Here is a 119,042-nt window from a genome sequence, read left to right on the forward strand (position 1 = left end):
ATTATAATTATCAATGCTGTTGTTGTAATAACAAAAACAATTTCAAATATTAGGAAAAATGTATATAAAATCAGTTCATTTGGACAAAATTCCGCACAACATGATTAAATAACAACCAGTTGGCTTCAAATAGGATAATAAGTTAGGGCTTTTTTATGTGACTGCAGTGGAGTCTTTTACTTCCAAACCATAAACCGGAAGGCTTGTCTTTGTGCGTTTAGGGGAGCCTGATGGTTGTGCGCATCTGACCGACCGGGAATACCGATTTCTGAACATTTCGGCCGTCTCCCCCCCCGCTGCACCGCAGGCTGTTTCCCTTCGAGCGGCTGCAAAGCGGAACTGGTTTGCATTGGCGACGCGGGGATCAAGTGAAAGATTAAATCGGTCAGTATTATGACCAACCGAGATGACACACATCCAGCTGGTGCCGTGTTTGTTTTGTATGGTGAAATGAGGCAGGGGGTGGAGAGTCGCCACAGAGACGCTGGGCTCCGGCCAAACATCACCGCATTTTAGCACCTCTTCCATGTTCGGGATTTGCATTGAATTGCGTTCGCTGCATCGCTGATCGGCCCTCTATCTTTGCAAGGTGCATGGTGGAAAATGCAGCTTGTTTGAGGACACCCCCCCTTCCACATATCCATTGCTGCCATGACAGCCAGAGGTCTCCTCTCGAGCACGGCTCGTCGGTCGGTTGGAGAAGAGGCAGATTGATTTGGGACGGTGGGTCGCATCTGCGGATGTTATTCTGTCTGTGGAGCCTGTAAATACTGTCCGCGCAAACGCACCGTGATTACTCAGGGAAAACATAAAGGAGAAAGGAAACAACATGTCTTCTCGATCTGCATTACCGTCTGGAAACGACAGGAGCACAGGGGAACATGTAAGTACAATTGCTGTGTTTGTGTGCATGCAAATGATAAATCGTGCATGTCTTAGCAAAGATACCCCTAAGACCTTTGGTATTCTCTGGTTTTAATCACAGTGCAGGGGGAGAGGAGAGGGGGTGAGGTGGCGGGGATGGGGGGGTTAGATGGTGCTATTTTTCCTCGTTGGACGGAAAGACTCAGGATTTGATGGTGGATGGATAGTTAAGCAGAGCAGGCTCTTCAGAAAAGAGCTAACCTTGAGTGTGTGTGCAGGCAAGGAGATGATGTGCAGCCCGGAATGAGACCATCTGCATACGAATATGCGCAGGAAGCCTGAAAACCAGCCGTCACCTCTTGTTATATCGTTGGGGAGAGATAGTGATGTCACATTATACTCCTTGCTTGCTTCACTGTGTGTGTGTGTGTGTGTGTGCGCGCGCTTTTCCCTTTAAATCAGATGGATAGGACGACAGCACAGGAGGCCAAAATATACGTATACGGAATATCTGGGTTGTTCGTTTGGAAGCGAGGGGGATTACTGCGTAAAATGATGTGCAGTCCATTGCTGCGCAGCCTACAAAAAGCGCCCAACCCCAAAGCCAGTGGGTGTCAGACAGCGCCATACATATAGCTACAGTGGCAAACAGTTGCGGCCTTATGGAAAGGGACAAGCTAAGACAGGTTTCGAATATGAGCCATCTTTTTGAGCCATGTCGGTTAATTCAACGCTCTAAACGCTTCAGTCAAGTCTCCCCCATCTGTTTGTTAGTATAGCTTTCAATAACCGGGGTGGTTCAGTCAGTCGATGACTGTGTGTGTGTGTGTGTGTGCGTCTGTCATCGCTCTGCAATTAAGCGATGATGATAGATGAGTGAATTGAGCGGATAAAATGTTACCTTGCCATGATGGCACAGGTGAGACTTGGCTTGATGTGCAACGTACTGTTGCTGGCAGATTAATGCGCTCTGCTGCCTGCTGTGTGCGCCTCCAGTGTGGCTGGCAGGGACCAGTTGGAGATTGTTTAGAAGGGGTCCAACTGTCTGTACTGTAGGTTGGGGTGTGGGAACAGGAATGGAAGCATGGGGAGGAGGGAGTGTCTGATGGTGGGGCGGAAGGCTGCGTGGTTGTGTTTGTAAGTGTTTTCGTGGAGCTGCAAGCGAGATGACATGCTGGGGGGGTGAAAGTGTGATGCCTTCAGGCCTGGGACTGGCCAGGGACCACTGTGCCGGCATCTGCTCCCTTTATTTACTCTTTCCTTCGACATGCTTCTTTGCACTAGTAATCCTTTATCTTCCTGCGACATCTTTTTGCCCCTTTTTCTTGGAGATGGCTGGGTTTTGTCATATCTGGCGTGTAATTCCCATCTTTTGTCTTTCCTTCTCTGTATCTTGATTTGTCACATGACCAGATGCTACTGCAGAGACACTTTGTCTAAATTTCTATTGTCCGATTTGTGGCTAAAGCTTTGGGGCTATCAGCACTGCACAGCGATGATCTGAAGCCTTTTAGTCAAGAGGCAAACTGTTAACAGGGCTTTGAAAACTTCCACTCACAGCTGCAACAGTATAACCTTCCTCGTCTGTCGTACTGCATGAAGGCATCCTTAAGCAGTCAAGTAGCAGACTTCTGAGGAAGATGACGCTGAACCCAAAATGGAAGCAGTATGTTCATGTGCTGGACAACAGCTGTTAACCCAGAAACCAGAGGCATGTACTCACATGGAGCTCAACTCAGCATCGCTCCTTTATGTCTTTATGAGCTGAACATCTGGTGGAGTGATTGCACCAACGTGTAGCTCTCTCAACCCACCAGTAGATTATACACAAAGCCGGGTTGCGTGTTGGAAGCGTTGATGCCTGTGTAGAGTATGCCAGTGATAAAGTCATCTGTGAAGTAGCCACTAACCAACAGTCCCTTCTCTAAATGCAGCAGAGTGAGAGACAGTTTCATGATCAGGCTGCAGAGACAACCTATGGACAAGGATGAAAGTCACAGAGGTCCTCCTCCGGCTGCTGGTGCTGCTGCACTGTGTCACACATGTGTTGGCATAGTTGGAGATCCCCTTTCTCCTCTCTCTAACCCCTCTCCCTGTTCTTTTCTTCCAGCATGTGTCACTGGGGGCCAGTCGCTCAGACAAGACCACCAGCCAGTCCAGCCGCTCTCTGGGTGCCCGGTGCAGGAACTCCATCGCCTCCTGCTCCGATGAGCAGCCACACATCGGCAACTACCGCCTGCTCAAGACCATCGGCAAGGGAAACTTCGCCAAGGTCAAGCTGGCCCGCCACATCCTGACGGGCAGGGAGGTGAGAGGCGGGGGCAAAGGAGGTTGGGAGGATGGGGATAAGGAGATGGAGGTGTTGTAGACGGATGATTGAGAAAAACTGATATTTGTAGGAGAAGGAAGTGTACACAGTGTGAGTGAAACGTTTGGACACACCTTCTCATGAATACATCGGCTGGAACTTTATATTCAAGAGGCAGATTTTACGAGTTATATTTTGCAATATCTAAACCCTGAATTATACATAAATTCAGTATGTTTAATTCACCACTGATAAAGTATTTATTCTGCATGTAGAAGAATAGAATGAAAAATTTCAGTGCACTGCCTAAAACAGACTCTGATATATACAGAAAAAGATAAATAATGACACATCCACACACAATCCAAGTTGTGCTTAAAAGAAAATTAAAACAAAATATATGAATTATGTATACTGAATGAATAAGTAGCCACGAAATACCATCAATAGCATCAATAGCATTGCGCAAGAAATTCACAAGTCTGAATAGAATGAATAGTATTGCACCACAAAGTAAATGCCTTGTATTTTTCATATTGTATATGTAAATGTTGTATGAAATGTTTGATAAATCTTTATAGATCACTTCCAAGCCACCAAAAACAAAATGTTGGATGGTAGTTTAAAAGAATGTCCGATTGGATTGTGTGACTTCCTGAAATTTCCTGCTGCATTATTCCCAACTATGGAAGGGAGCCCTTAGAATAAAACCCTTTTTGGCTTGATTGAAAACTGTTAAACAAACGGATATGACTGATGTCACACTGAGCAGTGAATGTAAAATACGGTAGATTATCTTAATTACTGAAAGAATCATTTTTAGGCAGGGTAAACCAGTTGGAAACCAGGGGATTTTCCTCGGTGGTTATAGTCTGAGCTGCACCATTTCGAGCCAGAAGGGATTAAAAAACACTCAAATACACTTGACTACAGGTTTGGAGACAACCACTGTCCTCGCATCCGCTCCCTCATATCCCTCAGATGTAGTTGACATAAGTCAACATTTACTTGCTTTAGAGTGTGATCTAGATACTTTCTGTTGAATGATATTTTTTAAACTTTGTTGAGTGCTTATAAAGTAGATATGGATCAGTGCCATCAGCAGGAAGGGCTTAAGTATGGAATGAGTGAATAGCAAAGGAAACACAGAGGAATAAATATGAAAAACAAAAATAAAATGTTGAAATATACTGAAATACATTACAAGAACCACATTAAAAAGAAAAAGATTGCAGACATTTTCACGTATCATCATGTATTCATTTCTTATAAAGTTAAGAAATAGAATAACATGAAAATAGATTGATTTTGCATGAAAAATACTCAGTCTCTCTCTCTCTCTCTCTCTCTCTCTCTCTCTATATATATATATATATATATATGTATATATATATATATATATATATATTTTTTTTTTTAAATGTAATTTCAATCCTGTTATGTTCCAAATTGCTTTTTGAAACTTCTCAATTGATTTATTCTTTTTTACCCCCCCAAATCCAAAAATCTAAGAGATGCCAGCTTTCCAACTACGCAGCTGATAAACCAATCCAAAGCCAGCTCCTAGCAGAGCCTTTTTTTATTTACATTTGAATTCCTTTATTCTGTTGGGCAGTTGGTACAACCCAAAGCTTTGCGTATTGATCACCAACCCAAACTGATTTGCAAAGTGATGGTGGCTAAAGAACCGGGGAACAAAAAAGAGAAATACAAAGAAGAAAAAAAAGCATCTGAAAAAAATACAGACGACAATATTTGCTTTCAATATATATGTTTTAAAAAGTATATCTCTATCGATCTACTGGTCTATCTGTATGTCACACTAGATTAACAAATAATATGAAAATACTTGAAGATGCTTTTTTTTTTCTTTTTTTTTCTAGATTTACACTTTTTGTGGCATTTCTATCCATCCGTATTTCATGGTTGGATGCTGATACTTTTTCATCTCTTCTTCATGTCTCTTCCAGGTTGCAATTAAAATCATTGACAAAACTCAGTTGAACCCAACCAGCCTACAAAAGGTGAGTTTTCCTCTTTACTGATCGATTGTTTAAGGAATATCCGTGTCGGGTTTTCGGGCACGGAATACGACGCTGCTCTGTCTGAAAAGCTGTCCGTCTTCATTAGCCGCAGCAGCAACAAAGCATTCGAAATACAGACGTCGTCATTTTTTGTTGTTGTGATTGAGTTGAACAGAACACCGATAGGTTGTTGGGGGGGGGGGGGGCAGGTTTCTCCTCAGCAGAAGGGGCAGGAATGGGAGAGCAGCTGATGGAGAAGGGGCTCGTGGGATGTGATGATATTTGGCAGGTGCGAGGGACTGGATGGGAGCGAGGGGACACCTCTGCTCCACATATCATCTCTCGTCTCTCTCTTGGCTAATCACTGCCCTGAGAGGCGGGTGACTCATCTCGGCAAACCGCGGTCACCCAACCCATGCTTCCTCCCTTATGGGTGTGTGCGTGTCTTCTTAATTTGTCATCCCTGGACACACGTGTCTGTGGATAACAAAGGGAGCTGGGATTTTTGCAGCGCTTTAGAGGCTGACTGAGATGGGATTGGTCACTGTTCATGTGGGAAGGCGAGCGGTGTCTGTCAGTTACGTGGCACTTTTAGGCTCCTGGTTTTCTTTCTGGCACAACTGGAGCGGCAAACTTGTTTAGGATATCCAGACACGTGAAGACAATTTATCATGAGTTGATCACACTCGGCTCGGTGACACCTCGTGCAGCTGCACAGCACATTATCAGGTACAGAACTGTGATGTGGAAGAGCACATGTGAGGGGAAGCTTAGAAAGACAAAAACATCCTGCAGTGCTGCTTATACGAGCTCAAGTGTCACTATCATTTGGCCACAAGTCTCTTCTTCCTCTTTCTTTTTCCTTTTCACCTCCTTTGACCATCACAGGCTCCTGTACCTGTGATGAAGAAGTGAACACACCAAAAGGATCAAATCAGGGATGGAATAATCAAGCTCTATATGGGTGTGCTGCGTGTGATTGTGCTCGACAGGAAAATGTCTGCATAGCCTTCTACATAAAGAACATACAGAGTCACTTCTTTAGTTGGTTCATTACAAAAATGTTTAAGGAGATTCGACCAAATTAAACAGCAGATGAAGATTATTGATATATGTTTTTTTTTTTTTTTTTTTTTTAAATCAATCTTTTCCTTTGCAGGAATATCAGTGACCTTACACTGTTACAGTATTGTCAAGGCTTTATACAGGAATACAATTTTTCTTTACATCCCTTTGCCCTTTTGGTCTCTGGCTTCCTGTAATCCTGAGATTTTGACTGGTTGTATTTATGCGTCTTATATTAGGATAAAAAATATGGATTTTCTTTACCTTACCTGGCTCGGGTGTAACACTGCTTTGCAGGAAGTGTAATCCGTACTTTCATGTGATCCCATCTTTCTGCCAGGTGCTTTTCTTGGACTCTCCTGTGAGAGAGTTGGGTGCAACATCTAGGACAGAATTGTGGGAAGACAGTTGGTTGCTGATTGGAAAGAGAGCGCTACAATTGGCCAGTGATGATAGCAGACTTCTTTACGTGCCCGTGGGCTTGGGAAAATCCTTAGGACTCAAGACTTGAAAGGGACTGTATTAGCATAATCTGGACAGTAATGTATGTAGATGGGAGAACGAATGGGGGGGGGGGGGGGGGTGCATTGTTGCATGGGTTAGAAGAGCACGACATAGATTGAGGGAAGTGAAAATCGCAAATGAAAAAAATCAAAACTAAACATCCATGAAGGAGGATTTCTCTCAGATTTCGAGTTGCACTTTAAAACCCGAAAATATTTCAGTTAGAAATCAGATTAAATCCCTTTTAAGTTTGTTTTTAAAAGACACATCCAAACAAAAACCTCCATTTTGATGTGATTTGTTACCATCTCTTAGATTTGAATTCCAGCCAGGAGTTACTAGAGGAGCCTTACTGCCACAGAGCATGTGCAGTCCTGTCGGTACCCATGAAAAGGGTCGACCATGTTGCCAGGGGATTGTTTGCTGTTTTGACTCATCTTGCCCCTCAGTGTGGCCGTTACGAGCAGGGAATTAATGGGTCGGTCCGGATGATAAGATGTCTCAGCACCACGTATCCCAAGATTCCCTCTAGCACAGCTGGAAAAGCTGGGAGAGAGCCCGGTCTTAATACCTGGGTTGCTATGGCAACAGTGACGTCAGGCGCTGCTAAAGAAGAAGACTGCTACAAGAACTGAATGAAGGAGGAGAGAATGGGGGGGGGATTCTGGAAAAAGAAGGGGAGTAGAAAAGAGGAGCTCATCACACCATAATTTTTTAATTTTTTTCTATTGTTTTTTTGGACGATGTAGATGAGAGAGATGAGGTTTTCAATGATGGCCTTTTGTTGATGGAGCATGCTGTTATTTACATGAAATCGAGGGAGCTGGCTCGGATTTAATCCCCTCTGCTGCTCTGACACAAGTGTAGAAACACATCTCTCACTGTAGACATGGGAGCTGTGCTCAGAGGAGGAGAAGCTGGCTGCAGATTCATCACAGTTGTGCGTGGGCTTCTTGTTGTGGTTCTTTTAATAAAGATGAGGAATTCACAAATTCTCAAACGGATACTGTTAATTTAAGCATGGAATTGTGTGCTCGCACTGGTCAAAGTATGGTTTCAGCAGCTCAAACGACGGTACATCAACGAGTTTGAGAAGTTATATTTCCAACAGATTTCATTGGCTTCACTTGAGAATTTACTGATAATAATTTAGCTTGTTGGCCCAAGCCTCATTAGAAATGATCTCCATGGAAGGGTGGCTGTCAGGAAGCCATTCTTAAGGAAGGGAAAGAGGGAGAAAAGGCTGAGCTGTGCCAAATGACACAAGAAGTAGCCTGAAAATCAGTGGCAACAGGTCTTATGGAGGGATGAATCCTCCCCAGAGCCCGGACCTCAACAATATCGAAGCAGTGTGGGATCATCCTGACAGAGAACGGAACAAAAGGCAGCCCACATCCAAAGAAGAGCTTTGGGATGTCCTTCAAGAAGCCTGGAGAACTATTCCTGCAGAATACTTAAAGAAATGACAGAAAGCTTGTCTAACCAGTTAGAATTGTCCAGACTCTTAGCCTTTATGTGCTGTATTTCCATTTATTCTTGTACATGTTTGAATACATAGCTGCACTTATCCCCATTTATCTGGCAATATGTAAAGATAAGACGGGAGGTTTAAGACTTTTTTGCAGTACTCGACGTAGTACTGTGCAATGCTATGTTAGCACTGAATCAAGTGTATTCCATTGATTTAGTTATCATACATGTAATAGACTTTCAAAAGACATGTTTTTCAAATTTGTGCACCAGAGATGAAGATATTCTTTTGATCCCTTCTGTGGATTCGTTTTCAAAACGCATGTAGTCATACGTGCCATAATTCAGCTCAAATCCAAGTTCCCAGCTTATAACCAGTTGTCCAGGGCTAAAAAGTATCAAATATAATTTAAGATTCAAAATGCCAAGAAGCTCCACCTCTACTGCAACGGATCTCTCTTAAAGTATATTTCTTCTGATGAACATCAGGCTCATTCATCATCACGATAATAAAAATTTGTTTCTTCTTCCAGCTTTTTCGGGAGGTACGAATAATGAAAGGCTTGAATCACCCTAACATAGGTAAGACACACATATGATCAAGCTTTATGTTTGTCTATGCGTTTATGCATGCATGTGTGTGTGTGTGCGACCAGAGAGAAGTTGGATCCTTTCACTAAGTCGTACATCAGTATACATTTGTTGACTGATCTGTAGCCTCACCTAGAGATCAGGAGGTTGGATATTCCAAAGCTGAAATGTCACACGAATCAAAGCCTCTGCAATAAGACGGGCAGATGGCTGCATTCTTATCTATAATGTCAGCAGGATCTGTGCATGTATTTATTTATTTATTGATATCTACATTTGACTCTTAACCTTGTTCTGTTTTTTGGCTACAGTGCAGCTGTTTGAGGTGATTGAGACTGAAAAAACCCTTTACCTGGTCATGGAGTATGCCAGTGGAGGTGAGTACACTGGCAGTTACGGTAATGAAGTCATGTGACGATGGAGAAAATGATGCAGAAGTCTGAAAACTTTGTTAAAATGCAATTTGGGAAATTCAGGAAATGTGTGTGATCAGTATTTGGATCATTTTATCATTAAACACGGTATCTAATGATCACAAAAAGAAGAAGTGGTTCCTCTGAGGGGATATTTTTTGCTCTGTGTTTACATGATTTTCATTCTCACTACTAAATACAAAAAAAATACAGTTAGTCAGAAGTCAGTTATCTTTGCTTGCCAGAATAAACTGCTAAATCATTCCCAACCCACACCTAGTGCCTGAATAGAGTCAATCTACTACTTCTCCTGTTTCTCAAACATAAATAGTGTTTCCTCTCTGTTAACTTAAAGATTTAATGAATTAGTCGTATTTTTTTCATTATTTTTCATCGAGACGCCACACAGATTAAGACATTGAGAGAGTTTACAGTAAAAACAGTTGAAAAATGGTCAGCATTTTATCTCCAATATGAAAGGGAATCTTTAATGAAGAGTATGGAACCACAACATGAATAACTGGGCAGCCTCTCTGCGATAACTGTGCTGTTGTGTAAAAGTACATTATATATAATTTCAGTAGTAATGCCCACACACTGCGTCTGATGTCTTGTTTATTTTATGTTGCATTTTATGTCGGTTTCCTGTCACCAAACTGTTTGTGGCTCTGATTAGATCATTTACCTACTGTGGCCTTGGAGAATATCACAGGCATAGTTTTTAATGTGGCCTGTATTACTTTAAGTTAAGGGAGAAAGACGCATTAGGGTGTTGAACCGCGGCGGAGTTTGCAAACAGCCGATGATTAGACATCGATGAAACTTTAAAGAGTTGCTTTTGGAATCATTTTTGTACTTTTTTTGCCATTTGTTTCACAGTGTAAATATATTTGTGTTGGATTTTTGTAAATTGTTTCTTTGCTTCGTGTGTTTAATGAGAGAATTCATGACTCTCTTGCTTAAAACAGCTGTGCAAAAGTACTGAAAATGGGGGCAACAATTAGCGTGCCTCTGCCGAAGGGTATTTAAAGTTTTAGTAACAGTTATCTTAGAACGTGGCATTATAAAATTAAATAACAGTGACACTGTTCCACAATAGTGGAAGAAACATTTTTATCCAGTTTTGTTGTGGTTCATCCAACCCCCTCAGAACTTTTTTGAGCAGCTAGTGTTTACTTCCAGTTAGCAACTGCTACTTCTAGCTGTGGTAGTTGGTAAGTTAACCCACTAATGTTGATCCATGTCACATTAAGTGACCGGAATCTACAAACAAAGATAGTTAAAGTTGGATGGTGTTAAAATATAGATAAAGGTCAGTGAACTGATGTACTTTGAATAACTTAAGCTATTAATAATCAGTTTGACCATGAAAATGTTGTATAAATGCAGTAATATTATTGTTACTGTGTTCGCCTTTATACGGCGGTTTCTACAGACAGAAAGACGCAGCCACATCCGAGCCAAAACAGCATATTTTCAGATAAAGCCCTGGGATTTCACAAAACAGAGGAGAATAGGGATAGCTTTTGAATCAACTGTCCCTAACCCAATAATTACACTTCAGATAAAAATGCAGAACACATATTTTCATCTTTTCACAGGAACTCTGAATCCATATTTATGAGAAGTTACTCCTTTGATGGTTACATTTTGCAGCTTATCCGCTGTTCATGTGTGTTCCCAACTGATAGAGAGTTCGTCTGCAGGTTGCAAGAGCGTGTTGTAACTTGAAGGGTATAACGTGAAGGAGGGTGTAACTTGAGTTTAACTATGTAAATCCCACAGAATCTCAAGAGATGTCAAAAGGAGATGTTTCCACGATGACAGGCTGTGTAGAGATGGTAGAGAGATGTGCTCACTGGAACCGGTTTTTCAACCTTAATTTGGAGAGATTTTGACCTCATTTGCACCAATTAAAATCTAACTTCAAGACAATTGTCAATCTACTTAGGAGTGGATGTCCCAGTAAGATCACTCCAAGGTCAGATAAACTACAAAAAACCCAAGAGCTACATCTCAGACTCTACAGGTCTCAGTTGGCTTGTTAAATGTCAAAGATCATGACAGAACAATTACAAAAAGACTACAAATGACATCTGAACAAACCACCAGACTTCTGGAGCAATGTCCTTTGGACAGATGAGACCTGGTGGAGACGTTTGGTCCTAATGCACCATTCTTGGAGAGCACAAACACCTCATACCAGCCATCAAGCAAAATAGAGGAGGCGTTAGGATTTTAGCCTGTTTTGCAGCCACAAGACCTGGACACCTTGCAGTCTTGAGTCCACCATGAACTCCTCTGTATACCAAAGTATTCTAGAGTCAAATATGAGGCCATCTGTCTGACAGTTAAAGCTTGGCTGATCCCAAACACAGCAGCTAATCTACAACAGAATGTCTGAAGAATAAAAGAATCAAAGTGTTGCAATGGTCCAGTCAAAGTCCAGACCTCAACCTGATTGAAATGCTGTGGTGGGACCTATGGTGCATAAACAAATTTTAAAAAAAACTTGCCGATAATGCTAACGTGCAAGATTTTTTTGCCATGGCTTTGTGGAAAGCAGAAAATGCTGTAATCTTTAAGGCCATGGTTACTTTCCGATGTGTGCAAAAGCTGATCAGCCCAGAAGGGTCGTAGTGGTTTTATTAATCATAGGGTTGTGGTTTGTTCCCTGCTATAGTCATGATTTCTCTTACTGCTGCCCATTGCTTTATTTTCCATTCTTTTCAATTGGAAATATCAAAACCGTTCAAATGGCTAAGAGTATTCAGGAATGATGTCCAACAACTGACATCCACAGGCTTTATGCAAGTTCATTGTTTTCAATTCTCATTTCACATTTTATCTTGATTTTAGTAGTTCAGTTTTCCTTTTTTCATCGTAGTAGCTATTGAAAACTGATAATAACCAAATGAAAGCCACAATGGCCTCAGGGGGGACACAGTCATAAATTGCCAGTTATATCAAATCAGATGTATCAGTGGTTGTATATACTGTGTCTTGCTTAAGTTGGCTAATATACAGTATTCTGACAAAAAGGGAAGTTTCTTACTACTAATTAAGGTTTGTGATTCTCAGTAACACTTAAAAATGTTGATGACTCATCCTGCACTTGGGGGAATAAGCTAATTTTGCATCCACTGAAAGACTTTATTGAATTTTGAGTTTGATCTGATTTGTCATAGTGATTGGCAGAGCTGACCAATCAGAGCAGCTCCTCCTTGCTTTTCTTTAAATAGAAGTTGTTCGAAAATATTGTACAAAGAGATTAAAATATAAATTTGCTATTTAGTTATTATATAGTAGCTTTGAAGAAGGAGATTATCGAACTTGAAGTTTTTCAAGCTGCATCTCTTAAACCTTGCTAACATTAGCTAATATTAGCCACACTTAGCTTGTGCTCATGCCAGACCAAATTTTCCTGTAGCAGCAAAACCACCGAGCACATGCCTTTTTAAAGTATTCTTTCTTACTTTCAAAAAGAGCCTTATCTAGATAGGACACAAATTCAGGAGCTCTAAGATGTTCTTTTTTCGCAGACCTTGAGACCTTTGGTCAGACCTAGACTTCTTGCTTTCTAGTGTTTTCAGTGTTTAAAATGGTAAGCAGGCAGCAGCTTTATATTGTGTGGACAGATATGACAGTAGTATTGATCGTCTCATCAAACTCAGAGCGAGAAGATGCACTACCCATTATGTTAAACTACTCCTTTAATTCTGTTTTGCAGCAGTCTTCCTTTGAGGATAGTAAAATTGAAAGCTGCACTTTATTAAATATTGATATCAGAATTGATGTGAATGAAAATGATTGCGTATATCAGCAGGATTTAATAAACCAACGCTATAAAAAATAATGCACGTGGCTTTATTACATGAGTGATGTGCTTGCTCACAGGTGAAGTGTTTGACTACCTCGTGTCACATGGGAGGATGAGGGAGGTTGAAGCCAGAGCCAAATTTCGACAGGTAGAATCTCTTAACCTTACAATGTCCACATTGAACCCGTCGCTCCTTTTCTTGGTCTGCACTTCAGGTTTGTTTGTGTCCTTGTGTTCACAGATTGTCTCTGCTGTCCACTACTGCCACATGAAGAACATTGTCCACAGAGATTTGAAGGTGAGATGCGGTAGACGATGTTTTGGGCATTCTTACAGAGATAAGTGTTTGGGGGATTAAGGGAAGTCCAAGAGTTGAACATTTCGAGCACTGACAGATTATCTTCAAATGAAAGGCAAAATCTGGGACCAGTCTTAATCTGTGTCACTGAGAATGGCTCTTTAGCATCTTAATCACAGTTGAATAAGACGCCAGAGCAAACAAACGTTGATATATATACAGTATGAGTCATTTCTAGTATCTGTGATGTTAGCCAACATGCACATCCCCCCCACGTTTTCGTTCCTCCCCCATTCAATGGATATTCTTCTCTGCTCCTTCTTCTCTCCCTCAACGTTTTGTCCGCATATACTTCCCTTTTCTGCTCTTCTTTCCTCCTCCTGTCCATCAACACCACTTCCTCTGAATGCATGCACGACTCAGGCGGAGAACCTTCTGCTGGATGCCGACGCCAACATCAAGATTGCAGATTTCGGATTCAGCAACGAGTTCACGCTGGGAAACAAGCTGGACACGTTCTGTGGCTCGCCGCCCTATGCCGCGCCTGAGCTTTTCCAGGGAAAGAAGTATGATGGGCCTGAGGTGGACGTCTGGAGTCTGGGAGTAATCCTCTACACGCTGGTCAGCGGCTCACTGCCCTTTGATGGGCAGAACCTGAAGGCAAGTTGAAGGGAGGAAGGAGTTTCTGTCTTTTAATCTGTTTTGGATGAACAGTGTTTTCCTTGAATACAGAAATGACTAACATGTTATTCATCTGTTACAAAATTGTAATTTACAGTGCTGTGCAAACATCTTGAGCTCGCCCTCATTTTTGATATATTGCCAGGAAAATGTGAAATAGATGCAGGGATTTTTAGATTATGTGAAAACATGAAAGAAGTACGGTATTTAAGGCAGTATTGAATGTATAAGGAAAAGCAGAATTTGTACAATTCTAACAACCTTGAAAGTGAATATTTGTTCTGAGCAGCTTTATTCTTCAACACATCTGAACCCTCTTAGACCAGCTTTTTGTCATTTCTTTAAATAGTCTTCAGGAATAGTTCTCCAGGCTTCTTGAAGGACATCCCAAAGCTGTTCTTTGGATGTTGGCTGCCTTTTGTTCCGTTCTCTGTCAGGATGATCCCACACTGCTTCAGTAATGTTGAGGTCCGGGCTCTGGGGAGGATTCATCCCTCCATAAGACCTGTTGCCACTGATTTTCAGTCCACTTCTTGTGTCCTTTGCCACAGCTCAGCCTTTTCTACCTGTTTCCCTTCCTTATCAATGGCTTCTTCACAGCCACCCTTCCATGGAGCCCATTTCTGATGAGGCTTGGGCCAACAGTAGATGGATCAGCTGAAGGTCCAGATGCTTCTCTCAGGTCCTGTGTCAGGTCTTTGCTGGATTTTGGTCATCTGCTGTTGATAGTTTTTTAGGCCTGCCACTTCTTCTTCTGTCCTCCTCTTGTCCAGTTTCCTCAAATGTTTTGAGGACACTTTGCACACCATGGTGAGACATGCCAAGTTTTCAGCCAATAACATTTTGGGAATCACCTTGACCTAGTCTGTCGAATTGTTATCTTTGGTATTTGTTTGGAGACACAGCTAAATAAATGAGAGCAAATGTTGTGTCTTTGTGACAGGCTGCTTACAAAGTACCTAAAGATACAGATTAAAATGGGTCCTTTGCTAAATTGTCTGTTATGTGTAGACAGAACACTGCTCCATCCCTTAAATTAGGGGCATTTTTTTTAATGCTTAAATGGTTCAAAGATCAGTGTTAAGTTGCTTTAAAAGAAGAAACTTTCCTCTTAAAATGTACAAGAACTAGACTGAGAACAAGTTAAAAAGGCAACTAATGTCCAGAGAAAAATTTGAAAGACCTCCGTAAAGCCTGGAGAGCGATTGCTCAAGACCACTTTAAAAGATTACAAGAATATGTGGCTGATTGGAAGCAAAACATAAAGAAATTAGGGGTTGTCCATGACCTTTGCACAGTACTGTATGTTACAAACCTCAAACACGTGGCACACATGCACCTACATTCATTTAGAGTAGAGCTATTTTCTGCTCTTCACTACTTTGTCACTTTAATTAGCTACAAACTTTTCTGTTCGTCGCCGTTTGATCGTTGTGGGTTTATCAGAGCCACCCTTTTCTCTGAGATGAGCTGAAATGCCCTTTAAAGCGCTTTTTAAAGAACGGATGGGAACTGCACTTGTCATTTGTTCATCAATTGTTCAGAAAACATACTTGTTGTGGGAACTTCAATGATTTTCTAAAGCTACTTAAAAAAAAAAGAAAATCTGTGTCATGCGAGCTTTAAAAAGAGCAAGTGGTTGGGTTTCCGTTGGTTGCTGTGTCCTCTGCTCGCTCTAAATCAGCTGCTGATCGCGATTGGAAAGCTGTGTAGGCTGTGTGTCTGTATGTGCTCTAAAGAAAAGACCTTCAAGTGTCCGTCCTGTGTTCATGCACGCTCACATGAGAGCAGACATCATGATAAATGGGACTTCACCTTCTTCACGCAGCTTTGTCTCAGTGTGTTAGTGGACCCTGGTGTTGTTCAAAAGTCTCGACCATTGAGATTCGGATGTGTCACCTTCACTGATCATTAAAGCATTGAAGTGTCATCCAATATTATGTGTTTGTTTGTGTTCTGTAATGTCATTGAACTATGATGTGGGACCTGCAGGTAAATATATCACAAAAGTGGAGTTATTCTGCAAATTCTGGCACAAGGCAGGGAATGACCCCTCAAAGCTTTACCAGCGGGTGGAGACAAAAGTGAGTTTAAACCCCTCACATATCTGATAGCGTGCTGCAGTGAAGGATGTGGGGGTTTACGTGTCTACACAACAGGCAGTCGCAGACAGTTGTTTCATCAAATTGAACTTGGCAGCAAACTTAATAGCTGTTTGAAATCCTTTAATACACAATGAATAAGTCGTCTCTTTGTCTTCTACGTTATTTAAACCTCAGCAGTTGCTCTTTCGCTGTTTATTAAAATGAGATTTTGTAACCGCCTAGATCGAGTTTTTTTTTTTCTGTGTTATACGCGTGACTTGCAATTCATGTCGTCAACAGGAGCTAAGGGAGCGCGTGCTGAGGGGAAAGTACCGCGTGCCCTTCTATATGTCCACTGACTGTGAGGGCATTCTTCGGCGATTCCTGGTGCTCAATCCCTCCAAACGCTGCACCCTTGAGGTAAGCGGCGTAAAACAACCCCCCATAAAAATAAAAATAAAACAGCAAAGGCTTCTTCTGTGATAATCAAACTCAAATGAGGCTTGTCAATCTTTATGTCTCTGCAGCAAGTCATGAAGGACAAGTGGATAAACACAGGGTATGACGGGGATGACCTGAAGCCCCATATAGAACCTGTTGAGGACTACAGCGATCCAGCTCGCATCGGTGAGTCAGCTTCGCTTTAATGAGGTCGTGATACCAGTTATTTTTCTTCACAGTTTCTTTTTTTAACTTGTCATTTTCGGTTGCGTGCGTTCTCACAGAGGTGATGGTCGGGATGGGCTTCACTTCGGAGGAAATCAAAGACTCTTTGCTTAATCAGAAATACAACGAGGTCACCGCCACCTACTTACTGCTGGGCCGAAAAGGCGACGTGAGTTCATCTGCTTTGGTTTTATTTATAGTCACTGATAATCCTACCAAAGTAACTCGCAAAATTGCTTTAAATTTGAGGCGCTTTTTTTTTCTCCTTTTAAACAGCCTTTTAAATGCAAACTGTGTTTTTAATGTTGTCTCAAAAGAAATCGACAGCATTTAAGTGAAGTTAATCTCTTTTTCTAACTCATCGACATGTTTAGCAAAGTACAAAAAGAAAAAAACAATACATGTAGCCGTCATACGTAAGGAATCCTTTACGAGTGCTGTGCATGACATCTCGCTCATACATTTCTTAAATAATATATGAAAATCCGATTTTAGTTTGGAAGTATTCTGCAATGACAAAAAAAACTTCAATCGGAAATGTGTTCATTTGTTAAAACCCTTATTTATGTAACGGACACAAGTTGAAATAAATAATTTTCAGTGTTTTTACTGACCAACTCCATTTTATGTAGAAAATGTAAACGAATGAAAAATTTGATGCAGCTACAGAAGAGAGCAAACACAGATGGAAAAGTCTATAGACTAAACAAGTAACAGCGTTCTGGAGGATCTACCAACCAAGCAGAGTGTGTTTGCCAGCAGCAGATATATGCGGCATCATGTAGAGGAGAACCAGACAACAACAACCGTGGACTGTTGAGCAGCTGACATCTTATATCAAGCGAGAAAGGATACGGATTCCTGTGAAAACTGGAGCTGTTTGTATCCTCGGTTTCCAAACATTACAAAGTTCCACAACACAAAGTTGTGATGTAACACAACAGCAAACATGCTTTTTTTTTTTTAAATAAATTCTAGATTTATTTATGTTCTGCACATACAATGAAGTTGATTAGTGAAGATGCTGAAATTCAGATCCTTTGTCCTTGGGCATGTTAAAGAAAGTTGATTTGAACCCATTGAACATTTGTGCACCAAGCAAAAGACTTTGATTGAAGTCTATCTGTGGACGCAAAATTCAGCCATGGACTTTTCCCCCCATAAGAAAAACTTTAGTGTGACCACTCAGAAGGTGCTGGAGAGCTGGTAGAGGCCGCTTGAGATGGCAAAATTTTCACTGTCATAAGTTTTATTTCATGTTGCATTCATTTAAATTCTTTGTTTGTAGATGTGGGTTTAGTTCAGAGGAAGAGTGTTAGAAGGAGAAAAGATGGCATATGTTGTATGATAAATGAATAAGCAGGACTTAGAATCTGCACCCACATTTGACGCTTGATAGCTTTTAATTCTATGTGTGTTCACATCTCGGAAAGTATCGGTACCTGACTCCCATTGTCACATTTCTAAGCTAAATCTTTTTACATTTAGAAGGCTGAAATCCACATTCCTCCTCACGTTCAACGCTTCAAACTCCCCACACTCTCTGACATCCTCTTGTCTTTTTCCTGTGGGACATCGTAGGAGAGCAGTGATGCCCGCACTGCTAGTACCCTGTCCCTGGCGAGGGTACGACCCAGCCCCATCACCAATGGGACCAACAAGCACTCCTCAGCCACTGGCTCCTCCTCCTCCTCCACCTCCTCCTCCTCACATAGCAAGACCCAGCGCAGTGCCTCCACCTACCACAGGCAGCGACGACACAGTGACTTCTGTGAGTCTCTTCTCTTCTGTGACTTCTTTCCGGGTCATGCATTTATTTAAATCTGGAATGCGGCGCTAAAATGTTTAATATTTGGAATGAAAGTAATTGAAGTAAATACCAGCGGTCGTCTCATTGCACTTCCATGATTGAAAAACCTTTTAGGGAAGTTTCAATGAAGAGTTTCAACTTTACAAATTATTGGCTGTTGTAATCGGTGGGAACGTATTCAAGTCACTGTTTATTCCTCGTATAAGTCTTTCGCAGAATATTCCTTATATGAGTCTCTGTCTGTCTGTGCTCCTGCTGTCCTCCACAACAAAGGCGGCCCTTCCATGCCCGTCATGCACCCCAAGCGGAGCCCGACCAGCACGGGCGACCGGGAGCTGCGGGAGGGCCGGATGCCTTCGCGTAAAGCCAGCTGCAGCGTGATGGGGAGCCACAGCCTCCCTCCCTCCAGCCCAATGGTCAGCAGTGCCAACAACCCCAACAAGTCGGAGATCCCGGACCGCCGCAAAGACATGACCGCCACCACGGTCAGTGACCCAAATCCTTTTCATGAGGATAAAGTTGGAACTCAAAGCAAAGGGTTCAGGCTGTTCGCACCAGGTTCTCTGAGGAGAGGAGCTCTGGTTTGCATATTGATCGACAAAATATAGATGGGGTTGTTGTAAAAAAAGAAACGCATGTCGCGCCATAGTCGCGATGGCTAAATGGAGATTAGCCTAAATATGAACAAAAACTCTGATATGGGTCAAGTTTGTTAATGCACTCATTAATTGGTGTTTATCCTCAGAGCTCACATCAGATTTGCTGTGTGGTGCTGGATAAGGCTTCTGTGATGCTTGTCGTGTTCTCTTTGCATTACCGTGTGATAAACTGAAGGCAGGTGTGGTCTAAAAAGTACGTACAAAATAAGAGTGTTATTATTCATTTGAATCGTTCTCTATAGACTCTTTGATGTTGCCCCCCACTGCATGCAGAACCTTTTTACCTCTTTATATGGGGTAGCACAAATTTTTAAAGTAGTGTTTTCCCACGTTTTCCCCCAATTCTTCTCTCTGTCTTGAATTTATTTTATTCGTCTTTTTCATCGTTTTTTTTTTCTTTTTTTCTGAAGGTAGGATTCAAATACGAAAATAGGCTGTGAGATTCGATAAATGACGACGCGTAGTTTATGATCTCATATTTTGTGTATTCTTTGAGGAGATTTGAAATCTAGATGTGAAGTGTTTAAACGACCTTAGAGATGACGGGAAATGTTAAATGGAGAATTCTACATGACTTGTGATGTAGAAACAGGTTATCTTTGTAATTGTTTTCCTTGATGCATTGCAAAGTGAAACCAGAGCGCTACAGTGTGTTATTGGACAACATCAAGTAAATAGCCAAAAGGAAAAAAGACGAGTAGTCATTGTAGGGAGTCATGTAAGGCTGTTGCAGTGGGCAGGAATGACCTCGTATACCGTTCCTAACCGTCTCTGGCTGAAGACTTTCTCATTTTATTCGGTGTATTGTGTAAAGGACGTGCACTTTAGTTATGTTAAGAAGCTTGAGCAACATTCTTCTTTCCAAAAAACAGAAAATAATAAGAATAAAAGGATAAATATTTAGATGTGGACCATACCTCTGTGTTCCACTTCTAGTGCACTAGTAGCACTGTCAGGAAAAACTGTCCACCTGTGAGTATTTTAAGAATCTTAGCTAATATCAGTCTCCTAAACTGTCTCTCTCTGTGTAGAATAACATCCCTGGAAGCACCATGACACGCCGGAATACCTACGTGTGCACAGACCGCTCGGGCGCCGACAGACACTCTCTGCTGCAGAACGGCAAAGACAACAGGTACTACTTTGTGTTGGGCTCGTTCAGTGCTTGCCCTTGGATGCCTCTCGCAGTTAAATCGACCTTTGGCAAAAAAGCAACAACACAAAGGCTAAAAATGCATTGGCAGTCATTACTTTATGTTGCTTTGTCATTTGGTGGCTGTGCAAGCAACTGTAAAACTTCGTGTCCTGGAAGCTGCCGACCCTCTTAACAGTACATTTGCATCCACAAAGTCAGACTGGTAAAGAAAAACAAAAAAAAAAAACCTTCATGTTGGCTTTGAAGCACCAGAAGCCACCGTGATGCAGTTGAAAGACAATGGTAAAGAGATAAACAGATTCTGTTGTTTTTGTGTGCCTGTGATAAAAGGAATTGTACATAAGACTAAAGCTGTGTGTGGAGAGCAGCTGTTCTTTTACACCAAATGATCTGTTATGTATAAGGTGTTTTTCTTAAATGACAGGAACAGTTGTTCAAAACAGATTAAAAGTGGAAGTTTTAAACAAAATAAATTCATCCTGTTATATCAAATAGTTACTAAAAAGGTGGCTAAAGGGGCGGTCGGTGGCGTAGTGGGTTAAGCAGCCGCCCCATGTACAGAGGCTACAGTCCTCGCTGCATTGGACGGCCCTTTGCTGCATGTCTTCCCCATATCTCTGCCCCCTGCTTCCTCTCTCTACAACTGTCTATCCATTAAAGGCATAAAATATAAAAAAAAACAAAAGGTGGCTAAAGACAAAAATGCCCATGTTTCTTCGTCCCTGCAGCTCCCTGAGCCACCGCATGCCTGCAGCTTCTCCCTCTACACTCAGCATGGCTGGAGCTGGAGCCGCTTCCTCCTCTTCTTCTTCGGACCGATGCCGCCTGACCCGAGGCTCCACGATCCGCAGCACCTTCCACGGGGGCCAGTTAAGGGATCGTGGCCCACCAGTCTACTCTGCCCCACCCACATCACCAACCCTGTCCCACCATGAAGCCAGCCCACTCCCTCATGCCCGCACCAGGGCAACCTCCAACCTCTTCACCAAGCTGACCTCGAAACTCACTCGCAGGTAAATGCTCGTTGCACGTCACACGCCGTATCAAGAGGAATAAAACAACTGGTGCTGATAAAGTAGCCCGTTTTTATGGCTGTATGAGTTTTGGTTAAGTGTATTGGAACCAAAATAGTTGTGAGATAGATTGAACAGTTTTCGATCTGTCTTACAACTACTGGTTAGACGTGAAAAGATTAATACAGCTTCCACTAAATGTGTTAAATATGAATGAAGCAGGAGACACTTAACTTAGGATGATTGTTTTTGTCCATTATACAACACCATAGTTCAAGAACAGATTGAGAGATTCTCCCCATTTTTCACATTGTAACATCGAACATCAGTCTAACTTCTTCTCTAATACAGTTAAAGATTCCAGCTGTCTTAATTAAACACTACACTGAGAACTATATCAAAATAGAAAAACACAGAACTGAATGGATTTTAATCGATTCTTAAAAGGTTGGGACTTAAAAAAAATGTGGTAATTTGCAAATCTAATAAGCTAATATTTTTTTCCCAATAGAGCATAGGATACATTTTACTGTTACTTGAACAATATTAGCTCATCGTAAATTTGATGGCAGCACCACTTCTCAAAAAAGTTGGGACAGATCCATCTTTGCCAATGTGTAGCATCCCCTCTTCTTCCAACAACAGTCTGTCAACATCTGGGAACTGAGGAGACCAGCTGTTGAGCCTTCAGTTGAAGACTGTTGTCCCATTCTTGTCTGATGTAGGACTCCAGCTGCTCAGCACTCCTGGATCTTCTTTGTTGTATTTTGTGTTTCAGCTGGTGAAAGGTCTGGACTGCATGCAGGTCAGTCCAGAACCCGGACTCTTTTACTTTTTACCATGCTGTTGGAATAGATGCATTTATGCAGTTTAGGATTATTTTTGCTGAAATATGCAAGACCTTATCTGAAAAAGATATCATCTGGATGGGAGCACATGTAGCTTTCAAATCTGATTATAACTTCCAGCATCGATGGAGTCTTTCAAGACGTAAAAGCTGCCGGTTCCGTTGACACTAATGCACATCCACACCGTCAGAGATGCAGGCTTTTGACCTGAGTGCTGATAACAAGCTGGAAGATTCCTCTCTTTTTCAGTCAGGAGGACGTAGTGTCTATGATTTCCTAAAAGAACAGTTTTCCACTTTGTCTCAGTCCATTTTAAATGAGCTTTTGGTCCAGTGTTTCTGGATCATGTTCACATATGGCTTCCTTTTTGCAGATGGCACGGTGAAAAGTGTTGACAGACAATGATTTCTGGGGGGGGGGGGTATTCTTTTACAGTCGCTGGGGATGTGGCTTTAAGTCTCACTACTATCAACTTCTGCTTTTTTTTTTATTGGCCGTAAAACAGAAGAGCATCAGATCTATAATATCAAATCACATAACAGCAAGATCATAAAGTTCTGCCTTTCAGCTTCAGCATTGCCTGGGTTTGGGTCCATGTTTATCAAAACATTGTGTTCACTGAGGCCTTTTGGCAAGCCCTTCTGTGGCCCTGGATTATCCGCTGCTCCCCTCTGCCTCCCAGTCGTCATAATCACACATGTCTAATCTTATCAAACCTCAGCTTTATCCTTGCCAATCAGCTCCCGTGCTGCACTCCTCTTCACCACTTTCTGTCCTGTGATTCAACTATATTCTCTCTATATTCTCTCTCCCCTGCTTCTGCCCTCTTTTTCTCCATCTTTATCTGATGGCATCAGGGTCAACCTTGACCCATCCAAGCGCCAGGGCTCAAACAAATCAGTCTCGGGCTGTACTCTTCCACAAGGATCAAAAACAGTTAGTAAGTTCCCATGTCTCTCGCTTCTTTCTTGTCTGCCTGTGCTGCCCCATCCGTCTGCATGGCCACACTGGAATAAGCTCGCATCACAGTATGCCTGCCTTTTTTTCGTCCCGCATGTCTGCATGCCTTGTTGATAAATCTTCATTCTTTCTAGGTCCCACAGACGCGGTTACAAGCATGGTTGCAATCAGAGAAGATTTGAGTTTTATAATGAAACGGTGAAACGTAATAAACGTTTACTCCATGTGTGAGAAATTAATACAAATTTGCTGTGCAGAAGCAACATGAAGGACAGCGTAAATACCTGCATGCCGTTAGGATTGTGAGTTAAAGACGGGAGAAGTGCTTTCCTGTAAAATGAGCACACAGTGTTCTGCACATCACATGCTTGTTGTTGCTGTAGCTGTTCGGTTGCCCTGTGTAGTATTTACTGTTGAGTGCCATCTCATCTGACGGTTGTGAATTAGATGTAAGGCTCATTGTACCTCGCTGGATGACCTCTTATTCTGTTTGCTCTACAGGGTCACAAATGAATCTGAGGGAATCAGGAGATTTGCGGTCACAAGGTGAGTACTTGTGTTCCAGCTGCTTACAGAGACTAGTAGAGCAGTCGGGGCTTTGTGCCTGAACATTTTTCTGCCCTTCCCACTACTCCCTTGTTTCTAGTTGCCATCTACCTGGGTATCAAAAAGCGTCCGAGCCCCGGGCCGTCGGACGTGGCTGGAATCTGAGAGGAGGTGGGCGGCGGGACCCTGCGGAGGTGGTAATGGCTCTGCGGGAGGCAGCGCTCGGATGTGGCTGCCAGGTCCACCATTGCGGCCCCTTTCTGCTCTCCTGCACCCACGGCATGGCAGGGGGACGCGTGGCTTTCGAGGCCGAGGTATGCCATCTTTCCACGGGCGCCTCCGAGACTTCTAACGGGGTACGCTACACGCGACTCTGGGGGGCACCGCTAGCTTTTCGGGACATTGCCACCCAAATCTCTAAGGACCTTGAACTTTGAGCCAGAGGGTGTGTTTGCGTACGAGTGTGTGTTTTTGTGTGAGTGCTGGTGTGTGTGTGTGTGTGCGCGTGCGTGTGTGTGTGTGTGTGTGCAAAGGGAATTTAAGGGAGGAAGGAAAAAAAAAAATGGGCAAGGGGCTGGACCCGAGAGAAAAAATTCTCTTTCTGTCTCTTTGAATTATCCCCCCCTGCACACACACACACATACACACACTGAAACGCACACCACTGACCCGTAAAGTAACGCAGACTGAAGCACCCCCTCCGTCCACCCAATCACCCCACCCAGCTCAGTCAGCTTCACTGAGCTACTGCAACCACTGGATCTGGATCAGATGGAATCTAGTTGAATATTTTTATTGCTACTCTTAGCCATAATGACTCTTTATTTTGTTATTCTCTGATCATTGTTTTTACCCACAGCCACTTTTGTCACCACAGAAGAACATCTCTTGTCAACCAGACGTCACTGAACACGACTCCTTTCTTAAACTGTTCCTTTGTATGTCAGCTGCATACACTGTTGGTTATCTGCTGACTTTTCATCACCTGGGGGACAATAATGCACGCACGAAGATGGGCCAATGAGCAGCTGCGGAGTGTTGCATTGCTTTGATTCATGTACATACAGCAGTGACGACTGCGCCGGATTAAGGTCAGTGGGAGTTGATGGGTCTTTGAAACAGCCAATCAGAGGCTGGTGTGGAACACAGATAGCCAATCGGTGACAGATTCTGACACTGAGAAGCCAGTGAGATCTTGAACTTCATGAACTCATGGTATTGTGGCTCCTCTATCATATCAGTTTCTTGGCGCATCGCGAGCAAAAATTTGAAAATAGATTTTTTTTTCAACAATTTTCTAATCTTAATTCTAAATTGATTAAATCCGACTGGTTTCCTCACATATTATAAGCCTTTTTTTTTCTCAATAAACTCTGTGATGGCTGCTCTCTGATTGGCTAGATTCATTGTCTGTCAGCCCTGTGACTGACAGGAGGACTAATCATTTAGGTATCCGAACCTCTCACCTTGTTTAACCTTTTTTCAATGAAATGACAGCATACGGTCAACCATAAAGCTTGAAAAAAAAACAACAAAAAAAAAAACTTTCTATAACCAAAAGCCCTCAACTGTTGGAATCTTTCAAGCACTGACAACTAACAGTATATCATACAGACCTTACCCACAAAAGCAGTCCCTCACCTATCCACAAGAGATGACACTGTAATTCTGTTGTATTTTCAATGCAATGCAACTCCTCTATTGGTTCTATTCTGTGCCATGTGATCTCACCTTACTTATCATCTCATATCGGTGGGAAACTCCAAAAGCGGATCGGCCAAGCAGCAAAACCTCTCAGATTACACACCCAACGTAGGCAATGTACACTCCCAAATGTCCACTGCTTTTTTCTTGTGGCACAGTATATAAACTGCTCTGTCCATTATTGATGACTGTGGGGGATCAGCGGGGAGTGTTCTGCATTTAGAAAGGCACGATGAAGGCAGTGTGGACAGTGTTTTCTTCTTGTTAGTCCAGTTGCCTTTAAAGTGAACAGCCCCCAGCGCCTTCATACAGTACTTATTTAATGTAAAAAGAAAAAAAAAGAAAGCTTTCTATACTCCCTCCCTGTTTTTAGTGAATAATGTACTGTGATATTTGCGTAGGCTACAGAGGTCATATTGTTTGGCTGCTGATTTACTGTTAATACTATCTCTCAGTTGTGGCTTTACTCATGGTAGCCCTAACGAACCAACCCATCCCTTCCCTGCGCCCGTCCCATTCCCAACTATCATGCACTCACCATCTCCCTACATTTAGCAGTGATGCCAACCTCATCTGTCTGCCGCCTTCATACGCACCGACAGCTTTTTTCTATCATTACAATGCGCGTTTGGCTTTGTTTCCCACAGGGAAACTATCAGCCGCCATCCACTCTCTCACATTGTGTGACATCTTCTCAGTCCTGTTTAGTGTGTGCTGTTTCATGGAGTCCAACAGGGGAGGCTCGTTTTGACCTGCCATCCCCCTCAGGTTCAGAAGCAGTCACCAAAATAGACACCAGGAGTCTGTCCTTGTCCTCTCCCTGGACGTTTAATCATTGTGGTGTATATTAGCATTAGGTAATATAGACCTCAATGCACTTTGCTTTGACTTGAACCAGCCCCTTCCAGTGTACCTATATAGGTAATGCCCAGAACTAGCCACTGGAGGGTGCCAATGTCTTAAATGTGAAACACTTCAATTTGTGGATATTTGCACAGGTACTTTATTTATTTTTTAGAATAATATCATTAAAAAAACAGGATTTATATCAGTCAGTTGATGGCTGTATATAAAGTATATGAATATAGTATATATCTTAGAGCTCAAGGTTTATTTATAGCTAGAGCAAGGGAAGTAAAACTAGATTAAAGCAGTTTTTGTCAGTGACAATGGGGAACAAAACCAACCTGCAATCCTGCATGACTTCAGAGTGTGGGTTTTAGTGGGAAAAAAAATTAAACATGATGCACACCTAGAATTGGAGGCTGTATGAAATGCAGACACTGTCAGTTTGTAGACATGCTAAATGAAGCGCCAGATTCCACCCCCCACTTTTACAAAAACAAACAGAAGGGCTCCGGTGAGATAAAGTGACTTTGCTCCACCTCGTTGCTGGAGGATAGAAGTTTGAATTGAATTTAAGCAGATCCTGATAACTCCATGACACGTGGAAAAGCCCTGGGATGCAATCAAGCCATAGAGAAGTTACGTTACGGTCTTCTGTTCTTATGTATCAATCAGGTTGTTCACTGAGTATTTCAGTGAGAATTTCTAATGGGAAATGTAAAAATGAACTCACCCTGATAGTATAAGATGGATGGAACGTTGTGTTGAGGAGGAATCTACTGTGAAAACTTCTTGAAAAGAGATTTTGTTGACCTGAGTGTTACTGAAATACTGGAGGTTGGTCAGTTTGTGTGCAAGAAAGCAGTATTAGGACCCCCGGGGGCTCGGTATTTAACATGCACCGTCATTTCAAAACCGATTTTGGAACCAGTCGATGTTATATGCAAAATAGACTGAAGACACACACAGTTTGACTTGTATGAGTCATTTTACTCTGCTGTAAAATCCCTTCTCTCAGAAGAAAACTGTAAACTGAGATTGAGTGGTTGTGGTATTTGAGGAGTACTTGGAACTGAAGATGAATAAAATTCACTGATGGTGGCATTTTTTCCTTTATTCCGGTGTCTTGTTTTCATAGCTTTGCCAAAGTGAGTATTGTCCCTGGCTTTAATTCCTCAAGGTGCAACAACAAAAAAGACCAAAATGACTCTGACGCGTTTTTTTTATGGGGCCCTGTTTTTATTGAACAGTTTTAAATATTGTTACTTTTTATAACAAAATGTAGGTGATGCCACATCTGCCAGGCAAGCCCAGCTCAGTGGAGGCTGATTCCAGGATGTTACCAACCAACACAGGAGAACATGACAAAAGACAGAGAGATGGAAAAAAAAAGCTGGATGGAAGAAAAAGAGGTTAGCAGAGTCAAGAGTCTCTAGGTGAGCGGCTGTTTCCTCTGCACACCTGTCAGCTGGCTCGATTGCACATGAATGGTCACGAGAAAAACAGAGGATTGTCCCTCTTTACTTCTGAGCGGGGATCATGCTGTCGACATTCTCTCCCTTCTCAAGCTTCTTCTCCATCTCAACCATCAGCTTGACACCATCAACCACCATCTGGACCTGCTCTACCTCGGAGGAGCCCAGACGGTCAGCGTTGGAGATGTCAAACACACCACCCACAGATGCAGTGTCCACACCACCTAAAAGGAATAGCAAGGGATGAGATGCTGATAGCACATCACATCCTCCCGCACATAATTCTGTAGTCTCTCTAGAGAAATCTGATGGCGCAAGCATGAGAGCATCTGTACATACCTGTGCCGCGCTTCTGCAGACGCAGCCTATGGAGGATCTCATCGAATTTGGGGTGTGTGCTCAGCTTGGGCAGCTTGACGTGCACACCACCGCGCAGGCCGGTACCCAGATTGGAGGGGCAGGTCAGGATGTAGCCGAGATGCTCGTTCCACATGAAGCCATGGTTGTGCTTCTTGGAGATATCCTCAATCTGAGAGTTATGAAGGAAGGTTAGAGGAGCACACCGTAGCAATCCCAAACAGCTTTCTATGTGTAGGCATAAGCATGTTTGATTTAGGTTTTGTGTCATTGTGTACCATCTTGAGGCCAACGCAGAAACGCTTGAAGACCTCCCTCATGTTGCCGCCCTGCTGCATGGAGATGACACGCAGGTGATCCTCCTCATTCACCCAGACCAGGAAGGTCTTGTTGTCATTGTGCCTGAGAGCATATGTTATTGTAGAGTTTATTTTATGCTTTATGAATTAAGGAATGAATGTTAAAGAAGGTGCCTCCAAAGTGAGTTTACTGACAGTAATTGGTCACACTCACCAGATGCCTCTGGCATCGGGCCAGTCACGGGCCATACCGGCGCAAGTCAGCAGGGGAGAGACGGGCTTGTCAAACAGGAAGTGATCATTGATCAGCTGCTCCTGCTCGGCGTCAGTCATGGATTTCAGGGGGTAGTACTTTCCCTTGAACTCACCATCCAGGCTGGTCAAAGCTGCAGACACAGACTTACCGTTAGGAGATTTAAGGATGGTGCGAATTAAAAGCTTTTGGTTATTGTCTGTTGATGACTGATTTACCATTAAATGGATGAGAACAAGGGCATGAATGTGATTTCTTGTTATTATCTCACTGAGTTATCCTTAAATGATAATAGAATTTTCTTATGAATACCTTATTGTTTCTACCCAACCCTTTGCATTCTTATGTACTCAAACTAACAATAGCTTACCCTCAACAGCCAGCTTCTCAATAGCTCTGCGCTCGCCACGACTGCAGTGGGGGGGCAGGGTGTATCCCTTGATGCTACGACCAGTACGGACACGGCTGGACAGAACATAGTTGGGGTCCAGGTCATCACCACCCTAATGACAAAATGACAAAGTCTGAAAACTGCGTATTGTCTTACAAAGTTATGTTTTCCAACAGTCTTTGCTGGTCAACCATTTTTCTTTCTTACTCTTTGTTAAAAATCTAAAGTACTGTACCTTCAGGTTCTCGAAGTTGAGGTCAGTCTTGTGCTTGTCAGTGGGCTTGTATCCACCATGACGGTCGGAGATGATGGGGTCAAGGAGATCCTTGAAGACCTCATAGGACTCCTCATCACCAGCGACGCAGCCAACAGTCATGATGAAGGGGTGACCTGAAGAGCAGGAGCAAGTATGAGAAGATGGAGGTATTACAAATAAAGAACAGCTTTGTGATCATACTGGGAATGTTGAAGTGTCTCTCTGGAACGCACCGGGGTTGTCGACACCAGTCTGGATGACATCATCCAGTGTGTAGCCACTGGGTGTCTGCTTGTCCCTCAGCTTGCCATACAGCTCCTTGGTCAGGACCTTGGCCATATGGTTGTTGTGCTTGGACAGCTCTGGGAACTCCTCCTCAACTTTGTAGTTGAGCTTGAAGTTGTTGTGGGTGTTTCCGAAAGGCATGATTGCTTTCTAACACTGCAAAAAGATGAAACGTGGAGATAAGAAATATGTCAGGATAAATTTAAGATGCACCCTGGGATGATCATGAACTGTCCACTGTAATCTGACACTGTGAAAGTGTTGTGAAGAGCCGTAAAAAAAATCTTGATAATTTGGACATGTGAGATATTCAGCAGAACAGCTGCAAAGTTTAAATGGTGTCTGCAGAGGAATCCTGGTAACAAGTGTCACTCAGTTTCCAAAGGCTCAGATGTACAGCTGAAATAGAGTCGGAGAGTAACATGTGTTTTGCTGGGTATTTTTAGCAGCAGCACATCTGACTACATACCCTTGGCGTCTTCAGCATACATAAGCAGCACTTCTCAAATTTTTGAGAACTCAAACTGCGTCTTTGAATTTACAAGACCCGACACGGAGTGCATCACTTTAAAGTCGTCCCGCTGCTAAACTCATTAGGAGCTACACACAGTTTTCCACCAGTCTATCCTGCACAGTCCGAGATTCCTTTTCTTAAAAACTGTTTTGCTTAGATTTTTATCTGATAGGCTGATCGCATGAAGCATAAAAACGGATGCAATGACACACTTCTTCTATCAAATGAAAAGAGACCTCTTTGAGTGGATCAATTTTCTCATAAGGTTAAAACTCAAAACAAAAAATGACTTAAATGGCATTGCATCCATGGTCGTCAGGCTGTCTCCCATAAATGTATCAAAAGTTAAAGCACCTGTCCACATGAATCACTTTCCCAATGAGGGAACTCTTTCCAGAAAAAAAAAAAGATGCAGAGAATCAAAGTAAATAGTCAATAGTAACACGCCGGATTTCTCATAGAGAATGCATCTTAAGGATCCAAACGCCCTTTCCTTTCTTTATGGACATTTCAGTTCAAAATCCTTCATTGCAGTAAAGAGAAAGCTCTGTGAAATAATGGCATAATTTGTAACATTTTAAATGTTTGGATATTGCGCTAAGCCATCCAAATCTCCCGATCTTCTCCTTCATCAACACCACACAAAAAAAAAATTATATCTGATATTTCTTTACCTGCACACTAGACAAGAAAAGAGGTAACAATCCTGGGGATCAGATCCTGTTCACCACAGCCAAAATAGGGGTCACCCAACTCAGGAGGTCTCTGCTCCCTCTTTATATACTGGGCAAACACTCAGCCATTGGTTTGGTCATTTTAGTGCCTGCTGAGCACTCATTGGTCAAAGTTTCTGTACTGATACTCTGAACAGTTTATGAAAGGGGCGCCTTTGCATCACTGTCGTCCAAGACGCTTGCTGCAGCTGTACCGTCACGCCTCTCGCCACCCCTCACCCAACCTCCCTTGAGCCTATACATAGTTCAGTTGGATGACGGAAGTATCTGAGGGGGTAGGAGTAGGGGTCATAGCAGTAATGGTGTTGGGGGGTAAGAGTGAAAGGTGGGGGGTGTTAAAGCAAGTGAAAAAGAAATTTGCTTCACTTTGCCAAGCATGCCATGAGGAACAGGGGTTCTTATGTTAGGTGTGAATGTTAGAAAGAGTTGGTTTCCTTTTCACTTCTCAAATCCCAGCAAATGCTGTCCGGAAGGGCCGTTTATCCATCAGATGGTAGACACAGTTATCTCTTTATGCGGGGAATGATAAGTATATGTCCAATGTCATTGTCAAAATGGTAAGCCTTTGAAGGAAACCTCCGTCACGCTGAGTGCTGCCATCAAATAGTTGTACACTGTGCAGTGCTTAAAAGCAAATGGCACACCAACACACGTTAGATTTAGTGGTGGCACTTAGCGTTATAATTTGCATGCGGATGGTAGTCTTGAATTCAAAAGCTTGCTGTGCCAAAGAAAAGCTGACATTGTTTAAATGTACATGTACATATTTATAACGTCTGTTTGGACAATTTAGCTTAACAACTATGAGTTTTAATAACTGTCATCAAACACCTGACGGCATTCTGTTTGGATTAAACGAAATTTCTCATTTTCCCAGCACTGATCCAACTTTTAAGCAAAGCTTACATGTTGTTGATGGGGTTGAGGTCAGAACCTTCGGATGGCCTTTCTAAGCTTAAGGTTAACTGGCTTGATCGGTTCCACAACCAGCTGACATTTGCTACCCGTTTATATTGAAGTATCACCTGTCCAGCTGATGGTAGTTCTCTTTTTTGCAATCTACCAGCAATACTGGTAACATAACTCGGAACATAACGCTGCCATTATCTTGGCATTTAATGCCTCTACTCAAATCCCTCGATCTTTGAGTCGTCTGTCCATAGAACCCTCCTCTAAGATTTTTCTTTCATTCATCCATGTATTAAATTGTAAAATGTAAGCTTGAAGGTGTCACTTTTGCAGCAGGGCAGTCTTCCTTGGCAGCCTCTGCATCCATGGCAGTGTAAATGCCACTTCACTCTGATGTTTCAGCAGATTCTGGTTCACGGCACCCTAGATGATTACTGGATAGTTTCTGACGATTCAAACTAACTTCCTCATTGCTGAGGGGGACAGTTTGGGTCTTCTTCCAGACCTTGTCAAAGTAGCTACACCTCCAAATAACTTGTTTGTACATATGGCTGTTTCAACGTATGTTATATGTCTTAGAGCTGCTGTGTTGACTTTAGACTTTTAATTTGTAGTGTTCATTGATCATTCCAGTGAGTGCTGTCAAACAAAACCTCTTTATGTAACAGGATGTGACGATGCCTTGGCCTTTGACAAGTGAAAAGATACTTTCGGCTTTCAGCATCCTAGATTAATAATGACTCTGTATATTTCTGACCCTGCATGTATAATTTTGACCCTGTGCTGATATCATAAAATTCAACCTGAAAATTTAAATTCACCACAATTGACTGCAGTCAATTAGATGTTTACTGACTACTACAAATTATTATTTGTTATTTTTTCTGCAGAAAATAGACTTACATTTTGAATGATTAAAGACTTTTACCACCTGAACTCAGACCAAACTTTCAAATCATAATAGTAAATTTTATTCAGCTTTTTTGTTCAAAGGGCCTTCCCAAATTTTCTGGACTAGTTATGTCACAACCCTTGTATCAGGAACGCTAAACTTGTTGGCCCGCACCCAAAGAAAAAGCAAAATGCAATTATTGTAACTTAGTTTAAATCTATTTACACTCTAGTTGCAGTTGCTTGGAAACTACAATCACAGAGTATTGGATATTTGTGCAAAGAACTTTTTTTTTTAAGTATATCAGCAATAAACTTGGAAAAACCATAAGAGTATTCAAACCGGTACTGTTCCAAGCGTGGGGCATCCTGGCATGCAGCCCTGTCGTGGGGTGTCCCCCAATGTCCAAGAGACAGCTGCATGGTTCACACCTGCTCCTTCCTAACGGTCCCTGTTATAACCACCCCTATGTGTACCCCCAGCCCACAGAGCTCACCTCCCTCCCACTTATCCACTTCAATGCTAACAGATGCTACATACCTCGCACTCTCTACCCTTTTTGTTCCACTCTTTATTTTCTCCAACTTTGCTTCAGTATAATTGTTTAACTTTTTCTACTTTTTTTTCCTACTTTTTTTTAGTACTACCACTGTCCAGATATGCAGGCGACAGGCGCGTCTGCTGGTGTCCTTGCCCTGAAACCACTTCTCATATTACCCAGCTGTCTACTGCCTGTCCTACCCAAAGTCAGAGGTCACCAAATAAGAGCGGGTTTCGGCTCACTCTATGCACCAATCTTCCCCTTTGCATCATGCAATATTTGTTAGGTGCATTACAGATTCCTTGGTATTTTTTTTTTTTTGTAGGAGGAGAAATTGGGTTTCATTTTCAGGGTTGAGTAGTATCACCTGCAAATTAGACACCATACACAGTGGTTAACGGCTGACATTTCGCTCCCAGCAACTGAATATTACTAGTCTGGAACAGTTATGCAACGAGGTGGTGATATGAATCATGCTCCTTGAACTGATGGAGTTCTTCCAACTTCACAAGATGCTGGAACAACGATCAGGCCACAGAAATAGTCATCCAGTGACTGAGCTTGTATGATATAATGGCATGTGTGAGAGTTTTATGATAGTTTTGAGTAAAATATTTCACATATAGTCAAATGATTTGGTGACGGCATACACAGTATCATTACACAGACAAAGTGTTTCTTGGATCTCAGTGTTCTGTCTTCTTATCCCGCTGAGGATGTCAGAGAGAGTGTGAGTGAAAAGTTCAGAGTTCGGAGCCTTGCAGGGCACTTTCTTGAACCGGCGTGCCTCTTTGAAAGGAATCCATGCCAACTGCACTGACCTGTGTCAGAATAGCACGGTGTCAAGCTGCAGCTGTGTCCACTGCAGCACTTAAGTATTAGGTGAGAGCAAATTACATGTGGTTTAAGAATGGGGGGGAAATGTATCCTTTTGATACCTCTGCCAAAAGTAGGCGTCCCTTCCTCTTTTTTCCTTAGAAATTCATTTAAATGAAATATGATTTTAAAAATTGTGTTTGTGCTCGGCAACTTAATACAATGATGTACCAAGGCTCTATAAATACCACCTTTATGACCGACTATATTTAAAGCTGTCGCAGTCCATCCAGCACCTGTCTGAAGAGAGCCATCCTGGAGGTGCACATCATGCAAATGTAGGATATTTGCTTTCTTTCAGTTAATTTTATAAATGTGTCCATTTACGCAGGAATGAAATAATGTATTTCATCCTCTGACTGTTCAAAGTCTTAAAACTCGACAGCCTTAAAGAAAACCAATGTGTTTTGAAAGAGGACTTCACCGTTTTGAATATTTTGTGAGATTTTTGTTTTGTGGACTTCTCGACCGAGTAGCAGTGCTTAGTCTTACTCCACTGGAACTTATGTGAGTACACATCATGGTCAGGGGGAGGCTATAATTATACCAGGCCTGCCGGGTCCATCTGCACCCTGACAAGCAGCAACCCCCGCCCACCCAGGACCCTTATTCAATTTCATTGAGTCAGTTTTCTGTTCATTTCAGCCTGGACCTAGCTTTGCCTAAACACTCCCAGAAAACTCTCCCAGACTCATTGCTAGTAAAGAAACAGTGGATGAAGTGAGATTAGAGATGAGGCAATTGTCCTGCACCTCATCCCTTCACAGCATTAACAAAATGAGTCATGCAGGTGCTGTTGCTATGCAAATAGGCGTGACCCTCTCAATAGGATTAACTGGACCAAAACCCATGAATGCAAAGCGCTCTGATGGGAAAATGTTCATTTAAGCGTTGTAAATGTGCGTCAGTTCATCTGAATGAATAAAGGGTCGACATTCCAGAGGCTTTGAGTACATTATGTCTTCACGGATCATTGCACACATGATGTAACCCCAAATGACATGCTGTAATGTGTGATATGACATGCATCTACACCTGGCTCGGAGGCAAGACCTTGGGGGGGGGGGGGGGGAATATATTTATAGTGTGCAAGTTGCACGGCACAGCTATATTACACAGGTTTGTTTTTCCTACGGTCTCCAGGAGTGATTTTGTTTGTCCTCCCCCTTCAAATGGTGTTTTCATTTGGTGAACAGCATCCTTTGTGAGATGTTACTTCTTGGTTTAATGCTTTGGTCACAAAAGACATGGTTGCACTGGAATTTGGGGTTTCTTTTGCAATATAATCACGTTTGAATCAAGTTTGACTCCCAAATTCACACAATTTGCCAATCCTTTATTGGTATGAGAGTGTGACCTTTGAGGGGACAATGAACAGTAATATGTACTTAAATTACTTTTTTTTTTTTTTCTGTATTGATTTTTTTCAGTCGTTCACAACTTTGGCACTAAAAGACTCACTGGTGAAATACACAAAGTTGAGCCAAAAAAGGAAAAATGAAACAAAGTGATGAATCCTGGCTGACGTTTTACTTTGTGTTGGGTTGAGTTGCGCTCACGTTTTGCCTAATCATCCACCAAGTCGTGTTTTTCCAGACTTGGCAAAGTTCCTCTAAAGTCCCAGGAGATGCTATCTTCACAAGCTGATGTGTAAAAGCGGCGTGCCCCTTTAGCCAGGGTTAACGGCACAATATTAGAGGGGATCTAAGCACAACTAATGTCCATGTCAGTGAGCTTTAAAGAGAAAATCTGTTTGTTCAACTTACCCACCACCTGAGGAGATTAACTAATGAATTACCAGGCAGCCAGAGTTCACCTCTGACAAACAGTGGTAAGTAAACCCACAATGCACTGGGGCTCAAGGGTAAATTACACGGGTCAACTGCATTACAGACCTGACCAGGTGTGCAACTTATCGGAGCCTGCATGTCTCTTTCACAGCGCCGCATTTCAGACGGGTCACCATTTCCAGCATGTTTTCCTTGAAACGCAAATGCCGATAATTTTCCCTTCATATTTGTTTTTTGACACTTAAACTTGAAGCTTTAAATGTATCTATTAATTCCCGATGATCATTTACAAATGACTCAATGTACCTCTGAACATCCTAACGCCTGTTTTGTTTTCAAGGAGTACACGTGTGTTTTGGAAGCACATTACAACACGGAGCGTTGCCCTGCAGCAGCTCACTGCCGACTGAGCATATGCTGCCCTCTGTTGCATCTCTGGCTCTCTGCCAGCTGCAAACCCTGCTTGCTCTGAATCCTTCTTATGTCACCATCAGCTGAGAGGTAAATTAACCCCCACGACATAAGAAATTTCTACAGTGTGCTTCTTTCAGCTGATGTCCAGCATCCATCTGTCTTCTCGGTATTTAAAACATCTACAGCGTCCAAGAAAACACACGGGCACAAATTGTTTTTCTGATGTGCAATATGGATGTGCCACCATGTTATGAGAAAAGCACAGTTTTCTGGTAATTTTGCATTTATTTAACAGTTTAAATGTGGAGTGAAAGATTAAATAATAAATTGAATGATAAATTAACTTAATTTGTCAGCAGGTTTCACACCCAAGTCATAAGAGGTTCCATATAGAGCGAAATGCAGTTACACCAGTTACACACAAGACCTTTCTTTTAGGTGGTTATTCAAGAAGGGTCCTTAGCCCTTTAATACCCAAACTGAGGGGAAAAAAAGCTAATGAAAAATGTGTCCTTTTTTTTATGGTAAAAGTATCACAATTTGTAAAAGTAACGACATAACATGTACTTTCTTTTAGCCTGACACACTGAAACCAAGTGTTAGAGGTGGTTTAGGTTAAATGTTTTCGATGAGATACAGAATAGTCACTAAAAGATATGCGCTACCAAATGGTAGTGCAGGAAACTACAGGTTTAAAAGCATTTTCGGCAGTGTATGGGCATTATTTTCTGAAAATCCATTTGTCTGCTGCTCTTGTTGCTCTAATGCCAACTCTGGATTTATTTGTTCCAACATACCCCTGCTATTCAGATGAATTTCACCTGAATGCCATCTGAAAGTTGCTTCCGTGGAAGGATGCAGCTCAAGGGCGTTTGACCTTTTGTACAAATGTACCGTAACCTGATCATTGTCACTAATCTTCCTCGGCTAGATTGTGGGCCTAAAAATAGGGCAGAATCTGAAATGTTTCCCCTTTGCTGTACATGTCAAAAGCTCTGGGGATTTGGGGTTTTTAAGCTTTTATACTTATTTGAACAATTTTTACTGTTCCGCTTTGTTTTGTAAAGCACTTTGTAGCAATGCTCCTGGAAATCAAAATGAGTCCATTTTGAATGGCTGCATTTGAAAATTCTCCAAATGCCACAAACTGACTCAGCCGAGGAGAAAGTACTGTCATTAAACAGAACATGAGTCTACACCACAGCAGCAGCCCTGTTCACTAAAATGAAAGGTAGTAATTATTTCTTCAATAAAAGTCACATGCAGCCATACATTTCCACCCTGATCTTGATCTATTTAAACACAAGATGGTGAGACTCCTTGGCAAGTCTGTAAATAACTCAATTCGCTTATTCTGTCTTAAATTTTGTGTTGCGCATGTTTGTGAAACATCCTGAGACCTCAACATCTTCACCCAATTCTTTACAAATGTCTCCATCTTGTGGGCACTAGTGGATTCAGCAGGTTCAACGTGCAATCAGCTGTTTACTTAAGGCATACATGTCCATATACACGTACCAAGTGCAGCGAAAATGATTTGAACACTGATTTGGGACTGAATGTTTCTTACAGTTCCTCCATACGTTTGGTCACAGTAAGATTTGTAAATGTAAAACTCGGAAATATTTTATATTAATATAAATCATTATTAATATTGGGCGGCCGTGTCTCAGTGGTTAGAGTGGGTCGTCCAATAACCGGAATGTTGGCAGTTAGATTCCCACTCTCATCGCTCAAAAGATTGGCGAACTGCCAGCTGGAGGGATTGCAGTCCTGTGGAGGAGTAATTCACATGTATCTACATGACAATAAAAGTCTTAATCTTAAAGGGATAGTTCATCTCTTTTGACATGAAGCTGTATGACATCCCATATTAGCAATATCATTTATGAACATTGACTTACCCCCCGCTGCGTCCTGTGAGCCGAGTTCCAGCCTCGTTTTGGCGTTGACGAAGGTAGTCCGGCTAGTTTGCTAGGGTCCCGAAAATAAAGCGTTTTGCTTCTCAAAACAATATGTGTTCAAAAGAGTAATACATTTGCATCACAAAATTGTTCTCCAGGAAAAGTCAGACCTCACAATCTCTATTTCTCTCTACCTTCGTATCACTACGGGCTGTGTAAACTGTGCAGACCGAGCGCTCCCCTGCTTCCGAGCGGTAAACACGTAACAGGTGCGGCTATCGCTAGGTGGCTTAACGCATTGATATGAAGCGAGGCAAAAATAGCGCCAAGCGATTGTGAGGTCTGACTTTTTCTGGATGGACGATTTTGTGATGCGAATGTATTATTGAATGAATGGACAGTAGAGAGTCCCATTCGATTTTGCGTGTTGTCTTTCAGGAAATGCTGCTAGGTGTATTATCCTGGTTTGCATTTCCGGTGCGAGAGAACTACAAACATCTCCTCTTTCCAGGTTCGGTGGCGGAGTAATATCAACGAACATCCAGTCTTCGATACAACTCAATGGGATTTATAAAATGTCAAATAAAACACGACAGAAGCAACTTTTCGCTTTTGAAAACGGACGTTTATGGTGCTTTTACGGAACTTTTAGGACATGCACCATGCTTGCCATTCTGAAGCAGGTTGAGAAGAATCAAAATTAGGTAAATACCGGAGACAGCAGTAAAATTAAAAAAAAACGTGAGGGGGGTTCTAAAACATTGCAGACGACTCATAAAAGAGGCTTAATGTTGAAAATACCGCAGTTCTCCTTTAAGCTCACTTCTAAAGTGAGGGGCCAGCACTGATTTGATCACGGCCGTGCACTTGGTGCGATGCATTCTAAACTTTCCAAATTCCTCTTCTAGGATGTCTGACAGATCATCCACTGCGTTGATCGACGTGTGGCACGCCACGTATGTTGCAACTCTAATTTCCCTTCTTTTCTGGTCATTGTTGATCTCTCCATCAGAACTGGTTGTTGGTCTAGCAAAGGACCTGATGCTAGTGTTGACGTTCGGGAGCCTTGTGTCTTTTTGTCTCTGCGTGGTCTTTAAGGTCCCTTAGTTGAGCCCGGATCTTGCTTTTGCAATATTTGCACCGTGCCTTGGATGGATCTTGCAGGACAGGTGCAATCCAAGCTTTTAGGACGTCCTCGGACTCCCACTCCTCTCTGTAGTGCTTTTTATATTTTCCCCACTTGGATGATATTTCGTATTCGAGACGAGTAGCTGCTTAGTGCTGTAGCTGGTTGAGTACCGGTAGCCTTATGGAAATTTCCATAACTCTCAAAATGGCTCTGTGGCCAGTGGCCATTGGGCGGCCACCCGCCCAATCTGGCAACATTGGTTATAAGCGACTTTATTTTTTGTGGCGAGTGATGGCGAGTCATTGAACTTTGAGGCGTCGCCATGCCCACGCCCTTTGAGGTTTGAAAAAGTTTCTCCATGATTTTCCCCCCCTTGTCTTAAGACTTACCTGGCCAAGTTTGAACTCTGTAGCATTACATCTGTAGGACGAGTTCGATGCAAGGCGTAGAATCGGGCAAAAATGGCACAAAAACTCACTTTCCATCCAAAATGGCCGCCTTCCTGTGGACGTGGGACCGTGGCGGCATGAGACTTTTTTGTGCGTCTGGGCATGATGAATGAGTGTACCGAATTTTGTCGTCCCACGCGAAACTAAGCCCAATGCGGGACCATTTTTAAGCATCGTAGGGGGCGCTACAGAGTCAATGAGCAACTCCCAAAAATATAAAGTTTAGATTCTTTCATGTCGTCGACTTGCAGGGGGTGCTCGCAAAATTTCAAGAGTTTTCCTTTAGCAAAGAATAAGAATATAGAAAAAGAAACCTTACAATAGGGTCCTTGCAGTTTCACTGCTCGGTCCCTAATAATAATAATCCTGTTTTACCTCCCGTTATTGTAAACTTGACTTAACTGCGGTGACTTTAAAGCTGCAGTCTGCAACTCCTTTTCAAGCATAATGCCTGGAACTGTCCTGGGATTCTGAAAGTAGTACATTAAATACCCCAATACAAAAAGAAAAATGTTCTCTAGGTCCCCTATATGTCCCGCTAGGTCCCTCCTAAGCCAGCAGGTTTGTTTACAAAATTGCAGACCGGACCGGTAAAAGGTAACCAATCAGGTCACGAGCTGGGCTCTGCTGCCTGTCAATCACCGATTGTGCACGCGCGATACAAGGTAGGCTCGTCCCCACGCTTATTTATCTTGACTATTGAACTTCATTACGGGCTAGTCTACTTACTGTGTCTTCCATGATGCAAATGACAGGTGAGTTGATGAACGAGGAGTCGTGTACGCGCATCTGGCGTGCACGTAGACGTGCACGAGTTCTCATGTGTTTTGATGGGGCGGGACAGGAAGTTGAATAACTTTTTATTTTTCGGTTAAAAAATAAGCATTTCTTAGATTTTGGGACTACGGAGGTCACCGTTTTCAACTTCAAGCGTTCTGATAGATCATGTAAACTCTTAAAATGCCAAAAATTAGGACTTTACGTATGACAACAACAATCCTGCAGACTGCAGCTTTAAGAGGGCAGGGAGCTCCATGAATGAATTACTCCGCTCCACATTGCAACACCAGGGGTGTGGCGTACACTGAAAACCCTCGGCAGACTTCCTGGTTGAATCAGACCAAGGAAATCAAGCAGCATTTGCACGCACCATGTCTGCAGCTGAGTGGAAGAAGAAGTGCGGGACTGAGTGGGGTCTCCAGGGCGCACCGATGCCCGACAGCGTGGACTGGAAGTCTGTGTGTGAAGCCAAGCCGCTGGGGAGAAACTTACTGAAGAACCCTGCGCCCCTCGGTAACACATAGCTCCAAATATTGACTCACTTCAATTCCAAATTCGCACAGGGTCCGATCCAGGGGACAGTTTTACTGATTCAGACTGAGTTCAAATTCTGATGCAGATGATGACAGTGATATTTGTTGCTTCCATTCATGAATAATCATGAATACTAAAATTCTTTGTTTTAATACCCGGGTGTTGGTCGTCGGAATAATTGCTTTTCTGCTACGGTCGCTGAGTAAGAAGTGAGTCACTTTGGTTCAGGCTTTGCACAGTTTTTGCAATCTAACCGCGAACAGGACCGAACACAAATCCTCACTTAGAGAGAGGCGTGAGGCAGGAGAACAAAAAAAAACCCACTGTCGATATATTCTTACCTGCGAGATGTGTTTATGTTTTTAGTGCTGATCTCAGTTCTGTGAAAGTAGTGACTTGGTGCCAAATACTTATTTTGTCCATTTGAAAAAAAATAATGTGGCAATGACTCAGGACAAGATGTCACAGAGTTTATTACAGACATCCCAAGTCTCCCGGAAGACCCGGGAGTCTCCTGATATTGATAGTTAATAACGGATGCCCGCGAGTCGGATAAAATATCCCGGATTTTAGACTATTCGAGGGAGTTTTTTTTTTTCTTTTCCAATGCGAGTGAGAGCGTGCAGGCAATAAAATAACTCGTGCACCATGCGCGTTTTCGACTGCGCAGGAGAGAGAGAGAGAGAGAGAGAGAGAGAGAGAGAGAGAGAGAGAGAGAGAGAGAGAGAGGAGAGAGAGAGAGAGAGAGAGAGAAGAGATGAGAGAGAGAGAGAGAGAGAGAGAGAGAGAGAGAGAGAGAGAGAGAGAGAGAGAGAAGAGAGAGAGAGAGAGAGAGAGAGAGAGAGAGAGAGAGAGAGAGAGAGAGAGAGAGAGAGAGAGAGAGAGAGAGAGAGAGAGAGAGAGAGAGAGAGAGAGAGAGAGAGAGAGAGAGAGAGAGAGAGAGAGAGAGAGAGAGAGAGAGAGAGAGAGAGAGAGAAAAAAAAACAAACTGTGCGTATCTGTCCAAAGCAACGCGCTGTTCAACGAGCGTGCAGGCGCCTGCTTGTCAGAGGGTGGAGACTGAGTCATCTCCCTGAAATGAGTTTTGGGATGTCTGTTATTACCAAAAGTCCTCTTGGGCACTTGCTTTGGCTGTAACGCCCAAATGTTTACTGAGATGAAGCTGAAACAAAGTAGGAAAAGCATGGTGGGGTGGCTGCAGCTCAGGGTGCAGTGTTCGTCCTTCAGCTGGAAGTTGGTTTTGATGCCCAACTTCTTTATTTAACATGTCAAAGTTCCAGTGAAATAAAATAAACTCCACATTGTGCACGTGTGTTTGGGTCCGCTGAATGACTGTAAGGTAAAATGTTCCGGGGGTGGGGGGGTAAGTACAACAGAGGTCATTTTTCTAATCTAAACAGCCACTGTGTTCACAAGCATTGTAAGCATGAGGATTACAAGCACCTGAGACACTGAATACAGGCTCATTTAAAGCTGAGGTGTGTGCCTAAAGTTGTGGTTTCGTGATCCTGACAAAGCTTTAGACGGCGTGTTTTTACACACCCAGTGACTGTCAAAAATACGTATACTTGTGATATTTAAACTGGGATCTCAAACTGGGTTTGTCCTATTCCCTAAACAGGGTTGGATAAGGATGCTCCTCCGCCTGAGCCTGAGCTGCCTGAAGTACCGGGACGTGGACCTCCACGTTTTCAGCCTGATGGTGAGCGATAGAAGTGATCAACACGTTTTGATTAAAGACTAAAAAGACACAAGTTTCCCTTAAAGGGCTTCTTTTTCTTTTTTTTTTACTTTTTATATTTACAGTACATTTCAAAGCCCTTTTCTCAAGTACATGCGTCTAATCATTACTACTTCTTTTATCAGAGCCTTTAATTTGATATAAAAGTATAGATGCCTGTAATTGAGTATAGACGGTGTGTAATTTTGCAACCTCTGGTAAAGTCTAGCTAATCTTTTAATTCTTAGGTGACTTTAGTAGCTGGACCACGAGCATAGAAGTCCTGCCCTATGATTCCAGTGGCATCCCAGCAGGTGCTGTGATTTGTGCATTACCTCAGTATAGGTAGGTGTTACTGGAGATCAAACATTGGCCACACACCTGGTTTTAAAAGAGATTATCTGTAAATTCTTATTTGATAACAGTATGTGAACCAGTAGGGTCAGATTTAGACTCTTGCCTGCTTTCTTGCACTCAGCTGGTTCACCTTGGAGCAGGTTGTGGACCTGAAGGCGGAGGGACTGTGGGACGAGCTGCTGGATGATTTTCAGCCTGAAATCGTCATTCAAGACTGGTGGGTTACTGAGCGTGCCCATCCTCATCCCACTCCACCGTCGTAACACAATTTGTGTGGCTACTCGTCTTTCTGGCCATATCAACTTGGAGTGGAGACACTCTAGTTACACAATAAGCAAGCTTATGCTCCACGCATGCTCCATAGTTACATATTTTTGCATCTTTTGTGAAAACAGTTAAGCTCATATATATATATATATATATATATATACACACACATATTGGCGGGTTTGGTTGGCAATTCACAAAATAATCTTGTCTTCCATTTATTTCAACTCAGGAATTTTGCTAAGAAGGTTCTGCTGAAGTCTACTGTCCATGGAAAAGTTGAGGGACTCTGAAATCAGCAGTTATCAAAAATGATCCATTGTGATAAGCAGCAACTTGATAACTAAGGCAATAGCTAAATTTATTTATGGCAAGGAAAAAAGAAGCACAACTTGTACTAATGGTCTGCAAACTAGCTTAGCAGTGTTGCAGCAACTGATGAATCAGATTTTGACCCGATTTAGTTCATTTGATTTAGAGTGCCTTGGCTAAAAATGTGCATGTGGTCAAATATTTTTAAAATATAACTGTTTTGCCTTAAATTAACATCAAAATCCTTTGAAAACATTGTGTAGGCTATCGGGGAAATAACGGGCAACTTGTGTTTCGTTTTGTCAGGTACGAGGAGAGTCAGCTGCACGAGTCCATCTATCAGCTGCATGTGAAGTTACTGGGTACTGACAAAAGTACAGTGATCTCCGAGCACACCGTCAACCCCAGCGAGGAACTGAGCACCTACTCTCATAACTGGAAGGAGGTGAGTTACTGAGTCTGACTCACGGGTGCAATGATCTGCCTGTATCCAAACTTTTCACTGTACACATCTGTGTTGGCCTGCAGGTGTCACACGTGTTCTCTGGCTATGGACCCGGGGTGAGATATGTCCACTTCCTGCACCGACTGAAGAACAGCTTCCTCAATGACTTCTTTCCCACGTTGTTCACAGGCAGCTCGGTAATTGTAAGACCAGTCAAAAGCAGTTCATAGGCTGAATCCTGCGATTCAGACATGGCTGTTAAGCCAATTAACCTAACCAGTTATTCGCTTTCAGACTGTGTATTAAAAGAAGAAGCATAATTGAATGTACGATTGATTTATTTTGCTATGTTTTGGGGGTTGATTTTAAAGTAGTTTAAAGTAATGGTGCATTAGCTTTTATTTTTAAATCAAAAGGGTTGTAATGAATCAAGATTTGCTCTTCAGAAGAACTGATACACTCCTGTGGTGCCACAATAAAACATGGCCTACATTTTTTGTTTCGGAGTTCATGATTTCTTTGATGGTATACGTGTCAAAATGTTTGATACATCTGTATGAAATAGATATATATATATTCCCACTAACTGTGCATTCATTAATTAGGTAGGTTGACGTAAAACATAGTCAGGACATGAAAACATCAATTCTGAAGGAAACATTGCATCATTCGAATTTCATTTTCCAGACATTAGATCTTCAATTTTTTAGAAATAACCACTTTTAGCTTTGATTGCAGACTCTGGCCGCTCTGGATGTGAGTTTTTCAAGGTAACTTCCATAATCTCTGTACAAACAGTGTGGAGGCATTCACAGTGCAGCTGTGCATTTGTTGCCGACATAGTTTGAACCCTTTGAGTTGAGGTTGGGTGGCTGCGATGGTCATGATTCATGCAGTGCATGCACAGCCGAAGGATGTACTTTGGTTCATTGTCTTGCCAGCCAAGCCTCACAGTTCAAAAGTTATGAATTATCACTATGAAGGCTTAGGAATTGTGAAATCACAACTTTTTACGTCGCTCATTGTTAAGGATGGGGCGGGGTTCATGTGACACATTTGCAAACCCCAATCATGTATTTATAAATTCCTGAAGCTAAACCAATCATGATTGACACAGAAGCAGAAAAGTGAAAGAGCTTTTAAAGATATCGGAACAGTTTGAGACTTAAACTTAAATCTGTTACGTAACAGTCTGCAGATTAACACCAACAACCACCTTCTCTTAGTTCCCAGCACGTGTTTATGTGGATCTTAAAAGTGGCAAACATGAATTTTGTGACAGTTTTAAATGACAATAATGGCTCTTTTAAAAGGCCTATTTGCAAAAGGACTTTCAAATTTGGTTATTTCCTTTTGATGAAAGAAAGATGTCATCAAGACAAAAGGTTATTATAGTAAAGTTTTAGACTGTCCCAGGAAGTCCTAAGAAGTTTATAAAGAAAAAAGAACAAATGTATTAATCTTATCCGATTGATAAACATAAAAATAAGAGAAATTTCAATAGTCGCTGGGTTAAAGTGAGAGCACAAAGCTTTGTATTTTTTTTTTAACATAACATTTAAATAATTTAAAGCACAGAAAAAATACTACTTGTACTATTACAACTACTACTATTATTGTCAAGAGTAATAATAGTGGTAATAATAATAATTACCTCTACCACTGCTCTTATTTGAAACTTTATTAAACTGCTGTGACTTTAAGAAGACAGGGAGAGCCATGTATTGCTACAACGAGGTGTGGAGTCTAAGACTAAAGTCTCCCTGGTCGGATCGGATTCAGTTCAAGATCATAAAGCATTTTCGAGCACTCTCCTGCTGAATGCAGGAAGAGATGTGAGACTGAGTGGGGTCTACAGGGCGCACCAATGCCTGACAGCGTGGACTGGAAGTCCGTGTGTGAAGCCAAGCCACTGGGAAGAAACTTACTGAAGAACCCTTTGCTCCACTGTAACACATTACAGCTCCAAATATGACTCATGTCTCTGTTCAGTAATGATTCATCATATTCTGAAATCATAATTCATTTTTCGTTTGATGCTAGCTTCACTGTTTGATCTTGAATCACTTTAACTACAAATATGTTAATTCTGAACTGCCTCTTAAATAGTGTTTTCGTACCAGCAATTCAAGAAAAAACATCCTGAGTGCTGTTCGTGTTCATGGTAATGACTGCTGAAATGTGTGAAAATCTCGCTAATGGGGAAGTATAAAAAGAAAATATGGAAATGTGTTGAAGTCTGGTATGTTAATATATTGAGTATTGTTGTTTGTTCTTACCACCTTTTGTAAAACGTGAAAGTGAAAAGTAGTTACTTGGTACCAAAATACCCGTAGAGACGATTCATATAGGACAACAATGACCCATGATGTGATGGACACTGATTTTATTACTATAAAACAATCATTTACATTTTGTTGCTTGGGTCCTCGATGTGCATAACAGACTTTTTGTCTGTAACACCTACATTTACATTGTAAGGCAAAAACAATGTGGTGAGGAATAAGTGAAACGGTGGTAAATCTTCTAAAGTAGAATGGCTCCTTTCTGTTTTTAGAAATCTAACTTCAAAGGCATCTATGACACTGACTAAACGTTGACCTAAAGCTGAGGTGTGTCTCTATTGTTGTACTGAACATATTCTCCTGACTATTGCACAAAAAGTGAGTGTTTTTAAACACACCCAATGACTGTCAGAAAGCTATGTTTCTTTGCCTTGCGGTGTTTGCACTGGGATCACAGTCGTCACAAAAGTAGTTGGTTGTGTTCCCTGCACAGACTTAGACTTAGACTTTCTTTATTGTCATTGCACAAAAAAAACACAGGTGAGTCTTGACAACGAAATGTCGTTACTTGGCTTCCGGTCAACAGCGCTAAAATTTTTGAATGCTGTACAGTACTATACAATAAAAATAATTAGGTATGGAAGTGCTATGTGCCAGCACTCAGAATAAAAATATAAAAAAATAAATAAAATTTGCACTTAGTGCAAAAATATTGCACTCAGCCTAAGGGAAATTGTAAAAGCAGAAGTGTGTAGTTCGACCCCAGGTACAATGTAAAATACAGATGTGCGAGTATTGTCCAGTAAGGATACCCCTCCACCCAAACCAAATCTCACATTTGGACCTCCTCCAAGTTGTCAGCCTGATGGGGAGAGACCATCTGTTGAGAATCTGTATGTTTTGTTAAAAACTGAAAGAAAAAAAGGGTTTTGTTCAGAGTAAGTAATCAAGTCATTCTTAGGTGACTTTACTGGCTGGACTACAAGCATAGAAGTCCTGCCCTATGATTCCAGTGGCATCCCAGCAGGTGCTGGGATTTGTGCAATACTTCAGTTTAGGTTGGTGTCATTGGAGATCAAACATCTGCACGAGTCCATCTATCAGCTGCATGTGAAGTTACTGGGTACTGACAAAAGTACAGTGATCTCCGAGCACACCGTCAACCCCAGCGAGGAACTTAGCACCTACTCTCATAAATGGAAGGAGGTGAGTTACTGAGCTCACCGGTGCAATGATCTGCCTGTGTCCGAACGTTTCACTGTAATCATCGGTGTTGGCCTGCAGGTGTCACACGTGTTCTCTGGCTATGGACCCGGGGTGAATTTTTTTTTCTTTACCACGCAGTTCACAGGCAGCTCGTAATGGTAAGACCAGTCAAAAGCAGTTCATAGGCTGATCCTGCAATTCAGACATGGCTGTTAAGCCAATTCAGCTTAACTGGTTTATTTACTGTTTAGAGTGTGTATTAAAAGAAAACACACAACAAAAAAGAAAACAATGGTTTACACTTACGATTTTTGGGGTTGGTTTGGAATTATCTTAAAGTAAATCTTTACTTTTGTTTTTTGAGTTATTTTTCAAAGAAAGGGTTGGAACGGATCCCGGTTTGCTCATCTTGAGAACTGATACACGGCTGGGGTGCCAAAATAAAAAATAATAATACCGTTTCCTTGTTTCAGAGTTGATTATTTCTTTCAAGTAGCAAAAGCTGTGTTGAAATACTGCATGGGATAGACACTGTGCACACATTAAGTGTGTATTCAGTATTTCTCAGTATATCAAGTAGTTTTGAGGACATTCTTCGTGATACAGTGGCTTATGAAAGTAATCAACCCCTTGACATTTTACCTATTTTGTACCATTTGGAAGTAAGATGGATTTTTAGTTTTGTTTCATTTTAGCAACACAACATGCCCACCACTTTGAAAGTGCAAGATTTCTTAAACTGTGAAACAACGAAATATGACAGCAAAGAAAAAGAATGTTTATTACAGCCCCTTTTGCGACAATTCCAGCTGCAAGTCTCATGGAGTATGTTTCTGCATGTTTGGTACATCTATCTGCTGGGATTTCTGCCCATTATTCAAGACCAAACTGCTTCACATTTTTTCAATCTGGGTGAGTTCTGCTGGAGTACAACAATGTCTAATTCATAGAAGATATTCTTAATAGGACTGAGGTCTGGACTCAGACTAGACCATTCCAAAATATTTGATTATTTACCCTTTAACCAACTCGGTGTCATTTAAGCATTGTGCTTAGTTTCGATGTCATGCTCAAAGGTAAACCTCTGTCTCCATCTCAGTTCTCTGGAAGACTGAAACAAGCTTTTCTTCAAGAATTTGCCTGTATTTAGCAGCAGCCATCATTCCGTCAAATTTCTTTCATCAGCAGTGCCGTAACGAGCATTGAGGACACACAGGTCATGACCTCGGTATTTTCCCCGGTGTTTTTTTTATTTTTTTTTATTTTTTTTATTCAGAGAAATGTCAAATTAATATAAGATGAAAATCGTTCTGACTTTGATTGGTGGAAAGATCAGCATGCATTCTCATTTGTTTTTCTGAAAATAAAGTCCACATAATCCCTTTATCATCACGTTATATTTTAAAACTGAGCGGAAAAACGCCACCCGACTTTTTTTTCTTTTTTTTTTTTTTTTTTACGCCACCCGACATTGGAAACATGTTTATCATATTACACAGCTTCGACGCGAAAGTCAGCTGCGAAATGGAAGCAAGATGAGGAAATCTACTGAACAAACTAAACTCAGCTTTGGAAAGCCAACTGGCCAGGGGAAAAGAAAGAGAGAAGAAGGAGGTGAGTTCATTTCGCCAATCGCCAGTGAGAATGAGTGACAGTTCATAATGTTCATATGCGTTCAAAGCGCGGCTAGGAATAGGAGGATGCTATCGTTGTCCTCAGCATTTCAAGCAACAGTCACAAAGCCCCTTGGTTAGGATTTCGTTTTCCAGTCGGCACAAACACACTGCACACAAATCTCTCTCTCAATTCGATTTTCCAAAAAAAAAAAGTAGCGACCTGTAATGGAATTGTTGGGACACGGCTTGGGCTGTTAAGCTAACTTTTTTTTTTTTTAATCAGGGCTTGACAGTTTTGTGCCAACTGTGGCTAATGGTCATTCAGCCTCACTAGCTACAGTTTTGTTCAGTGCTATATGGCTTCCTACATGTAAATAAAGCAGACTAATAGAAACTGGGTCAGAAACTTATATTTTTCTTTTACTTAAAACAGTTGATGATGCACACGGTGCAAAATAACAGAATGAAATACCCCGTGTACTCTCTCATATGACACAATCTTGAGGTTAGTTGTGCTGCTCATGGTGCATTATGAAGCCAAGTTTTACCAGCATTTAGCTAGTTGTCAGGCCCAGCATGATACCTATGTCTTCTCTGTGTTGAGTGAATGGATTGAATTGAGACTATTCATCTAAAATACAGCCAACATCTTGTGGTCTGTTTGGCACATTCTACGATGTTAATTTAGTGGGTGGATTCAACCAGTTACTTAGGTAAAATGATTGCATTTTTCATGAACCATTTGGATTTTATTGCAAATGGTGTCTAAAATTTTGCACATCGGTTAGACCAATAGCCCAACTCATTCATTTGACCTTTTAGTGGGTCATGCACATGCATGGTGATGATGGTGACAATAGTAATAATAATAATAATGTAATATTAATAATAACAATAATATTAATGGTGATGCTGATGATGATATTTTAAAACAGATGACACAGGAGAGGATGAGAATGAGGGAGTTGAAGAGAGAGAGTCAGTAGAGGAAGAAAGGGGAAGAACTGAGTCTCACTCACTCACTCACTCACTCACTCACTCACTCACTCACTCACTCACTCACTCACTCACTCACTCAAATACTCTACTTTTGTGATCACATTGTTATAATAAACTTGTTCACCTACATATTCACCTCCTTGATGGGCTTGTGATTTACCTCTGTTTATTCACATTTCCAAACTGTATTTTAAAAAGTCAACATATTAGGATGTTTTTTTTGTCAAATAAGATTTATCGCAATATTTGACCTCGGTATTTGAAAAATCCTGGTTACGGCCCTGGAGCACGATGTAAAACATCCCCACATCACGATGCAGCTGCCGTTGTACCTCACTGTGGCCTCCTTGATGGCCAAAGTGTTCAGTTTTCATCTCGCCACACCAGAGGACCTACTTTTACATTCACAGAGAGCCTCCCAGATGCTTTCGTGTTTTCTTCTGTAAGCAATGGTTGATGTGGTTTTGTTTTACCACATTAGTAGAATTATAAATATGGAAATAAGAATTAACCCACAGATGTCTTTAATGAAAGGAGAAGTAATTGTTGCATAATTATACTAGACTTCATTAGTTATGTTTTGACTGACCACTCATCAGAAAAATAGTCAAATTTGCAGATGCGCACTGTACTCGCTCTGTGATGCCTTCACGCGCTCTCAAATATGACTCCGAAATGATAAATCCGTACTTCCTACTGGGACAAAAAAGTTTCTTTCGACGTTAGAATTTTAATGATAGTACAAGAAAAGTGTCTTCTGTTTTTTTTTCCGGTCACAAATACATCGATTTTGGTCGCCTTTACTTTTGAACAGACCTGGAGTTTTGAACTAACGAGCGCACACTGAAGGCAAGCACGTCATCAGCCGCCGCGTGCGAGCTCAGCATCACCGTGACCGTTAACGTCAGTGACCGTTAACGGCAATGAGCGTTAACGGGAAAGTTCAGTCTTTGAGTCCAGTGGTGTGTCGAGGCGCGGGAAAGTTTTACTAGGTGTGAGTATCCACATTTTCAGAGACAATTGGCAACTTTCAGCGGAACTGTGTCCCAAAGCTGAAGGTAAGACACGGAGGGAAGGGAGGTTAGGGTCGCAGCTGCAGCGGACAAACTTGAGTGTTTTGTGAGACGTTGATACGCTAGACTGTCACTTCGGGAAGTTGGTGGCTTGTGATTTAAACTGTTTCTTCTTACATTCAAAATTAAATATGGCTGCGACCTGCAAATTTAAAAAGCTATCTTGTCTTTATGATTTCCGTCAGGTTTATCTTGGATAGTTATGTTTATGTCAAAGATATGCGTAAAGTAAGAGAGGCGTAATGCGAGAAATGTGATCGTTTAGTAGCAGCAAAGAAATGAAAAGTGGTAATCCATAATCTTCATTAAAAACGGTTTTTGATTCGTGGAAATAAAAGTGCAGCAGACTTTAGTTATTCTTGATAGAAAAGATGATGCCTCGACCTCCTTAAAGACGATCTGTTTAAGCAGTTTTAAGGATATTCAACGAAAAGCTGTCAATAGTGATGTGCTTACTGACGCACACCTGGAAGATCCTATTCATTTTGTTTATAAATTCCCTTCCGGATGAAGACTGAACTTCAGAGCTGACTTTTACCTGACAGAAAAAAAACATTATTCTTTTAGTGGATTGGCAAATACAATAACCCTTCTCACACATGTCTCGTGTCCACAAGAGATACACCCATATAGACGTGTTCAGAGCTGATGATGTTGATGCAAAAGACAGTGTTGACTACAGATGCCCCCCTCAGTGCTGGTCCATTATATTTGATTAGGCAGATGGTATTGCTTAGATCAATTTTTAGATAAGGATCCATGCAGAAGCACAATTATTATCATTTGTCTAAACTGATCATAACTTTTCTCCTTATGCGTCTGACAATGAGTCGTAATGTTTGTAGTGATAAAAAAAAAAAAAAAAGGACTGTACTAATGGTAATAGTTCACATAAAGGCAAATTTATAGAGAGCAGATATTAAACTAATAAGAATAGACTTTATTTGCTTGTGCAAAGCTTATTTTTACGAGCTATTATACAGAACTAGCAGCAGCTAGCCTAATTAGCAACTGTTTCATTATTATATGAAGCCCTTTCACAGCACAAATGCCCACGATTTGCTTGTAGTACGTAATTAGGTCAAGTTAATCTTTTTTCATTGGTAATTTAATCACATTTTTCATGGAAATGGGAACCTTTTAGAAAACATATGCCTTTGGAAAGAAATTACGAGAATTGTACAGTTTTATTTTCAAGTTTTGAGTAATTCTAACAATGATTGGTGTTTAATCCAGATCACGAATGTTATGAACCATTTATTTGAAGACAGTTTTGATCCCATTTGCTGTGACACTTAAAGGAAGACGGTATGCGAGTGTCCTCGGGAGCTAAATCCAAGTAGTCCACCGCATCAGCTCGCTGACACTGACACTTGCAACTTTCCCCGATGTGTGTGTGATGGCATAAGTAAACCAATGCTGCTGCATTGTGTTCATATACCAAATAAGCACGTCACTTGTGGGACAATGGGCCATACTACACCTCACGTTTCTCTCACATTTCCTGCACACTCAGTCAGTAAAACTGCATAGATTATCCGACCTGCCCACTTCTTAAGCCTGATTCTTACTCGGCGCAACCTCGCTTTGACCCATTCTTACTAGCTGGTCGCAAATGGCGCAAACGGTCACATGACCCAAAATTCCGCCACGCCCCCCGTCGCAAGCTAAAAAATCCACGCGCGTCGCAAGGTCGCGCACATAGGTAACTTTTTTTCTGACTTCGCGCGAGCTCAACCGGAAACAGCTGGCCAAGAGAAAGGAAACATGAACACTGCAGAGACCGCGGTGACCGAGAGGGTGCGCCTCTACAAACATCTGTACGACACGTCTATGAAGTTACACTGGGACAACACGGCAGTGTCGAATTCCTGGAGGGAAATCGGCAGGCATCTGGGGCAGTCGGTGGTGGAGGTGAAGAAAACATGGAAATGCATTTATGTATTTATTGTTGCTCTTATTTGAAACACTGTGCCCTTCCATTTAGCAATAAAGCCCTTGTGTAACTTCAAAATGTGTTTGGCGATCTTTTGTAGGTCTTGTGTAGGGCGAAACATAAACAGTGATAAAGACATAAGCAAAGGCGAAAATAAGCCAACATGAATCTTATGTGTAGGTTATGTGAGACACTTATTACATGATGATGCTTTCTTCGTATGCTTTTCTTCGTCCGGTTCTTCAGCTTGTTTCCTCAACAGTGACGCCCGCTGGTCTGGAGAGAACTGCAAATGTGACGCATACTCGGCGCAAACTGCGCTTATGAGCTGAAGGAACTGTGAAGGGGCTGGCGCTTTCGATGACGTCATTAATGGTTCTCGAGCCAGAACAGTTGCGTGGTTGCGCCGAGTAAGAATCAGGCTTAAGTCTCCTTGATTTAGGGAAGTCAGGAACTATGGATAATGGACCTGCTTTATCCGGAGTCAATTAGATCGCTTCTGCCTCATTTAGTTATTAATGCTTAATGCTACATTAGCAATGAGTGCCAGTTTCCCCAGTCACATAAATTAGAATCAGGATTTAGCTTTGTGTACAAGCTCTCTTTGAGAGATGTTTAATTTCTGGTCATTTTAGCCCGGTAAACTATTGATAGTTTAACAGTTAACCTATTTAGCGTCGGATTGCAGCAGTGTACTGTACTGTAATGTATAGTATTTATTTACCAGTCGTTTTGGTCTGTAGAAGAGGACAGTTAGTACCTGTGGGGTCTGTTTTGTTTCACCGACTCTCTAGTGAGTCTCCAGTCTATTGTAAGTCCCAGCTGGCTGGCTGCCTCTGCACATTTTGTTCACATTTTGTTGGTCTAAACTAAGATTGTTTCTCTGGATTAAAGCAGGGTTGTAAACAGATACAAAAAGGCCCCTGTGTTACGCTTGAGGTTTCAACGACCATGTGATCTCACACAGTTTATGACCATTAGAAGCAAAATGTTCCCTTAGACTTAGGGATTGCTCGCCAGAGTCTTGGGGAGTATCAGTTTGAATTGACTCTAAAGTGTAAGCATTGTTTACTTTTGATTTAGTCACATTACCATGTGCAGCCAGCAGTTTGCAGATTCTGGCTGTTGTTGATGTTTCTAAGAGCACACTGAATATTGCAAAACAGGTGTCCTTGTCTGGGTTCATCATGAAGTTGAGAATGCTGTTCCTTCTGTCAGGGCCGCCGGTGACTGAGCAGAGTGTCTCAGGTAATGGAAACCTCAGGAGCTGCAGTCTGCTGGCTGTCAGCGCTTGCCTCTCGATCCCTTTCTGTCTGTCTCACCTCAACCCCCCATGGGGCCTCTTTATGTCCACCTGCCTCGTCCCGTTCATAGTTAGGCTCAAGTGGAGATTTTCTCAGGAAACAGCGTTGCGTTGGGCTTTTAGCAGAATGGCTCAAGGGGCAGAAACAAGAGATGAGAATGGCTCCGAGTCAAACTTATCGAGGAAGAGAGATGATGATCTCCCTAAACATGCTTGAGGTCTTGAGTGGCTCTTAATGCAGTCATTGAGTAAATAATGCATACTTAATGTAAAATCAAAGTTGTATCCATGGAGATTGGTTGGGTGATGCAGAAATATTTTCCTTTTTGTCCTCAGAAAGGGAAGTGAAGCTGGATCAGAAGGTCTGAGTTTCTTTGGATAGAAATACTTTTGGGACAGTGTCCATCAGCTCTGTGATGTGCTGTGCAGTCAACACTGAGTTGAATGGAATAATACTTTATTAATCCCTAATGGGAAATGATATTGGAATAAGAACAAAGATCAGCTGAGGAACAATTTAAAAGATGGGAGTACAACATACATGTCTTATTTTGAGATTAGATCAATCAAAAATAAAACGTAATATGCACTTAAATAATCATATAGTGACATTTGGCAGCACTTTACTGTGAGTGGTGCGTGCAATCGGGGATCAATGATAATCACGATTAGCTGATCTAATCCAAACTCCATGTTTTGAGGAAAGAGTCCTGCTGGCCTCAAAGTCTTGATGTGATTTCCTTATATCTTGTTATATTACACATGAGTTCTATTCAGTGCTCAAATGCGGATGGTGTGGTTGCTTTCCATTGTCTCACAATGACTCTGCATCCTGTTAGCATGGCCGGTCGGCACCAGAGCCTGTTGTAACCACTTAGTTGAAGGTTTCTGGGGATTATACCTGGTGACATATGGCAGGACTCCTGGTCAGGGAGGCATTGAAAAGTTAATTTCACAAAGGACAGAATTTTCTCCCACAATCCTTTAACCATATCACATTCATACTGCATGTGTATCATTGTTACGGACTCCTTATGACAGTGCCAACATAAAACATCAGTTCTCAGTTTTAGCGGTGCCTTTCTGCTTGGTGTCCAGTAACATCACTTTAGGATCCTGAAAAAATGCAGGTTCTCCTAAACATCACTAGATGTTTAGGATTATATACAGATTTAAACAAAGTTAGAAATAACTTTCTTACTTTGTGCTCCCAGAAAACACTTCATGTGCCTTGGCATTGACTCTTAAAAGTCTTCTGAACTTTATTTATCTATCCTTCATGGGGTGTTTTGATCATTGTGGGAGAAAACACTTTCTAAGATGTCGGTTCAAAATCTCTCTGAAGTGTTCACATTGATCTCATACTCATCAAACCATGCAGTGACCCCTTGTGTCCAATGGATGGGGGCAGTGTCATCCTGGAAGAGATTCTCCTAACAGGGAACACAGCTAGATTGAGCAATCAGAGCTCCCATTCCATAGAGGTTTATCCGTCACGTGTCCATATATTGAAATGGTCGAATTGCAGCTGCATGGTGGAGAGAGTCCTACAATCAGCGTCAATCTGCTGCTGCATTATCTGTTATATCTGCAGTCGGCTTTTCCTGATTGAAAAGATGCTGTTGCAAGTGTCTCCATTCCTTAGATCTTCCTTTGAAGCTACTCTATGACAAACATTTATATACCTTTCAGTGACTGTTTTCTTCACACTGTTCAGTGACAACTTACCAGATGTTTCTGTGAAATAGACCATTCTTTGTGCATGAGGTTATCCAAAAGTAAGATAATTTGTTAAAGAGAAAGTTCACCCCAAAATTTGGAACTGTGGTTTCGGGGTTGTAATGGGTGCGTCAAATGTGTCTGCATAGACTCCAAAATCTGACACGTGACAACAAATTACATCCCTCTGGTCTGCACACTAATCAGAGTCCCACTAAATGCAGCTGACAGTGTGCAAAGCTGAAAACAATAATGGGCCGTGACTTTTTTCTTCAACTATCTGAAGAACACTATCGGCTGCACCTGCTCTGAATATGAAGGCAGATGTGGCAGTCACTCCTGGCAGTAGCAGCCTTGGGTGAGCGGCAGTACTCAGAACTAACACCATCGCTTTTTGCTGCCACTTATGGTAGTTCATTGTCTGCAAACCTTGGTGTAAATCAGCTCCGCTGAGCAAGATAGGCTTTGAAATCTTCCTCATAGTTCAGCATTGTTAGCTATTGAGGTATGTAGCTTCAGTGACAGTTCACAGCCAAACAGGACACAATTGTTGTTTGCATCTTACATCCAGTCATTCTGTCATGACCATGAGCATTTTTAAACTTGCATTGATTTCTGAATTGACACATTTTATTGTAGAAGTTTTAATTGTCTAAATCTTTTTTTTGTTATCAATTATTTTGTACTCTCTCCACTACAGTTATATACCATTCAGTCCCCTATATAATAGAGAGCGAGCAGAAATGTCTGCAGAAGGCTCCAGTATATCCTTCAACTTGACAAATAACTGACTGATGTCCTTTAGTTTTAGCCACAACCTATTTTATAGTATTCCCGTCATTCTTTAAACAGGCACATTCAAGTTAATAGAACGGTTGTAAATTCTACACAATTTCCTCAATGGATATTTTCCTTCATCATTAACAAACATTTTTAAGCACACAAGTAATAATCATAACCCGGTTGAGCCCAGTTGAACAAACCAGGATTTTTCAAAGCTATGTTATACATGTCTCACTATCCAAGTAAAAGATTTCACAGGTTTACCTCAAAGAAGGTCTCTCTGCCTCTGTCTGACTAAAACAAAATGCATCAAAATAGCAGCCTGTCATCCAACTGGACTTCATCTTTACTAAATGAAGCCAACTCACGCACTCGCACACAACATCACATCATTAGTCTCTCTAACTCTCTATGTCTACCGAAGAGATTCCTTGCCACAATGGCATCAGGTCTCTCAGAGGGGGGTTTGGTAATAATTGGTTGGTTGAAATGTTGGATGGATACCCCAAAACAATTACAAATTTCACTAATGGATACAAGTTTATTTCAACTTCTGCCCTCAATGAACACGCTGCGGTTTTCTGGATTTCTATCAAAATTAGCAGCATGTGGCAAAGTTAGTCTTGCTCAGAAAGTAATTACGGTACACTGAATTGGACTCTGTATTTGGCTTGAATTGGATTGTATCTTTGAAGTGCCTCTAGGTGATGTTTGTTGTGATTAGGTGCTATATAAATAGAAATGAATCGAATTGAATTAATTTAAAAAAGGTTGCAGATATTTCCCTGGGTGTGTTTCCTCAACCTGCTTGGGGACAATAGAGAGCGTTTCCATTGGGAATGCACCTTGATCCAGTGTGTTTGCGTTGAGCAGCAATGGGCTGATGTATAGTGTGTGTGTGTGGGAGAGAGGACTGAATCAAAGTCCTGCCTGTAGTTTAATGCGATACATTTCTCTACTTTGGAATGTGAAAAAAATAAAAATTGGTGAGTGGTTTTTTAAAAAATGTTTGGGTGGCCGTTAACACATTGAATACCCGCGGTTTTTACAGAATTATGTCGTTAACTCCCAGCGTTCTAAACCATTTTTTTGACGTTTTTTGTACAGTCACAGCATATTATGTGATAGGGCCACTGAAACATGTTATGGCTCGTTTGAAAGCTGAGACTTTAAACTCTTTGTGGGTCAAAACTGCGTGTCTCTAGGTGCCGCGATTAGCGAGCTATCCTTAGCTAAACCAAGGCGGGTATCCACCAAAATCAACAACAAACTGAGATATCAGGGCTTTTGTGAAACGTCGCACTTTAGATACTTACATATCCGGGTCAGAGGATTTGCGTCGTGTCGCATGTTGCAAAGCTAACCTGTTCATAAGACCGCCTCCTTAGACTTGTCGCGTGTCTTCTTCTCCTTCTTGTTGTTTGTTTATGTTACTTTACCGCCACCCTCTGGAAACCGACACGTGCGATTGGACATGCACAACAATCAATGCAGCGTTATCAAAATTGTTCTTGAGTTGACGCAAAGCCATTGGCGTAATGATCAAAATGTCCAGATGATGACACCAGTTTTTGACTGCCATCTATGTCAGTTCTGTTCATCACATAATTACAAAAATCACACAGAATGTGCATTAGAATGTATAGATTCAGAATCCATAAAAAAAACGTAAAAACGTATTTTTACCATGTGGGAGCCAACGCATGGGCAGTAAAAACGTAGTTTTACGTGACTTGGGAGTCAATGTGTTAATATACAGTAATTCTACAGTCCGCCCCAGAGTTATTATTGTGTACAAAACCCCGCACTTCATCACTTTAGTTTTGATGTTGTTGGAGTCACATAATCAGTCCTAAATAGCTGCTTTAGTGGGCATAGTTGCCCTTTTACTATGAACCTACTAATTAAATGATGGCACAAGCAGGCACTACAGTCCATCTAAGATATATGCTTTGACATTTATACTACATTTTGGTACATTTTTCATGCAATAGGTTAGAAGCAGCAATCAATCAAGTAACAGTTTATCTTTAGAATAAAATAATAGGTCATTAATAACTGAAAAGTGCTAACACCCAATCATGTTTCCAGTGCTTCATGAGTTATTGGGACAACTTTTAACTCTACTTCAAATAGCTGATCTGCAAGAAATTTGTTTGGGTTAAACAATTCAATGGTTTGTTTTTGAAAATCTGCCAATTTATCACTAAGATTATATTTTCACAATTCTTTCCAAAATCCAGCTGCCTCGCAAAGTAACTGTTTGTTGAAAAGCCAAAAGATAAAGATAGTGTTGGGCAAGAATTTTAGATATACTTTCAGTGTTAGACATCACAGGACAGCATGTTCAGGATGAAACAGAAGCATAGAGGTTGAAAGGAGATCACCATACTCGAGGAACTGTACATTGACGCATTATGCCTGCCATGCTGTAAACTAAGCCTTGTACTCAGCCAAGCTTGTCCAGATTGATGATAATGTTGACCCAGCGAACATGGAGGTAACAGAGGTGGCGTGTGAGTACTGACTTCCCAGAAACCAATTATTTCCGCTGTGGTACTGATTGAGCGAGCGTTGTTAATTTTATGCGCTCTGTCGATATCTATTACAAAGCACTCAGAGCGTCTTATGTAGAAGATTAACTTCGTATTTCTATAGAACCTGATATAAACCGTGGATATGTAGGATGTAGTTTTAAATGGACTGTACACCAACCATTTGCACTACAGTCAGTGTTGGCAGGGGGAGTAATCATTTTTCATATGAAATGGTTTGGAAAGTGAGAAGGTTACAGGACGATGAAGGCACAGAGGCGATGTCTTTCCATCTGCCTTAGAAATTGAGGTTTTGAAGTCACATATTTGTGCTTATAATTTACAGGGTCATGACAGCTGAAGTCATAGTGAAAAAGACACCTCGCCATTTACATTCTTTAATGACATAACCATAAAGGGTTTCCCTTGCGATCTGGTAGTTGAAGGGGAATCTAATTTCTGCATCTTTTGGTCATGCTTCCTCACTCTTTCAAACTTAAAGTAAAATCTAAAATCCAGTCCTGAACCCAGTGACTAGTGTGCGTGTAACGTGTTTTTAACTCGTTTAAACATTTGCAGAGGCTGCTCTGGAAAATTTCATGCAATGGAAACAACTTAATGAGATAACTCTTTAACAAACCCCAGCCTGCCCATGCAAAGCATGCCGGGGACCAGATACATGTACTTCAAGCTGAAAATTGTGGCTTGAAGGAGACATGTTAAACTCATCAAAAGGCTGCATTGCCACATCTGAATATTCTCTGGTTTAAACTCCATATGATAATAGGTGTCTTGCACATTTTTGGTGTGGGAAATTGGATAGATACCCCCAAATCAAAAACATATTTCAGTAATGGACACATGTTAAACTCAACTTAGAATTTTTCTAAATTGACAGACTTTTGTCAAGAAGCTGTTTTGAGCTTCGGCGTGTTGCTGTTTAATTACCAGGTAATGTTGTTACAGTCCAGTGGGGGCAAAAAGAGATTCAGTGACACTGAAAGTGAACAAAAAGCTTATAAAAAGAACACTTTTAATGCCACATTAGTGATTTGACACACTCTGCCTGTCTGTCTATTTCACTGCCTGTGTGGCCAGATGGATTATCTTACACTCTGATTCATCTGGTTCATTGACAAGCCAAAGCACTGTGTTACTTATTAAAGGGACGGATCCCTTTCCTTTCTTCGCTACAGCTCCAAACGGAGAGAGACAATCGAACCCTGAGACTGTCTAACTGCCTTGATTTGTCTGTAACTTGATCAGATAGTGTTCTGCTGTACTGAGTGCATTTCAGCAATTTATCTCTCTTGAAGTAATGTCCTCACAAATTGAGTTTTGATAGTTGCAGTTTTTAATCGAGTCTCCATGTAGTCGAGCTATCCAAGAAATTTGAAGCAACAGGAAACAAAAATCTGTCGCATCTTGGCTATCCAATCACCTTTAAAACTTTAGGTTAGTGCAATAGATCCAGAGTATATTTATAATCCTCATCAAAGAGTTCTTTGTTTGTTGTTACAAGGGTGCTGATGGCTGTTACTGACAGTTGCAAATAGCTGAGAATAAAAATGACCAATCAAACTGTATTTTTTGTCCAATCTTGGTCCAACATCCTGTGCTTTGACAATCCAAACTTTTTTTGTATGTGTTCTCCTGGAAGAAACTTAGTCAGCTTAAAGAAGCAAGTTTAGTACAACCAGTACACGTTGGACTTTGTTATGACCTTGGATAACTTTTTTCTTGCTCAACTTTAGATATTTTTCAACTTTATATTCCACTTTGTCACGACATGTACTTTTTGATCTCATAGTAAAGAGTAAATATGTCTGCAAAGTATGGCATTTAAATGAAAAATGCATCTGTCATCTGTTTGCACAGCTGTAATTTCCTGCAATTCCATATAAAAACTGGTCCAGCAGTAACCAACTCTTTGTATAATGGCTTTGTTGGAACTTGACAACCATTCCTGTGACTTTTGGTGCCATCCTTAGGGGTGAGGGACCACCAGTTTGGAAATACTGCACTAAAGCAGCATATGAGACCAAAAATGGAAGCAGGCAAAACTTTGGGCCCTTAAGAAGCTCATATTGTTTACTGGGCTTACATCTGATTTATGGTGGCATGTAGGTCTTGGTCTGCAATAAACTCTTTTAAAGGACAGTCAAAAAAATGTGATATTCACTCAAAGCAGACTGGCTTGTGTGCAGTCCTCAAAAAAGCTAAAGGACAAAGATGCATGCTTACAATAGACAACAGCTACACTGCACAATGTTCATGTATAATTTTATCACAAAGTAGACCTTTGTTCAGTGTGCAAAGCTAAAGGACCAACAACAGTATGCCAACAAAACGCTGACCCACGCTTTCGATCGTTCTGCATATTTCTGAGCCAGCCCCTCTTCTGAAATTTGAACTTTGATTCTATAGTAAAAGATGCCGGTCTGCTGCGCTATATCTACACAATTAACAGTTGTTTATCACTATATTAAGCATGCTTCTACCTTTCTGTGGCTAATTAGCATAAGCAACATCAAGCAAATAACTAATACACGCACCCATTCATATGCATATTTAAAGCTATTTGCCCTCCCTTTGTTTAACCAATATTTACAGAAAAAAGTGTTCCTGATAGAATAAAATACCTAAAATGATTCTCAATTAAACTGTGTACACTAGTGCATATAAGTTATGCTAACGCTACAATAGCAGCCCTGTTTCTCATCGAGCCTAAAACTGCACACATGGTTCTGTTTTCACATGTGCAAATTAATGTGCACTCTGCAGATGTGCATGTATCCACAATTCAAACTTTAATAACGATTCACCAGAAAAGTCTCCTCAAAACAATAATTCGTCTTTTCTTTTTTTTCAAAATGGAGATTCATGTAGGAACACATGTAGATGATGCGCTCGGTCCTCTTGGTCACAAATGTTTGGCTGCATGCCCTCAGCTGCAGAGGGACTCGGTAGACTCTCGCAGAAAGGTGGAGAGGATTAAATTCACGTCACCCAGTGCTCGTATTCTAGTTGACACAGAAACTGCTAATTGCCTGTCATCTTCCTTATATCTCGGTGTTTAAGTTTATTACACTTCCCTTTTAAAACTTTCTACTCTTTATTGACCCAAAACCACAAGCTCAATCCACAAACGTCCCTCCCCACAACCCACAAAACCTAAATAATCCTCGGCCTGCCTCTCAGTAGCAGACTTCCCCCAGAGGTCAAGTTTTTTGATGGATCACAGTTGTTTGGCGACACAGTATAGACCTACACAACATTAGGCAGGGAGTTTAAATGCTGTGAGGGATATATATTGTTAGAAAGCAGAAGTTATGCTATACTGATTAGTGTCACCTTGTGCTTTGTGTCCAGACTCAGGCTTCACTTGGCCTGCAGGGAATTTGACACGTGGTATATTATTGGTTTACCTGTGTATGTAAGCATCCATCCCTGTAAGGTGTCAGCGTGCCTATGTGATTGTTTGAGGAATGCAGTTTCTTTGTCTCTGATGGACTGTTGAATATGTGCCAACAGGTATATTTTGGACTCCCTGCATGGAGTGTCTTTTGATATATTTATTCATTCTTTAGCTCAAAATAAATTAAATTTAGCAAATGTTACGAATGTTGAAGTCAAGCACATTAATCACTAGATTATTATGTCCAGATTCCACTCGTTTTCTAGATGATGGTTACCTTTTTTTGTGCAAATATTCACCACACATTGACTCCTAGGTGCTTGACAGCAATGGATCATCCATTGATGAGCAAGTAAGTAACAGCTTAAAGCAACAAGTCGCCCCACATATCTTATCATTTCCTGACATGTGTGTCGTTGAGTTGTAGTTTTGAGCTGAAGTGGTATTACCAGAGGTGAAGAAGGCATTGGAGTCGCCCAAAATTGCTATCGTGAGTCAAACTGCATTCATTTATCTACCATTATTGATGCTCGAATAGTTTTTCTCAGTGTCAGGCCTGAGCGCTTTGCATGCCATAAAGAACATCCCTCATCCACCAGCACCCAACGCCAGGGTACCGGCAGGAAATATTAAACTGTTAAAGGTGCTAACTGCCTTTTCTGTGGCACTCCTATCAGTGTAAGATAACCCCAGGCAATCGCTTATTGGTGGTGCTGACAGATAGTCGCTGTGTTGGAGATAGTAAGGGGAGATGAGCTGTTATCCCAGCTCACTGTTCTTGTGCGTGAAGAGGAAAAGTGGAACATAGATCTATCAACTCCCCGCGACCTCTGCCCCACCAGGCACGAGAGGGAGCTTGTCTTTTTTTTAAAAAAAAAAACAATGCAATATTTGAGTTATAAAAGACATCAAACCTGGAGAAAAATCGAAAGAATTGACCTTAAATATGTTAATCTGTGTCACTGAAGAGGACAGCCCCGATCTGTTCGGTTGAGGGAAAAGGAGCAGCAGTAGTGTGCTCATTTACCTACCTATGTACTAAACTTCTCACGTGGAAAGATTTAGAAGTATTCCTTTTATGGCGAACTGAGAAATCTACTAGTCCGTTCATCTGAATGTTTACAGAGCTGCTTGTAGTTGACATTAAGGGAGAAGATTTCCTGCTATATTTAGGTGGATTGATAAATTGATAAATAATGCATCCAGATTTTACAGTAGCAGCTTCTTGATCAGATTGCCAGTCATTACCCACCAAGGCTCTACTCCATGCTGATGGTCTTTAGTGAGGAAAATGCACCACTTTTCAGAACATATCTGCATTTGGATCGTTCACATGAAATTCTACACTTTGTGAATACTGTAGCCCTGGTTTTAATAGCATGTTGAAGCTTCTGTATGTTGTGTGTGTTTTATATGAAACTGTGAAACCAAGACTAATTTTTCATCACAGCCCTGAAACTCTAAGGACTAATGTGACAGGAGAATGGACTGTACATGAATATCATTATTATTATTAATATTATTATTATTATTATTCCCACCCCGTGTTTTATGCCAGATCATTTTATTCGGGGCTATATTGGAGTGGAGTTATTTTTGGCGAGCCACCCACCTTCCGGCACTTGTTGTTGTAACGTGGCCCTCTGTCTGAGGTCGCGGTAACCATAGCAGACCTTGGAAAGTGAAATGCGATGCAGCGGGCCCTCTGGGCTGTATTTCTGAATCACAACTTCATAATGAGCTGGCTGAGCTCTGGCAGCATCAAAGATGCAGCACCTCAGTATCTGTTTCAACACACAATGTCTCCTGGTTAGGAGGAACTTAGACTGTGTCTTAAGAGCAGCACTGAAACTACTCACATCCATACGTCCTCAGATGAGCTTGCACTAAATGTTCTAGCTACACTTTGCTCTGCTGATGTCTGTACTTTGATGTGATAAAGCTTTACATAAATCCTAGATGCTTCGTGTTAGAACCATTAAAACGTAAATTTTTTTTTATCATATTTTGAAAAATATGCAAATTTAGACATTGACACATTGTGTTTAATTGATTCAAAAACTGTTTTAATATGGACTTTCGTGGTTCATAAGAATGCATTTTACTATTATCTTTGATTTAATGAATTTAAGTCAACCGATTCTGTTCATAATTTTTATGGACAGAATTTCTAGGCGCAGCCAGGGCGTTGAGGGGGTCCGGTTTGGCGTAGGGCTGTCGCGGTGAGGGAATTCCCACCGCGGTGACTCATAGCCGCTCAACAGCGCGCTATGCGGTGATATCGCATTTTTGTTCATTAGGCTACTTTCCACGACACGCAATGTTAGATGAAAATCGAGCGCATAATCCGTCTTTTTTTCCCAGCGATTCTGACATTTCACTTTGCTTTGCCTGTCATTTACTCGCTCACAGACCAACATAGCGGAGATCAAGCAGCGCATACCCCAGTTGTGCAACATTGTTGCCAGTGCCACATGGCAAATATCAACATTGTTGCAGACCTGCGCACGTTTCGTTCAGTAATGACGGAGAAAACGAAGCAGATCAGTGCAGCAGTTGAGCTCACGTGTCCGGGATACAGTTTTTTTTTAAACAGACTGCCCGCCGTCCAACCAACCCAAGCTGAACTTTAACTGTTTCCGCGAAGTTGTTAGAGCTTATTTCTGGATACTGCTACAACGAGTAGCATGCAGACGTGTGTGTGTATGCGGTGCCTATTGACCCTTCCCAGTCACGTGACTTTCGTAAAGCAACCGCCATTTTGGATGTATAGAAGACAACGATTTGCGAGTAACGATAGTAACAGTAACGATACAGACAGACTGAAAATTGAATAAAAGAAGAAAGAACAAGATGCAGAAAAAAACTCCACTATCCAGCGAGGTCGGGCATTTAGTGGGCCAGCAGAGGGAGAGGTATTTGGAGAAGCTGAAAATTGGAGGTTTAGAAAACGACGTGTACTTGCTTCCACTAGGGCTGTTTACAGACATCCGACAGCATGCCACCGCCTCGTCTTTACCCGACTTCGGCCCCCACGACCTTTATATTTATGTTGTAAAAAACCCATCGCCATACACGGGAAAGGATCTAAAGGCATACAAGAGTTTGGATGCCTACAAATATTTTGTGTCGGGCTATGTGACCTGCCTTTTACCAGTGGATCGTCCCTGGAGCCGGTGGGCGCCATCTTTTTACAGCTAAGGTTTGTTTACATTTTTCATTTAACGTTGTTCACCAGGATAAACGACATATAAACCCGTTGACACGGTGTTATAATCTTGCTATTACGAGAATTGCAATGACCAAGTCGTAGTGCTTTACTAAAGGCGCTGTGTTATGTTTTATCTAGTAGAAAGGCAACCCTGAAATGGCACGGGGGAACACTAGTGTGCCGTGAGAGATCATCTGGTGTGCCGTGGAAAATCCCTCTCAGGCTTTATCTTTATTTTGCATGTATATGTATATGTTATGTATCTTTATTCGACACTTACCTCCAACAAAGTGGTCACTACACAACCGCTGGTATACTGAAGGTTGCCAGTCTTTCCTATTGATCGCCGCGACTCATCTTCTCCTTCGCTCAAGATCAGTGGGGATCCGGTAAGAAGACAAATCTTTCCTCGTCTGCTGACTGTTGGTACACCCAGGCGCGCAACAATATGCCGGCATGATGTAAACCTTACTGATCTAATCGATATTTTCCTTTGAATGTTCCTCGCTCCTCCGTTGTTGACTGTGGTAGACTACTTGTTTTCACGTCCAAAATGGCTGACGCGTTTGTTGTGACGTCACGTGGGATGGGTCAATATGCAAAGATGACGACAGAAACGCGGCACCTAGCTGTGTTAATGTGTTTCTCCTGCCTTGCGGGGAATATACAATGTATCATTATTACTGTGCTGGCTTAAAAAAAGTATCAGTTCTGTCACTCGCTTTGTATCTACTGTGCAGTCTTAAAAACTCTTTTAGTTTCTCGAGTTGTTCTGCGCGTTCAAGGGGGCGTGCGGTGGGCGGTGGTGGCGGTGCCCTGGAGACGCACCGCGGAGGTCCTCTCAGCACCGCGGTGATTGCATTTTGCCGTTATCGCGACAGCCCTAGTTTGGCGACCTCAGAATCGGGTCTCTGCTTTTTGCGAACGATGTGGTTCTGTTGGCGTCGTCGGACCGTGACCTTCAGCTCTCACTGGAGCGGTTAGCAGCCGAGTGTGAAGCGGCTGGGATGAGAATCAGCACCTCCAAATCTGAGACCCTGGTCTTCGGCCGGAAAAGGGTGGAATGCTCTTTCAAGTATCTCGGGGTCTTGTTCACGAGTGAGGGACGAATGGAGCAGGAGATTGACAGGCGGATCGGTGCGGCGTCTGCAGTAATGCGGGCTCTGCACCGGCCCGTCGTGGTGAAGAAGGAGCTGAGCCAGAAGGCGAAGCTTTCAATTTACCGGTCAATCTATGTTCCTATCCTCACCTATGGTCACGAGCTTTGGGTAGTGACCGAAAGAACGAGATCGCGAATACAAGCGGCCGAAATGAGTTTCCTCCGCAGGGTGTCTGTGCTCTCCCTTAGAGATAGGGTGAGAAGCTCGGTCATCCGGGAGGGGCTTGGAGTAGAACCGCTGCTCCTCCGCATCGAGAGGAGTCAGATGAGATGGCTCAGGCATCTGGTTCGGATGCCTCCTGGACGCCTCCCCGGTGAGGTGTTCCGGGCCCGTCCCACTGGTAGGAGGCCCCGGGGAAGACCCAGGACACGTTGGAGAGGCTATGTTTCTCGGCTGGCCTGGGAACGCCTCGGGGTCCCCCCAGAAGAGCTGGAGGAAGTGGCCGGGGACAGGGAGTCTGGGTCTCTTTGCTCAAGCTGCTGCCCCCGCGAACCGATCCCCGGAGCAGCGGAAGATAATGGATGGATGGATGGAAGTCAACTATATTTCAAGACGTTTAACCTTGAATTTGCCATCAATAAGCTTTTACACTGATGTTGGGAACGTGCCACAAACAGTACAACTGAGTCGTAAATTTGTGCTTAGTCATTCTTCCCACCTGGGTCAAGTGGCTAATGCGGGATAATGAAAACCACAGAAGCTGCATGGCTTAACGAGCGGGCTTTAGTGCCTTAGAAAGGTCTTCGTGCTGTTAACATAACCCAGTCGGGTCAGTTTACAGTTAACCATGTTAAACGAGTGTCAGTGTTGGTCGCCGTGTTTAGAAAAAACACAACATACAAGCAGCTTGCGTCCAGTCTAAAGATACCTCATGACATTTTTGGACATAGTTGTGTCTCGCGAAATGTGTCTCATCATACGTGCTTTGTATTATATAGTGGCACCTCGTGAGAGTGAAGAGAAGGAGGACTGATAGTGAGGCGTTAGTCATTTATATTTATTATTGCAGGCCTTGACATAAAGCTTTTTCAGCCACTTGTCCCTTTGGGCAAGTACACTGTGCTGTGTTTAAGATCAACATGAGCATCGGGTTATGTATAAAACCTCTATCTGTCAAGATATAATGCTAAAAAATAACCGTTCTGTGCAAATGATGAGTTGTGTGTTTTTCCTTTTCACTTTATAATCAAACCGTAATGAACTTTTAAAGCTGCCAAACTTTTATCTGCAGTTTTGTCAAAAGCTATGAAGTGCGGGGTGGTCTGTGGCGTAGTGGGTACAGCAGGCGCCCCATGTACAAAGGCTGTAGTCCTCGCTGCAGCTGGCCCCAGTTCGAATCCCACATCGGACGGCCCTTTGCTGCGTGTTATTCCCCCTCTCTCTGCCCCTTGCTTCCTGTCTCTCTCCACTGTCCTATACAATAAAGGCATACAAAGCACCCCCCCCCCCCCCCAAAAAAAAAGCTATGAAGTGAAACTGTATATTGACAATAATTTGGCTCCATCTCCACAACACCAACATTGTCACAGATGTGAGCTTCATGGGGAGGAACTTTTCACCTGCCTCAAACTTCTGTAAAAAGTCAGCTGCTCTGCCTGTTGGTTAAGCACATTGCTTCGTGTCTTAGCGTCAACACGACAGTTCAGCTCTCTAAGTTGAAAGACTTTTAAAGACTTATTAACTGATTCTGCTAGTGATGTTGAGCTCTGTATTGGTTGTACACACGTAATGGATAGAAATACATGGGATTTATTTTAAATCTTAGGTTTCCTGGGTATGAAGGTTAAACTGAGCTTTTGTGGGCATGTAGGTCTTGGTCTGCAATAAACTCTTTTAAAGGACAGTCAAAAAAATGTGATATTCACTCAAAACAGACTGGCTTGTGTGCAGTCCTCAAAAAAGCTAAAGGACAAAGATGCATGCTTACTATAGACAACAGCTACACTGCACAATGTTCATGTATAATTTTATCACAAAGTAGACCTTTGTTCAGTGTGCAAAGCTAAAGGACCAACAACAGTATGCCAACAAAACGCTGACCCACGCTTTCGATCGTTCTGCATATTTCTGAGCCAGCCCCTCTTCTGAAATTTGAACTTTGATTCTATAGTAAAAGATGCCGGTCTGCTGCGCTATATCTACACAATTAACAGTTGTTTATCACTATATTAAGCATGCTTCTACCTTTCTGTGGCTAATTAGCATAAGCAACATCAAGCACATAACTAATACACGCACCCATTCATATGCATATTTAAAGCTATTTGCCCTCCCTTTGTTTAACCAATATTTACAGAAAAAAGTGTTCCTGATAGAATAAAATACCTAAAATGATTCTCAATTAAACTGTGTACACTAGTGCATATAAGTTATGCTAACGCTACAATAGCAGCCCTGTTTCTCATCGAGCCTAAAACTGCACACATGGTTCTGTTTTCACATGTGCAAATTAATGTGCACTCTGCAGATGTGCATGTATCCACAATTCAAACTTTAATAACGATTCACCAGAAAAGTCTCCTCAAAACAATAATTCGTCTTTTCTTTTTTTTCAAAATGGAGATTCATGTAGGAACACATGTAGATGATGCGCTCGGTCCTCTTGGTCACAAATGTTTGGCTGCATGCCCTCAGCTGCAGAGGGACTCGGTAGACTCTCGCAGAAAGGTGGAGAGGATTAAATTCACGTCACCCAGTGCTCGTATTCTAGTTGACACAGAAACTGCTAATTGCCTGTCATCTTCCTTATATCTCGGTGTTTAAGTTTATTACACTTCCCTTTTAAAACTTTCTACTCTTTATTGACCCAAAACCACAAGCTCAATCCACAAACGTCCCTCCCCACAACCCACAAAACCTAAATAATCCTCGGCCTGCCTCTCAGTAGCAGACTTCCCCCAGAGGTCAAGTTTTTTGATGGATCAGAGTTGTTTGGCGACACAGTATAGACCTACACAACATTAGGCAGGGAGTTTAAATGCTGTGAGGGATATATATTGTTAGAAAGCAGAAGTTATGCTATACTGATTAGTGTCACCTTGTGCTTTGTGTCCAGACTCAGGCTTCACTTGGCCTGCAGGGAATTTGACACGTGGTATATTATTGGTTTACCTGTGTATGTAAGCATCCATCCCTGTAAGGTGTCAGCGTGCCTATGTGATTGTTTAAGGAATGCAGTTTCTTTGTCTCTGATGGACTGTTGAATATGTGCCAACAGGTATATTTTGGACTCCCTGCATGGAGTGTCTTTTGATATATTTATTCATTCTTTAGCTCAAAATAAATTAAATTTAGCAAATGTTACGAATGTTGAAGTCAAGCACATTAATCGCTAGATTATTATGTCCAGATTCCACTCGTTTTCTAGATGATGGTTACCTTTTTTTGTGCAAATATTCACCACACATTGACTCCTAGGTGCTTGACAGCAATGGATCATCCATTGATGAGCAAGTAAGTAACAGCTTAAAGCAACAAGTCGCCCCACATATCTTATCATTTCCTGACATGCGTGTCGTTGAGTTGTAGTTTTGAGCTGAAGTGGTATTACCAGAGGTGAAGAAGGCATTGGAGTCGCCCAAAATTGCTATCGTGAGTCAAACTGCATTCATTTATCTACCATTATTGATGCTCGAATTTATATTAAACTGTTAAAGGTGCTAACTGCCTTTTCTGTGGCACTCCTATCAGTGTAAGATAACCCCAGGCAATCACTTATTGGTGGTGCTGACAGATAGTCGCTGTGTTGGACATAGTAAGGGGAGATGAGCTGTTATCCCAGCTCACTGTTCTTGTGCGTGAAGAGGAAAAGTGGAACATAGATCTATCAACTCCCCGCGACCTCTGCCCCACCAGGCACGAGAGGGAGCTTGTCTTTTTTTTTAAAAAAAAACAATGCAATATTTGAGTTATAAAAGACATCAAACCTGGAGAAAAATCGAAGAGAATTGACCTTAAATATGTTAATCTGTGTCACTGAAGAGGACAGCCCCGATCTGTTCGGTTGAGGGAAAAGGAGCAGCAGTAGTGTGCTCATTTACCTACCTATGTACTAAACTTCTCACGTGGAAAGATTTAGAAGTATTCCTTTTATGGCGAACTGAGAAATCTACTAGTCCGTTCATCTGAATGTTTACAGAGCTGCTTGTAGTTGACATTAAGGGAGAAGATTTCCTGCTATATTTAGGTGGATGTATTGATAAATAATGCATCCAGCTTTTACAGTAGCAGCTTCTTGATCAGATTGCCAGTCATTACCCACCAAGGCTCTACTCCATGCTGATGGTCTTTAGTGAGGAAAATGCACCACTTTTCAGAACATATCTGCATTTGGAGCGTTCACATGAAATTCTACACTTTGTGAATCCTGTAGCCCTGGTTTTAATAGCATGTTGAAGCTTCTGTATGTTGTGTGTGTTTTATATGAAACTGTGAAACCAAGACTAATTTTTCATCACAGCCCTGAAACTCTAAGGACTAATGTGACAGGAGAATGGACTGTACATGAATATCATTATTATTATTATTATTATTATTATTCCCACCCCGTGTTTTATGCCAGATCATTTTATTCGGGGCTATATTGGAGTGGAGTTATTTTTGGCGAGCCACCCACCTTCCGGCACTTGTTGTTGTAACGTGGCCCTCTGTCTGAGGTCGTGGTAACCATAGCAGACCTTGGAAAGTGAAATGCGATGCAGCGGGCCCTCTGGGCTGTATTTCTGAATCACAACTTCATAATGAGCTGGCTGAGCTCTGGCAGCATCAAAGATGCAGCACCTCAGTATCTGTTTCAACACACAATGTCTCCTGGTTAGGAGGAACTGAGACTGTGTCTTAAGAGCAGCACTGAAACTACTCACATCCATACGTCCTCAGATGAGCTTGCACTAAATGTTCTAGCTACACTTTGCTCTGCTGATGTCTGTACTTTGATGTGATAAAGCTTTACATAAATCCTAGATGCTTCGTGTTAGAACCATTAAAACGTATAATTTTTTATCATATTTTGAAAAATATGCAAATTTAGACATTGACACATTGTGTTTAATTGATTAAAAAAAAACTGTTTTAATATGGACTTTCGTGGTTCATAAGAATGCATTTTACTATTATCTTTGATTTAATGAATTTAAGTCAACCGATTCTGTTCATAATTTTTATGGACAGAATTTCTAGGCGCAGCCAGGGCGTTGAGGGGGTCCGGTTTGGCGTAGGGCTGTCGCGGTGAGGGAATTCCCACCGCGGTGACTCATAGCCGCTCAACAGCGCGCTATGCGGTGATATCGCATTTTTGTTCATTAGGCTACTTTCCACGACACGCAATGTTAGATGAAAATCGAGCGCATAATCCGTCTTTTTTTCCCAGCGATTCTGACATTTCACTTTGCTTTGCCTGTCATTTACTCGCTCACAGACCAACATAGCGGAGATCAAGCAGCGCATACCCCAGTTGTGCAACATTGTTGCCAGTGCCACATGGCAAATATCAACATTGTTGCAGACCTGCGCACGTTTCGTTCAGTAATGACGGAGAAAACGAAGCAGATCAGCGCAGAAGTTGAGCTCACGTGTCCGGGATACAGTTTTTTTAAACAGACTGCCCACCGTCCAACCAACCCAAGCTGAACTTTAACTGTTTCCGCGAAGTTGTTAGAGCTTATTTCTGGATACTGCTACAACGTGTGTGTGTATGCGGTGCCTATTGACCCTTCCCAGTCACGTGACTTTCGTAAAGCAACCGCCATTTTGGATGTATAGAAGACAACGATTTGCGAGTAACGATAGTAACAGTAACGATACAGACAGACTGAAAATTGAATAAAAGAAGAAAGAACAAGATGCAGAAAAAAACTCCACTATCCAGTGAGGTCGGGCATTTAGTGGGCCAGCAGAGGGAGAGGTATTTGGAGAAGCTGAAAATTGGAGGTTTAGAAAACGACGTGTACTTGCTTCCACTAGGGCTGTTTACAGACATCCGACAGCATGCCACCGCCTCGTCTTTACCCGACTTCGGCCCCCACGACCTTTATATTTATGTTGTAAAAAACCCATCGCCATACACGGGAAAGGATCTAAAGGCATACAAGAGTTTGGATGCCTACAAATATTTTGTGTGGGGCTATGTGACCTGGCTTTTACCAGTGGATCGTCCCTGGAGCCGGTGGGCGCCATCGTTTTACAGCTAAGGTTTGTTTACATTTTTCATTTAACGTTGTTCACCAGGATAAACGACATGTAAACCCGTTGACACGGTGTTATAATCTTGCTATTACGAGAATTGCAATGATCAAGTCGTAGTGCTTTACTAAAGGCGCTGTGTTATGTTTTATCTAGTAGAAAGGCAACCCTGAAATGGCACGGGGGAACACTAGTGTGCCGTGAGAGATCATCTGGTGTGCCGTGGAAAATCCCTCTCAGGCTTTATCTTTATTTTGCATGTATATGTATATGTTATATATCTTTATTCGACACTTACCTCCAACAAAGTGGTCACTACACAACCGCTGGTATACTGAAGGTTGCCAGTCTTTCCTATTGATCGCCGCGACTCATCTTCTCCTTCGCTCAAGATCAGTGGGGATCCGGTAAGAAGACAAATCTTTCCTCGTCTGCTGACCGTTGGTACACCCAGGCGCGCAACAATATGCCGGCATGATGTAAACCTTACTGATCGAATCGATATTTTCCTTTGAATGTTCCTCGCTCCTCCGTTGTTGACTGTGGTAGACTACTTGTTTTCACGTCCAAAATGGCTGACGCGTTTGTTGTGACGTCACGTGGGATGGGTCAATATGCAAAGATGACGACAGAAACGCGGCACCTAGCTGTGTTAATGTGTTTCTCCTGCCTTGCGGGGAATATACAATGAATCATTATTACTGTGCTGGCTTAAAAAAAGTATCAGTTCTGTCACTCGCTTTGTATCTACTGTGCAGTCTTAAAAACTCTTTTAGTTTCTCGAGTTGTTCTGCGCGTTCAAGGGGGCGTGCGGTGGGCGGTGGTGGCGGTGCCCTGGAGACGCACCGCGGAGGTCCTCTCAGCACCGCGGTGATTGCATTTTGCGGTTATCGCGACAGCCCTAGTTTGGCGACCTCAGAATCGGGTCTCTGCTTTTTGCGAACGATGTGGTTCTGTTGGCGTCGTCGGACCGTGACCTTCAGCTCTCACTGGAGCGGTTAGCAGCCGAGTGTGAAGCGGCTGGGATGAGAATCAGCACCTCCAAATCTGAGACCCTGGTCTTCGGCCGGAAAAGGGTGGAATGCTCTTTCAAGTATCTCGGGGTCTTGTTCACGAGTGAGGGACGAATGGAGCAGGAGATTGACAGACGGATCGGTGCGGCGTCTGCAGTAATGCGGGCTCTGCACCGGCCCGTCGTGGTGAAGAAGGAGCTGAGCCAGAAGGCGAAGCTTTCAATTTACCGGTCAATCTATGTTCCTACCCTCACCTATGGTCACGAGCTGTGGGTAGTGACCGAAAGAACGAGATCGCGAATACAAGCGGCCGAAATGAGTTTCCTCCGCAGGGTGTCTGGGCTCTCCCTTAGAGATAGGGTGAGAAGCTCGGTCATCCGGGAGGGGCTCGGAGTAGAACCGCTGCTCCTCCGCATCGAGAGGAGTCAGATGAGGTGGCTCGGGCATCTGGTTCGGATGCCTCCTGGACGCCTCCCCGGTGAGGTGTTCTGGGCCCGTCCCACTGGGAGGAGGCCCCGGGGAAGACCCAGGACACGTTGGAGAGGCTATCTTTTTCTCAACAACATACAAGCAGCTTGCGTCCAGTCTAAAGATACCTCATGACATTTTTGGACATAGTTGTGTCTCGCGAAATGTGTCTCATCATACGTGCTTTGTATTATATAGTGGCACCTCGTGAGAGTGAAGAGAAGGAGGACTGATAGTGAGGCGTTAGTCATTTATATTTATTATTGCAGGCCTTGACATAAAGCTTTTTCAGCCACTTGTCCCTTTGGGCAAGTACACTGTGCTGTGTTTAAGATCAACATGAGCATCGGGTTATGTATAAAACCTCTATCTGTCAAGATATAATGCTAAAAAATAACCGTTCTGTGCAAATGATGAGTTGTGTGTTTTTCCTTTTCACTTTATAATCAAACCGTAATGAACTTTTAAAGCTGCCAAACTTTTATCTGCAGTTTTGTCAAAAGCTATGAAGTGCGGGGTGGTCTGTGGCGTAGTGGGTACAGCAGGCGCCCCATGTACAAAGGCTGTAGTCCTCGCTGCAGCTGGCCCCAGTTCGAATCCCACATCGGACGGCCCTTTGCTGCGTGTTATTCCCCCTCTCTCTGCCCCTTGCTTCCTGTCTCTCTCCACTGTCCTATACAATAAAGGCATACAAAGCACCCCCCCCCCCAAAAAAAAAGCTATGAAGTGAAACTGTATATTGACAATAATTTGGCTCCATCTCCACAACACCAACATTGTCACAGATGTGAGCTTCATGGGGAGGAACTTTTCACCTGCCTCAAACTTCTGTAAAAAGTCAGCTGCTCTGCCTGTTGGTTAAGCACATTGCTTCGTGTCTTAGCGTCAACACGACAGTTCAGCTCTCTAAGTTGAAAGACTTTTAAAGACTTATTAACTGATTCTGCTAGTGATGTTGAGCTCTGTATTGGTTGTACACACGTAATGGATAGAAATACATGGGATTTATTTTAAATCTTAGGTTTCCTGGGTATGAAGGTTAAATTGAGCTTTTGTGGGCAGGACTCGGCTTTTTTGGCTCAACCTGGTGAGCTGCAGGGTGCTGAACGCAGTAGCTTCTGTTAGGCAGGTTTACGTTGCACTGAAATATAGCTGGAAGGCTTGTGTACAGTGAGGCTTGAAAGTTTGTAAACTTTTTAATTTTTTATGTTTCTGTTTAAACGGAGTCAAAGATAACATCACATAAATCTGCAGTGATTTCCACTACTGAATCGTGCCCGTTTTTAATACACTAGGGTCAAAGATCGTAGCAGTTCAGTGTTGCCTCTTGCATACAGAGATTTCTTTTCATTGTCATCATTTGGTATAGGGCTGTCGCGGTGAGGGAATTCCCACCGCGGTGACTCATAGCCGCACAACAGCGCGGTATGCAATCACCGCGGTGCTGAGAGGACCTCCGCGGTGCGTGTCCAGGCCACCACCACCACCGCACGCCCGCTTGCACGCGCAGAACAACTCGAGAAACTAAAAGAGTTTTTAAGACTGCACAGTAGATACAAAGCGACTGACAGAACTGATACTTTTTTAAGCCAGCACAGTAATAATGATACATTGTATATTCCCCGCAAGGCAGGAGAAACACATTAACACAGCTAGGTGCCGCGTTTCTGTCGTCATATTTTCATATAGGCACCGCACACGCACACATGCTACTCGTTATAGTCTCATTCTCCCTCAGCAGCTGATATTACAAGAATATGCCTACTCAGTGTTGTAGCAATAGAAGTTAAAATAAAATGCAGTGGCCTACCTTTATCTCGGCTTTACTCCTCTGCCTAGTCCGGACACTTTATGGCTTTGAATCTTCCCTTATTATCCATGTTTAACGTTGTAAATGCGACCGTCTAATATCAACAATAAACTAGCTTCCACAGAACCACAGCTCTGTGTGCACATTTGCTGTTGGGAAATACCTGATCATATCATTAAAACTGTGTAGGTGTAACGTTTAAAAAACGTGCCGTGCCAGAAATAAGCTCTAACAACTTCGCGGAAACAGTTAAAGTTCAGCTTGGGCTAGTTGGTTGGCGGCAGACTGTTTAAAAAAAACTGTATATACTTGATATTTGCCATGTGGCACTGGCAACAATGTTGCAGAACTGGGGTATGGCTGCTTGATCTCCGCTAGGTTGGTCTGTGAGCGAGTAAATGACAGGCAAAGCAAAGTGAAATGTCAGAATCGCTGGGAAAAAAGACGGATTATGCGCTCAATTTTTAATCTAACATTGCGTGTCGTGGAAAGTAGCCTAATGAACAAAAATGCGATATCACCGCAGTAATAGTATTGGTATTTATTGTTTGCAAGAAGAATAGATTCTGAAAGTCCCTGAAATCTTTTTTATGGATTATTTTCTAAAGTTGAGAAATGTTTAACCAACTTTTTTGAACAGTCACACACCATCTTAAGTTTATTTTTGATCCCATACCAATGTTTTTTTTTTTTTTTTTTTTTCTTACATTTGTTGCTTCTATAACATTCAGGGAGAATATATTTTTAAAAAGTGTATCGAAATTTTCCCATGAAAATGTTCAGTTTGATAGGCTGTCTTTTTAATGTTTCAGGGTTGAATGTCTGCGTTTATACTGCACCTGAAATATGTTGACTCTCTAAATGAGTTGAAAAGATAAAAACTGGAAAACTGCTTCAGAATGTCAGCATCGTAATATTTGCTACTCAGAGCTAAATATTAGGTGTTTTGCTAAGACTAAGTTAAGTGTTAGACTGATTGGAGTGTCTTAAATTCTGCTGACATTTGGTTGTATGTGGTTTACAGGATCATCACACTAATCCAAAGTCCATAACAGTCCATCCAGTAAGAAGATTGCAGGTTGCGAACTAGTTCTGATGTAAATATTCAGTCAATTCTTCTTAGAAACAGGGGAAACTAAGCTGCACTATTAATATGTTTTTCCCCATTTTATCTCCTCCTTAGAAGAATCTGTCTCTGCTTCTCAAGTCAGTCTTTGGACCCAGCGCCGCCCGCAGTGAACCCCAACCCTGAGGCCCCCTCCTGACTAAGGGATACCATGGGGCCCCTCCCTGGTCACCTGTCCCCACTTGTCTTCCTCTCCCTCCTCCTGCTCCACCCCTGCACGTCCTTCAGGCCTCAGGTTATGGAACGAGCATCTGACCACCAACAGCCCCAGAGCTCTGGTAACACTACAGAGTCTGGAAAGCGAGCATGTTTGGATGTTGTTGTGTGTAAACCTGGCATTTTGCTGCCGGTGTGGATGCCCCTCAACCCTCCTGTAGGGGAGAAGGCAGGGAGGGCTATCATCTACTTCCTCTGTCTGATGTACATGTTCCTGGGCGTATCCATTATCGCAGACCGCTTCATGGCATCAATAGAGGTCATAACCTCTCAGGTATCTATATGTTTGCTAATTCTAAATGAAAAAAGCTCATTCTGGATTTAATGTTGATTGATTTTGGTTTAATATTGATGAGTGTGTTACTTCCGTTCTGCTCTCTGACGATAAATAATCGGTCATCATCCAAAAAGAGACCCTAAAATCTATATCAAACCCTACATGAATAAACTGTAAGCTCAGTGTTAACGTGAAATGTTGTGGGATCATTAACCGCTTAACATAAATATGTCAGAAATATCATAAACATCTGTTTGTACCACATTTAATCTACTGACAGATGTGATGGCATTGATTGTGGCATTGTAATTGTCACCCGCCAGCCAGTGAACAGTTAGTTTATGTATTCGAAATAGATGAAATTGGCAAATGTAATACCTTGAGAGCCTTTGAGAGGGAACAAAAAGTGCTGACAAGGCATTTGGATACCAGCATTTCCAAAAGGATGCATTTTGTGTGATGTTTCCAGCATATATTTGATTAGTAAAAAAGGTGAACCAGTGAGGGAGTCATGAGCACCAAGGCTCATTGATGCCTTTGGGAAGTCAAAGTTGGCTGTCCAATTACACAATTGCACACTCAGGCATATCAGAAGGCATTCAGAGGGATACTTTGGGAGAAACTAGAATCGCACTGCATGCAAACTACCCAGTTTCCGATACTGTAGACTGTCTGCACAAGCAATGGCAGCTATGAAAGAAAATCCCCACTACTGAGCATATCCTTTCAAAGCCTGCCCATCGTACAGCTGTTTCCTCTGGTCTCACGAACGTCTCAGATGCAACACAGAAGCAGTATAAGGATGCCCTTCTCATAAGAAGGTTTTCTTACTACTTTGCGTCATTGAACTCCATTATGACAGCCCTATCCCACGAGTATTGCAGGCACATGTTAAACTAGATTTGTCTGTGTTCCATGTAAACACCATATGTAAAAATAATAATGATCAATTCAGGAGAAAGAGGTGACCATCACCAAACCCAACGGTGAAACCACGGTGATGATAGTACGGGTCTGGAACGAGACTGTTTCCAACCTCACACTCATGGCCCTGGGCTCCTCTGCACCAGAGATCCTGCTCTCTCTTATTGAGGTACTTTATTTCTTTCTTATAAAGATACAGATGCTTTTTACCTACATGTTTGACTTCAAGTTATTTCATTTTGTTTAATAAATAGATGGATATATGCTGTAAAAAAAAAAAAGAGAGTTAATGTATTATGAGTACCATCTAATGTTGATTTTAAAACATCACTACCTCCAAAGTGAGCAAACTTGATTCATTCACATGTATGTAAAAGTATATTAAAAGTTGGGTTGACTCCCTGTTTCACTGTGACAGGTGTGCGGACACAACTTTGATGCAGGGGAGCTCGGCCCAAGCACCATCGTGGGAAGTGCCGCCTTCAATATGTTTGTGATAATTGGTCTGTGTGTGTGGGTGATCCCTGACGGAGAGTCTCGCAAGATCAAACACCTACGGGTGTTTTTTATCACGGCTTTCTGGAGCATTTTTGCCTACATTTGGCTCTACCTCATACTGGCTGTTATTTCACCTGGGATTGTCGAGGTTGGTTTCATGTTAGCTGAATTTAATTGTTTGGGCACTTCTGGGCAAACAGCACATTTTGTCCACTGTTTTATTGATTTTTCCGCAACTGAATCGTGCACAGAAATATTTTTACATTAATTTACAAATAGTTTTTTGTGTAAATGACATCTGTCATGTATGCGGTGGGTTTTGGGATTCACCAAGCTTATTATCGGTCCGCTGAGGGCAGCATGCAACGCCTTCTCAGACATTTATATTACAGACTCCTAGGGGTTAAATGTCACTGGAGCAGAGACTCAGTGATCCGTCAGCAATCCCCCATATGAAGCAGAAGAGCTCTGGGTAGATTTGGCTAACATTGGAGTGGCTGTGTAATGTTTAACTTTGTAGCACTTATGCACAAACCTTTATTATTGCAGTTGTCAACATCGCAAATCTCGATATGCGCCAAAATTGACGTCACAATTCCTGCTGTGCCGGATATGTTGCTGTTATTTTAGCCAGTGATGCACCTCCTGATTTATTTTTTATTTTTTTTAAGCCTTTTGCACGCTGCATGATGGGCACATTGTAAATATGGTAGATCCGTAAAGGAAGATTGTGTGCGCAAGTCCATATCTGCAGTCATCCGTAGGACCCATAAAACCCAAGAAGGGAAACCGCTGCAAATGTTCCAAAAACATCAAACATAAAAAAGTAAAACGGAAGAGTCAAAACTGTTCTCTTAATTTTGTGTTTGACTCCTTCAAATGCGCATGAGTCATACACCAACACAACTTAAATGTCAGTATAAACAGCCTGGATTTAGATCCAGTGGGACACAATGAGTTAAAGTTCTGTGGCCTGACATTTGGATCAGCAACAAAACATGTTGTTTCCCCAGGGGTGCCCAACTTTTACATAAAACTTTACATTTATGTGTATTTCTAAAACATCAAGTAAGTAAATGATCTAATGGTCATATCGGCTTTATCTCCAGGTGTGGGAAGCCATTGTTACGCTGCTTTATTTTCCGTTGTGCGTGATCCTGGCATGGATCGCTGACCGTCGCATGCTCTTCTACAAATACATGCACAAGCGGTACCGTGCTGACAAAAGGCACGGCATCGTGGTGGAAATGGAGGGGGACCTTTCCCCTAAAGGCATTGATGTAATTATGGATGGAAAGTTGTCAGATAGCAGTTCGTGCCCGGGAAACTCATCCAGTGTGACAGTCTCTGTGCAGACAGGCAATGATTTAGACCAAAATAAAGATGAGGTAAGACATGTGGTCCAGGTAGAAATGCTGTATTAAAGACTGAATAGTGTAAAGATTTTCTCCCCATTATTGTCAGTTTTAGCATTCATTCTGTCTTAAAGTTCCCATGGCATGGTATAGTAGCGGCACTTTAAATGGGCTTACGGAGGCTTCAGGATGTTATACCCCCAGGCGTTCTCAAAATTCACCCGGAAAACGCAGATTTGGCCTCTTAGAAGAAAGCCCCATTTCAGCGCTTTCTCCAGTGCCCTGTTTTCCTAATGAGAAGCAAGGAGGAGCGCGAAGGGTGTGTCATGGCTGAATGGGGGCGTGTCTGATCTCTGTTTTGGCTACGCGCATGTTAGCTGCCTGCTAAAAAAAAAATAGAAATGGCAGGTGAGCAAACCATCGTACCGTTCGCCTTCGACCCGGAATCGGACCCTGAAGCCGAGGCGCAGGCAGTTCAGCAACAAACTGCAGATCAGCAGCGCCTTCAGCAAAACGTCTCAGAATGGTGAGTTTGAAATGTTATGTCTGGAAACGTTTATAGTTGGGTCGGTCCGAACCACTGAGGTGCGCAGATACTAGCAGTCGCTTAGCCTACGGTAGCCTAATTAGAGCAGAAATTGTAGTCACTACATCAGGACTACCTAAAATATTATTTTTGCTTACAAAACGTATAAGTTCCCAACTTATTTTGCAATGTGGGCACGTATTTGCAGTGCTAATTAGTGAGTATGGCTGCTGGCATCTCCAGTCTCTACACCAAGTAACTTTCTCAATGTCGCCTTGCATTGTACAACAGTAACACTGCCAAATTATTTCCCATAGTACACATTGCCAACATGTTATGAAAAACAACTGTAATAAACGCCGGTGGGTAATTTCATGAAAATTGCAATTGCAATTACCCCCACAAACACTGTCCTGTTTGGCAAATGATTCTCCACCCAGTGTTGACATAAGGGGAGCGATTTATAACCAAGTTTTCTAGACAAAAAGGTTTACATGCTATAATATACAAAAAAAAACATACCTCATCATATCCTGACCAGGTGCTGGATCCAAAGTGTAACTACACGAAGTGAAACTTATGCTACATATTTCTGTGTACACCTTTTTAGTAGCCCGTCTTCACTGGGAACAGCCAGTTGTTCGTTGCCCATGTAGTTATACAGTAGCCTATGGCATGCAAAAAAACATGATAGTATTCTGACCAGCATGTAATTATTCTCCATGCTCACCTGTTAACTCATTTACTTGCCACTAAAGATGTTTCATTGTTATATTTGCCGGCATTACCTGAAAACAGAATATCATTACACTGCCTTTTTTTTTTTTAAATAATAGGTGTCAATGTGGAATTTGCGAGATAATGCCCACAGAAAGGGAGAATAGATGCTGCATGGAGATCCCTCAGGTAACACTGTAAACATTTGGATCTACCTGTTCCTGAAATGACACTTACCATGTCTAGTTCTAATCTTTATTAGGTCACAGCACTACTAGGAGAAGTGGCGGCAGAGCCAGCATGTATGCTGGATCATCCAGGGTTTGAGCCGGTCTGTCTCAATGTATATTCGCTACAAACCGCTGGGCGAGTGTACAGGCACCATTTTGGCAGTTTACGCCTGAGAAGAACGCATCGGTAAGCGTTGTAAAATAATTACTCATAGCCACATACATAGAGTTTACAGTATACCCACCCAATAGGGCCTGATAATTCAACTATGCAGACAGTATGAAGAGTGTTTGTAGATTTATTTACAAGACATTATTAAAACACAATCAAGAATAATCCATAGGAATATGTAAATATGTACAACATAGCAATAACAGAAGAACAACAACATTCTCTGCAAGTGTCATTTTTTCTATCTGTTCTTCCAGGCGCTTCAGGTATTTGGCCTACAGGCAGTTTGTGGCGTGGTGCTGGGGCTTTTTGGGTCGCCGGATCAGAGTGGTCATTCCTGCCTGTGTGGTCCTGCGTATCCGTGCCGAGTACCCCGATGATGAAGAACACTGCACCGGGTTTAGACTGCCTCGCGTGTGAAAAATTAGGTCCATCAGGACATCCACATACCCTTTTCACACAGAACATTCATACACACTGTACACGCACAACATTTGTACATTTCAATGTTTATTTTTATATCTATTTATATTTCTCACATTTTTTGTATTCCTATTTGTTGGAATTAACCTCAGTAAATTTGATACAGGCAAAAGTAGTTGGACTTGAATTCTTGAACTTTTGAGGTCTTACCAAAGGTTGGCTTAGTCTTTTGACATTTGACTGCACTCTCCCTTCTTGGATTTGGGAAAGGAGATTTTGAAGAGAGGTACACCGTCTGCTGTCTGGGCCTGTGGTCGGTTCGCATTTTCATTAAAGTGGATCGCCGCCAAGTACAGTCTGAAAGTACAAGAAACAATGTGTAAACGGTGTTTCTCACAGAATTTTCATTTGTCATGGTGGTGGGGGTTAGCTGGTAGAGACACATGCATCATCATGGGAGAGCATATGAAAAGCTCTTTTCCAAAATGCTATAAAAGCTGTTCTCATTACTTTTTTTAAATCTGATTTCAAGCATCAGGAAAAGTGATATTAGCTGAGATTTACATAACATGTTGAAACATTTAAATGCTGCTTTTAATGGTAGTAACAAATAAAACAACATTTTTGAAAGTAGGTATAAAGCATTTTGGAAAAAGCTTTTCATATATTGTGAAGTTTCATAGGAACTATGATCTGAAAACCCCCTAAAAGTATACATTTTTTGGTAAATCAAATATAAATTACATTCACAAGACAATCTTTTCAGGGGACCTGGTCTAGGTGTTTCGTGCCTTATAGTGCTGGAGAAACCCGGCTCAATAATGACATTTCAGACAACAAAAACTTTCAACAACTACAAGGTAAAACATCTCACCTGCAAAGCATTCCAATATAGAGCAAGACAACATTCTTCGGTGTGGCTGCAGTCCTATTGACAATGGGGTCAGTCTGGCAGGCAGCATCCCTGGTCCGGGATGTCTGGATGTGAGCACTTGATGTGCTGGCCAGTGAAGAGTGAAAGTGAACCTGATGCAGACAGAGAGCACACATCTCATGGTTCGAAAGCTGAGCATTACACTCGTGATAAACTGACGAGTCACGACAGATTTGAAGTCAAAACTGTGTTCGAATTGACAGATAGGCCTACATAATGGTGTATGTTCGAGGGTAGTCAGCAAACGTTTGCTAAACACCCTTCACCTAGCCACAACACCCGATCGCGTATCCCACACGAAAGACGCAGAAACGACTCGACGTAAAAAATAAAAAATAAAAGGTCACCAAACCGTAACAAAGGCTTACAAAATATAAAGTCACCAATCGAAAGAAAGGCTTACAAAATATGAATTGTTTTCGTCGGGCGTCATTTTCCGTGTAACAGACGTATCTAGCCGCAGAACATAACTAGACTTGCTTACCTAAGTATTCATGCTTTATGTAGTCCCCTACACGTAAGATACTTGGTCAAAAGACAAATGTCTTGTTTTACAACCAATTTTCCAAATCTAACCAGTTTAACAGAGTATTGGTTTTGTAGCGCAGTGTAGGTTTCATGGATAAATACCTCCACAGCTAATGTTGGCTAGTTAGCTGTCACCCATAAAGTGCTAGCGGCTAGCAAATAATTATGACTTACTTGCCAAGCCTTGCCGTGTGGATCGGCAAGGCTTGGCACTGATCCAGGCTTCAACTTCAGGTGTAGGGCAAAACCTGCCCTGTACTGTCCCAAGTTGTGAAAGCATTCCTCTGTGAAATGTCTCGCAAACACTGACGCTCTTTGGAACATGCATGGGCACCCGTCCCTCGTAAATGAAATTAAGCCATTCCGTTTTCAAAGGGACAGAGGATGGAAGCGGAAACATATTCTTCTCTTCATCTTCACATCCTGGCACAGTACATTTCGCATGGTAACGTCGTTTGGAAGCCATTGCTGTATCTTCTGTGACTGTCTTCAGTCGTGGCGAGTCTTCTTCTTTGGCGAGTCTCGGTCTACTCCACATGAGTTGGGCGGGTAAGGTAATGCAGGTGTGGGTGGAGACAGAGGGCGTGGCGGAGAGAGGGGGTGGGAAATTTTGATGAGCTCTATCCTGGCATGACGTCATACCAGGAGCCTTGAGTCAACGAGACACTTGGGCCCAATCCCAATTCACCCCTTGGCCCTACCCCTTACCCCTTCCCCTCCGTTTTGCGCGTTCACGTGTAGAGGTAGTGTTGTCCCAATACTCTTCCAAAGCCCTTCCCCTTAGCCCTACCCCTCCGTTGTAGCCCTTCAAACGGAGGGGTTCGGCCAGGCAGACTCCGTTTGAAGGGGTATGATATATTTCCCAGAATACAACGCGACTACCGGGAGATCGCGAGTCTTTTTAAAAATGGCAGAAGCGAGAGCACCACACAAATGTAAGTTCTTCTAATTTTTTTGCCATAATTTAACTGTTTTAATCGTTTTAAGTTGTGATAACTGGTGTATTGTGTGAGTTTAAAGTGGTGGCAATGTGTAGTTGTTTTCTGCTATAAACGCACATGGGAAAAGTCGCTATTTTACATGGAGTAATCGGTCAATGCATGTGAAGGTGCTGTGAAAGAGTTGTCATTTTTTAAATTGTAACACGAGTATTTACAAGCAATGTAGTTGGTTAACCATAGAGTTCCTTTTGAGTGACGTGAGCGTCATTTCGCTACCTATTATCACAAGTATTCATATACGTGACTGATTCACAGGGACTCAAGCACAAACAAAGAGCCTGATCAGGTTTAGCGCCGAAAACGAAGATCTGTTTCTAAAGTCATCCCCATCCCCAAAAAGAAGTAGGAAGTCCAATCCCATAATGGATTACCTGATACAGGAGAGCCTGAAGGAGCAGAAGCGCCACGAGGAGAAAACGGAGCGCTTTTTAGCTCGGTTTGAGCGCATGATAGACAAACTTTACGGTGAGTTGATGCGCCATGCACCTATTGTACACACAGCCACCACTACCGCATTCTGAAACACCTTTTTTTAATTTTTTACAATGGATGAAAGTGCATGCTATAATGTCATGTCGTGTCTTGTTCCCCCAGAACATCACTGAGCCCAGCACCTCCGATGCGCCCTCCGCTGTTCCTGCTCCGGTCATCTCGTTCTCGATGATTGCACTGTTGCCCGTTTATATTCATATTGTTTATATTCATACTGTTTATTGTCCATATTTGCACCACACACTTTACAGCAGACACTTTAAGCTGTTATTTCTGAAAATAAGCTGCCTTACCAGTCTGTAATGTGAGCCTAATAAAATAAATTAAGGACAAAAGGTTTGTGAGCATGATTATCACATCAACATCATATGAACGACTGGAACGGATATTGGTATGAAGAGATTTATTATACAAGGGATAACAAAAAAATTGGGGTACATGTTGTGGTCCAATGGGCAATAATTTGTAGGACGACCCGTCTGCTGGAAAGAAAAACATGGAAAGATCAGGCTTTCATCCTCCCAAAGTAACAAAGGCTAAACGTTAGCTTATGCTTTCAGCTAGGTTAGCCAGGTTAGGATACTACTCCAGTCAATGAATCAGCAAATCCAACGAGACAAGCAAATTGTTTCTATATTACACGATATCACAAATGTACAGTTAGAAGCACTTTCAAACACAAACACACAATCATTTTCACACGCCGGCTCTGGAAGCTACCAGCTGCTCACTCACCTGCGTTATTTGTATTAATTTATAATTCTACATACCGTAACAAGATCCAGCAATGCTCCCAGATGTCGAAGACGCCTTCGCCTGATGGCACTCCGTCGATTCGACGCAGATATTTCTAAAAATATCCGAATAGCCCAGGACAGCGCGAACACCACAGCACCGGTCATGTTTGTTTACTTCTGGCTAAAGCTGTCGCTTTTGGTTACGTAACAACTGACGGCGCGAACTTATTACGTTCGTGAGTGTGAAGTGCTGTCCCAATTCGAAGGGGTGACATTCTTAGCCCTTCGCCTACCCCTCCGTTTGAAGGGGCGAGGGGTAGGGGCGAGGGGTAGGCGAAGGGGTAGAAAATAGAATTGGGATTGGGCCTTGGGCGCTCTATTCAAAACATGGAGGAAATGCTGTACTGCTCAGTGAATACATTTCGCAATTTCTACTCACTGGGGTGACTTAAGGAGGCTAGAGGAACTCATTTTAAGGCTAAAAAACCTCAGAGTGAAATTTTCATGCCATGGGACCTTTAAATAGCCTGGATCTTCTTGAATTTAAATAGGCTACAAGCCTGTCAGATGCAGTGGTTTTGGTAATGTTTTTATCACTTTGAAGCACTAGCATCTCCTAGTTTTTCCTGCTAAGAATTTTTGTGTTTTAAATGGTACTTTATACGACATTTGGCAGCATAGTGATATTTAGCGTTACAATGTTTTGTGTTACAACCAGTTTACTCTCTTGGATAGGTGGTCCGCATCTTGAAAGACCTGAAGGAGAAACATCCAGACAAAGACCTGGACCAGCTGATTGAGATGGCCAACTACTCTGCCCTGGTCCATCAGAAGAAGAGCCGCGCCTTCTACCGGGTACAGGCAACACGCATGATGATCGGTGTCGGAAACATTTTAAAGAGACACGCGGCTGATCACAGACGACGCAAAGGACGGGAGGAGGCTGATGAAGCGACGTGTTCGCACATTTGTTTTGAAAGTGCCCAGTACCAATGCACAGAGAACTGTGGCTCTCTGACCCTGGGGGTGAGCCTTGATGGTGGCACAGGCCAGAACACGTTCTACGTGGACTACTGTACAGAAAACGGGTCTGCCAATGCAGGATCGGACTATGAATTCACTGAGGGAACCCTGGTGTTCAAACCTGGGGAAATGCATAAAGAAATCAAGGTGAAAATATATTTTAGTTGGTGTAATTTGTTAATATTTTGAAACTTTGGCCCCTTGTTTTCACCCAACTTCAAAATTAAAAGTGTCAAATTAAGACAAAGATTACCACGCAAGGTTAATTTCATGCAAAGTCCTTATATTTTGGGGTCCAATTCTGATCGGAAGTTGACATACATCTAATGGGGGAATGTAGAAATTTTCATTGATTTGTATGTATTTATTTTTTTAAACTTTTTTTACAATACATTTCTGAAAGTTTTGATTAATTTAGGGATTTCTGACATCTTAACATTAAACATTTAAAGGGATAGTTCGCCTCTTTTGACATGAAGCTGTATGACATCCCATATTAGCAATATCATTTATGAACATTGACTTACCCCCCGCTGCGTCCTGTGAGCGGAGTTCCAGCTGAGTTTTGGAGTCCACGAAGCTAGTCCGGCTAGTTGGCTGGGGCTTGAAAAATAAAGCGTTTTGCTTCTCAAAAAAATATGCGTTCGAAAAAGTAATACATTTGCATCACAAAAATCATTCTGATGAAAAAGTCAGACCTCGCTTGGCGCAATTTTTGCCTCCCTTGATATCAATGCGTCCAATGTAAAACTGTGCAGACCGGAGAGCAGACCGAGCACTCCCTAGTCACCTAGCGATAGCTGCACCTGTTACGGTGTTTGCTGCTCGGAAGCAGGTCTGACTTTTTCATCAGAACGATTTTTGTGATGCAAATGTATTACTCTTTTGAACGCATATTTTTTTGAGAAGCAAAACGCTTTATTTTTCAAGCCCCAGCCAACTAGCCGGACTAGCTTCGTGGACTCCAAAACTCAGCTGGAACTCCGCTCACAGGACGCAGCGGGGGGTAAGTCAATGTTCATAAATGATATTGCTAATATGGGATGTCATACAGCTTCATGTCAAAAGAGGCGAACTATCCCTTTAATACAGATTCGAGCTCCTAATATTGGGTTGGATAGTTGCACCTTGACCAGATGCTTTTAGTAGCTCGTGACTGGCTTCTACCAGAATTCTGGTTTCATATTTGACGACTGTTCTTGTTAGAATTTTTAATATGTTCTTGTGCTGACATTGATCCAAGAACCAGTTTTAACGTGCTTTTGGGGTAATTTCCTGTTTGAACACCAAATTATGTCAAAACTGATCATTACTTCCACTTAGTGCAATCTACCATTTCCACCCCTGCAGTAAGATAACTTCAGAGCATAATTCTGGTCCCGTCATGACAAACATCTGGCACAGACTTATGGTGTTTAAACTCCTATCCTAACCCTAAACACGCATCTAGCCAAACTCCTGAATCTTTGTCTCAAATGGCGATGAAGGTTTTTTGTCATCCAGGTGGTCAGTTACAAACATACACCGGGTCAACTGGGCCTCGATCTTTTTCAAATCTGACCATAAAGTGTCAGGGTGGTGTGAAGGGAGGACACGGATGCGGACTTTTCAAAGAGGAAGGGTGATTTATTAACAAAAAACAAAACAAAGTACCAACACAAAGCGCGGCTTAGCCGGATTCAAAAAACTCAACTGTGGAAAAATACTGGGAAAACAAAACAAGGACTTAACATGGCAAGGATTAATAAATAAATACTTAACTTGGTCAAGATACGTCGTGGCACGGCATGAAGGGGCAGAAACAAACAAAGTTCCGACAAACTAAGAGGGGAGGCTGGAAACTAAATAGGGAGTGAGAGTGATTGGAGAGTGAGTGCAGCTGAGGGAAAAAACACAGGTCAAGTGAGTGAACTAATAAACAGAGTGCAGGGAAACTAAGACCTGACTAAACTAAAAATGGACTGAACACAAAAACATAACCTAAAACATGAAACTAAAAATGAGAGTCCCTGGGCGTGACATAAAGCCTTTGCCGTGGGGGCTTTCTCTTTATCCATCTGATCAGTTGCAAACTGTGGTTGAGGTGAAAGGTGCCGTTTTCAGTTCCTTACAACCCCGACTGGTTTTTACTCAACCGAGGATGACATTTTATTCTCGAAAGGCGTTGCACTCGTAGCTGCCTGCTGCAGTAGCTCCGGGCATATTATGTTTTCTAATTAGCTTTTTTTTTTCCTATGAAAACACGTTTGACTTTTGAACCGTTTTTCTGTGCTAATCTGGACTCTCTCCTACTGAAATGATTTCTTCCAATTTCTTCTGGCTCTTTCTCCTCCTCCTTCCTCTTCTTCCAGATCTCGGCAAAGTAGCTACTGGCACAGTTCCCAGCAAGCTGAATTTTCTCATTGAATTAAAGGATTTACAGTCAATTTCCCTTCTCATCAGGTTTTGGAATCGATTCATTTGTTTTAGAAAAAACTAATCTGAAACGATAACTAGAACTAAAATATGCACTCTCAAATATTCTGTTTTCCTACTAATGCCTCTTTTTTTTACAGCAATTATACATCATTAGTAAATTTAATGATGTGTCACTAACATCAGTGTGCAGAATGAAACTTAACAACTAAATATTTGGTAAATGATGCTAACAGAGAAGGTAACTACAGCAAACAACCGTGATCAGTTAGGTGTTAAAACACTGAAGACATTTTCTAACCATAAGCAGCTCTAAATGTTTGATCTTAATGGGTTTATTTATTTTTTTTTTTTAGCATATCTAAAATGATTTTTAACTTTTTAACTTTGTCTCTTGAAAATGTATGTGTGAACTGTCAGCATTGTATTCAGACTGTTAAAGTCTTAATGCATCAGAGAGGAGAGTAACCCCACAATATTCTGCACTCTCTAGGTGAACATTTTGGATGATGACATCTTCGAGGAGGACGAACATTTCTTTATGCGTCTTCAGAAGCTGAGGTTAGAAGAGGGAGAAAATGAAGGGACAGGATCTCCGCCGAAGGGTAGACTAGTGGAGCCTCTGGTAGCCACCATCACTATCTTGGACGATGACCACGCAGGAATTTTCACCTTTGGGCAGCGGGTGCTGCGAGTGAGCGAGAGCAGCGGCGTGCTCGCAGTGACTGTGGTGAGGAACTCAGGCTCCAGAGGCACAGTTGTCGTGCCGTACCATACGGAGGATGGCAGTGCAAAGGCTGGAGTGGACTATGAGGAGGCCAGAGGGGAGCTGGAATTCACCAATGAACAGACCAGGTGAGGCGCAGTTCGTGGTAATGACGGGGATGCACAGAAAGACTATAAGAACCGCATTCTAAGGATGTATTTCCTTAGAATGTTGATGTTAATCCATCTCTCACTACACCCTATATTCCTCTCCCTGCTTTTGGCACACATCCTCAGGCCCACCACCTACCAAAGACATACATCTTAGAAATAACCTACAAACCCTCAATGATATTAACAGCTGTTCGAAGTGGATGTTGTCTGAAAAATTAAATATGGTCCAGGACTTCCTTCAGATAGGAATTTGATGCACCATTTAGTATCTGCAATAGCAATGCAGGGCACTATCAGTGAAATCTGCCCAAGGTGTGGTGTTGTATGCATGTGTGTGCGTGTCCAATCATTGTGAAAATCATAGAGAAAATTTCTTTAGCAAGATCACCCACAAAGCCAGTGTTGAGTGTTTCGCATCTGTCTGTCAGTCTGAACTGTTCATGATGCAGTCAGGAGGCGTCACACAGATGGGTGTAGTCCGGTTGTTAGAAATTCTACATACAACGATACTTTTTTGAAAAACTATATCGCTTTTGTCTTTGATGGTTAATAAGCAAGAAAACAGATTTAGTTAAATACTGTTCATGTCTTAATCCAGCCCCTTATTTCTTTATATTTTCTTCCAAGCAGCAAGACTTTCTTGTAATCTTTTAAGCAACAGTTCTCCTGGGGGTGAACCAGTATTGAGTCTACACATAACAGACAACTTAGCAAAGAACCAATCTTACATTTCTTTAGGCACTTTGCTAATAGCAGTCTGTCACAAAGACACATTATTTGTTTCCATTTCTTTAGTTGCATCTACAAAAAAATACCAAAGATGGCACACTATTACCAGTGTTGGAAATAACGGCGTTACTAACGGCATTATTTTTTTTCAGTAACGAGTAATCTAATTAATTACTTTTCCCATCGTTGCAACGCCGTTGCCGTTACTGAGAATGTGAAGTGGCGCGTTACTACAATTTGGTTGAATGAAGCCCAAGGTGTCAGGTTTTGGCCACACATCAGCTGCCTGGAGAGAGCAGGAGTGGGGATGATGACCACGTTGCAAATGCGATGATGATTGGCTGGGTGGCCGGATCATGCCCTGCTCAAGCTATCTCGCTGCACGCTCTGACTGCCAAACACAACAAGACAGCGACAAGAGCCAGGGAAATTCAAAGGTAGCATTCTCAAACTGGAAGTACCGGCACTACTTCTCGCTCATTGAAATTAAAGGCAAGAATGTTTATGTAACATACACGCTATGCACAGGAAAAAAGACTTTATTCCTGTCTGCCTCGAGCAACTTGAATATTATGAAGCACCTCACATTAACACATGCTAACATGGCAGGCTGCAATCTATTGAGTTCAAATAAATACCAAATGTTCTACAATACTGTATATAGTGTTTTTATTATTCGATCAGTTAATATAAACATATTTCATGTTAAAGATGTCATAGAACGTAATAGCGTATAGAACATGAAAAATAATGTCACAGTTACCGTGCTGAGTAACTAATTACTCTTACAATGAGGTAACTGAATTACTAACTCAATTACTTTTTGGGAGAAGTCATTTTTAACTGTAACTAATTACTTTTTTAAAGTAAGATGACCAACACTGACTATGACAGACATAAAATAGTATTTTGTGCAGCAACAAGGTGATTCCCAAAGAGCTGTTAGCTGGAAACTTGGCATATTTCAGCATAGTGTGCGGCGTGTCCTCAAAAATTTGAGGAAACTGGAGAAGTGGAGGACAAAAGAAAAAGCGTCAGGCCTAGGAAACTATCTGCAGCAGACGAACAGGATCTGAGAGGGATGTTCTTAAGAAGGAGGAAAACAATCCAGCAAAGACCTGACACAGGACCTGAGAGATGCATCTGGACCTTCAGACCCCACTGAAAGATTACTGTGGGTTAGCAGTCACACACGTCAGGAGGTCCTTTTAGAGAGAATCACCTGATGACTTGACACCTGTAGCAGTCACAGTGTGTGGATTAAGAGTTCTTCAATCTCTGACGATACCAACATTCCTGTGGGGGATGTTTACGTTTCTGGATAAAACCCAGACGTGCAATTCTTCTCCACCAAGGAAAAAGAGACAGAAACTGCCTAATTTACAACAACCTTCGGCCCTTTAAAAGCTTTTGGGAGTGGAAATAAGCAACAGACGCTTGCCATAAAATTGGGATAAACTAAAATGAACAAAGGATCTTTCTGTTGGAAAAGTGGGAGACCTCAATATGTTATCTTGACCATAAATCGAAGTTGACACTTTAACACCCTTTTCCACCAGAGAACCGACCAGATGGCTACACACGAACTGAGAATACTTCACTAAGACTCACCTTTAATCGAATCTTAAACTATATTAAATGTGTTTGATAACCTTATACAAGTTTTTTCAGGTTTCCAGCTAGATCACAAGACGCATCTAGAGACAATTTGTACGATTCTGGCTTAAATATTGACGAAGAAATAAACTTGTTGGGAAATGCCCAACTCGCCAATGGAACAACATTGCCCCCTAGTGGTCTATATTGTTGAATAGCTGAACACAAGGACTCAATAAAATGGACAAAATATATGCAACAATTTAACTTTTAACGATGTCCCTTCAGTATCTATTTGTTATTTGTTTGGTGTCCCCATTGTTAACACAGAAAATCAACATTGTGTGGTTCGCTATTCATATGTCACGACTTTATAGATATCCATCTGAATTTTGAAAGTCATAATCATCTGTATTACGTTGTGTGTTCTTTTGATGTCTTTATATTGCAAGCCTATGTTATATCTTTAATCTGCATATCTTAACAAGATGTGGTGTTTTCAGAATCACCGAGACAAATGTTCTATGAGATGGGAGTAATGGAGAAATAAGAGTTTTCTTTGTTCTATCCAGAAATCCCCACATAAAAGGCTGAGTAGATCATCTTACATAGAGAAACCCAGGCAGACGTTCACCACAGTTCAGGCATATCATTGGCTGAAAGAGTAGTGTAAGCTAACGTCATGCCCCGCCTCCGAGAGTCAAACCACGGACCCCGCGAAACCAGACTCAGTTTTTCAACACAGAGTTTCAGAAGAGAGTTTTTCAGAGAGAGAACAGGACAGAGAAGAACAATGGAGAATTGATCAGATCAGTTGCTCAGAGAGATTTGAAGAGAGCGGAAAGATGAGAGGATGAGCCGTGCAGAAGACGACAAAAGGGAGGAAGGAGATGGCAGAAGGACCCAAGGAAGAAAGACTCGAAGAAAGAAACAGAATGAAGTCTGAAGATGCACGTTTTTATTCGTCCATCGTCATCCATGTCCTTTTTACGTCGCACGCTCTAACCTCCGCCGTTACACGCCACCATCACCTTTTCCTACCAAGAAGCCAACTCCAAGCAACCTTTTATTAATCTTCTGTGAACTTAAGTTCACTTCATCAGAGAAGCAACGGACTAACTCTGTCACTCGAAGGATTTGATCATCTAACCACAGCCCTCGGCACCATCGTTCCCGTTTCCCGGTGAAAAGAAGCAACTGAGAAGTCCGCTAAAGTCAGCCACCACAACCAGGAAGGCCCAGAGAGCGGAAGAGAAATCCCCTCGGACCCCGCATGGCCGCTGCCGTGTTCCAAGCTGACTAAGCAGAACTTCAGCACAGTAAGACCGACCCGTTTTCACCTTAAAGTGGGTTTGATGGATGTCTCGAGGCTTTCACAGAATGATAAATTAATCCAAAATGTCAGTGTTTAGCGTCAAATAGTCAGCCAACCCAAACTATTTGAATGAATCCAGTATCTCTCCATCCCCCATATTTTATTTTCCATTCACTAAGTGTTTTATATAATCACCCATATTCAATGCATCTCATGTTTGTTTAAAGGTTCATGTCTTTGGTCATATCATTTTAATAAATAGTTCATATATCTATATATATGTTATAATCACAGATTGTGTCGTATGCTTTCTTTACGTAATGTCTGTCCAACCAAACGAGAACTTTCACGAAAGTAGCGAGATATGAGACTGATTATTAATTGATTATTAATTGATTATTAAATTGATTATTAATTTAACATACCAGGATCGTAAGATTTTAACAGTTTTCCTCCCTGACTGTAACTTAAAACAAGTTAAAACAAAGGAAGGTGGTGCCCTAAATTCGAGGTTTAAGGTATTGAGACAGTGAGAACGTCTTATAAATCCTTATATTTGATGCATATATAAATGCCCAATAACGCTACACACCTCAAGCTAATCCTGTCACCCCATCTAAACTGACAGATCCTTTCCTCATTAAAATTTCAAGTTGAATAAGCTGTTTGAACACAGACAACTTTTACACTTAGTGAAAGACTGTTTTTAATGTGGTCAATCGATAGGTACTTAACTCTAAGGCAGTATAGTGTTACTGCTGAGCTTATTCTACAAATTAACAGTACAGACACTGATTAACTAGGGTGTCGGGTCATTTAGTTTAGCACTCTCTTGCATAATGAAGAGCAAGGGCACTGAATTATTTAAAGGTTCATTGTTATTAAATATTTAAGTCGCTTCAATTTGTGATGTAATTTAGAGGGTAGCAAATGCTTAAGATTTTTCTGACAAAACATGTGTTTTTATGAAGTTTGTGTGTGTGTGTGTGTGTGTGCGCGCGCGCGTCTGCTTGAATACCTCCAGTCAGACATTACAGGTGCGCATTCTAAATATGGAGGAGTACGAGAAGCAGGAAAACTTCTTCATCAGGCTCGAGGACCCCAAGTGGCTGAAGCGAGGACTTTCTGGTAAGTTAATAAGCATTTGAAAATTCATCGATAATGGTGATGAAGTATTGCAATGAAATGCAGCAGTCAAGGTTTTTCTCTCTCATTTACACAAAGACAATATACCCCAAGCAGATTGCAGCTGTATCCAATATCAACTTATCAACTGTGTGTTGAATACAGGTGCAGTCCTAACAGCCAATTATGAATCTAGTCTTCAGTACTTGCCTCATCCGGTAACCTCAATGTGTCAAAGGATGGCGGAGGAATTGGATATCTGCGTGTTAGTGGAGGTCAAAAGACTCAGTTACACCTGTTTGCACAGGTGTAGAAGTAAAGACTAAGGCTGTGTTCGAAACCGCGTACTACATACTACATACTACATACTTGCAAACTGCATACTTTCATTCTGCATCCGGCATACTGATCGATCAGACAGTATGCAGAGCGTTTACCCACAATGCATTTCGCTCCTGCCCGAGCCGAAATCAGCCGGCCTGAAGCTGATTTCGCTTAAGCTCTGAACTCTGTAAACTTTAGCAACATTTGAAACATTTTCAGGCGAGAAAGTAGTCGTTTAGATCCCCAAGGTGTTGAAAATCTGACAAAATACCGGCTATTTACAATTTTGTTCCGACGAATTCGGCGCTACTAAAGCTAGCCGTAGTGAGCAACGCACTTCCGGTTGTTTTCACAAAATAAAATACCCGTTGCCTTTTATCATACGGAAAGCCATTACAATACAATTGGTGCTTTTGTTTTGAAAACAGGAAGTGAACCTACCCTCGTTGTAGCTAGCTTGAAACTGCCGTTTTGACAGGAAATGACAATCGGCGCCGTCACGTTACGTTGCATCTTGGGTAGTTTGAGTATAAGTAGTAACCAGAGAGTCTCTATTATGAGGAGAGGGGAAACTGGTGGCTATTTCCGGGTGGTACTGCACTCTAGGGGCGCCAACGAAGCAGTGCAGAGCACGCCGAACTCTATGGTGGTACTATGAAATCCACCTTAGATGCAGCCATTGCTTTTGATAGAATTTTTTATATTTTTTTATTTTAATTTTCCTAAAGGCAGGATAAATTATCCTTTCAAACGGCACTTGGTTTGATTTTTTAGACTCACTAGATTTGTTTAAAATACACATTTATTGTCAGTATTGCATCCCGAGTGACGTCACGCATGTGGCATCACTTTACGGCATGGTCAGTCCTAGCGCTGAGCTAGCAGAGAGGTGTTAGCTCAAATAGTTACAGATTTCAGCACAGCCCTTTTACATACTCTCTGACTAGCCTCTGGTTTAGCTTTGGTTGTTGTTAGCGGCACCAGGTTAGCACTCTGGCACAGTGGACGAGTGCCGTAAAGCAGCCGGTCGTAATCAGCCGTGCGTTTTTCAGATTCTGTTAGCTAGATGCTAGCGGATACTGACTCGCAAATGCCAGACCTGTAAGAAAACAGAAAGCTATAACTCCCAGGTTATTGTACTTTCGATATAAATTCACATCCCTCTGTCAGAAATCACAGTATTATTTTCAGGTTTCAGCCGCTAGCGGGGACATTTTTTGAGTTATTAGCGCCAGCCCTATGGAAAATGGTCATTCTGCACTCGCTCGCAAGCGCCCCCAGAGAAAATCAACTGAACTGCAGCCAAATTTTTTATAATGGGGCGAATAGGAAGTGGAACGGCTGTCTGTAAAAGGGCTGTGTAGTAACCTCATGATGCATGGTCAACATTTCGGCGAATCTAGTATGCATCCGGGAACTTCTCGCTTACTCAAACTCGCTTATCAACTCAAAAAGTTAGTATGACTAGTGGGAGTAGTAGGAGAAGTATGCGGTTTCGAACACAGCTTAACAGTGAGGAGTGGGAGTGCCAAATCGCTGAGCGTAGAAAGTTAGTGTTTTTTCCCCAATGTGTTAGGCGTTAAAAAAGTTGTTTTGAAAACTGTTTTTAATCGTGATCTGCTTTTTTCACAGCACTGCTACTAAACCAGGGTAAGATTGTTTTGGTGTACTGTAGGTGTATTTGTTAAAGGTGCAGTTTGCAGCATTTTAAAACAGTGGCACTTGAAATTGCAAAGGTTTTGTGCACAAACAAAACAATTCAAAGTCTTAGTCTTAAGCTATCGGTGGCAATTGTGAAAATCTCGAGATCTATTCACAGTAAAATTCATCTCAACTCACTGTAAAGATACTGTCTAGTTCAAAACAGTTCATAAAAAAATCCAAATATGTTTCAATTCTTACCATTTCAATTGATAATAAGTTGTCTGGCAAAGGAAATCAACAGATCACATTGAATATTCTCTCCGTCCTGAGGAAAACTCTCCTTTAACAGAAACCCTGTAATCTCTGAGACATTGGGCCTCATGTAACAACCATTCGTATGAACAGATTTGTTCTTAAGTTGTTCGTACGAGCGATTTAAGAGAATTTTGCGCATTCACCAATTTTTTCGTGTTTTACGTTTTCTTTCAGATATGAACACAATTTACGAGTGATCCAGACCTATCGTAGGAGTTTCGTAAAATAGTCCGCTGTTATTCGAATCAAGTTTGCTTGACTAATGGTTTGTTTATTTGATTACTTTGAACAGGGTATCCGTGGGGTCTTAAAGTCTTAAAAAGTTTAAATCATTTGAATTTAAAGCCTTAAAATGTCTAAAATTCTCTTGACATCTCATAAAATGTCTTAAATACGTTTTCGAAAGGTCTTAAAAATGTATTGACGTGACTTTTATTTCAAACAAATGTATGAAATTCAGTCTCGCTTTTAAATGTTTTGATTTTTGAGGACGCTATAACGGAACTAATGTACCTGTGCAGCCCGGTCAGAATTTATCGAGCAAAACCTGCTCTATAGTATGCTGTTCTAGCAGCGCCGTGACTGAGGAGCGGCTAATCAGTTAACGCTTTGTTTAAGATGGGTAAATGCAAATTTGACAATTTATGTCTTTAGAACGAACAATTTACCTCATGGTTGTAGCCGGTTGATGGAAATATTTATGAAGGACACAGCACCTTGTGCAAGAAAAGTTTGAAACTTGGCACATTGGGCATCAAGCCGTTGGGAGTACCATTTTACAACTAAATTCCGAGCCTCCTTTTTGTCAGTATAGTTGTGAAATGGGTCTTAAATTGTATTAATTATGGTCTTAAAAAAGTCTTAAAAAGTCCTAAAGTTGACTTGTTGAAACCTGCAGAGACCCTGTTTGAAGCAAACATAAATAAATATATACATTATACCCCATAATGATGCTGACATTATTCTGTGTAACTTAAATTATCCACTAATTGAAGGTTAATTTGACTCTGTATATAACAAGGTCAATGGGAAGCGTAACCAGCAGCTGACTTCTTACTTTTAGATGCCAACTACAAAGCTGAAATAGATTGATACTTACACTTTATTGCTGGCTGGTGAAATTGTTGAAAGCTGCCACGTTGTGGCATCGAGCCAGAATACATGGCACGTAAATTAAGTCAGCATTTGTAGTTCCTAATAATAACTAAGAGCATAATAAAGCCTACAAGTCCGATTAGTTTGGGTTCCTGATGCATTTAATGTCAAATAAAAGCTTCCTTTCTTCAACTGATTTCAACTGCTTTACTTTGCTCAGTGATCCCTCTCAGTATGCTGGATGTTGAGATTTCGTTCCTGAGTAGAAACTCGAAGGCAGTGCCTTGTGTGTACAGCCCCCAAAAATGTCTGCCAACCACAAGCAGAGTTGGTAAAGGTAAGGACCTTTACCAACTCTGCTTTGCAAAGACAAAACCGACTGGAGTTTCTAGGTCACTCAAACATTTAACAACTGAAACAAATGTCCTCTAAATGCTACACACAGCACCTTTACAATGCTTTGCCCTTTATGTGTGTTCACGCGTGTGATTTGTTATTCTTTACTTTCTACTTAAGGCTTGAGCCCAAAGCCTTGGTGAGATTTAGTTTTTTTTCAGAAATGACATAACCGACATTCTGGATTAACGTGTGCGCTCTCTTACAGGCGCCCCCACCCCTGAGGAGGAAGAGGCCAGGAGGACCTCTGAAATGGGCAAACCCATTTTAGGAGAACACAGCAGACTAGAAGTCATCATACAAGAGGCCTGTGATTTTAAGGTGCCTTAATGTTTATTAGAAGTAAACCAGCAAGCTTTCCACTCTCAGAGTGGTTATTTTGGGTCGCTAACAGCCTGGTGCCCTCTTGTGCCTCAGACTCCCAATGGAGTGCTGGACCAGGTACAGTTTCTACCAGCATGCGATGTGTGACGGGCATTATTTTCCTAACTTATCTTCCTAACTTTTCCTAATCTGCATCTGTCCTTTTTCAACTTTTCCACCCTTGATTTGAGATACACCGAGGCAGTCTGTGTGTATCAGTGTGTGCAGTGTGAGCTCTGGGCCAGTCGATCATGCCCAATGTTGTCGTGCTGTGTATCATTTGAATGTAGAATACAGCAATTTATTAATGTCTGCAAATATCAACTAACCCAAACTTAAAAACAAACAAACAAAAAAAGTCCTCAAAGGAGTTGAAATGTCACACATCTGAAGCATGCACGTCCATGTGAGCAATGATTTCTTCTGCCTCGTTACTAACCTGTTTCATTTGTTGGAACAGAACACTGTGGACAAACTCCTCAAGGACACAAATCTAGCTGTAGTGATTGGCACACATTCATGGAGAGAGCAGTTCATTGAAGCAGTCACAGTCAGTGGAGGTCAGTGACTATTAAATGCTATTTACAGTGATGTGATTTGAGGTATTTTTATTATTTGTGTAAATTCTAAATAGATACTTTAGCATCTTGTCACATATTTCTAGAGGTGATGTTGATCAGCTGTATATATACACGACAAAAAGAAATCCAATTGAAACCGTGCCCTTTTGTGAGCTCACAGGTTGCTCAAACTTGTTTTTGTTCATGTTCTTAATATTTTACATTTGACATCAATAAATTAAGTTTTTTTCGAATCTAATGTCACTAATAGTGTCTTAAGATGTCCGTTTTCTTAGTTTAGATTTGATTCTACATCTTTCATAAAACCCAGCTGACGTTCATCATTTACACCGAGTAGTTTTTTTTGTTACTTCCAGGCAAAGAAAAGAAGCAAACACGCTCACTCAGTCCGAGGAGGTGTTTGATCTTCGACTTTTTCCGTCTACATCACCATCTTTGAATGAGCACAAATGATTTCATACAGACGTTTAAACCAACTTTTATTGTTGCCTTTCTGTTTCAAACTATTTCAAAAGCCCTTTTAGCTTGTAAAACTATCACCTAATCAATGACTTTTCAGTACTTTCAGCCCAGTTTAACCCAACAAAATGCTCTCGTGAAAAAGTGTCCGCAATGGAATTGGTCAGTGACTTCACATTACTGCATTAACAACAAGCAGGAGTCATTTGTGCATTTTTCTTCATATTATATTAATGGATATTCTAGACAACGTTCTCTGTCTAGACGGATAATATAATTTACCCCAGGAATCCGTCTACCAGCCGTTAGTTTATACAAACTCTGTGTTTGCTAAGTTGAATACTTCATATTAGAATGAACATATAGCACCCAACAAAGTTCCTTTTACATACAGTAAAGTTGTTAAATATTTACTAACTCAACCCACCAGACACAAGTTGTTGTTGTCTAACCAGCTTTAATATAGATAGAATTTATGGAAAGTGTCTCATCTGAGTCGTGATCGGTGCTGTTTAATGATGATTTAAGTGTTGAAGATTTCAAACAACACTTCAGAAAAAAAAAATCACCACAAGAAGAAGAAAAGTTACAGGAAAACAAATAGGAATACTGTACTGTCTCAAATTCCAAAGCGGAGGATATTTAATTATCTTGCAGCAAAGGGAACATTTACATACAGAGGCTGTGATGCAAATGCTCAAAGATACAGAGTTCTCAGGAAGATTTTATAGGGTAGAGAAGATGGATGCTTGCGTTTATGCATGAGACATTCCCTTCTGTCCTGCCGGGAGCAGATAGTGGTGTTAATGCTGCCAAGGCTGTGGGACACTCCGTTCTCTCTCGAGTGCAGCTATTAATCCAGCAACATAAGCAGTTACACAGAGGTACAAAATGATTATGTGGGCATAAAGAATAAAAAAATTTCTATCTTAACCCCATTCTATAAACAGTACTTTCTTATATGTATGGATTTTGCAAGTCACTTAATTAAACGATCATAGATTGATAACTTAAGGCTATACACTTGTTCCTGGTTGGCTCAAAGTGTAATTGCATCATTTGCTTTCCTGTTTGATTCATTGTTGTGTCTTCTCGAAACAGGCGACGGAGACGAAGAGGAGGGCCAGGTGGAGCGAATGCCGAACTGCTTCGACTATTTCCTGCACATACTGTGCATTTTCTGGAAGATTCTATTTGCTTTCATCCCACCCACCCAGTACTGGAATGGCTGGGCGTGCTTCGTTGCGTCAATCGCTGTTATTGGTGTTTTAACAGCCATTATCGGAGACCTTGCCTCCCATTTCGGCTGCACTGTTGGCTTGAGGGACACTGTCACTGCTGTGGTCTTTGTAGCACTTGGGACTTCAGTTCCTGGTACGTGAGTTTTTTTTTGTTTTTCTTTTAACTGTTATAGCAGTTGTGCTTCCACGTAGGAGGCAAACATACTGAATGTGATGTTTTCAAAATAACCTTTTTTTTTTCTTTCTAACTTTTCTGTTTTTTTCCAGACACCTTTGCTAGCAAAGTGGCGGCCACTCAGGATCAGTACGCTGATGCGTGTATTGGAAATGTGACGGGAAGCAATGCAGTTAATGTGTTTTTGGGTATAGGCTTGGCCTGGTCCGTGGCTGCTATATATTGGCAAGTCAAAGGGAAGGTCTTTCGTGTGGAGCCCGGTTCGTTGGCCTTCTCCGTCACGCTCTTCACCATTTTTGCCTTCTTTTGTATGGGAGTATTAATGTTACGTCGAAGGCCATCCATAGGTGGTGAACTGGGAGGCCCACGGGTCCCCAAAATCCTCACCTCACTTATGTTCTTTGGAATCTGGTTCCTCTACATCCTCTTCTCCAGCCTGGAGGCTTATTGCCATATACAAGGCTTCTGAGAGAGCACACTGTCAAACCCAACACCAGGACATTAACCTGGACAGTACTGTTACAGTAACTACCACTGGGAATCAATCAACGTCACCACTTGCCAGGATTCATGAAAAATGTCTACACACTACAGAGTCACAAATGTAATCTGTATGTCACACCCACTGCAGGACCGATCCAGTTAGTGGAACTCATTGTGACAAAACTGATTGATTTCTTTGTTTGATGAATAAAAGGCAATGACTGTTTCTGATAAAGGCATTACGCTCGAGACTGTCTACCTGATGGCTCTTAACCTGGATTTGAAGTTTGGGGTTGTTTCCCCCCACATTTATAGATCCTAGGTCTGATTAGTACAGCTTATTTTAGTTTTTAAATGAGATAATCGATGATTGTTGCTTTGCACAGGTGAGCTTTGTAAGTGAAAATACACGATAAGCTGTCTTGATGTCGGAAATCAGCAATGGAGGAACACTGCTCTGTATTCTAGAAATACTTCCTTGTCTCTCAGGACATCTCTTGAGTGAACTGTCCGGCTTATACTGTAGTCATGTATAACAGGCTAAAAGTAGAAGCATCTTAAATTTTCCGTCAGTAAGCTTGAATTGGTTTTGAATAGAATCCTGCAGCCAATCAGAAGCACCTTTTTCTGCAGGTAACTGGACACAGCTTTGTTTCAGTCTGCTGATGGAGAGATAAGCTGCCGCTGCGAAATGTCTCTCACTGTTAGAAGACATTATTTGGTGTCATGCATGGAAGAAACTGAATTGGATCTCATTAATCGGTAATAGTGATGATCATTAATACACAACATTGGCTCAATATTGAATTGTCAAACTGACAAAGAATCATGACGCAATGAATTTCTTGTAAGCACAGAATATCTGCCATTTAGCACAACTGCTAAAAAAAACGATGATCAATTCACCCCTGAAGTGTAATCTGTCTATTTATCAATGTTGTAATTTAATGTCTTTCTAATGTAATGTTTTTGAGCTGATATGGACAAACGTGCATTGTAATTTATTATAATTTGTCATAATTACATTGAAATTTTAAGTGACTGTGACTCCATTGGATCCATCACCTACACTGTGTTACATCCTCACAAGTGCAGAGGAAGTCGGTGTGATTTCACACGAGAAAAGGAAGGTTTTAAGTGCTAAATCATAAAAGCTCATTTGGTCCTTTAGAATACAAAACACTGTGCTGCTGTGCATTATGATCAAACATCTCCACTTTGGTCTGGTCTGTCCAAAGGACATTGTTCCAGAAGTCTTGTGGTTTGTTCAGATGTAACTTTACAAACCTAAGCTGTGCTGCCATGTTCTTTTTAGAGAGAAGAGGCTTTCTCCTGCAACCCTGCACCCTTTTTTTGTCTAGTTGTATTGTCGTTAAAGTTTAAACTGAACATGCTAACTTAGGCCAGTGGAGTCTGAGCAGAACTTGGGTTTTCTGCGGTTTCTCTTTGCACTGCATTGTATAACTTTGGGGTAAATTGCTTGGATGTTCACTCATGGGCAGATTGACAGCGTTCTTTGAATGTTTTCCATGTGTGGATCATCGTTCTCCCTGTAGAATGATGGACTTCGAAACAGCCTTATAACTCTTCCCCGATTTATGGTTAGCAAGATCTAAGATCGTTGCTGATGTCTTTCCTCCTTGGCATTGTGTTAAAGGGGAACTGCGGTATTTTCAACATTAAGCCTCTTTTATGAGTCGTCTGCAATGTTTTAGAACCCCCCTCACCGCTTTTTTGATGTTTACTGCTGTCTCCGGTATTTGCCTAATTTTGATTCTTCTCAACCTGCTTCAGAATGGCAAGCATGGTGCATGTCCAAAAAGGTCCGTAAAAGCACCATAAACGTCCGTTTTCAAAATCATCAACTCACCGGAGTGGTTACTGGTGTGCACTGGTAATCCATATCAAATTTTGTTGCGAAAAGTTGCAGAGAAAACACTGAAGTCATCACATTCCTCTGAGCAGTGGGGGAATATTTGCTGCAGCACTAAATGAGCTGAACCTAAAGCCTGTTCTAATTACACGTAAAAACACATCATGGGAAAATGGAAGCAAATAGCAGCTTTGATGTTTTATATAGTTGCAGACAAACTTGTTACCGGTCACCCCACTGATCACATATGTTAGGTCGGAAATTAAGGCAGAACCCATGTGTGAAAAGGGCTACGGCGTCAATGTTTTTGCTGCCATGTATGTGCTAAAATCAGGTGTGTTGTTGTACCCGGCCTGCACAACATGAGCAATAAAATCAAAGTTTGTGTATCCTTGACAAGGCAACAGAATAAATTAAAGTACCCCCCCTCGGTTGGCTAAAAAAGAAAAGAAAGACAGATAAAATACTTTTAAATTAATAAATTAAATAGGAATGTAGATTACATGTAGATACACCTTGTCTGATAAAACTATAGTGAAGATGTACAGTTTCCAGCAACCTTCAGTGTTCACAGGAAGTCACTGAGGCACACACTTCCAGGTCAGTCTAATTCTGCTTTTATGAAATGTTTCCTACCCATATCTGTGCACAGCGTAAACCTGTATTCATTATGGTAGCCTGGCTGTTTACATTCTACTCAGGGGATCTGTGATTCATGTTTCAGCCTCCATTATACATTAATATAAATGAATTATACATAAAAATCTGCATCATATTAGTTTGCAACTTTAGAAAAATCCGCTGAAAAATTAACAGACTGAAAAAAACCCAATCAGTTTACATACTAAGAAGCAGATTTCGTACTTGTACAATAGTTATTTTAAGAATCCTTCTTATTTACATGAGTTTTTTTTATTTAAAAGTCTACTTCAGCTGGGATATCAGCGGGGGAAAAGACTTATTAATCAGGAAAGTCTACAAATATGCCGACTCACAAAAAGAGCACATACTAGACCTGCATGCAAAATCCCACTTAAAAATCTGTCAGTTGAGCAGTCCTGAGTCCAAACGCATATAAAGTTAAATTTATATGATCATTAATTCAGAGAAAACAGAAATCCAACCCGTACGCGATATACAGGTATTGCCAGTGATCAAGCGTAGATTTGGCTCCCTTCAAACGAGACCCCACGTGACATAACTGACAGAGTGAAATGACCAATAGGCACACGTGTACTGTGTGACGCTCCTCTGCTGCGTTCACTGCCCATCATGAGAAATAATGAAATTAAAACTCAACGGTAGGTAGATGGCGATTTCATCCATCTACCTATTTGCTATACCCGCTCAATTCAGTCCAGGGTCAGCTATGGGATTATTTGTATTCTCCGCTCATCTGAAGAACTAATTTGATTTTTTGAAGCAAATGGATATTTAAGACGTCCAGCCATGGATGATCCATCTGTGTACCCGATTTCTCTGACGCAACCGGAACGCAGCAACAGCCCGGCAAAGGGGACAGGACAACATGGCTGCTGCTGCGGGCCGATACTACGGAGAAGGCGGCAGAGCAACGAAAAGACAGAAAACTGAAGACGGAGGAATGACAACGGTAAGTGCTTCCTTATTGCCTTTGAAGAAAGTGTATTATTGGACTAAAATATGCTAGTTTTTGCTCGTCTAAGAGCAGAACTTAGTGTAAAAAAAACATGGGATATCTTGCAGCTAGCTAAAACGAAGAGGCTAACTAGCCTTAACTAACATAAGCTAGGTTTGTGCGTGGTAACATATTATCGTTAATTTATTAGTAACAAGCTATTTTGCAACACATTACTTAGTGTTATGCAAAGTGTAACTTTATGTAGTCAAAACACAAAGCGTATTATTTTCTAGGTTAACATTTAATGTTTATATTAATGTTGTAACTTTCCGCACAGAAAACGGCTCATTTAATACTCGAACTGCCTTTTATTTCAAACCATTTTTCTACTGCCAACCAAGAAGGTTATTTCTTTCAAATCAGTGTGTTGCGTGACTCTGCATGTATCGTCATGTTGTTTGTCTTGTTTCAGGAGACTTACGATGACCCCCATAAACCGCTGCCCTCCCCGGTGGTGCATATCAGGGGTTTGGTAGACGGTGTCATGGAGGCTGACCTGGTGGAAGCGCTGCAGGAGTTTGGGGCCATCAGGTAACAGCAGAGCACCCATGGCTGTCTTGAATTTTAACCGTATTCACTGACGTTTTCGTTTCAGTGATTGACATTCCTTAAGTTTGAAGGAACCGTCGTAATATTCTGGGAAAGCCTTTCACACATCACATCCTTACCCGCTATTGTCTTAAAGGGATAGTTCGCCTCTTTTGACATGAAGCTGTATGACATCCCATATTAGCAATATAATTTATGAACATTGACTTACCCCCCCCCCGCTGCGTCCTGTGAGCCGAGTTCCAGCTGAGTTTAGGCATCCACAAAGGTAGTCCGGCTAGTTGGCTGGGGCTAGAAAAATAAAGCATCTTGCTTCTCAAAACAATATGCGTTCAAAAAAGTAATACATCTGCATCACAAAATCGTTCTCCAGGAAAAAGTCAGACCTCACATCGCTTGGCGCTATTTTTGCCTCCCTTGATATCAATGCGTCCAATGTAAACTGTGCAGACCGAAGAGCAGACCGAGCAGTCCCCTGCTTCCGAGCAGTAAACACCGTAACAGGTGCGGCTATCGCTAGGTGGCTTGACGCATTGATATCAAGGGAGGCAAAAATAGCGCCAAGCGATTGTGAGGTCTGACTTTTTCTGGATGGACGATTTTGTGATGCAAATGTATTACTCTTTTGAACGCATATTGTTTTGAGAAGCAAGACGCTTTATTTTTCAAGCCCCAGCCAACTAGCCGGACTACCTTCGTGGACGCCAAAACTCGGCTGGAACTCGGCTCACAGGACGCAGCGGGGGGTAAGTCAATGTTCATAAATGATATTGCTAATATGGGATGTCATACAGCTTCATGTCAAAAGAGGCGAACTATCCCTTTAAAGGTCATTGTTGTGATGATAGTTGACACATCGTAAAAAGCGCTGGCAGACTCTATGGTTCAGTTGTTTATTTATGCCAGGATTGCTTTCTAAATCGTGCGGTTAATTATTAATTTTGATCCTACACCCTCAATTACAGGAGGTTTCATCTTGTAGCGCTACTCCTAAAGAATTCCATACACACACAAACATTTATGTGCCCTTTTCTGCCAGAAACTGCTACCTGGATGAACTTATGCCCACATATATATCACATCCTACTCAAAAATATGTTTAAACATACCCAGCATTTGTTTAAAGAGTAAAAAACATGATTGGCTGTGCTGAACTAAAGGTTTCATTGAGTTTTATCAAGCTTTCCATCTTTTTGTGTCAAATGTCATTCCATCGCATATCTTAGTTCCAGTGTACTGTGAATACAACCTAAGAATCCGTGGAATGTATTATTGCTTCTTTAAACTGCCCGGTAATGAATAGTTTATCTCTTTTCAGAACATAGTATACGCTTGTTTACCTACTGAATGAGGCAGCAGCAAACCAACTCTGTTTCATGGGGGGAAATTTTGTCAATGAATTCAGGTGGCTGTATAGCAAATTTGGATACAACTACCTCGACTCTTTGTTCGAAAGGGGTGTATGACTCTATTATACCAATTAATAATTTTTTTTTTTTATTAATTATGGTGCCGTGTAGGATTTACTAAATTGGACTGTCATATAAGCTGTTGATGCTACACAGGCAGATTTATACAGGTATCAACATATGTAACCATCTCTTCAATGTTGATTATTACATAGTCACAATCATTGACAGAAAGCCATCAAAAGTTTGTGAGGATGTTAAGATGCTTTTCAGCATTTTCAGCTAAACCAATCAAAAGAAAGTATCTGACAACTGGTTTTCCTGATTATTCCCAGAGGTCCTCACACTACTCGATCAAACCACATTTATACAATTGCACCAAAATAACAGCAATGTTTCAGGGAGATCCACAATCCTTCTTTCATTGTTAAAGGAAATAACCTGGGTTTTTTTTTTGGTTTTTTTTGCACCTCCAAGTCAGTTTGCTAAAAGTAGCCTATTTGAGTGCTAATTCTTTGGAATAATGTCTTTGCAGTTTTGTGGTTATGATGCCCAAGAAGCGCCAGGCCCTAGTGGAGTACGAGGACATGAATGGCTCCTGTAACGCTGTTACTTACGCAGCAGAGAACCAGGTTTACATTGCAGGCCATCCCGCCTTCATCAATTACTCCACTAGTCAAAAGATTTCTCGGCCAGGAGACTCGGATGACACCCGGAGCGTCAACAATGTGCTGCTGCTCACAATCATAAACCCCATCTATCCTATCACCACGGTAATGTGCATAAAATGTCAGCATAATTGATGTAATGGTGTGTCCCAAATGGATGATTACAAATTCAGACGCGTGCATTCATTAGATCACAGCACATAAATCACTGACTTTCCATAAGATCCATGATTGACACATGAATAGTAAAGTGAATCAGTTTAGTCAGTAAGTGCTGAAAAACTACCATGTAGTCACAGGCTCTACTGCCAATAAATCCTCCAAATAGTATCTATTCTTTCCTCACTGCCTTCTATTAATTAGGACTCAGGATTCGTAGCACTGATGCAGCATGTTTGAAACTAAATTGCGACTCATGCTAATGCTGAACCAGAGTACTTTCTAAAACTACGTTTGTGCTTCCAGGATGTGCTCTACACCATTTGTAACAACTGTGGTCCTGTACAGAGGATCGTCATCTTCAGAAAGAACGGTGTTCAAGCCATGGTCGAATATCCTTCTCAATATTTGCCTTTTTGTTTGTAACGTTCCTGTTTTGATTTTAACATACTGACTCAGGTTTTACTTGAGCCCTCAGATATATTCATTTAATCAGACCTCACCTTAACTCATTGTGGCCACGTTTGATTCGGTCCAAAGCGCCCAGAGGGCTAAAGCCTCTTTAAATGGAGCAGACATCTATTCTGGCTGTTGCACTCTAAAGATTGAATATGCAAAGGTGAGTTTACGATGGTATACCAGAAGGATCAACATCAGATGTTGGCAGCAGCACCCACATTTTTATTTTTTTCAATGCAATCCTTTCCACAGCCAGCCCGCCTTAATGTTTTCAAGAATGACCAGGACACATGGGATTACACAAACCCCAACCTGAGTGGCCAAGGTAACATGCAGCCCCCACTCCTTACCTCTCCATTTTTCTTCTTCTTTTCCTCTAATGCCACTACATGGGATGTTTAGGGTTTTTTGCCTTCAGGGATATTACCTTTGAGCACGGGACTGAATCCATTAATACGTGATCAAAGGCAATATTCCTGAGGTGCTATCACAGTCTTCATGCATTTTTCTCACCACACAGCAGGCGCAAAGTAAGGGCACGAGGAGCAACCTTGTGGGCAACCTGAGTTACAGGCTCACGCATGTGACAAGTACAGAGCACCCATCACAGTAATATATGCAGATGCACTGTTCTTCACATAGGTTCACATTCCCTGTAAAGCATGTCACAGCTGCACAGTCTCACATCCTTGCCTCCTCTAATCCAGGTAACAAAACAGAGTATATCACAGTTAGTTTTCTGTCAAACATGGTGGAGATTTGATCATAGCTTAAACTGGATGTTGCACTACTCAGCCCAGTTACCTTGTACGGCTACAAGACACACCTTAAGTTAAAGGTCCTATGAAATGACACTGAGATCTCAAATGTTTGTCACCGGCAGAAATGCTCATGTATCGCTGTGTCTGGGTTGGTTTTAACAACGGGTTGATCCGGGTGAAGGATATGTGGTCACAAATACTAAATGTTTACTTTGAAACGAGTCACGTCAGGGTTCTCCCTGAGGTTCAGAGGTTATTAGCAACTGTGGCTAATTGTTGGCAATTTCACTTTGTCATGCGCAAAGTTAATTAGCCACACACTGATTATAGCAGCAGTTTAAAAAAAAATATTTGACAATACTATTCTGAACTCTAATATTATTTAGCACAACTTATCTACAGAGCTTTAAGGGTACTTTTAAGTTATTCAATGTTACATATTCCATTAAATAGGACAAGTAATTTCAATAGACTTTAAGTAGTAGTTAAAGTAGTAGTAGTGTTAGTAGTTTGCTATTTAATCCAGCAGAGTGTGTTTAGGTTACACAGAGCATAACTCTTTGTTAAATGAGCCAATCTTCTTTTCTAAGTTGCTACTACAAATAGAGCAAACTCGTGAGCAAAGGCATCCTTAAAAGTGGTGCTTGAGAGTATTTTGGATTTTACATAATAATTGCTATAGCAGTGAACCAATCTGTGTTCTCTTGGAAGATATAAGTATGCTGGACCAGTAAGTTGTTGCCTTCAGAGCACTGATGATGAAGCTGCAACTACACACACTGGGAAAGGCTATAATCGGCTTGTTTTAGCAGGTGTAAATGTGTTTTTTTTTTTTTTTTTTTAAATTTTTAAATAAAATTATTATTTTTTTAAAAATACAATGAAACGCACTTCCTTTTGCATAAAACTGTATTTGGATGGTATCTTTTGTCATCAGTGTTTTTTTTTTTGTATGAACAGTTCACATACTCACGTACTCAATGTTGTGCAGTTTCATAGAAAAATATACATGTGAAACCACAGATCCTGAACCAAAGTTGTAGCATTTCATTGGACCTTTAATGTAAAACTTGCAGTATAATACAAACACATCTGATTGTGTCATCTACATAGTTTCAAATCAGTATTTGGAGTGTTTACAAATTGGAATGGTTTTGGTATTCATTCATCACTTTGTGCAAGACGTGATGGGGTGAAAACTGTTTTGAAGCAGGAATTACAACCTTAAGAATTATTATGAATTATAGAAAAGAACTTCAGCCGCTTAATGTGTAGTGACAGGTTCTTCTCAAACCCTCTATGACCAAAATACTGTTAAATGCCAACCAGAGCAGTTGGTAAGATAACTCTTCTTCATCAAGCCAGAGGCTTCATTGCACTTGCTGCTTGTCGGAGAAGACTTTTTTTTTTTTTTTCCCAGTATTTTAAACGTCATAAGAGACACGTGATTTACTTTTGTGCAGTAGTCTGTTGGAACCTTTTGATTTATGTTTTTCTGTCAGACACTGTAGAAAGGTGTCGTAGTGTTTGTTGTACACAGCCAGGACAGCAACACGAACATTACAGTTTTCATACAGGTGTTTGGCGTAATTTCCTCTTATTAGATTTCTTGGTATTCTCTAGTTTGTACTACCTAACAACCCAAAGGTACTCCTTTTGTCCTTACTGTACGAACTCATGTTTCACTCGGGCTTACTTCAGTTACACAGCAGCCCTTACAGTTACAGTAGAACAGCAACCGAGGCTTCAACTAATGTAAATTCTGTGGCACACATCGGACACTGCGGGACACCAAATACTGGAACAAAACTTCAACTTGGCACTTCTTTATCCCAAGTTCATCATCACCCATATCTTCACCACCTGACGTGGGAATCACTTTATTTTTGGTGGCAAACAGTAGCCACCTTTTCAGTTTAGAGGGACAGAAATTCTCCAAGGTCATGCGAACAGACACCTTGCATATCCGCCACAGTCTGACGTTGATAGGTCGATAAGCATCTACCGCAGCCTCTTTGTCAGTACAGCACATCGCATCTGCAGAGTCCTGAGGAGTCGCCACTTTGACACAACACATTGATCATGAGGGCGGGAGTCAAGTGTGTGGTCATAAGTCACACCTCCTTGCTCTTGGGATGCGCCTGCCATAACACTACCACAGGGAGCAACAGAGGAGTTTTCAGACACACTCAGCCTGACCAGGGAACAGATGACACCACATACTGGGGCAGTAAACAAAAAAAGAGGCCACACTCGCTGTCAGATGCTAATACTCCTCGTCTCTACCTTCCTGTGCTGAACACAACACGACAACACCATGAGCTGAATATCCACGGCCACACACAGCTGAGCCGCCACGACCGCACATCGTCACGCAGATATTCCCGGTGACTTATTGTCGAGCACTAGATGCTTTTTCACTTTGCAAGTGGCTGACATCTATTAAACCGTCAAGCATCACGTGAGCACCCATTTTTTTTACACAAGAAGAAATATCCACAGGGGGGCCTGCGAAGACACAACCATCAGACACCTGTCAAGCATACAAGCACAGAGGCAAACAGATTACAGATCCTTTTCCAAAGCTTTCTGAAGTTATGGACTGGTGTTCTGTTTTTCCCCTGTACCTTCCTCCCCATTTCCCTTCTTCTCTCTGTGCTGTTCTTGTGTTGTTTCTGCGTTGTTTCATTTTTCCTTTTTTTGCACTGGCCCATAGTGATGCCTTTAACGCCTCCCGTGTGATGCAGGTTTGGCTCAGTGTGTCTATGGACTGACAGCCCACTCTCAAATGGTGCAAATGCCCTGCTTTGTGGTCAGAGCACGGTAAGATGGAAATGAGCCTCTAATAGCAACTTTCAAAACAGAATGGCAGCAAGCCAAAACCAACAATGGACTTGTGGATGTACTTTTCTCTCTGGTGGTGGGGATGGAAGGAAGGAAAGAAGAAACAAAACACTGAAGAGGGAGAATGAGTTGAGGCTGGAGGCAGAGGTTGGCGGGTAGCATCCCTGCTGAAGACTGCCCACTGTGTCCCATGCTTCATGTGTGGTGCTGTAAGTACAGAAATGAATGAATGATCTGACTTGATGGTGAACATTTCAAAGTGAATGTGAATTTAGAAACAACTGGGCTGTTGGCTCCTGATTTAAAGTCAGCATTTCAGCAAAGCCACTTATTTCTTCTGACGATTGTCTTTCCTTAAAAGAATCTGCTACATTTATGGCCGATTTACTTCTTTGCTTTGGATTTCGAAGCCCCCTGGTATTCAACAGAATCCATCAGCAGCTTGTTAAATAATATCGATGCAAGTTAGATTTTAATTTATTTTAATTTACCGGCATGTCGTATCTGATGAGACGGAATTTTATTTCCCAAATGTGAATTTTTGTTTTAACAGCTGCTATCAATTCTGCTTTGTACTGCTGCCTAAGTTTTCACCCTTTATGACACATTGTGACATATTTTTCTTAGGTTTTCTTTGCTTAAGGAAGGCCTTAATGGGATTTTTAGATTCTGCTCACTGTGTTGAACTAAAATAGGATTTATTTTTAGACTGTATGTCATTTTTAAAACCATTTTAAGTATGGATTGTTGGAACATTGCTTGCAATTGAGGTCCCCATCTGGCTAGTGCACCCAGTCATCTCCACTTGCTTCTTGGTGTTTGTGTTTAGACTTGCAATCAACTGGCAGTCTGCAATTCAAGACTGATCACAAGCAACTATACTGTCACACCTGCCTCAGTGCCATATATCACACTGTGGTGAAATTGAATCCTATCTGCCAGTGCGCATATATTTTGCTGCATATCACATATTTTTTATCTTTTTCATGTAACCGATTGGCTTTACTTTAACCCGAATGATCATTTGTTCGCCATAAATCTGTTAGCATACAATAAAAAGTGGCAGTCTGTTTCGTTGACACTACTTTGATTAACACTGTGGTTATTGCAGCTTTTATCCAAAGCATCTTACAAGAGAGAAGCCCGTTGGTGGCAGTTTGGGGTTTAGTTTCTTGCCCAAGGATACTTAGTGGGTAGGAATTGGCTGAAGAACGACCAATTTACCTCCTGAGCTACAGCCACCACCCAAGGTTATCTTGACCGTGGCAGCTCTGCAACTTCAAAGATTAAGTTGATTTGAGGAAATGCATAATAAGAAGCATTTTTAAAGTACAGGAAAGTGTTTTTTTTCTTTCTCTTTTATAACCTGGTTCCTTTTCACGCTCTTGAAATCAATTTAAGCATGCTGGCCTTAAATCTCACAAACTTCACGTGATGATGCACAGAATCCTCCCTGCCAGCAGTTCACATTCAAAATGTAAGCTTTATGCATACTGTCTCTGTGAAAACCCACACATTTTTGATGAGAACATTCATAATTATGTTGTGGATTTGATGTTAGAGAGTGTTGCTCACAGAACAGATGGACGCGGACTAAGTTCTGTTAAATGAAGCTCACAGGAAAGCATCTTACAACCAAATTGTTTTAGTATGAATCTTTGCAAAGTTAAGCCAGCCTGCAGGTGTGGTTTTAATTTTCCTTTCCACAGTGTAATTAGTCCCAGTGCTTTGTCTTTCACTCCTGATGTGTTATACCTCTGTCTTTATCCTGATTTGTAACAACTGTTCTGGTAGTTTTCAATAAAATGGCAGGTGCTCTTCACTGCATTGATGCATATTTTTACTATTTGATCTTCACGAATGTCTCCGTAATCTAGAAATGTTTAGGATGTTTAGAGATGCGTTTGTTCAGTTTTGCCAGTTAGATTAATTTTCAATGTTAATTTGGATTTGACATGTGTATATGTGTACTTGCACAGATGCTGATGGTGAAGGCAATTGGAACAATTCACAAGGTGTGTGTTTGTACTAGGATGGCAGTGATTTGTAGAAGTGCTTTGAAAGCTAAAATCACTTGAAAAAAAAATCTCCATTATGTCATCTGTTAGATTAGCAAGAGATCAGGCCCTTCTGTTGCATGTAGTTCACAAACTTGTCCCTTCGCACGTGGTGGCCCATGTGTGGCGCATGTGGCCGAACAGGCAGTTTTAACGGGAGTATTGGACTTTACCATTTTCAGATCCCAATGCTAACCCCAACAAACGTCAGAGGCAGCCGGCTCTTCTGGGAGACCACCCACCTGATTATGGTAAACGTCATGTTGGGATATTGGAATGATAGGGAGAACAACGGGTCTCTTCCATATACTTTATCTTAAATCTGGATTTATTTATTTCTGTCTCTCCCTCTAAATCAGCTGGCCCGCAAGGCGGTTATCACAGCTATAACGATGACGCCTACGGCCCCCCTCCACCTCATCGCATGGGGCCCGGTATGGGTGGCCGTGGTCGAGGCAGCCAGCGGTACGGAGCTGGATACGGGCCACCACCTCCTGAATATGGTCCTCACGCCGACTCCCCAGTTCTTATGGTGTATGGCCTCGAGCCGTCAAAGATCAATGCTGACAAGGTCTTCAACATCTTTTGTCTCTACGGCAACGTTGAGAGGGTGAGTGAAATAATGCAGCACACAAAAGGTTTGGAGCGTTGGTGAAGCTGTTTGACACCGAAAGTTGGTGCCGATGTTCATCTTTTCCTCCGTACGGTTAAATAGATTTAAACTTTATTAAGTTTTGTTTTTATTAAGAAGCTTTTTTGAATCTTAGACATGTACAGACACAACAACAAAAAAGAAATCTTATCATTGAAGTTGGAACAGTGGTAGAGATTTTCTTTCATCAACAGTTTTACCTGCTCTCGTTTTTGATGTAAATCTTATTCCTTCTCTTTTCCATCCGCCTTTGTTCAGGTCAAGTTCATGAAAAGTAAACCTGGAGCCGCAATGGTGGAAATGGGTGACTGTTACTCGGTGGACAGGGCTATTACTCACCTCAACAATAACTTCCTCTTTGGACAGAAGCTTAATGTTTGGTAAAAATTTGCTCTTTGAACAGAAGAGAGAAGCATCGATTATCAAATAAAGACTAAATGTAGAGATGAAACCCCTCCGGCATTTTTTTTTCCTTGCAGCGTGTCCAAGCAGCAGGCTATCGTACCAGGACAGTGCTACCAGTTAGAGGACAACACCAGCAGCTTCAAGGACTTCCACGGATCCCGCAACAACCGCTTCACCTCCCCAGAGCAGGCTGCCAAAAACCGTATCCAGCACCCCAGTAACGTCCTGCATTTCTTTAACGCACAGCCCGACATCTCCGAAGAGATCTTCAACCAGGTAACGAGAGCAACCCCAACTCCTGTGGGCACAATAAAAGCAATCTTGTTTTCACTTAAACTGGTCTCTGTCCATTCAGGTCTGCGATGAGCTCGGAATTAAGACTCCCTCAAGTGTGAAGCTTTTTACCGGAAAGAGTGAGTAAGATATTACATATAAAACATAATAAACGCTCAAGTTTTTATGCATAAGAGATGTATTCTTAATGTGGATTCTGGCATCTTGATTTTGATCAAGTTGAAGACCGACTAAGCAGGATATTCTCAGAAAATAAAAAGACAACATGAAGACGAATAAAGAAGCGATTCATCCGGATCATAGACGAATGATCCTTTTTCGCCGAGCAGTGTTTGAAGGCTGTTTGTGAGTAGGAACAGAAAACAGTTGTTATGTCTGACTTTAGGTAATGTCGGTTTTGTGTGAGCCGACAGTATTTCTGTATCGTTAAAGCACAGAGACGAACGAGGTTCAGATCAGTGAATGCAGTAGAGGCACAGCTCCGATTGTCTGAAGGGGCTTTCGGATGGCCGGAACCTTTAGAGAGGAAAACAAAAAAAACAGTCCCGTCTTGTGTCCACAGCAGCTGTGGCCAATTGTGATTTGTTGAACTAATTTACAGATTTTTAATTTAAAAAATAAGTAAATAATTTATTTATTTTTTTTTTTTTTACATCATGAGGGATGCCTTTTTATGAGCTATGTTTACAGTGATTAGTTCAAACAACACAAGTGTTTGTTGAACATATAAACACAGAGCTGGATTCTGCTGTAAACAGTAGCTCTTATCGTTCGCCTTTTTAAAAAAAACTTAAGATGCAGAGAGTGATGCACTAAAGGGCCTGACTGAAAGAGAAGCTCTGGATTTACTGAGCTGATACGTGATAAAGGAAGTACAGCGTCATTTGATCGCCACTGCCACCTGGCTATTATGTTACTTTAGCGTTCTTATTTGCGCTGCAGATGAACCTGGCGAGAAAACCCTGTGAAGCTTTGTTGTCCTTCTGGAGCTACCCAATCCAGAAGGTCCCTTTTTTAAATGTGACTGTGTTGGGTCCTAAAAGTGATCCATGTGTTGGACAATCAAACCAAGCTTCACTTCTAAATACATGCTGTTATCTGCTTTCAGTGCTTTTTAGCACTTGAGTATTGTGTAGTGTGGTGATAACGTGTTTGTGAACAGGTGAGCGAAGTTCATCTGGCCTGTTGGAGTGGGAATCCATCAATGACGCCATGGAGGCCCTAGCTTTGATGAACCACTTTCAGATGAAAAACCCCAGTACGTTTTTTTTTTTTTTCGTCACATTAACTGAGCATCACAGTTCTACACTCGATTGCTTATTTGAATCCTTTTAATGTTTGTTACTTCTATGCTTAAAATGTTCTTTTTTCATATCTTGCAGGTGGGCCTTACCCCTACACGCTCAAGCTGTGTTTCTCAACCACACACCATGCCAACTAAACCCTCGAGCTGTTTATGTTCTGTGACTTTGCATTCAGTATTGCATTTTTCTTGTCACGTTCAGTTATAACAGTACTGACTAAAACTAGGATTAATGTGCTTTAGAAGATGTTACTTAAATTATGTTTTTTTTTTTATTAATTTGACTTTGACATGTTTTTCAATCAGTTGTTAATTTTGTATGTTCACAACATGAGATTTGAGCACCCTCTCACCCCAGTATTTGGTTTTTAAATAAAGTTAACAGTAACCTTAACACGAGTACTGATTTGTCCTCTGTTCACATCATCGCACGTGCAGCGTCGTGATTTTCCCTGGTGACCAAGCAAACATCCAGTGATTTTTATTTTATTTTTTTTTATTTTTATTTTTTTTTAACAGGACTTAAGGCTGATTCATACTCGGCGCAAACGCGCAACTGTTCTGGCTCGAGAACCATTAATGACGTCATCGAAAGCGCCAGCCCCTTCACAGTTCCTTCAGCTCATAAGCGCAGTTTGTGCCGAGAATGCGTCACATTTGCAGTTCTCTCCAAACCAGCGAGCGTCACTGTTGAGGAAACAAGCTGAA

The 119,042-nt window shown here is 41.7% G+C and overlaps 6 protein-coding genes and 1 long non-coding RNA gene across 12 annotated transcripts; 6 read left to right on the plus strand and 1 right to left on the minus strand.

Annotated features, from left to right (window-relative positions):
* The first annotated feature begins 226 nt into the window (after window positions 1–226).
* On the plus strand, window positions 227–28,002 carry mark4a (MAP/microtubule affinity-regulating kinase 4a). Of its 4 annotated transcripts, XM_075486603.1 has the most exons (18): window positions 227–883; window positions 2,975–3,172; window positions 5,143–5,196; window positions 8,769–8,817; window positions 9,138–9,203; window positions 13,137–13,207; window positions 13,301–13,357; window positions 13,781–14,017; window positions 16,423–16,542; window positions 16,650–16,749; window positions 16,848–16,957; window positions 18,370–18,559; window positions 18,872–19,083; window positions 20,289–20,392; window positions 21,142–21,426; window positions 23,132–23,214; window positions 23,736–23,780; window positions 23,881–24,037. In XM_075486603.1, exons 1-18 carry the CDS (start codon window positions 830–832, stop codon window positions 23,943–23,945), a joined length of 2,100 nt encoding a protein of 699 aa, XP_075342718.1. In that variant the 5' UTR covers window positions 227–829; the 3' UTR covers window positions 23,946–24,037. The 4 variants fall into 4 exon arrangements, 3 of the variants coding, with proteins under 3 accessions (XP_075342718.1, XP_075342716.1, XP_075342717.1); XR_012773102.1 differs by lacking the exons at window positions 23,132–23,214; window positions 23,881–24,037 and adding an exon at window positions 22,072–22,231 and having other exon boundaries at window positions 23,736–23,761; XM_075486601.1 differs by lacking the exon at window positions 23,132–23,214 and having other exon boundaries at window positions 23,881–28,002.
* On the minus strand, window positions 27,548–30,945 carry ckma (creatine kinase, muscle a). The gene is made up of 8 exons (XM_075486604.1): window positions 30,835–30,945; window positions 29,595–29,802; window positions 29,341–29,495; window positions 29,085–29,217; window positions 28,676–28,847; window positions 28,441–28,564; window positions 28,145–28,334; window positions 27,548–28,029 (listed from the first exon to the last, which is right to left on the minus strand). Exons 2-8 carry the CDS (start codon window positions 29,785–29,787, stop codon window positions 27,851–27,853), a joined length of 1,146 nt encoding a protein of 381 aa, XP_075342719.1. The 5' UTR covers window positions 29,788–29,802; window positions 30,835–30,945; the 3' UTR covers window positions 27,548–27,850.
* Window positions 30,946–40,886: 9,941 nt separating this feature from the next.
* Window positions 40,887–44,705, plus strand: nccrp1 (P1, F-box associated domain containing). The gene is made up of 6 exons (XM_075486605.1): window positions 40,887–41,091; window positions 42,734–42,814; window positions 43,081–43,177; window positions 43,311–43,406; window positions 44,075–44,213; window positions 44,297–44,705. Exons 1-6 carry the CDS (start codon window positions 40,950–40,952, stop codon window positions 44,441–44,443), a joined length of 702 nt encoding a protein of 233 aa, XP_075342720.1. The 5' UTR covers window positions 40,887–40,949; the 3' UTR covers window positions 44,444–44,705.
* Window positions 44,706–45,932: 1,227 nt separating this feature from the next.
* On the plus strand, window positions 45,933–47,860 carry LOC142401953 (F-box only protein 50-like). Its single transcript, XM_075487400.1, has 5 exons — window positions 45,933–45,950; window positions 46,021–46,162; window positions 47,292–47,380; window positions 47,450–47,704; window positions 47,783–47,860. The coding sequence occupies exons 1-5, from the start codon at window positions 45,933–45,935 to the stop codon at window positions 47,858–47,860; spliced, it is 582 nt and encodes a 193-aa protein (XP_075343515.1).
* A 30,344-nt stretch (window positions 47,861–78,204) lies between these two features.
* Window positions 78,205–103,267, plus strand: slc8a2a (solute carrier family 8 member 2a). 2 transcript variants are annotated; one of them, XM_075486607.1, is made up of 12 exons: window positions 78,373–78,543; window positions 79,502–79,639; window positions 79,889–80,116; window positions 81,078–81,356; window positions 87,819–88,253; window positions 91,015–91,376; window positions 96,065–96,168; window positions 98,122–98,139; window positions 100,148–100,260; window positions 100,763–100,862; window positions 102,444–102,716; window positions 102,851–103,267. In XM_075486607.1, the coding sequence occupies exons 1-12, from the start codon at window positions 78,409–78,411 to the stop codon at window positions 103,225–103,227; spliced, it is 2,562 nt and encodes an 853-aa protein (XP_075342722.1). In that variant the 5' UTR covers window positions 78,373–78,408; the 3' UTR covers window positions 103,228–103,267. The 2 variants fall into 2 exon arrangements, with proteins under 2 accessions (XP_075342721.1, XP_075342722.1); XM_075486606.1 differs by lacking the exon at window positions 98,122–98,139 and having other exon boundaries at window positions 78,205–78,543.
* Window positions 81,740–82,915, plus strand: LOC142401264 (uncharacterized). The gene is made up of 3 exons (XR_012773103.1): window positions 81,740–81,849; window positions 82,686–82,755; window positions 82,829–82,915. It is a non-coding gene; the product is annotated as an uncharacterized LOC142401264 (long non-coding RNA).
* A 3,317-nt stretch (window positions 103,268–106,584) lies between the features above and the next one.
* Window positions 106,585–118,728, plus strand: LOC142401265 (heterogeneous nuclear ribonucleoprotein L-like). Of its 2 annotated transcripts, XM_075486608.1 has the most exons (14): window positions 106,585–106,726; window positions 107,187–107,305; window positions 109,268–109,505; window positions 109,866–109,951; window positions 110,082–110,178; window positions 110,271–110,343; window positions 115,603–115,638; window positions 115,863–115,931; window positions 116,040–116,290; window positions 116,591–116,712; window positions 116,812–117,013; window positions 117,093–117,150; window positions 118,194–118,289; window positions 118,414–118,728. In XM_075486608.1, the coding sequence occupies exons 1-14, from the start codon at window positions 106,643–106,645 to the stop codon at window positions 118,470–118,472; spliced, it is 1,590 nt and encodes a 529-aa protein (XP_075342723.1). In that variant the 5' UTR covers window positions 106,585–106,642; the 3' UTR covers window positions 118,473–118,728. The 2 variants fall into 2 exon arrangements, with proteins under 2 accessions (XP_075342723.1, XP_075342724.1); XM_075486609.1 differs by lacking the exon at window positions 115,603–115,638.
* The last annotated feature ends 314 nt before the right edge of the window (window positions 118,729–119,042 follow it).

This window comes from Odontesthes bonariensis, chromosome 16 (assembly GCF_027942865.1).
Source record: "Odontesthes bonariensis isolate fOdoBon6 chromosome 16, fOdoBon6.hap1, whole genome shotgun sequence".
NCBI lineage: Eukaryota > Metazoa > Chordata > Actinopteri > Atheriniformes > Atherinopsidae > Odontesthes > Odontesthes bonariensis.

Excerpts from the sequence above, each read along its gene's own strand:
- mark4a (XM_075486601.1), top strand. The coding sequence starts at position 830 with ATGTCTTCTCGATCTGCATTACCGTCTGGAAACGACAGGAGCACAGGG. Across the intron at positions 16,543-16,649 it reads CCAAACGCTGCACCCTTGAG|CAAGTCATGAAGGACAAGTG; the intron begins GTAAGCGGCGTA and ends ATGTCTCTGCAG. Across the intron at positions 23,781-23,880 it reads AGGAGATTTGCGGTCACAAG|TTGCCATCTACCTGGGTATC; the intron begins GTGAGTACTTGT and ends CCTTGTTTCTAG.
- ckma (XM_075486604.1), bottom strand. The coding sequence starts at position 29,787 with ATGCCTTTCGGAAACACCCACAACAACTTCAAGCTCAACTACAAAGTT. Across the intron at positions 28,848-29,084 it reads TGAGAAGCTGGCTGTTGAGG|CTTTGACCAGCCTGGATGGT; the intron begins GTAAGCTATTGT and ends CTGTGTCTGCAG. Across the intron at positions 28,335-28,440 it reads TCTGCGTTGGCCTCAAGATG|ATTGAGGATATCTCCAAGAA; the intron begins GTACACAATGAC and ends CATAACTCTCAG.
- nccrp1 (XM_075486605.1), top strand. The coding sequence starts at position 40,950 with ATGTCTGCAGCTGAGTGGAAGAAGAAGTGCGGGACTGAGTGGGGTCTC. Across the intron at positions 43,407-44,074 it reads GAAATCGTCATTCAAGACTG|GTACGAGGAGAGTCAGCTGC; the intron begins GTGGGTTACTGA and ends TCGTTTTGTCAG. Across the intron at positions 44,214-44,296 it reads ACTCTCATAACTGGAAGGAG|GTGTCACACGTGTTCTCTGG; the intron begins GTGAGTTACTGA and ends GTTGGCCTGCAG.
- LOC142401953 (XM_075487400.1), top strand. Across the intron at positions 46,163-47,291 it reads GAAGAACCCTTTGCTCCACT|TATTGTCCAGTAAGGATACC; the intron begins GTAACACATTAC and ends CAGATGTGCGAG. Across the intron at positions 47,705-47,782 it reads ACTCTCATAAATGGAAGGAG|GTGTCACACGTGTTCTCTGG; the intron begins GTGAGTTACTGA and ends GTTGGCCTGCAG.
- slc8a2a (XM_075486606.1), top strand. The coding sequence starts at position 78,205 with ATGGGGCCCCTCCCTGGTCACCTGTCCCCACTTGTCTTCCTCTCCCTC. Across the intron at positions 78,544-79,501 it reads TAGAGGTCATAACCTCTCAG|GAGAAAGAGGTGACCATCAC; the intron begins GTATCTATATGT and ends TGATCAATTCAG. Across the intron at positions 100,863-102,443 it reads AGCAGTCACAGTCAGTGGAG|GCGACGGAGACGAAGAGGAG; the intron begins GTCAGTGACTAT and ends TTCTCGAAACAG.
- LOC142401265 (XM_075486608.1), top strand. The coding sequence starts at position 106,643 with ATGGCTGCTGCTGCGGGCCGATACTACGGAGAAGGCGGCAGAGCAACG. Across the intron at positions 109,952-110,081 it reads GGTGTTCAAGCCATGGTCGA|GTTTGATTCGGTCCAAAGCG; the intron begins ATATCCTTCTCA and ends CATTGTGGCCAC. Across the intron at positions 110,179-110,270 it reads TAAAGATTGAATATGCAAAG|CCAGCCCGCCTTAATGTTTT; the intron begins GTGAGTTTACGA and ends TCCTTTCCACAG.